General features: G+C 40.4%; 6 protein-coding genes across 9 annotated transcripts; 2 read left to right on the top strand and 4 right to left on the bottom strand.

Moving 5' to 3' along the window:
* Positions 1 to 12,319: 12,319 nt before the first annotated feature.
* Positions 12,320 to 12,853, bottom strand: LOC139455160 (uncharacterized). The gene has a single exon (XM_071236713.1). It carries the CDS (start codon positions 12,851 to 12,853, stop codon positions 12,320 to 12,322), a length of 534 nt encoding a protein of 177 aa, XP_071092814.1.
* Positions 12,854 to 39,533: 26,680 nt separating this feature from the next.
* Positions 39,534 to 80,548, bottom strand: LOC139456585 (clathrin heavy chain 1). Of its 4 annotated transcripts, none has more exons than XM_071238376.1 (32): positions 80,356 to 80,548; positions 70,489 to 70,696; positions 69,818 to 69,967; positions 63,757 to 63,890; positions 62,115 to 62,276; positions 61,436 to 61,549; positions 60,789 to 60,962; positions 60,127 to 60,324; positions 59,679 to 59,879; positions 59,009 to 59,101; positions 58,525 to 58,707; positions 57,154 to 57,291; positions 56,223 to 56,315; positions 55,924 to 55,995; positions 55,278 to 55,458; positions 54,094 to 54,257; positions 53,591 to 53,716; positions 52,699 to 52,841; positions 51,713 to 51,835; positions 51,286 to 51,397; positions 50,429 to 50,697; positions 49,582 to 49,765; positions 48,808 to 49,000; positions 48,047 to 48,204; positions 47,495 to 47,659; positions 46,929 to 47,085; positions 46,175 to 46,293; positions 45,054 to 45,617; positions 44,060 to 44,281; positions 43,472 to 43,492; positions 41,424 to 41,499; positions 39,534 to 41,028 (listed from the first exon to the last, which is right to left on the bottom strand). In XM_071238376.1, the coding sequence occupies exons 1-32, from the start codon at positions 80,395 to 80,397 to the stop codon at positions 40,895 to 40,897; spliced, it is 5,073 nt and encodes a 1,690-aa protein (XP_071094477.1). In that variant the 5' UTR covers positions 80,398 to 80,548; the 3' UTR covers positions 39,534 to 40,894. The 4 variants fall into 4 exon arrangements, with proteins under 4 accessions (XP_071094477.1, XP_071094478.1, XP_071094479.1 ...); XM_071238377.1 differs by having other exon boundaries at positions 63,772 to 63,890; XM_071238378.1 differs by lacking the exon at positions 43,472 to 43,492.
* Positions 80,549 to 90,367: 9,819 nt separating this feature from the next.
* LOC139455924 (mediator of RNA polymerase II transcription subunit 21-like) lies at positions 90,368 to 100,452 on the bottom strand. The gene is made up of 4 exons (XM_071237473.1): positions 100,406 to 100,452; positions 95,922 to 96,036; positions 94,362 to 94,462; positions 90,368 to 92,242 (listed from the first exon to the last, which is right to left on the bottom strand). The coding sequence occupies exons 1-4, from the start codon at positions 100,445 to 100,447 to the stop codon at positions 92,084 to 92,086; spliced, it is 417 nt and encodes a 138-aa protein (XP_071093574.1). The 5' UTR covers positions 100,448 to 100,452; the 3' UTR covers positions 90,368 to 92,083.
* Positions 100,453 to 102,454: 2,002 nt separating this feature from the next.
* LOC139455923 (large ribosomal subunit protein P2-like) lies at positions 102,455 to 105,231 on the top strand. The gene is made up of 4 exons (XM_071237472.1): positions 102,455 to 102,529; positions 103,532 to 103,704; positions 104,321 to 104,413; positions 105,117 to 105,231. Exons 2-4 carry the CDS (start codon positions 103,533 to 103,535, stop codon positions 105,185 to 105,187), a joined length of 336 nt encoding a protein of 111 aa, XP_071093573.1. The 5' UTR covers positions 102,455 to 102,529; position 103,532; the 3' UTR covers positions 105,188 to 105,231.
* Positions 105,232 to 107,756: 2,525 nt separating this feature from the next.
* On the top strand, positions 107,757 to 116,140 carry LOC139455922 (large ribosomal subunit protein P2-like). Its single transcript, XM_071237471.1, has 4 exons — positions 107,757 to 107,902; positions 112,472 to 112,644; positions 113,260 to 113,358; positions 114,969 to 116,140. The coding sequence occupies exons 2-4, from the start codon at positions 112,473 to 112,475 to the stop codon at positions 115,034 to 115,036; spliced, it is 339 nt and encodes a 112-aa protein (XP_071093572.1). The 5' UTR covers positions 107,757 to 107,902; position 112,472; the 3' UTR covers positions 115,037 to 116,140.
* Positions 116,141 to 119,467: 3,327 nt separating this feature from the next.
* On the bottom strand, positions 119,468 to 140,405 carry LOC139455159 (uncharacterized). Its single transcript, XM_071236711.1, has 7 exons — positions 139,205 to 140,405; positions 138,955 to 139,002; positions 135,132 to 135,759; positions 126,264 to 126,273; positions 123,876 to 125,046; positions 123,626 to 123,673; positions 119,468 to 120,099 (listed from the first exon to the last, which is right to left on the bottom strand). Exons 1-7 carry the CDS (start codon positions 140,403 to 140,405, stop codon positions 119,468 to 119,470), a joined length of 3,738 nt encoding a protein of 1,245 aa, XP_071092812.1.
* Positions 140,406 to 144,179: the final 3,774 nt, after the last annotated feature.

Raw genomic sequence — 144,179 nt, 5'->3', positions numbered from 1 at the left:
CATGGCATGACAAATGGCCGTAAAGACTTTTGTTTTCTTGTGTTTTTCTTTTTTTCTTAATGACTGCTAACAAGTATGGCTGAAACGCGTGCGGTATTATGGCCACGTGACCAGTTGCACGTGAAAAACCACTTTTGCCACTTTAGTACTGTGCACATGATTTTGATCGATTCACCTGCACAAAAACGGGTGTTATCTGAAGACAATACGTGGCCATTACTGTTTAAATACACAATAAGGGCCCACAATAACTGCTCAAAATGTTAAAATTTTAGGATTGTGAAGTTTTTAATTTGGTTCAGTATATATTTAACACACCGAAAAAATAACATATTTGCAATTTGTATAAACATTATACTGCCAATATATTCAATGTTTTGACATGATACATATTTTATATCAACAGATTAGTTTCGGAAATGACACCGACAACATATGGATTTTATGTCTAGTTTAACGTACACGTCAAGTCAGCCAAGACTTGTCAGGGACGTAGCCAATCAAGTGCCTCGTTTGTCACATTCATCTGTCGTCTGCGCCAACTGTCTCGCCCTTGCAACCCCGCTTCCGGTCTGCGTGCTTCGACTGTATTTCCATCCCGGAATTAATTACATCGTCAACACCAAACAGAAATTATGCATATTTTGGGTCGCAACCGCAAACATTTCTAAAGTTCATATATGCATGAGGATGTTTGGATACCAGGCCCAGCCCGCTGACTTGTCTACTATTTCAGATCCCAGACTCGGTTTTCCACGAATTTAGCAACACGTGCACTTATAGGGCAGTTTGGGGGTAATTGCAGTTATGATTAATCACATGTGGAGACTTTGGCTATTAATCACGCAAAGCTGCAGTAATTCTTTAGGCACAAATTGTTCAGTTCCACTTGATATGTGATCTATCAGGATCTATCAGGATTCTTCCTAACCGTTTTCAGTCTTAATCTGGAACGAACCTATGAATGATGTAATTGGGTAAAGTAAGTAATATCAATGGCGGTGTCGAAAGTTAAAGGATGGGCACAGATGACCCCGTCGTCAAACGTGCTGCAATTCGCCCAGCGGAGATGTGCCCATGCGTCCTTTAGGGACACCGAACTCTATTATAAGGCAAAGAAAATAGTCTTGGTTTTAGGCACCCCAGCATCATCAGAAAGTCCACCGCACGTTTCGTATATATTTCCATTTTTTTCAAAGAAAAAGAAGTTGATAGTACACAACTGTTTATTTGATTAGATGCTAGTTTGAACAAGCGAAAAAAACGCCGCCCATCCGAACTAAATTTTCAAAAGTCATTGCCTGAGAACCATTTCATTTTTCTTTTTTTAAGCCTAAGGGTTCCCAAATACCAGATTCGCCCTGATTATGTTTCTTGGCATCTTTCCGGGGCAAGAGAGTTAACTGTCTATAAAAGTCCACCCAGTTTCCACCCTTGCCGAACTAGGCTGGTATTATGGAGTTATATTTTGGCTTGACTAACGAGTCTATGCATAGTCCAATCAAAATCACGCACCGAAATCGAAATCCGGCTCGTAAATTGTCATGCAAAGTTCGGTCGATTGCAGGATTTGCATAGCATGTGCACCGCCAGCTCGTTGTCAACAGATATTTTTCAAATCTTTTCAAGTTTTTAATCAAGGTGCTCACATGATTTGATGCACTTAGCGATGTAAGGCCCGTTTTATCGCAATATAGATCTTGATTGTCGATCAGATCGTCTTGTCTGGGCGCCGCCATTTTGTTTGAAGCAAATGCAAGTGATACGAGAGGTGGAATCTGATTGGTCCATAGGGGGGCATAGAAGGGACATAACTCATCACAGCCACTGGTGGCGCTACGATCGAGCCCAGTAATTCCAGCTTAGTTTGGCAAATTATATCTCTTGCCTCGGGAAGATGGTTTCTTGGTTTCCTAACCATACCCGAGGTGGCAATGCAATGTAACAACCTCATACTCATTGTCCAGCACCCTCAGCAACCTATGCTTGTCGTGAGATGTGACAAAATAGATCGGGTGGTCAGGCCCGGTTAGTTGATTTATTGCGTGTCTTCGTCCCCAGACGGCATGGGAACAACATACCAACCAACCAATATAACCTCGATCGGCCAGCATTTGCTTGCATCCATATTGGATGTAGTTTCGTGCACGTGACTATCACATGACACTGTACATCCTGGTGGATCTCATTTAACTATTCCCGTTTTCGTTGTCTCCAAATCAAAATGGATACGAGAACCTGATTTGTAATCAGCAAAAATGGAAGTTATCATTTGGGAACCATATGTGGTTGGATCTGGGGTTTATAGTGAATTTATTTCAATATCCCAACACCATTACATATCCAAGGAATTATGTATGTAGGTAGCGAAAGAAGCCGAGTGAATCCGAGTGTGTTATATGCTAATGTTCCAATGGGAATTGCGGAGCAAGTGGGTTCCAAGCATCCTAAGCATATGGTTTGTTTGTTTTTTAAGGCCACGGGTAACAATATTTCATCAATATGTGCATTATCGAGTTTGGACCACACAACCAAGTGGTTGAAATTATGAGTTTGTTTGTTGTTTAACGCCGCACTCAGCAGTATTCCAGTTACATGACGGAGGTCTGTAAATAATCGAGCCTGGACCAGACAATCCAGTGATTGATACCATGAGCATCGGTCCACGCAATTGGGATCGATGACATGCATCAACCAAGTCAGCGAGCCTGACCATCCGATCCCGTTAGTCGCCTCTTACGACAAGCATAGTCGCCTTTTACAGCAAGCATGGGTTGCTGAAGACCTATTCTATCCCGGATCTTCACGGGCCGGTTCTATTGGTACCGAATGTAGCGTGTAAGTACCCTGGTTCCTGGAACTTGGCCATGTAACCCTGATAAGCAGAGCACGTGTCCAAGACATGCAATGTAACACTGTTACCTTAAAACTGACAAATCTAAAGCAATCCATCGGTACCTCGGCTACACCAATACCAGATGAACGTCATTTAACATTACAGGGATTGTTGGTCTGGAAGACAAGTAAAGTTAGCCACAGTGGTATCATTATCAGCGGACAGGAGCAGAAAAAAATAGAAAAATACAAAAAGGTCGCCCATTTCGACATCACACAGCACACTCAGACAGGCAAATTGTTTTCTTGCCAAGAGAAATTGCTGAAAAGAGTAAGTAAATGCGAAAAAAGTCATAATTTCCCAATGATAATTTCCCTAGTGACCGCCACTGACTTTCACCACCGTATGGAATGGCTATTTTTTCAAGGACACGTGCAATTTGAGGACATGCTATTGTCTGATGTATGTTTTGGTCAGACAGAAACATGTTATTGGTTTCATTGCTTGGTGATGTGTGGGAAAAGGCAACAAACAAATATTTCAGTGGCTAATGGGTTAAACTTTGAAACTCTGTGTTGGGCCAGCCATGGTATAGGTGAGGTGAGGTGAAATTGGGTTTAACGTCGCGTCCAAGATTATTGCACTTATATAGCGACGTGCATGCACGTGTGTGTGTGTGTGTGTGGCTGCTTGTACTAGTCCGGACTGATGCCGATTTATAGTGCTAAACCACTGAGATACCATGCCGCAGTTTAACATGAATACCTCACTCAGACACAGTATACTGACTCCGAGCCGACCAGTCCTTGTTTTAGCCCATTATGCCGAGCTCCAGACAGGGAAACAACAAGTACCATTTTTTAACGTCTTTTGGTATGGCGCGCCCGGGCCATGGTATAGAACATGTATTCATTACACTTCCGTGCCCTAGAAACGGATATCGTGTTGGCATCCCGATTTTTTTGTTAATATTGTTGGTCCCGATAATCTTTTAATGGATAGTGTCTGGAGATAAGCATCACCAATATACTTCAAGCAAAGGTGAGGGTCACCATGTTCACGATGAGCATACCGGAACTTGGTACACCATATTCTATCCTTGAGTTTTATTTGTGGAGTGAGTGAGTGAGTTTTAACAACGATTTAAGCAATATTCCTGCATTGTTACGGCGGGGACACCAGAAATTGGCTTCACACATTCCAACTAAGTGGAGAATCGAACCCAGGTCTTCAGCGTGACGAGCGAACGCTCTAACCACCGGGCTATCACACCGCCCCCTTAAACTGAGCGAGTGAGTTTGGTTTAACACCGCTTTGAACAGTATTCCAGTAATATCACGGTGTGTCAGCTTAATGTGGGAGGAAAGCCCGAATTGAAGCAGGTTTCAGACCTTTACCACTTTGGTGAAACCAACTCTCAAGGGTTTGACGCTGACAAACCTAGAAACTATCAGGGATTCGAACCCACGATCACAGGTTTCTGTCACTCATAAGGGACGAATCCTTAACATCCAATAGCGGCGTCTTTATGATTTGGCCACCGCACCCCTCAAGCTGATATAGCGGCCCTACGCTGTATATTTAAGGCATCATATCACCGATACAGTGTGTGGATACAGCGCCGCAATACGATGTGCTGTATTGGTACCTCAGACGTGATTAGGTCATATGACCATGGGTTCGAATCCCAGATTCGCCATAATAAGGATCGTTGATATGCCAGCACCATGCCTGTGCTCGTCTTTAACCTGCATCCCTTTTGCAACTTTAACTTTAATTTGAAACACCCTCCGTCTCAATGCAGCAAACCTCTTCCCGGGGCAAGAGCGTTAACTGCCAATAAATCCAGTTTCCAACTTTCCAACTAGGCGGGAATTCCGGAATTACATTTTGGCTGGACTAACGAGTCAATGCATAGTCCAATCAAAATCGCGTAACGGTCTAGACATCCGGTTCGTAAACAACATGGATTTCGACGTGCAAATTTCGGTCGACTAAAGGATTTGCAAAGAATGTATACCGCCAACTGGGCGTCCACAAATATTATGCAGATACTTTCATGGTTTTGATCAAAGTGCACAAGCGATTTGATGCACTTCGCGAAGTAAGGCCCGTTTTATAACACCATAGATCTTGATTATCGATCAGATCGTCTTGACTGGACGCCGCCATTTTCTTTGAAGCACTTGCAAGTGATATTAGAGATGGAATCTGATTGGTCAATGGGAGGGGCATAGAAGGGACATAACTCGTAGAAGACACTGGTTGCGCTACGATCGGGCCTAGAAATTTCAGCCTTTTCAACTTTTAGGGTCAGTGAACGCCCTTGCCTCGGGAAGATGTGCAGCAAATGATATGATCCTAGAGTCCCAAAATGTCGTCACGCCTTTATCACACAGTGTGCATTTTATTCAGTTAGCGTCGGTAGTAGATTGATGTATCATGGTTTACCATCTTAAAAGTGGGGACGGGATGGCAAAGTCATCTGAGGTGCCGCAATTCGCTGTGCAGACTTGCGTCCCTTCGGCACACCAGAAACCTAAACTCAAGGACATAATATAAGAAACGTCACCTCGTATATTTTCAAAGCCACAAAATAACAAAGCTTTATTCTTGAAGGGTGATTGTTGTATTTTAAAACAGGGTAATTTAACAACATGTTTGCATAAACACTGACAAATCCAAAGGAAGAAATTAATTTTATCGACATGTTCTGCGAAGAAGGTTAACTGTCCAATATTCGATCACCAATAAAAATGAGCAGCAACTTTCAAAATGTTAGACAAAGCAGCTATCCAGTCAATATCAAGTGTGTCCTCCCCACTTTCGATGCAGGCCCTCAAACGGCGCCGAGCAGAGAACGTCAATCGTCTAATGGCGTGCACAGGGATAAGACGTCATTCTGCCTGCAATGCCTGTGCTAACGCCACTCTTGTCTCTGGACGTGGCTGACGTTGCTAATCTGTCGTTCAAGGTGGTCCCACAGATGTTCTGTTGGAGACATGTCAGGAGATCTTGCCGGCCAAGGAAGAAGGTTCACGTTGTTGGCGTTGAAAAATGCTCTGGTAACACACGGGCTGTATGAGGCGTGGCGTTATCTTGCTGGAGTAACGTTTGCGGGTGACGTTGAAGAAATGTCAGTGCAACTGTCCTTAACACTTCATTGACGTAGCATGCAGCGGTAAGATTGCCATGAATAACAACCAGATCCGTCTTCATGTCTCCACAAATTCCACCCCAGACCATCACACTGCCACCGCCGTACGGTTCAATTTCCTGCACGCAACACCACGTTCACCTGGCCGCCGATGAATATGCACCTGTCATCTGCTTTGAAGAGTAGGGGCGGTCGGGTAGCCTAGTGGTTAAAGCGTTAGCTCGTCATGCCGAAGACCCAGGTTCGATTCCCGACATGGGTACAATATGTGAAGCCCATTTCTGGTGTCCCCTGCCGTGATATTGCTGGAATATTGCTAAAAGCGGCGTAAAACCATACTCACTCACTCACTTTGAAGAGTAGGAACCTGCTCACACCACTAAACAGTAATCTGCGTCATTTCTTTGCTGCCGCCGCTCGACATTACTCGCCCACGTCATTCTCTGACGTCGATGTTCACGCGTTAACGTCATGCCCTTGAACGGTCAGTAGGCTTCCAGACTATAGGGACGGAGTCGTCTGGACACAGTCTTTCTGCTGATTGGATGACCAAGAGCATGTCGTCCCGATGAAGTCACTGTGAGGTATCTGTTCCTAAGAGGAAGCAGCCGTAAATGGCGGTCTTCCTGAGGGGAGATAACTCTGGGTGTACCGCTCCTTGGCTATCTGCTGTTCCACGTGTCTGCCTTAACAGACTGACTAGCCTCAGTATCGTCCTTCTCGAACAGCCCATTACCCCAGCAACATGGGCCTGAATTGCCCCCATATACAACATTCCCATTGCCCTTTCTCTCTGTTACAATGTTTATCGAGGCATGACCACTTTTGGCTACTGGATGTGCCAATGCCAAAGAACATTTTCGCACGCGTTTTATACCAGATTTGCATACGGGTATTTATCAAAGGTTTATGCCCTTTTCCGAGAAAAAAGGGCATTTTCACACCCAGCATGTGCATTTTGCTCATGTCAGTGACAGGAATGAATAAGATGCGTTCAGGCGATACGTTTTAACCTATATTAAAAGGTATTTTGACATTGTTTAAAAATATATTGAAAAGATATTAGGGGTGGCGTTTCTTATGTCCTTGAGTTTATGATTGTGGGTTCGAATCCGGTTCGCCCCGATTATATTTCCAGGTTTGTCCGCTAAAGTCTGAAACCTACATCAGGCCTTCCCCCTAATTGAAGCTGACACGCCGTGATATAACTGGAATACTGTTTCAAGCGGCGTTAAACCCAAATCACTCACTCTTAAAGTAGTCATTGTTTTAGTTAAGTGCCAGCAAACGTCGACATTGAAGGGGGGCACGGGTGTCCCAGTCGTCTAAGGCGCGGCAATTCGCTGTGCAGAGTTGCGTCCCTTGGACACGCCAGAAACCTTTGATTGTGGGTTCGAATCCCAAGTCGCCCCGATTATGTTTCTAGGTTTGTCAGCACCATACCCGTGCTCGTGGGTTTCACCAAAATGGTAAACATCTCAGACCTCCATCACTTCGGGCTTTCCTTCCACATTAAGCTGACACGCCGTGATATAAGTGAAATACTGTTAAAAGCGGTGTTAAACCCAACTCACTCACTCGATATGGAAGCGTAATGCAAATCAACTTTGAGTTATTCTTGCTTTTTCTGTGACAAAATCGTGGAATGTCACTGTTTTCATAAAATAATACCAGAGGGTATTGGTGCCATTGGAGATGAGACACTATCAAAGATGATTCTCATTTTGGGCTTATTCTATAAACAAGTAGAAGTCTCAATTGTGAATACTTTCAAAACTTTTCATCATTATTTTTTTGTTTTTAACTGAAACAATGGATCTTTCAAAGATATATGGAGCAGCATCATCATTACGTTTTCAAATAGCGTGTCAGTAAAGATTTTGCATCATGGAAATTATTCATTGACAATTTTCCAGGAGCTAAACACCGGACCTGTTTGCTGCTAAAAGATGAATTGACCCTATTTCTACCTTATCTGCCAAAAAACGAAGGTATAAAAAAATCTGAAGTTGAATTCGTGTCACTTAATTTTAACGTTTTGCATACAAAAAAATTGCCATGTGCGTGTTTAGCGGTTGCCTTCCTACACACCATCGAGGGAAATATGGCGGGACTGGTCAACGAGACACAAACCTACTTTGAAAACGGGAAATTGTCTTCCGTGTCTTTGGAATGAAAAAAATATGGAACCCATTTTTTAATCCATGATGCTTTTTTTCTACAATTTACGTATTTTGTACTTAATGCTGAATTGGCATAATGGTCGCATTGGCAACCTCGTTAAGACTCCTCGTTGCCAAGGGATAAGTAGAAATGAATATATGCCATTCGGCTCTAACGGGGTACCATGCATCATTGTCCAATTGGAAACCATTATCGAGAAAGGGATGTAACTCTAATTACAATCTGGAGATGTCTACGTTGTTTTCGTAAATGAGAAGAATGGCGTTGCAGGTTGTCGTTGGTTAATATATTAATTCGCTCTCTATCCCTGGACTAAATGGTATCCTTGATCAAATGGTGAGTGAGTTTTGGTTTAACGCCGCTTTTAACATTATTCCAGTTATATCGCGGCGTGTCAGCTTAATGTGGGAGGAAAGCCCGAAGTGATGCAGGTCTCAGACGTTTACCACTTCTGTGAAACCCACGAGCACGGGTATGGTGCTGACAAACCTAGAAACATAATTGGGACGAAACGGGATTCGAACCGAAAATCAAAGGTTTCTGGCGTGCCCAAGGGACGCAACTCTGCACAGCGAATCGCGGCGCTTTAGACGACTGGGCCACCCTGTGTCCCGCCCCCCTCCCTCCTTAATCAAAAGTTTGAACATAATATTTCCTTTTTCCATCAAATTGTTGCAAATTAAAAACTGTACTGTTCAATGAAATTATTATTTAGTTGTGGGTCATTCGTTACAGAATAAAGTTGGCTGCAGGTGGAGATATAGAGGTGAAATGGGGTTTAACGTCGCGTCCACGCTTATTGCACTTATATAGCGACGTGCAAGTACGTGTGTGTGTGTGTGGCTGCTTGTACTAGTCCGGACTAATACCGATTTATATAGCTAGCTCACTGAGATACCATGCCGCGGTTTAACATGAGTACCCCACTCAGACACAGTATACTGCTCCGAGCCGACCAGTACTTGTTTTAGTCCCTTAATGTCGAGAGCCAGACAGGGTAACCATCTTTTAACGACTCTCCGGGCGGACGCTCTACCACTAGACCACGGAGGCGGTCGGAGATGTAGAGAATACTACACGAGTGTCTGTCAAATACAATCTTACAAGTTGTTTCAAAAGGTAAGAAGATAATTGCTCGACCACAGGTGTGTAAGAAGTTTCTGACACACCTGTGGATGAGAAACCCATTTGAGATAACCGGATTCAAACGTATGAATTCCAGGTCTGATTGGCTACTCCATGGTGATGACCTAGGTCAGGTTATGACGGACTACTACTGATTGTTATTCATTGATAACTTCATCGCGCTTCAATCGATTTCACCTACGTCTGTGTCGAAACATTATGGTTTTAGATTGTTTAATTTGTTTTCCTTGATCTTATCTTGTTTACATTATCGTCATCACACGCTAGGGGGCACGGGTGGCCCAGTCGTCTAAGGCGCCGCGATTCGCTGTGCAGAGTTGCGTCCCTTGGGCACGCCAGAAACCTATGATTGTGGGTTCGAATCCCGGTTCGCCCCCATTATGTTTCTCGGGTTTGTCAGCACCATACCGGTGCTCGTGGGTTTCACCGAAGTGGTAAACGTCTGAGACCTGCATCACTTCGGGCTTTCTTCCCGCATTAAGCTGGCACGCCGTGATATAACTGGAATACTGGTAAAAGCGGCGTTAAACACAACTCACTCACTCACTCATCACACACTAGACATGCGTAGTAAGCAGTAAACTGGGTCACGTCACTTATGAATGGTGTGTTATGTATTACTGCGCTGTACTGCGATCATGAGAATAGACAAAATATGCCTCGATTCGATGTTAAGTGAGTGAGTGAGTATAGTTTTACGCCGCTTTTAGCAATATTCCAGCAATATCACGGCGGGGGACACACGAAATGGGCTTCACACATTGTACCCATGTCGGGAATCGAACCCGGGTCTTCGGCGCGACGAGCGAACGCTTTAACCACTAGGCTACCCGACCGCCCCTTCGATGTGAAGTGATATACTCGTGTCAGTCTTATACTCGTGTAGTAATATCTCTACATAATATATTGTTGTTTGTCTAAGATATTTTCCTGATGCTGATTTCATGGCAGGCTAGACTTGCTTTTTTAAAATCTACATGGTTTGGGGTTCATTAAACTAGATATATTCCACAGTTGTGATGCAGGACTATTCTTCCTTGTAGATGTCATATTACATTTTCAAAACATTTTGTTAAAAGATGTGAATAGGTATGAACACATACACTGAAAAGTTTGTTATCCCATCTTTTAGTTGTATTTGATCAAGAAATGCACACATACAAGGTTTTTTTTAAAGGTTGGTTGGTTGGTTGTTTAACGCCGCACTCAGCAGTATTCCAGTTATTTGACGGCGGTCTGTCAATAATCGAATCTGGACCAGATAATCCAGTGTTTAATATCATGAGCATCGATCCACACAACTGGGATCGATGACATGCATCAACCAAGTCAGCGAGCCTGACCACCATATCCCGTCAGTCGCCTCTTACGAAAAGCATGGGTTGCTGAAGACCAATTTTAACCCGAATCTTCACGGGACTCTATAGTATATATCATAACATTAAGCAGACAAATTGAATTTTGAATGAAACTTACCGGACCAGCTTAGTTCCCCTTTAAACACTGCTAGACAAATCTTCCGCAATGTTCATGAAGAAGACCATACGACTCTGGGTGCTGTCAGTATCCTATTGGTCGGTCCGGGTTCGATTCTCAATAGGTAAAATGTGTCCTATTGTCCCATTGTCGTTTTGTTGCTACCTGTAAAGCACAAAAAAATTGTTTTTCAACCTTTTTTTTCAATTCATATTCATTGTATTGGCGTGAGTAAGGTTTTAGGCCGCTATAGCAATATTCCAGCCATATTGCGGCCGGAAACACCAGAAATCAGTTTTACATATTATGTCTATGTTGCGAATCGAACAGGATCTTAGGCGTGACGAGCCAACGCTTTAACAGCTAGACCACCACACCGCCACCTATTCTTATTAAGTAATTACAACATACAAAAGAGTTTGCTAACAACGTATTTTTTCTTGTCCATGGATATGTCTGAATGCCTAAGTTTCAAGTCGACTGTCTTCGCAACAAGCCCTAAATAAAAGGTCGAAAAAGGACGTTTGCTAATTAGCATTATATCAAATAACCAACATGAAAGTGGGGTCGCAGTTGTCGGACAATCACGACAAAAATGTCCCTTCTCCGATGACTAGCCACTACGTGCAAGATGAAACGTAACAAGTCAATTTCAGGACGGGTTGTGGGTATATTATTTATTCGTTTGCATGTGGACCTTCAATTGTCGACCATCCCGCTGAGGAGAAGATTAACAACCTGACCCGTGTTGACAAAACTAGTACAGGTTTAAATAGATAAACAATGGGTTTCGTGATAACGTCTGTCTCGCTACTTAAGAACCCGGGTAGAATTCCACCCGTAGCTGTATCAAGAGAGGGCATTGGGGGAGGAGGGTGACAGACGGGAGTCCCTGGGGACATTCTTTGACACCTGTATGGGTAACCTTAAATGACGACAATGTTTGTATTGCCCAAACGTCAACTGTGTCGGTTACATTGCCTCGATCACGTCAACGAAATGCTGACTTAGCAATTTTTATGTAGACGCCTTGGTTAGTTTTTCGGTCTGGATTCGAAATATCCGGTGTTACAATGTAAAAGAGCTTGCTTTCACATTCCGGCGACTGGGTTCAGGAAAGGTCTAGACTGGTTTGATTGTAAAGTCGCGCATAGTTTATCCGCAGGGTATCCCGTATACAGTGACCCACGTGAACTCGAAATCTGTGGGATTATCGAATATGTGTCGGGTTATCCGAAGGTGAGACGAACGGGGAAGTGTAGTTTGACATAAAAACATTGACACTGATGTGTCGAGGGAATCTCGTAGTTTCACGACATTTAATAAACTATACACACCGCCAAAAGAAACGCGAATACTATACATGTTGGTTAATATCTGAAGGATTACTCATACGCAAGAGATATTAGATTGGTTCGATGCACAAACAAACATACTGGTATGTTGTGTGAACCGACGGTCGTGAACGCATCACATATGACGTAATAGATCCATGAGTCGAGATGTACCAAAGTTTGGAATCACGTGCAGCATATACACGAGGTGAGCGGAGTTTCCAGCTCAGCTATACATGAGGTGAGCAGAGTTTCCAGCTCAGATATACACGAGGCGAGTGGAGTTTCCAGCTCAGATATACACGTGGTGAGCGGAGTTTCCAGCTCAGATATACACGAGGTGAGGGGAGTTTCCAGCTCAGATATACATGAGGTGAGCGGAGTTTCCAGCTCAGATATACATGAGGTGAGCGGAGTTTCCAGCACAGATATACACGAGGTGAGGGGAGTTTCCAGCTCAGCTATACACGAGGTGAGGGGAGTTTCCATCTCAGATATACATGAGGTGAGGGGAGTTTCCAGCTCAGCTATACACGAGGTGAGGGGAGTTTCCATCTCAGATATACATGAGGTGAGGGGAGTTTCCAGCTCAGATATACACGAGGTGAGCGGAGTTTCCATCTCAGATATACTTGAGGTGAGGGGAGTTTCCAGCTCAGATATACACGAGGTGAGCGGAGTTTCCAGCTCAGATATACATGAGGTGAGCGGAGTTTCCATCTCAGATATACACGAGGTGAGCGGAGTTTCCAGCTCAGATATACATGAGGTGAGCGGAGTTTCAAGCTCAGATATACACGAGGTGAGCGGAGTTTCCAGCTCAGATATACACGAGGTGAGGGGAGTTTCCAGCTCAGATGTACATGAGGTAAGTTTCCAGCTCAGACACACATGAGATAGGTTTCCAGCTCAGATATACATGAGGTGAGCGGAGTTTCCAGCTCAGATATACATGAGGTAAGTTTCCAGCTCAAATATACATGAGGTAAGTTTCCAGCTCAGATATACATGAGGTGAACGGAGTTTCCAGCTCAGACAATACAAGAGACATGTGAGAGGCGACCAAATGGATCGAGTGGTCAGGCTCGCTGACTTGGTTGGTGTTTGTCAGCGTTACCCATTTGCGTGGATCGATGCTCATGATGTCAATCACTAGATTTCTGTTCTAGACTCGATTATTTACAAACCGTCGTCAATTAGCTAGAACATTGCTGAGTGCGGCGTTAAACAAAGAAACAAAGCAGTGTGTGGTTCCAGCGTCCTAGGCGCCGCAATTAGAGTTGCCCCTCGCAAACACGACGAACCAGTCGGAATGTGCATATAAGTTTCTGAACCTCGATCCCCTAGCACTGTTGAGGTGCCCTTCCCGTAATTCATCAGTATAATGTATCACTACGCTAGTATACGGTGATATGTCCAGATGACATCGTTCGCCCTATCCTCCCAAGATCCTCACAGCGATAGCTTCATATCCCCCTTCATTCGTGACCAAATCGTGTCATTCCGGGACGTGCCGAATAGCGACTCCATTCGTGACCAACTCGTGTTATTCCGGGACAAGCAGGTTACGGAAAGGGGCGAGTGGTGACGAATGTAGCGACTCGTACCCCTTATCGTGGCCATTTTGGTGTCTGGGTTCCGTCTAAGCGCAAACGGGCATAGCTAATAGAATTGTCAACTCGTTGCGTAATGCTTCATGTATATTTCTCCCATATGTCATATGTATTCCAGATGCTATTGAAAACACCTCGGGACTTACATTATTATACACTATGATTGAACGCATTTAACTGTGTCTTGGGTATATGTTTAAATGCAAGATATATATATGCAACATCACAAATTAATCCTGAGGGTACCTGAAGTCATACGAGCATTCCGATTGGTTAGTCTTATTTTCGTCCACATCATTCATCGACAGGGGGACGAGTCTTCTTGCAGGTTACGGAAAGGGGCGAGGGTGACGAATGATCCTCCATAATAAGCGCATCCAGATCTATCATTCGTCACCACTCGCCCCTTTCCGTAACCTGCAAGAAGACTGCAAACCAATCAGAATGCGCGAAAGATTTCAAGCATGGTTGATACCAACGCACAGGCCAGCTTTCTTATTATCTACTCGGCTTATTCCGGTACTTACATAAGACCTCGAACAGCATTCGTCACCACTCGCACCTTTCCGTAACCTACAAGAAGACTCGACCCCTATCGATGAAGGTCATGTGCGAAAATACGACAAACCAATCAGAATGCGCAAATGATTTCAAGTTCTTCGTCAAAGAATCCCTCAGAAATAATTTTTGACTTTACATATCTCTTGCATCTAAAAATTATACCCAACATACAGTTAAATGTGTTCAAACATGCTGCATAATACCGCAAGTCGTGATGTGTTTTAAATAGCATTTGGAAAATATTTATATATGGGGGAAATATACGTGAATCATTACTCAACGAGTTCTGTTTGCGCTTAGACGGAACCCAGTTGCAAAAAAATGGCCACGAGAGGGGCACGAGTCGCTATTCGGCTTGTCCCGGAATAACACGAGTTGGTCACGAATGCCAGATCTATCTTCAAAAGTTGTCTCCCTTTCCGTTCGGATTCTCTCTGGGGTAATGACATTTTCGTCTCATCGCTGGTAAATTGTGTAATGGTTCATGCAAGTCCCGTTCATCAAAGAACCAGTTCCATTAATGGCTTCCTAACTAGTGACTGGAATAGGATTACATTGCCATTTGAGACTATCTCACCGAAAAGTGAACCTGTCTGGACGATGGATTTGATTGATGTTGGTCAAATTAGCTTAGCCATTATCGTAAGAAATCATTTCACAAATGGTTATATAATGTTGGAGTATGCAGGTTTACGATAGCCGTGGATATTAATTCCGACTGGATTTGTCATGAGTCGAACTGAGACTGTGAACCACGGTTATCTATACTCACCGTCGAAAGAAACGCGAACCATAGAAACATATAAAGAAGTGTGTGTGTTAAGAAGAGATGTTTCCAATGTGTACCACTTAATGACAAAATTAACAATGAGTCAAGTGTTACCACAGAGTGTCTTTATTCTCATCACGATATGCTGCACGTGATTTCCAAACTTTACACGCTAATCCTGCACGAGACAAATGGTGCATCTTGCGTCATGGATCTATGACGTCACATGTGATGCGTTCATGAGCATTCGGTTCACACAACATACGGGCGGGCGAGTGGCCTAGTGGTTAAAGCGTTCGCTCGTCACGCAAAAGACCCGTGTTCGATTCCCGACATGGGTACAATGAGTGAAGCCAATTTCTGGTGTCCCTGCCGTGATATTGCTGGAATATTGCCAAAAGCGGCGTGAAACCATACTCACTCAGTCACACAACAAACAAGTATGTTCGTTTGTACATTGCACCCATCTGATGTCTCTTGAATATGAGCAGTTTTACATATGTTAAACAACATGTATAGTATTCGCGTTTCTTTTGTCAATGAGTATATATGTAAAGGAGATATTGGGTTAGCCTAACACTTTACTTTACGACATCCTCGGTTATCCAAAATAGTATAGCTCCATTATTTATTGTTAAATTATGAATCATGTACTGGTTAATCTAGGATGATATATCTGTATCGCCTTTAAGACAGTTCTTACATGTCCCTTCTATGTTATCAACGTACAGGGGGTACGGGTGGCCCAGTCGTCTTAGGCGCCGCAATTCGCTGTGGTCCGTTGCGTCCCTTATGCACGCCAGAAACCTATGATTGTTGGTTCGAATCCCGGTTCGCCCCCATTATGTTTCTAAGTTTTTCGGCACCCTCCCCGTGCTCGTGGGTTTCAGCGAAGTGGTAAACGTCTGAGACCTGCATCACTTCGGGCTTTCCTCCCACATTAAGCTGACACGCCGCGATATAACTGGAAAACTGTTAAAAGCGGCGTTAATTCCAACTCACTCACTCACTCCATTTTGATAAAACCGGGTGGGGATGCCGGGTTTGAATTGATCACCAGAAACCTACATGTATGCTTGTGAAACAAGGCGGTAAAGTGGATCGCGTGTTCAAGATGGATGCCTTGGCCGATTCACTGTCAACGTACCCAAACGGCGTTGATCTGGTTTGCTTGGTCCAGATTCGATTATTTACAAGTCGTCGTCATAAAGCTTGAATATTCCGTGCGACGTTAAATAACAAACAAATAGCCTGGACCCACAGCTTCGTTTTGTGCCCGAATCAAATTACAGGACGCTAAATATAGCCATCCAATCAAATTACTGCTATCAGCGAGTTTAATAGATAGGCATGTTAAAGAAACGATTAAGCACGGCATCACTCTAAGAATAAACCTTGGAAAACGTTCTTTATATAGCTCTCTCCAAACGTTCTTGTATTTGTGTGGTTCGATGCCAAGAGAAGTTAAACGATGGTACTTGTTACTCTGCTTGGACCTCGGCATTAGGGGGCTAAAACAAGGACTGGTCGGCTCGGAGTCAGTATACTGTGTCTGAGTAGAGTATTCATGTTAAACTGCAGCATGGTATCTCCGTGGGCTAGCACTATAAAACAGACATTAGTCCGGACTAATGCAAGGCACACACAGGCACACGCAGGCAGGCAGGCAGGCAGACAGGCAGGCAGGGAGGCACGCACGCACGCACGCATGAACACACAGCTATAAATGCAATACTATTGAACGTGACCACACCATTTCACCTCACATCAGCTCCGTGTATCTTTTGGATATATCTATAGTGAGTGAGTGAGTTGGGTTTAACGCCTTTTGTAACAGTATTCCAGTTATATCACGGTGTGTCAGTTTAATGTGGGAGGAAAACCCGAACTGATGCAGGTCTCAGATGTTTACCACTTCGGTGGTATGTGATGCAGGTGTCAGACGTTTACCACTTCGGTGAAACCCAGGAGCACGGGTATGGTGCTGACAAACCTAGAAACATAATCGGGGCGAACCGGGATTCGAACCCACAGACATAGATTTCTGGCCTGCCCAAGGGGCAACTCTGCACAGCGCTTGCGACGCCTTCGACGACTGGACTGTGTTCCCAAAATGAGTCTGATCGAATTTGCAACCTATATAGTAGCTAACGACAGAAAGGGTTATTTTTTCACAAATAATATTGAAATGTTCCAATTTGTATATGTGCGTCGACTCGAAACCTGTACATCTCAACCACACACTTCGCCATCACAACATGCGTGTACGAGAAGTTCCATACCATATTTCTAGGTTACCTATTTTATCCTAACTGCGCATCAGCTTCATATGAAAGATACAGTGTATAATACGTTGTCCTTGACCGCATCCTCTCAACAGCTCGTCAAGCATGATAAACAAACAGGAAGCTTCAGCCTGTTTGCCCTCGCGAGAACCTCCGTTTCAAATGACAACACTGTGTGGTCAAAAAATGATGTTCCTGTATGGTCAAGGGACAAGAAGAGGTCAGTCTGAGGTCAAACGTATACTCAGTGACGTCCCCCACCAGCAACGTCCCCCACCTGCAACGTTGCCTACCACGTTTTCTTTCGCAGTACAAAGACGATCGCCTTCCTTCTGAAGTAACCGTATGGTAGCTGTGTACATAAACATGTCGTTTGGCTTATCGCGGGCTGATTGCCCTGATTTGCTGGGGGGTTTAGGGAATAAACTTATTTATTGTTAGAATCTGGTGCCTCTACAATCTGCCCCTTCACATTCTAAGCACGGACGATACAATGTCCACCGTTCTTGAGGGCTAATTTGTTTTTCCGCCATTCTTCCTCTTGATAGGGACGTGCTAATGTGGATAGCGCAAACAATTGTCATTCAAGGCGATGGCGTCCATTTTCTTTACGTGGCTGGCCTATGGATTGTGTGTCGGTATACAGTAATTATATACTATAACGTTGTCGGGACAATGATGTAGGGACGATGTGGAACATATTACCATTCTCCGGAATAGCGAGGCATGAGTGACATGCGTGTTGTGTTCGCTTCAATGGGTGAGTGAGTGAGTGAGCGAGCGAGTGAGTGAGTGAGTGAGTGAGTGAGTGAGTGAGTGAGTGAGTGAGTGAGTGAGTGAGTGAGCGAGCGAGCGAGTGAGTGTTTAACGCTGCTTTTGACAGTATTCTAGTTATATCACGGCGTGTCAACGTAATTTGTAATAAAGCCGTGATGCAGGTCAGACGTTTACCACTTTGGTGAAACCCACAAGCACGGGTAGAAACAAACACCGAGAAACAGATTCGTGGCGAACCGGGATTCGAACCCGCGGGAGTTTGGTAAGTCGCGCACGAACTTGTAATGTCTTACAGTTTACACCGGATCTGCTACAATTTCAACTTCCGGTTACTATGCGCATCGAAGCAGCCACGCCACTGACAACCGGAAGCAGACTTGTACAAAGCTCCGGCCACTTCCGGGAGTTTGCCAACGGCTTCTTCAAAGTTGATATCAAGAAACCATATGTTAGCATTTGTTCCTGGACACCTATGCTGGCCTTGAGAGGCGACTTAAAGGATCGGGTGGTCAGGCTCGCTGACTTGGATGATAGTGTGTCATCTTACCTTGATGCTCACAATATAAATCACTGGATTGTCTGGTCCAGACTCGGTTCTTTTCAGACCGCCATCATATAGCTGGGATATTGCTGAGTTTGCTGATTGACCATCATCGACGGCGTCAACTGATAGTGTAAGTCTCTGCTAATGGTTTCTTGCACTCCATTGCCTTGTCCAGATTCGATAATTTGCAGACCGCTATGACATAGCTAAAATATGTCTGATTACGTCGTGAAGACTGGCAAATGAACATACTCTCTGGGACAGTAAAGCAGAATTATCAAAAGGTCACACTACCAAACTATTCTCACCGCCAAAAGAAACGCGGACAATAGAAACATATAGAGAAGTATGTACGTTAAGAAGACATGTTTCGAATGTGTACCACTTAATGACAAAACTAACAATCAGTCAAGTGTTATGACTGTGTCTTTATTCTTATGACGATATGCTGCACGTGATTTTCAAACTTTACAAGCTAACCCTGCACGAGAGTCATGGATCTATGACGTCATATGTGATGCGTTCATGAGTGTCGGTTCACACAACATACCAGTATTTTCCTTTGTGCATCATACCAATCTAATATCTCTTGAATATGAGTAATTCTTCATATTAACCAACATGTATGGCATTCGCGTTTCTTTTGTCGGTGAGTATATATTTTCACTCGGTCTCCTAATCAAATGAACCCTTTAAAAACCTTGTAAAAAAGTGCTAGTTGTGTTCATGACATGTTCACTGCCAGAAAGAAATTGTCAAAGTTGTGTTTATGAGATCTGTTCAACGTTGAACATAAGTATAATACCCGAAAATCATACGGTAGAAAGACAAAAACAAAACAACAAAACAAATTGGCTGATTGTTTGACTCTACTAAACACACTCTAACGTTCTTAACTTGTGAAGACAAAAGTGGTGTTACACATGTTTTATTTGGGCAAATTCACAGCCACCGAATCAGCAACATTACTGAAAAATTCATTCCAGGCCAACTCGCAATATAACTGATGCGAAAAGAATGCACTTGCCAGGCAAACGTCGCTAGTCGGGGGCACAAGCATAAATCCAGTAACGGTGTTGAAATATATTAGCTGATAAAGTGTAATCTCTGTCGAGGAAACACATCACTCCGTGTCAACACCCAGATTAAAGAGTCAGTTTGCACGACCATGACAAACACGTGGATCACACCAGCACGAGATTCCAAGTGGCCAATCACCTGTCTGGGAATGTGAAGGTCAAAGGTCATCAAGGCGAGACAGATCGATAAATGGTGATCTGTGTAGACAGATAGCAGTACTTTTATCTTAACCTCTTAATAGCTGTATTGGTCTGCGACTGCGTCCTTCGCGACCCGTGTGTCGTCAGGTTAGGCGTATCGACAGATACAGTGCACACACAACGTTTCATATTTCTTTTTGTTCAGTTTATCGGGCTCGTGAATGCCTCAATCAATTATCAGCCCATAAGACATATTCCGTTATGTACTGAAGCATTGCAACACGCGTAATGTGGTTCTAGCGTTGCGTCATTTCATGACATTCAAAATACCCGTTTTTCATTCTGCGCAGACACGTGTTTAGAGTCCTATATAATCCCTGTAATCAATTTAGAAACGACTTTTTAAAATGGCGTTTACGAGGATATCATTGTAAAACCGGTGTGCATGCTTTGTAATTCCGCGTTGGGGATCTGTGCAAAGTGTGCACGTCCGTGAAATCAATTCTTATAAATAAATTGGTAACAAAAATAACTTCACAGACTGCTTTTTTAATCATTAACATACAAAACGGTAGACAACAATACGATTTGTTTGTTTAACGCCGCACTCAGCAATATTCCAGCTATATGACGGCGGTCTGTAAATAATCGAGTCTGGACCAAACAATCCAGTGTTTGACATCATGAGCACCAATCCACTCAATTGGGATACGATGACATGCACCAAACAAGTCAGCGAGCTAGATCGCACGATTCGTTAGTCGCCTCTTACGACAAGCACAGTCGCCTTTTACGACAAGCATGGGTTGCTGAAGACATACTCTACACCGGATCTTCAAGGGTCACAACAATACGAAATCAGTGACATCGATCAACGCAATAATACAACACAAACCCGTTCACTTTAAGGGAACAATTATAGTTCGTCAGTGGGCGTGGTATATGATGCATAAACGCAAAAACGGTTGCCTGGTTAGCCAATCAAAACTCATGGAATCACATGCAGTTATTGATTGAAGGGTGATGGGATTGGGACTGTGGTCACACCACCTTGACCCTCACGGTACGGGTCTTAACATTTCACTCGCGATTACAGACGCGATTCACTAGTTCGAAAATACCCATACTCACTCCTTTAACTAAGTAAAACATGCATACACTCACTCGCTCGTTTACATCTGTCACTCGTTACCACATCCGTCCGTCACTCGCTAACACTTGCTAACATTTCCGCCTGTCACTCGCTAACGTATCCGTCACTCGCTAACACATCCGTCTGTCACTCGCTAACACATCCGTCCGTCACTCGCTAACATATCCGTCCGTCACTTGCTAACATTTCCGCCTGTCACTCGCTAACGTATCCGTTATACGCTAACATATCCGTCCGTCACTCGCTAATACATCCGTCCGTCACTCTCTGACATTTCCGCCCGTCACTCGCTAGCATATCCGCCCGCCATTCGTTAACATATCCGTCCGTCACTCGCTAACATTTCCGCCCGTCACTCGCTAACACATCCGTCCGTCACTCGCCCAACACATCCGTCCGTCACTCGCTAACATATCTGTCCGTCACTTGCTAACGATTCCGCCCGTCACTTTCTAACACCGCCGTCATATAGCTGGATTATTGCTGAGCGCGGCGTTAAACAACACACCAACCAACTTTCTAACATATCGGTCACACGCTAACATATCCGTCACTCGCTAACATATCCGTCCGTCATACGCTAACATATCCGTCCGTCACACGCTAACACATCCGTCCGTCACTTGCTAACGATTCCGCCCGTCACTTGCTAACATATCCGTCACTCGCTTACATATCCGTCCGTCACACACTAACATATCCGCCCGTCACTTGCTAACGATTCCGCCCGTCACTCGTTAACATATCCGTCCGTCACACGCTAACACATCCGTCCGTCACTTGCTAACGATTCCGCCCGTCACTTGCTAACATATCCGTCACTCGCTAACATATCCGCCCGTCACACACTAACACATCCGTCCGTCACTTGCTAACACATCCGTCCGTCACTCGCTAACATATCCGCCCGTCACTCGCTAACATATCCGCCCGTCACTCGCTAACATATCCATCCTTCACTCGTTAACATATCCATCCATCACTAAGTCACAAATCCACCCCATGAGAACCCTGGGTAGAATGTGTCCCCAACATCCCATTGCCGATCGTACGACGAATTGGGCTACCTATACTGAACAACAAAAGTTCCTGTGACATTGAATAAGATTTAATGCAAAGTTATGTTTTTTACCAAATCTGAAACAATTTCGGTTTGCAACAGATAAAAGACTCCTGTAAGTGTTCAAATGGTTTAATTTGCCATACTGACTTCAGAAAATGCGTGATTTCATTAAAAAAAAGCATGAACATGCCAAAATGTTAATAAAAAAATCAGTAGCGTGTGTTTCCACCTCTGGTTACGATGCAAGCAACACATCTTCGTCTCATGGAATGGACCAGGCGTCGCACAAAGTCCTGTGGGATATCTGTCCATATCTGCTGGACCATGTTTCGAAGTTCCTGGAGTGTCTGTGGAACACGTGGTTGACGTCGAAGGCGCCGATCCATCTCATTCCACATGTGCTCGATTGGTGAGAGATCAGGGGAGCCAGCCGGCCAGGGGATGACATTCACGTTGTTTTGTTGAAGAGAATCCTGAACAAGTCGAGCAATATGAGGCCGGGCGTTGTCATGTTGAAAGGTAATGCCTGGGCCATGACGACGCAAAAACGGTAGATCTATAGGGTCCGATGATCTCTTCGCGGTAGCGCTGTCCATTGAGATTTCCCTCTACCACTATCAAACGGGTCCTCTGTCTTGCTGTAAACTCACCCCATACCATACGGTTTGTGAAGATATTCGTCGAAGGCCAGGGATGCTTCTTGCAGTCACTGTTGCTGGCTGGAATCGATTTCGTATGTGTGTTGTTCGAATCCAGTTGTCTTGTCGATTATTGGTTACGCGTGGCCTGCCACTCCGAGGATGGTCTTTTACTGCATTCGTCTGTTGCCAACGTTGCCATAAACACCAAATGGTGTTTCTGTGGACGTTAAATTGTCTTGTAACATAGCGTTGACTCGATCCTGCTTCAAGCATACCAATGGCTCGGAGACGCTCATTTTCGGACAGGCGTGACATTTCGTAATATTGAATAATTGCGTAATTTTGTTGTTTTTCTGAGTGGTTGTTGACAGCACGATGCTAAATAATGCATAAGGAATCCCGTTAACGCACATGTTTTTATACCCACTCTTGGGTAGCGAAATGCATGGGGCTTGCATAAAAGTCAACTTTTGCATGGAATGCATGTTTTTCTGTAGCAGTTGCGTTTTGTGACTTGATTCCATACATGTACTACAATATTGAAAACCAAACTCGACTTGTTTGAAAAATACACTAAAATATTGGTGTCACAGGAACTTTTGTTGTTGAGTATATGAAGATCCGGGTTATAATTCGTCTTCAGCAACTTATGCTTGTCGTAGGGGGCGACTAACGGGATCCGGTGGTCAGGCTCGCAGACTTGTTTGGTGCATGTCATCGTATTACCAATTAAGTACACCGATGCTCATGGTGTCAATCACTGGATTGTATGGTCCAGATCGCCCTCATACAGCTGGAATATTGCAGAATGCGGCGTTGAACAACAAACAAACATATCCGTCAGTCATACTGCTTCATATCCGTCACTCACCTACACATGCGTCATCGTAGATCGATGCTCATGATGTCAATCACTGGATTGTTGTGCAGAATCTATTATTTACAGATCGCATTCATACATCTTGAATATTTCTGAATACGGCGTTAAACAACAAACAAACAGACAAACAAGTCCGTCAGTTACTCACCTACATATCAGTACACATCTGTCAGTTGCCATGGCTACAGTGTATCGGTATAGAGTTAACCAATGGTTGATAGCATGAACGTTTGCCGACTTAGTCCCGAGTACCCCATGGTTGTAGCAACAACTGATTGCTGGGGATTATATGGTCACAATGAGTGACTCGACCGGCGAAGTGGATCGTTGCTCATTTAGTAACCATAGATTTGCCTGATCCAGACTCGATTGCTTCCACGGCACAGTCAAATACATGTAGCAGGAACGTTACTGACGCCGGCATTAAACAACATTCATTCACTCACTCGGTTGCCATGACGATGTGAAGACGAAAAGCGTTTCTCGTCTCGCCGAAGACCCCAGTTCGGTTCTCCAGATGGTTACAATGTGGTAAGACCATTTCTCGTATATACCGCCGTGATATTGCTTGAATATTGCTAAAAGCGGCGTAAAACCACACTCACTCGGAGAACGGTCATGCCGTGAAGCCATTATGACCACACAATCCCCGTGAAGTCGCACTTCATAGTGACCAATGACATGTATGGATGACGCATTCTGATCCGAATCCCCAAAGAGATAAAATATTCAAAAATGGCAATATAATTACGCGCTTGATGAAACACTATCGAGTTATTATTTCGTCAAATACATGCTATTGATTCAACAGGGCTGTTGAATTCAATATTTTTAAAAATCCCGATAAAGTCATTTCCAAGAAGAAATTACCTATTTGTGGCATGTTCAACCCCCCCACAGCTGTTCTCGTGATAACACAATTTTAGATTACAAAATTCTCCCAAGCTGAGTATTACATTTATTGCTAAATTAGAATTGATGAAATGATAATCTTATGTTTCATGACTCACGCAGGCCAGCGTCTGAGTGTGCCTGAGTGTGTCTGAGTGTGTTTGTAAAGTCCAAGCTCTCACGAGGTTCTGACGTATAATGTAGGAAGCGGATGATTGTGACTCACGTAGCCCCGAGTCTAAAGGTTTCTTATAACGTCCAAACTCTCACTAGATTCTGTGTGTTTGTTTGTTGTTTAAGGTCACACTCAGCAATATTCCAGCTATATGACGTCGGTCTGTAAATAATCGAGTCTGGACCAGACAATCCAGTGATTAATATCATGAGCATCGATCCACGCAATTGGGATACGATGACATGCACCAACCAAGTCAGCGAGCCTGACCACCCGATCCGGTTAGTCGCCTCTTAAGACAAGCATCCTCGCCTTTTACGGCAAGCATGGGTTGCTGAAGACCTATTCAACCCCGGATCTTCACGGGAGTTTTGAAGGCTCTAGTTTGCGTGTTGGTTTTTCATAGTTGAATTTCCCACAAAGGACTGGCCTCCATGTTGTTGATATCGCCACCCCGAAATTGACGCTTGTTTGAAACTCGCATTGTGATTGGTCCGTTAGACTGAGAAGGGTAGCAAATCAAATTGGCTGATGAAAATCAAGGGCGGGTAATTTGAGATCCCTACAGAACAACGGGGATGGATCCAGGGGTTATTGCGAGTTCGATTTCTCACATGGGTGCAAAGTGTGAAGTCGATTTCTGGTGTCCCCCGCCGTGTTATCGCTGGAATGTTGATAAAAACGTCGTAAAACCATACTCACTTGAAAATCCTGTGTAGTTTATTCACATGTTACAATGGTAAATTCCATGCACACATTAGCCACCAGTGACGTCACCATCTCTTTTTAACAGCAGAGTATCACATAAGTTCTCATGAAGCGAAGATGGAACGATCTCTGAATGACGTCATGCCGACCATTGTTATTACGTGTGAGTGGTTATGGTTTAACATGCCTTTAAATAACGATATTCTAGACATATAATGGCGGGGGAAATCGACAATTTGTATTACACATTGTTTCCACAATGGGAATCAAACCCGGATCATCTGTGCGATGAGCGAGTGTTTCAAACAGTAGGCTATCCCGCCCGTATTTGATATTGGTGTTATTTTGGCGGGATTTTTGTGTGGGATCAGAATTTGTTCTAAATGTCAGGGAGCTCAATTATTTTCCCCATTATAAACAGATGCTCAGATATCATCTTTAAAAAAAATAAAATGAAATGTATTTTTTAGACACTTGTCTGCAAGAAAAAGGACAAATTATATATTTTCCGACATTGCGAGTCATATGTAACAAAAAATCAGTATTACAGGGTTTGAGTATTAGTCCGTAACATTCGTCACCACTCGCCCCTTTCCGTAACCTGCAAGAAGACTCGTGCCCTCGTCGATGAATGTTACGGGCGAAAATACGACAAACCAATCAGACTGCGCGTATGACTTCAAGTACTTCGGTCAAAGAATCCCACAGAAATAATCTTTGACTTTACATATATCTTGCATCTAAAATTATACCCAACATACAGTTAAATGTGTTCAAACATGCTGTATAATACCGCAAGTCGCGATGTGTTTTAAATAGCATCTGGAAAATATTTATATATGGGGGAAATATACGTGAATCATTACTCAAGCAGTTCCGTTTGCGCTTAGACGGAACCCAGTTGCAAAAAATGGTCACGAGAGGGGCACGAGTCGCTAATCGGCTTGTCCCGGAATAACACGAGTTGGTCACGAATGAGTCGGTAATAGTCCTGTGTGCGGGGGGTATCGGTGTAGTGCGGGTTACAGTGACGCCATGCAATATCACTACTCCATTGCTGTTCGCGCATCTTCTTCGTCTCCAGGGATGCACGGTTGGCCCAGTCGTCTAAGGCGCCGCGATTCACTGTGCAGGGTTGCGTCCTTTGGGCACGCCAGAAACCTGTGAGTTTGAATCCCGGTTCGCTCTGATTATGTTTCTAGGTTTGTCAGCACCATACCCGTGCTCGTGGATTTCACCGAAGTGGTAAACGCCTGAGATCTGCATCAGTTCGGGCTTTCCTCCAACATTAAACTGACACACCGTGATATAACTGGAATACTGTTTAAAAAGGCGTTAAACCCAACTCACTCACTCACTCTAGATATTTCCAAAAGATACACGGAGCTGATGTGAGGTGAAATGGTGTGGTTACGTTGAATAATGTTAAAAGCGGTGTTAAACCAAACTATCTCACTCTTCGTCTCTAGTGCTCGCTTCGTAATCCGCGAGCCCTGGAGACAGGGGGTGCTGTTGCATCTGTGACCAACACGTGTTATTCCGGGACAAGCCGAATAGCGACTCGTGCCACTCTCGGGGCCATTTTGGCGACCGGGTTCCGTCTTAGCGCATACGGGCATACCTAAAACAATTGTCAACTCGTTGCGTAATGGTTCACATATATTTCCCCACATTTCAGATGCAATTTAAAGGACATCGGGATATGCAGAATTATACAGTATGATTGAACACATTTAACTGTGTCTTGATTATATTTTAGATGCAAGACATGTAAAAACAATATTTTTGAGGGATTCTTTGACATAGAACTTGGAATCATACGCGAATTCTGATCGGTTTGTCGTATTTTCGCACATAACATTCATCGATAGGGATCGAGTCTTCTTGCAGGTTACGGAAAGGGGCGAGTGGTGACGAATGCTGTTCGAGGTCTTATGTAAGTACCGGAATAAGCCGAGTAGATAATTCGACAGCTGGCGTTTGCGTTGGAATCAACCATGCTTTAATTTGCGTTCAAATGTCATGGTGTGACTGTACCAGACTCGATATCGTCTCCCGGACACCTCACCTGGTGTGCTAATCTATATTAAATCATATATATGTAAGACAAAACCTTTGAACGACATACACAATCAGGATATCACTAACTTCCACTGCCACTGCACGTGCACAAGACGGCAAGACAATGATCGCGTCTGACACAGATATATTAGGCTTATCGCTACCATCACCGGAAATGCTGCAAATTCCCGCCTGTTGAGGTCAGCTATAAGTGTGGTCGCAGGCCTGGGGAGGGTTATTAATGGTCATTGTATCGCGGCGTTGTGAGAAGAGGACTGGTGTCGTCATTTCAAGTTCAGCTCCGTCGCGACAACTACGAGATAACGCAACAATGGTGTGTGTTGTCGCCACGGGTGCCTCTGCTGCTTCTCCGATGGGTCACCGTGTTAATTGGTTATCTCTTATACCGACATGCCGTCGGGATCGGTGGTCGGTGACAGCAACCAGAGTTTTAATCAGGGCTCGTTGTCTGGTGTTCTCGTGTTTGTTGAACAATCTCACATGCGGAGACCGAATTCGATGAAACTATTTCGCTGCCCCATAGATAGCTAACAACATTTGATTTTGTAAATACAACTTTCAATGTGTTTGCACCCAGAATGGTATGCACATACAAACCTTTACTCATAAAACGAGGACCTGTGAAGGTACCGTTAGATTTGGTCTTCAGCAACTGATGCATGTCGTAAGAGGTGACTAACGGGATCGGGTGGTCAGGCTCGCTGACTTGGTTGATGCATGTCATCGTATCCCAATGTTGAAGATCGATTCTCATGATGTCAGTCACTGGATTGCCTGGTCCAGACTTTATCATTTACAGGCCGCCGTCATTTAGCAGGAATATTGCTGAGTGCGGCGTTAAACAACAAACAAACAAACAAACAAAACATCATACTATCCTCCACTAGTTTGTCTGACTTTAGAGTATAGTTGAAATACTGCGCGTCTAAACAACATTCACGGTTACATCGGGAGAAATGGGTTCTGAACTACCATTCATTCCTAACTATGAACATGAGCCAAGATAATGTGTTTGACTGACAATGTGTCTCTGTACGATAATGTGTTTGACTGGCAACGTGTCGCTTTAGTAGACAATGTGTTTGACAATGGGATATTGTACTAGAAACTGTGTTTGACTGACAACGTGTCACTGTACGATAATGTGATTGACTGACGCTGTGTCGCTGTACAAGATATTGTGTTTGACTGACAACGTGTCGCTGTACAAGATAATGTGTTTGATTAACGAGTTGCCGTTGTACAAGATGTGATTGACTGACGCTGTGTCGCTGTACAAGATATTGTGTTTGACTGACCATGTGTCACTGTACAAGATAATGTGTTTGACTGAGTCGCTGTACACGATTATGTGTTTGACTGAGTCGCTGTACACCATTATGTGTTTGACTTAGTCGCTGTACACCATTATGTGTTTGACTATTGAGGTGTCGCTGTACATGAAAATATATAACATATTCATTTTATACCTGATATTGATAAATATTCCAATATAAACACACCAGCCTCTTCCGCCGCCGTGAAGTTACTGAAAGATTGATTAAGGCGGAGTTTAACCTCACTCACTCACTCACTCACTCACTCACTCGTATAAAGAAAACAGGACGGGTTTCCAACCTTATATCCAGATTCTAATTGGGTTTTACTTCCGGTCATTGGTTATTTAAAAAAACGCCAGATCATTTACCGACATTAGCGACCATTACGACAGTCACGCCGCGGATATGATCTACGTTATCATTTCATGTGCCCCTGCGACAGGACCAGGTGTCAAACGTCCGACTGGTATCTCCGCTTGGTGCACATTATCTTCATAATACGGCAGTAAATTGACGTGCTCCTTTTGAAGCTTCAATTGTCATTTCCTATAACAATAACCAGTGACATTTGTTTCTAACAACCACCACGAGATCAATATGATCTAAGCTTATCTAGGAAATGATATTTGTAGACGGCGGTACTAATGACAGCCTTTATCTGTTTGAAAAGTCTCCCTGTTGACAGGATAGGCTGAATGAATACGTTTATTTTACGTGCGCTTCAGACATTGTGCACGTCTATGTAACTCGTTCGCATTGTCAATCACTGGATTGTCTGCAGTTTACTTGAATGAGTGAGTGAGTTTGGTTTTAGGCCGCTTTTAGCAATATTCCGGCAATATCACAGCAGGGAACACGATAAATTGGCTTCACACCATATGGGGAATCGAACCCGGGTCTTCGGCGTGACGAGTGAACGCTTTAACCACCAGACTACATCACCGCCCACTTGAGTGCGGATGTATACTGTATATAATAATAGTTATTGTAAAAGTGTTTGAAGCAGCAATCCAGTGGATGTTGATTCCATAATGCTTCCACGATGCTGTCGTCCGAAGATACAGAAGAGTGCCCACGTGATGGGCGGTATGACAACAGAGCTTGCTGCCCTTTGATGTATATCAGTGAGTGAATTTGATTTTTGAACAATATATCTTGGAGTGAGTGAGTTGAGTTTAACGCCGCTTTTAACAGTATTCCAGTTATATCACGGCGTGTCAGCTTAATGTGGGAGGAAAGCCCGAAGTGATGCAGGTCTCAGGCGTTTACCACTTCGGTGAAACCCATGAGCACGGGTATGGTGCTGACAAACCTAAAAACACAATGGGGGCGAACCGGGATTCGAACCCACAATCATAGGTTTCTGGCATGCCCAAGAGACGCAACTCTGCACAGCGAATCGCGGCGCCTTAGACGACTGGGCCACCCGTGCCCCCCTAACTTGCAGGAAAGCCCGAAGTCATGCAGGTCTCAGACGTTTACAACTTTGGTGAAACCCACGAGCACGGGTATAGTGCTGACAGACTTAGAAACAATCAGGGTCAATCTGGGCACAGTTAATTAGATTTTGGAGACTATATTAGAAAGTTAAAGTTTTGACGCACGGTCATTTGTATGTGAGGTAAATCTCGAATTGCCCTGTCAATATATGAGTACCCGACAGTAAGTGTCGTGTTTCCGCAGCTTCGGTGTCTCTTTCAACGAGCGAGTAGGGTATATATAACACTTCTATGACATTCAGCGAATCAGTGTAAGTGCAGGATTAACAACATTTACAACTCCTCTGCTTTGATTACGTTGCCATGGCGACGTGGATTGCGGAGGGGGATGTAATCATTGTGTGTATGATCCCAAGGGAGTAGAGTTCCCCGGACAACGCACGGTCAGGGTACATGCTTCTGGATCGGATTTCGACCAGATATGATCTGCTTTTGAACCCGACACAACTCGAAAACTGACTCATGTATTTGCTTGCCCGTCTTTGACCTGCATTTTCAATAACCATACATGTTCATGACCGTTGTCTATGGAAGGGCTTTGGGACTGTCTAAAGCTAAACAGACTTAATATCGTCTAAGATATCAACGCCTTGTCCCACAACAACGGAAGCCTTTTAGGGCCATTTGGTTTTTTTCTTGAAATTTCAAGATGCTTAGTTGAAATTTCAAGATACTAAGTTGTAATTTCAAGGTACATACTAAGTTTAAACTTCAAATAATGATCTAAATATATTGTAGTTGGTTGGTTCGTTGGTTTGCTGTTTTAAGCCGAACTCAGCAATAGTTCAGCTACATGACGGCGGTCTGTAAATAATCGAGTCTGGACCAGACAATCCAGTGATTAACACCATGAGCATCGATCCACGCAATTGGGAAACGATGATATGCATCAACCAAGTCAGCGAGCCTGACCACCCGATCCCGTTAGTCGCCTTTTAACTTATCATCTTGAAATTTAAACTTATTGTATTGAAATTTCAAGATCATTTTATCATGAAATTTCAACATATGTATCATGGAATTTCAACATAGCATCTTGTAGTTTCTTGAAATTTCAAGATACTTAGTTGAAATTTCAAATTGCTAAGTTGAAATTTCAAGTTATAATGTTCGGATTTCACCTTATTATCTTGAAATTTCAACTTAGTATTTTGAAATTTCAACTTAGTATTTCGAAATCTCAAGTTAGTATCTTGAAATTTCAACATAACATCTTGAAAAATAAAAAAAACAAATGGCCCTAAAAGGCTTCCGTACACAACGCATGGACCGCACATTGTGAGGAGACCAAATGATGGTTATGAATACCAAGTTGTTCCATCGCATCTCACTGCCAACACGACCTCATGTGTATAGTTGTGTTTACTGTGGAACTCTAACAGTAACCACTGATCCCGTAAAGCGATACTAACAAGTTTCCTCGTCATGATTAAACCCGGCTATACAAGCAACTTAGAAGAGACAGGGGACAGTGAATGGGTTGTTGGGATGGAGGGTAATCCACCCTGCCTCCATCAACACGGGGCGAGGATGTAACGGTTGGAAGGTGCTACCCTTTCAGTGTGGATGTGCCTCTCGGTGCGTCTTTGTCTGTCTAAATATTATGGTAGGAACTCTGTATGTTAGGTCGCTGGCCTGTGTGTAATTACACGGGGGTTTGTGTAGTGTGAGGTGATAGGACGTGACGGTCACAATGCATGTGGGTAAGGAAGGGCACCTTGTTGGCCGACATGTGTCAGGGAGTTAGGGGTGGGGTGAGGGTATATGGGTGGGACGGGGAGTTAGCTGTATCAAGTTGGACGTGAGAGGGTTAGGGGTAGGGTAAGGGAGGGCACCTTGTTGGCCGATATGTGTCAGGGAGTTAGGGGTGGGGTGAGGGTATATAGGTGGGACGGGGAGTTAGTTGTTTCAAGTTCACGTGAGAGGGTTAGGGGTAGGGTAAGGGAGGTATAACGGCGGGAGAGAAGATGGAATATGTGTGGGGTGGACGAGGTTTTGTGAGTGAGTTGGGTTTAACGCCGCTTTTAACAGTATTCCAGTTATATCACAGCGTGTCAGCATAATGTGGGAGGAAAGCCCGAAGTGATGCTGGTCTCAGACGTTTACCACTTCGCTGAAACCCACGAGCACGTTGCTGACAAACCTAGAAACATATTCGGGGCGAACCGGGATTCGAACCCACAATCAAAGGTTTCTGGCGTGTCCATGGGACGCAACTCTGCACAGCAAATCGCGGCGCCTTGGACGACTGGGCCACCCGTGCCACCGGACGAGGTTTTGAGGATGGGGATAGGGGGCTTCACTCAACTGCATGGTACATGGTAGATGGAGCGTTTGAGAAAGGGTGTGTGTGTCAGACAGAGAGATAGTGAGATAGTGTTCGAGGGAGGAAGAGAGAAAGAGAGAGAGTGCTCGAGAGAAGGAGAGAGAGATAGCGAGAGCGAGAATGGGTGAGAGAGAGAGTGGGAGAGAGGAGAGAAATAGCGAGAGTGAGTGAGAGAAAGTGGGAGAGAGACAGCGAGAGTGGGTGAGAGAGAGTGGGAGAGAAAGTGAAAGAGTGAGTGAAATGAGAGCTCGAGTGACAGGGAGTGTGTGTATGAGAGAGTGAGAGACACACACACACACATAGTTAGATAGCGAGAGAGAGTGTGTTCGTGGGAGAGAGAGATAGCGAGAGCGAGAGTGGGTGAGACAATGAGAGTGGGTGAGACATTGGGAGTGGGTGAGGGAGTGTGGGAGAGAAAGTGAAATAGTGAGTGAGAAAGAGATCTTGAATGGCACAGAGAGAAAGAGAGAGAGAGAGGGGGGGGGAGTGTTTCATTTATGTCACGGCTTATGTTGATCATGACGCAAACACAAGTACGACTCCAGACTCTCTCGAGAGAGAGCGAGATTGGGTGAGAGATTGAGAGTGGATAAGAGAGAGTGGCGCAAACATAAGTACGACTCCAGACTCCAGAGAGAGAGAGAGAGAGAGAGATTGGGTGAGAGATTGAGAGTGGGTTAGAGAGAGTGACGCAGTGAGAGAGTGACGCAAACACAAGTACGACTCCAGAGAGAGAGAGAGAGAGAGAGAGAGATTGGGTGAGAGTTTGAGAGTGGGTTAGAGAGAGTGGGTAAGAGAGAGTGACGCAGTGAGAGAGTGACGCAAACACAAGTACGACTCCAGACTCTCGAGAGAGAGCGAGATTGGGTGAGAGATTGAGAGTGGATAAGAGAGAGTGGCGCAAACATAAGTACGACTCCAGAGAGAGAGAGAGAGAGATTGGGTGAGAGATTGAGAGTGGGTAAGAGAGAGTGACGCAGTGAGAGAGTGACGCAAACACAAGTACGACTCCAGACTCCAGAGAGAGAGCGAGATTGGGTGAGAGATTGAGAGTGGATAAGAGAGAGTGGCGCAAACACAAGTACGACTCCAGACTCTCGAGAGAGAGCGAGATTGGGTGAGAGATTGAGAGTGGATAAGAGAGAGTGGCGCAAACACAAGTACGACTCCAGACTCTCTCGAGAGAGCGAGATTGGGTGAGAGTTTGAGAGTGGATAAGAGAGAGTGGCGCAAACATAAGTACGACTCCAGACTCTCTCGAGAGAGCGAGATTGGGTGAGAGATTGAGAGTGGATAAGAGAGAGTGGCGCAAACATAAGTACGACTCCAGACTCTCTCGAGAGAGCGAGATTGGGTGAGAGATTGAGAGTGGATAAGAGAGAGTGGCGCAAACATAAGTACGACTCCAGACTCTCTCTCTCTCTCTCTCTCTCTCTCTCTCTCTCTCTCTCGAGAGAGAGAGAGAGAGAGAGAGAGAGAGAGAGAGAGAGAGAGAGATTGGGTCAGAGATTGAGAGTGGGTCAGAGAGAGTGACGCAGTGAGAGAGTGACGCAAACACAAGTACGACTCCAGACTCCAGAGAGAGAGCGAGATTGGGTGAGAGTTTGAGAGTGGATAAGAGAGAGTGGCGCAAACATAAGTACGACTCCAGACTCTCTCGAGAGAGCGAGATTGGGTGAGAGTTTGAGAGTGGGTTAGAGAGAGTGGGTAAGAGAGAGTGACGCAGTGAGAGAGTGACGCAAACACAAGTACGACTCCAGACGTCACGAGTATAAAGCAAATCTTACACAAGCGAGACGCACAGCCTGCACTGCCCTGTATCATCTGTCGCCGATATACGTTTCGGTTTCTTTTGAAGTTCTTTTTTATTTCCAACCCACTTTCACATCAAAAGCCCAAGTCAGATCAACAATTCGACGTTTACATTTTTAAGTGACCATGATTTATGTTGAATCAATACAATATATGGTTAAGTTGTCTCGCTTTCTCTGTGCAGCTAGTCTTTGACGACAGTCTCGACACACTGGTTAGGGTATTAGGGCAACCAGTGATGATTGGGTCTGTACCAAGACTGATGTAGACAGTTATTGGTGGCTGTGTCCCGACATTACATGGGGGATACGCTACCCTGTCGCCCCGTCTGTATGTACACAGACACAAACCCGCTCCCTACAGTGAGGTCTCTTATGAATATTCATTCAGGTGTTTGGAGATGTGTTTATTGATTCGTGAATTAAGAACTCCCCCCTTCCTTTGCGCAGGGTTATGCATGTTTGTCTTGTGCAGACAACAAATGCCTCATTGTTGTTGAATGGAGGATATAGTCGACTATGGGTATTTCTTAGTTGCTTCAACGGCGATGCTTTGTTTGTTTGTTTGTTTTGTTTGTTGTTTAACGCCGCACTCAGCAATAGTCCAGCTATATGACAGCGGTCTGTAAATAATCGTGTCTGGACCTGACAATCCAATGGTTGACATCATGAGCATCGATTTACGCAATTGGGATTCGATGACATGCATCAGCCAAGTCACCGATGATGATGATGATGATGATGATGATGATGATGATGATGATGACGACGACACTTTGGGTTCAACAGTTTGTTGATGATGATGATGATGATGATGATGATGATGATGATGATGATGACGACACTTTGGTCTAACAATTATATGTAAAGCTCTTAATACACCGTATGAAGTGTAGCGACGAAGACGTTCATGCACGAATAGAGTTTTTTCATAGATTTTTAACCAACTAAAGAAAATACATAGATAGTAATAATTAAATAAGTGGAGTAAGATTGAACACAGTTTTAACTGGCTAGCGCTTTCAACTCGTACCACGTGCGAGTCTCATCAGGCCATAACTGAATAACGGACATGAAGTAGTAAAATATAGTTACGTGACGTTACGTATATGTAGTGGACGGTGTTGTCTCCCCCCCTCCCCCCCCCCCCCCCCCCCCCCCCCCTTGCCAATGTTGATAGAAGCGCTGACCAGTACACGGGTCCTTTCTGACAGACAATCCGGTAGAAGTTACCTCCCCTTATGCACAAGACGTGAAGTGATTCTTCTAAACATTCTTTAAGTCTATCATAATAGTCCTGTTGGGCACATTACTTCAAGACATTCGTTTATTTAAAAAGATGAAGTGAAATTTTTTTGTTGGGCACCCAAAACGCCCCTTTTCCAAGACATCCTGTGAATAACTTATATTTCCATACTCCAAGGCCGAGCTTGTAATTATAATGCATAAATATACGTGTACGTTATATCGTTTCATGCTGCAGATAATTCATATTTATATTAAATTCAATATAGTGTATATTACGGAAGATATGTACATATGAGTGTTTTATAAAAAATGTCTGACTGGACAGAGAAAACATCCATTGACAAAACCTTGCATATTATAACTACATGTCGTCGTCGATATAATGCGCCGAGCTGTTCAAAGTCCAGTCTTATAAATATTAAACAAATAAATAAACTGATGTCATATTCTGTTTAAGAGCAGAGGCATCCAACTGTTATGTCACCCTATGCGCCCCACTTTGTGGAACCATACATATACTAGCGGAAAAAAGTAACTGTGCTTCAAATAAAGTGGTGCAAATGTAATGTTATTGAAAGTAACAACATAATATTTGGTCATACGTCTGTATAATGTTTTATTATAACAAATTCATCGGCAACGCCCATACTTGGTACCTGGAGACTAAGCGACACGTCCTAAGCGACACGTCCTAAGCGTCGCGTCCAAGATTATTGCACTTATACAGCGACGTGCATGTACATATGCATGTGTGGCTGCTTGTACTAGTCTAGACTGATGCCGATTTATAGTACTAACCCACCGAGATACCATGCCGCAGTTTAACATGAATACCCCACAGTATGCTGACTCTGAGCGGACCAGTCATTGTTTCAGACACTTAATGCTGAGCGCCTGACAAGGTAACAACAAGTACCATCTGCACGTTAACGTCTTTTGGTATGACGATGGAACCCCGGACCTTCCGCTCTCCGGGCGGACGCTCTACCACTAGACCACGGAGGTAGTCTCCTAAAAGGGTAGGTGGTGTAACAACTCATTTAACGATGTTAATATCGGCTGTGACCACCGTTTGCGTTGACACAGCGGAGGCAGCGGCGGAGCATTGACCCTGTGATTAATGATGGGGGATGTTGTTCCAAACGTCAAGTAAAGATCGGTCCAACTGCGCTAGCGTTACTGGCTGGTTCTGGTCCTGAAGTAGGCGTCGTTAGTCTCATCCCAGTCATATTCTTCGGATTTTGAGAAACGGCCGGCCCCGGCAGTACAGGGATGTAATGCTCCCTCAAAAGGTCTTACAATACGTGCAACCAATACACTTCCACCCGAAAACTGACAACGTTGAGTAACACAAGCGTCGCTAAAAAGTTCCCCTGGACGCTTGTCGAGCCTTGCACGAGCATCAAAGATGACACCTGGACTCATTTCAGTTTACTGTCCCACTGTTGTATTTTGGACCTCAAGTGCTGTCTACACCTAGCTAGAGGTGTCTGGCGGTGACGTGGAAGCACAATCGGGCGTATCACTGGACGTATCATCGGGCGTACGGCTCTGCCACTAATTAAGGAGACTTATGGGATGGTTGATGCATGTCTTCATAATCCAATTGCGTAGATCGATGCTCCTTATGTCAGTCACTGGATTATCTGGTCCAAACTGGAATGTGAACAGACTGCTCGTAAACAGTGTACTCATACAGAGGGAATACTTATGAGTGCCACGTGAAACAACAAACCCTTTGCAAAGGATACTTTAATATGGCTACCTGGGCGATGTCAAGTCAGGATCGGCAGAACACACGAATCATTTATTGTCTACAGACTGCGTTCCGTTCTTCCTTTACGTTTTGGATCCGGTGTAAAATAGGTCTTCAGCAACCCATGCTTGCCGTAAAAGGCGACTATGCTTGTTGTAAGAGGCAACTAACGGGATCGGGTGGTCAGACTCGCTGACTTGGTTGATGCATGTCATCGATCCCAATTGCGTGGATCGATGCTCATGATATCAATCCCTTGATTGTCTGGTCCAGACTCGATTATTTTCAGACTGCCGTCATATAGCAGGAATAATGCTGAGTGCGGCGTTAAACAACCAACCAAACCTTTACGTTTTGAAATACACTATGTACAAGTTCTACCATATATCCTTCATATGAACACATCAGTACAGTCAATCGTGGTTCATACAGAACACTTAAATTCAAAGCCCTGTCAAGGTTTTTTCAATGCTTCAGTGTCATTTTCAAGGCTTTCTTAGTTGGGTTATTAGCCTCAGTCTGTCAATATATATTTTTAAATCCAGCAAATTGTATATTAGTTGTAAAACCATACTATATACTAGTCGTAAGACCTAAAGAGCAGTGTGAACATCACAAATCTTTCAAAACAAGATTGATTTTTACAGCCAACAAATAAAAAATATTAAGTCTGTCATGAATTCCTAAAGATGTTTGGCAAAGTGTCAAATCTATTTGTGTGATAAATCACACTTAAACATCCTTGTTACATAACTATTTGTTTTGTGTGTTTTAATACTTTTATTAAAATGATTATGTCATTTTGTATAAATTCAAGGCTTTTCAAGCTATTTTAGTGATTTTCAAGGCTTTTCAAGGTTGACACTAAGAATCTAGGTTTCACAAGAGGGACATTATAATTCAAGGCCTTTTCAAGCCTGAATGAACCTTGTCAATATACACAGATGGCTTGAACACTTTATTAAAAAATGGCATCTTCCCAGTTTTTGAAAATGTAGATGAAAATCTCATGATTAATTACTTGTTGCCAAACAGTAACTCTGTAGCAGGCTTATGCACAGAAGGTAATACATATAGGGCCTTGCTCCCAATGTTTGTGTTTGGCGTCTGGTGGTCTAAGTTATTTCGGCAATCCTAATGCTTCTGACAGTGTTGTTTCATGGCACAGTCAGCAATATTATAGCAGTATCACATCAACCAGACTGGGTCAGGCTTATCAGTGGTCAAGGTCCAAGCATATTGTCAAGGTACAATGACCCCCAATCAGCCAAGTTACCGGTACACATTGTAACTGCGCCATGCTTATTTCAGTCAGAAAAGAGACCTTCTCCCTACAGCATCCAACACAAGTTCACTTTGTCTTGATGCACTTGGTTCACAGCTATTATTCAAATCAGATGAATGGCAAATTGCAATTATTTTTCACTATTTGTAGATCAAGCAACACAACCACTTTAATATACTATTTGTCAATCCGCCTGGGGAGTCCATTTAGAATTGGCCCCAAGCTTCAGGTATGAGGTTCTTCAAGGATGATTTGATCGGACTCATCCACCTAGTTGATGAGTCAGTTGGTTCCAGACAGTATGGGACATTTTTCATATTACTGATTAACTACAGGCCGCCATCATATGGCTGGAATATAGCTTAGTGCGGCATTAAACAACAAACAAACAAGCTGCCATGAGCCAATCATGAAAGTACTTCAATGATCATTGTGAAGTAATTGGACTAGTTTGCAACAAATGTTTAAGCAGAGTGTGTTCACAATCTTTGGACATATTTGATGTAGTTTGGAGAGTGAGAGTGAGAGTTTGATTTTATGCCGCTTTTAGCAATATACCAGCAATATCAGGGCAGGGGACACCAGAAATGGGCTTCACACATTGTACCCATGTCGGGAATCAAACCCGGGTCTTTGGCGTGATGAGCGAACGTTTTAACCACTAGGCTACCCGGACGAACCTGTAGTTTGGTAAAACGGTAGGAAGTTCATATGTCCATATGACAACTTTTGTTACAATTTGAATTAGGCTTTTTTCCTATCTTGTGCTCACAGGCAAAACACAGAAGAGTATATATATTTATACATTATTTATTGATGACGTGTATCTGGTACATCTACAACATTTTCTAAGGGCAGTTTCCCCTAGATGATGTCAGACTTTTGAATTAATTCAGCTTCATGTTTGATAACAGGACGCAGGTCTATAGGAGAATGAATGTTACACTATTTTCATCTCTACCCTTCCAAAGTAGGGTTCAACATGATTTGCCTAATATAATAAAACCATTTTTAATAATAATATTAATAATAATACACATTGGTAACATGTAATAATAATGACATGAATATAACTGTATGTACCTTGATCACGTGGCTAGTTAAAAATCAGAATTATTTAGATTTTGTACATTGCAAAGAAACAACATAACCAACCAAACAAACGCATAACAAAGGACCTGTAAATAAGAAATACAGCCCGATGCATTCACAGTTCACAAATTGCATCGCTTGAAGCTCTGCACAGTTTAGTACTCAACAAAGCCGATTACTTACATATGTTTCAATTCTATAGATACATGCACAATATACATAGCCTACGATCTCCGTGACGACATGTAGGAACCTACAGGGGTGTCACTATGCAGTCGGTAGCCGCTTTACACCATGGAAACTGAATGCTAGACATTTGCCTCTAACTTTTACAGCTGCTTGCTTCCCCTGAACAGGCAGGAGGAGACAGGTATTCTAATTGCACAGAGTGACTATGACGTACATACGTATGCCCATATGCTAAATGGTTCATGGCACTACTCGACGTGGTAACTTCGCTCGCACTCGGCAGACACTCAGTGATCAACTGTTCCAACCATACAATACGAGGCAGTCCAATTAACAAGAACACACACGAATAGATTAACATCTAACTTCAATACTACCCAGTATTTGTCTAGAACCCTGACGTGTGGAAATATGCTTGAATGAAATCGGAAACAACTATGACCATCATCACGATGTAACAATAAATACTAATGGTTTCCAAGAGAGTGAATCAGGTCAGGAAAGGGTATCTTTAGGCAGCTCACATGGAGAGCCAAGGCTCCAAACAAATAGTCAAAAAATAAGGAAAATTTGCAAACATCTGTATTTCATAAAGGAATGTGAATATGTTATGTATACAAGGGATTAAAATTTCATATCATTACACCAGTTGAGTTCTGATTCAGCTTATGACTTATGCTAGCAAGCCAGTAATCACATGATTCTAACGCTGATGCCTCCCTGTCGCGAGGATGGGTGGCAATACAGCCAAATGACACAAGTGCAGGCAGGTGGGAGCATATATTACACTGCTCGACTCATGAGTGAATGGTGTGGTCCAGGGACTAGGCCAGACTGTCAGACAGGCAGTGATGAGGGCTGACCGACTGGCTGTCTACATGCTGTAGCCGAACGGCATTCCTGTTGGCATTGGTCCTGCACCGTATGCGCCACCGTAGCCAGGCTGGGGAGGAACAACGCCAGGGGGGACAACTCCGGGGCCGGCTGTCAACATCAACTGAGGTTCAGCTGGAAGAGGATAAAAGCAGCATTGTAGACAGAACCTAGTTTTGTTGTCAGTAGGATCTTGTTTAATTGTGGAATGAATGTTACTTAACAGCGATCAGCAATATTCCTGCCATGTCATATCAGCGATAGAAAGTAACATTTTTAGTCCACTCGTCCTTATAATGATAACATATAGCTAACCCTCAAAAATGGCAAATTTCTACTAGCCCTTGTGATACCTTTACTATTGGGCAGTTGGCAAGGACTACAAGAATAGTGCCAATTTCTAATGCTGCATATCCAAACAGGAAACCTAATCGCTAAGACCATCTTAACTCCATACTTTAACAAACGTAAAATATTCTTGCCCCTTTTTTTACTTCATAGTACAGACAGTGATAAGGGTGATAACTCACAGAACACAATGGGCCTTTCTTCAGCCTTCTGTTCCTCCTCACTCCTCACAGCCTCTGACTGCTCCAACTTGTCCACCTGAAACACAGAACACAGATGTCATCCACACACATCACAAGGCCTGCATGTCACACACACTCGGACACACACAGGTTATCATTCGGGAGCAGTTCAACAGCGTCATGTCGGATAAAAATCTTAATTTGTGTGTGGTGTGGTGTGGTGTGGTGTGGTGTGGTGTGGTGTGGTATGGTATGGTAAGGTGTGGTGTGTGCAAGATTTCAATCAAAATCAACATTTTCTGGGGTTCTTCAGTTCCAAGTCAATAAAGAACACTTATGATCATATTTTTTACTATAAAAAAACCCCAAATATCAAAAAACAGAATCCCTATTGTTGGCATAAGATTTCATACGAAAGGATGTCATCTGAAAAAACTTTATTGAATTGATCTACAGCTTGTGCTAACATGCAGCAGTACTATGATATGTATGTTTCCTGAAATCTCTTTGAGGATGTCATCCTTTAAAATGAATTTTAGGGTGTGTGGTGGGTTGTATCGCAAAACACAAGAATAAAGTTCTTCATCCGACATCAAACTTTAAAACTGCTCCAACATATATCCCACAATTAGCCTTCTTCCATCTCTGCCCTACATACACGAAGAAGATAGCCCTGACATAGTATCTCCAACTGTTGTGCCTGGGTAGAATTTAACATGGCAAGTCTCGACTTAGAAGTGAAAACACACAAACTATGAACTTCTAGTACCTCAAACAAGACCAATAAACCTACAAACAAAAAAGGCTTTTGGGTTTGGGGCTACTGCTATTTCTATCCAGTGCTGATTTCAATCCCTGATGAAGTGGGGGGTGGATTTTATATAGGAGTGGGGCAGTCCATGCTCATATTGGTCTGGGCTCACGTAGGGCTAGGCTAGGGTTAAAACGAATATGGGTGGAGAGCACCGGCTGACTGGAAGGTACTCATATTTTGTCTCATCACACATTCCAACATTAAACTGTTTGTTACAGCATCCGTTGGACTTTGTATGATTATTACTTGTGAAAAATAATACTAAGAAAGCTTATTCAAACTGACCTGATAAAACTGCATTTTGTATTTAACCGAAAACAAAAACAATGCTTTGTTTCACCTCAAATATGAACACTCTGTTCCAAATGTCTTGGTGAATTAATACAAATGGTTTTTTTAAAGATGTATTAGGAGTACACACAGCAAAAAGTGTCCATCCATTCCTAAATTTGTATGGCAACCAAACTTCAAATGTGTTGCAAAAAACCACTGCACAGACTTTGAAAAGTGGTGAAGCAAGAATTGGTGTAAGTATATGTTAGGATGACATAGAGCCAAGTAGATAAGCTATGCACTTTTGTTTAATATTCTTTTTCGTTTCTTGGGGTAGGGTGGGTTAGGCTACTTCACAAAAACTTTCAGATTGTAAAAACTATATAACAAAAAGCACTTTCTGCGCAATGACTGAATTCAGTCAAAATATTCTTTATCAAATTAATTACATATTGATAAGGTTCGAAAATAAACCCAGTGCAAAAGAGCTACACTAGAAGATTGAAAGGAGTTCAAAACTACTTAAGGCAAATCCTAGACTGACCAAATATTATTTGAACTGTATTGTTGATCAGTGAAAAGAAAAATCCCTTTCAACACCCCATGCAAAACTGTCACCATCGTTCTCATAACTCAAGCTGTGTGCATTTCAGTTGTGGCAACAAAGGAGGATAAATGCACATTTAAGGTTAACTCAAATTCAACTAAAAAAAGCACAATCATTCCAATCGGCTAAAAAAATGCCACATATAGGGACAGTGAAAATGCATGGGGTGTGTCTGGGATCCCTACTACCACCAGCAGAAGAGGACTTGGGAACACCCTAATATTCTTCGCCCTTAGACTGAAAAAGATGTGACTTCCTTCACAAGAATTAAATACAATGTTCAGCCCGTCCAAAATAGGTGACAAGATAAAACTGCACTAGACAGCAGAGCCTTGAGCTGAAACAACTTCTTACCTTCACAACTAGACTGTTGACCTGAAAGCAGGGAGCAACTTCAACATGGGAAACAGGGGGACTTATGCTTGATGGCACCTAGCTTATTTGACATTCATTCTCATCTCTTTCAGATAAAATATGGAAAAACAAAATGCAATCCAATCTCAACTTGCTTTGGTCATGTTTTTCATATTTGCAAGTCCAAATAATTATTAAATACTGAATTTTTTTCTCATGTAAAAAAACCCAAGAATATATCAATCATTTTGCAAACAATGTCTTGTGCATCTGGACCTAATTCACAGTGAAATCGTCTAGTTAAATGAGCATTGTTGTTTTGTGTAGAAAAACACAAGTTCCCCACAAAATGCCAAGAAGATGTTTCTGGATAAACTCAGTCTAACCAGATCTCAGGGTACTCATACAGTGTGACAAAATTGAATCACGTGTGATAAAAAACAATGGCCTAAATAAATATGTAATTTAGAGGGTAAAACTAAAAACCAAAGAGTTCAGATTTGAAGAAATAAGCATAGAAGTATGCAGTGTAGTTGAGATTGCATTGCTAGAATCCTATCCTGTGTAGAAGTCGGTGTGCAGACCCACCTTGCCAATGTATTCTCTCATGACCTGGATCATGTACGGCATAGCGAAGTCCATGATGTTGTGTCGCCATGCAAGCTCCAGGATAACATCAGGCCGCAGAAGGTCATAGCACTGGAACAGACATGCAGCAAAACACTCGTTGTTTTGACTCTCCAGAAACCAGGCGATCAGGTCCTCTGCGATATCCACTTGTCTTGACTCTCCTGCATACATCATAGCATCCTGAAACAAGGGAACAGGTTGGTCATCAAGTCACATCTACGCCTGTCAATAATGTAAGGGAAATATCTGAAGATTGTAGTCTGTCAGTAATCAAGTCTTGATACACAAGCTTATGGTTTGCAACTATCCATAAGCAGGGAACAATGGCAAACCAGTAACAAGAGAAAGTTGGTCTTGATGACAACCCTCTATTTGTACTGGTCATTGCTTAAACAAACTTTCATTCAGTTGCCCTTATAACTTATGGTACCAGTAAGCAATGCAACCTGGCTTTCACGTTGGCATGTCAGCACTGACACAAACTTGTCTGAAGCTGAGCCTGGTTTACAGTCAAGCCATATCTTAACCACAGGACTATTCTTCCTCAAATTTATTCAAACTGTCAGTGTCTAGGACTTCATAGCCCTTATGGCAACCCCGCCCCAGTAAAATTGAGGAAGACATGATTACATGTACAAACAAAAATGAACGTCTAGTCATGAAGAGTGTTGTATCTATATCTCTAGTCAGCACTATTCAAGCTACGCAAATCGTTCTGTAATAAATAAATCTGGACCAGGCACACCAGTGAATAGCAACAAATGCAAAGATCCATGCTGTCTGTGTACGAAGACGAACTATCAGCAAGTACAAACAAGCTGCGGACCTGATTGTAGTCAGACAAGCATAGGGTGCTTGCAACCCATGGCCTTGGAATCCTCATCGAACTGTTTCAATCAGCAAGTGAGCGAGGCTACCGTGGCTTCCATTAACTTAAAGTCTGATATCTTACCTTGAACAGTTTATCCTTTTTGCAAAGATCAACAGACTGCTTCCACCTGTTGTTGCCTTTGTACAAATAGGCTGCTATTCTCCTGAATTCAATCAACTCATGCTTCTCTAGACGCTGGGCCAGCGAGATGTTGTCAAAGTTTTCATACGCATCAATAGATGCCCGAAGTCCCTGGTAGTCCTCCTCCTCAATAAACAGGTTGTTGAGTGCCTCGTTAATGGCCTTGTTGTTATTTTTCTGAACAGACCGCAGGTAAGGCTTGACGAGCGGGATCTGGTTAGCCTTAGCGAAGAAGTTGACTGAGCGTGTGTGGTCGAGTCTGGGTGTTAGAACCAGGAGCAGGTCATTAAGCAACATTGGTTTATAGTCCAGGTAGAACTGAATAGCTTTGTAATACAGCTCTATGTTTGCAACTTTGGTGACAATATCCTTGAACTGACTTTCTCTCCAGGCTTCTGTAGGATGGGCCATCATTGTTAGGATTGCATTGTCAAACTCTTCATACTTGTCATACAGGAACACCAACTCAGACCACAAATGAGCCTGCTCAGCTGCTCGCAAAACCTGTAATCAACATCACATGAATAAAGCATACTTCTAAATAAATTACACTCTCCAGGCACATGGTCTACCATTAGAGCACGGAGGCGGTCCCGTACAATGGAGAAGTCCAATGTTTCAATGTTACAGCCAGAACAATTGAACTGACCTCTTTGATTCAAAGCTAAATGATGAAACTATTGTGACACTTAGTTTGAAAACCCTGAGAACATGGATGATACTGTTTGCAATGCAATCATATGGATTGAAAGTGCCAGATTAATGAAACAAGGATTTAGAGTAATGTTTCTTCAAACAAACTTTAGATACATCCAACAAAATCATCCCAATAGTATGGTTTCTCACCTAACAGGGTCATGATTTCTTATCACTCAAGTAACACTATTGTTCATTCTATATTAGTTTTATATATGCACATACTGTATATGCCAACTTACTTCTATATAGCTAAAGTCAAATACATCTTTCAATATTTGTATATCATACAGCTTCATACTTTTCCACAGACTTCTCTGTATGTTAACTGTATTTGTCAAGTAGTCATATCTTAGTATCCTCACCTTTGGAATGTTGACCCTGGACCAGAAGAGCTCTAGATGTTCTCTCATCTTCTCAGGCTTATACTTGGAATACAATATTGCTAACTCTGTGAACATACCCATGTGTGCTCTCTCCAAACCTGAAAACATAAACACTTACTTTTAGAATAACATAGAAAATCAGCAGTGTGCATGTTGAGATTTGTTTCTATTTCAGGCTATTATTTCTTTCAAATTATACATAACATAGGCAGGCTAATTGTGCATATCAAGAGGATGGACAAGCATGAGCATGTGAATCTTGTTTAAGCCTTGGGATATGTTATTTCACTTATATCACACCAGGCTGAAAATAACAGACTGGCCAGACAGTCTACCAGTTCACTGCATGAGCTACGACCCAGAGATCGGGGTACCATGAACACAAGCAGACAGGAACACAATGGAACTACCCTGGTAATTAACCCAATCCTGATGTTACTTGGTAGTTGCAACACATAAAATGTACTGAGGACCTATTGTGCAGAACAATCCAAAGGTTTCAAGCCAACGGATATGTTAAGGCCAATGATTTTGTTAGTCTGTGGTTCAACGCAGTACACAGCAATATTCCAGCTATATGATGGTGACCCGTAAATAACCAAGTTTGGGACAGACAATTCAGTGATTGATATAGAGCAACTGACAATTTCGATTCATATGGTTGCCTCTTGTCTGACTTATTCTAATGTGGAATCCCCACAGGGTTCAAGGTCAATTAAGGGCAAGGACTTACCTAAAGCTGCCTCTAAGAGGGAAATAAGTTCTTCAAAGTATCCTCTGTCTTGGTAATAGTTGATAAGTTCTTCTAATTCATCTGCATGTACAACTATGTGCAGTCCACACATCTGAGCTAACCTAAACTCCTCATTGTCTACACAAGCAAAGCACACCTGGAAAACAAGACACATAAACAGTTTATGCATATATTGCTGCTAAACATGCTAGTACGAATTAACCATTCAGTTAGAACTGTCAATGTCAAAAATCAGTGATTCAACATCCACAGATTGATTACAATTTGATGGGGTGAAAAGAAAGTCAAAATATTTTGGGGCTCTTTAGTCTTGTGTTAATCCACTTGCCAAAAATATATTACCTCAATTTTAAAGATACCAGCTTTAGTATTTGAACCAAAGGACACACACACACACAAATATCAAATTTAACTTGACAAGGGTCCTTTGACATTCATTAATAATTTCATTTATTAATTTTGAACACTGACTTTGGCGTTTGGGGCAACTGTAATACTTTAACCCATTTGGGGAAAATTAGTTCGCAACAAGAGTGTTAACCAACCTCCTTCCATGTTTTCGTGCTGTTGGCTTTCCTAGCCCCGTCAACAGCTCCTTGGTATTCTCCCAAGTGGACGAGAGTGATGGCCAGTCGGGCATAGTTGGACACATTGTTGTATAATAATTTAGCAGCTTCGTACATCTTGTCATCAAAGCATCGGTCTGCAACCTAATTAGAGAAAAGGGATTCAATGCAAATTCTTTCTCCTACATCATCCAAAATGAGTTGGAAGCAAGGAAATTTTACTACTATGACCAAAGGTCATTTTGGAAGAAAACCTGGGATTCCAAGCCCATTACAAGCAGCAGTCTGTGCCAAAATTTTGAGTCTTCTAGCCCAAACTTTTATTTTGGTATTATCTCAAGTACAAAATAGCCTTAGTATATGGACTAGTCCAAGTTGATCTTACTTAAAGAGGTTTTACTAAACAGGTGCTAAACAGACGAGTCGATAAAGTCGCAGACTACAGCAGATCCTAGGTTTGGAATGCAATTACGTACAATTGAGACTCCTTACTGGGCCCTTTTATAATGTATTTTGATACTATTTTCTTACCTGAGTGACATTGGCATGGTTGGGTCCAGAGATGAACTCTTCCATGTCTGCAAACCTGTTGGTCTTGGCGAAAGCATATACTAGCTCTGTTTCTACGTATGTTTCTCTGGCCTTCTTGCGGGCCATTTGAAGGAATTTAACCAGGTCCTCCCAGTTGTCTGAAAAGATCAAAATGTCATAAGCACCGGAAATATCTTGAAAATCCATGAAACAACTTCAACACATCAATGTAGCATAAGCACAAAGACAAAATTCTCAAAATGATTTTAAGGAAAGAGTGCATCGCGTAACTGAGTAAATAGGGTCTAGAGCTTGAACAGCAAACATCACCACATGTCAGCTTAGCGTACGAAGAAAGCGCAAGATGGCACAACTTGAAGATGGTTACTTTATTATTATTGTATTATACATTTATATACTGCAGGTATCCAGATACTAGTAGCTGCTCAAATGCGGTTTTATTTGTTCCACGACCAGTGGATCATGCTCAACCACCCTTGGAGTATACAACACAAGCTGCCTACCGGTGCCAATTGGCTTTTACATAAACCTCACATATCGAGTACCCATTCCCTGCTGGGTGAACAGAGGCTCATTTGAACTAAGTCACATGACTTTGGTTAGTAAATAAAAAATCAGAGTGAATCACAGGATCCTGGCACACCCAAGGCACACAACTCCATAATAGAAAATTATGGAGCCTCAGACAACTTGGCCTCCCAGCCTCCCGAGGTATTAAATGGAAGTAGAGTGTTACTCACTGCTCTGACTGGCCACTTGTACCACCTCCATGTATTGTGAGGGGTCATCAGCCTTGATGAAGGAGTCAATTGCTTCCTTCACCATGCCTTTGTTCAGCTGGGCGCGACCCAGTTGGGTCCACACAGCAGGGTCGTTACATCGCTCAGCAAATTCATATGCCCGGTCAAGGTTGTTCACATTGTCTATCAAGACCTGCAAATCAATATGTAGATTCTTAATTCTCTTGTCAACTTAAACATTTGATGCAGCTATGGCATAACAGATTAACCATATAGAAATATGAAAGAATCAGGTGTTCTTTAACTTCTTTTGAGTAGTATATAAAAAGTCAAAGTTTACACAGTTCAAGAGTGACACTTCACTTGACATCAATATATCCAATATTTTTTAAATCAAACACTGCCATCTTGTTCCACTATATTATCTCGCTACATGGTATATGACAGTGATAGCATCTGGGGTAAAGCTGCTTTGAATAGTATTTCAGTTATATCACTGCATTTCAGCTTCAAGTGGGAGGAAAGCCCGATGTGACACAGGTCTTAGACATTTACCACTTAAGTGTAACCAACAAGCATGGGTTGGTGCTGACAAACTCAGTAACATCATCAGAGCAAATCTTGTATTCAAACCTATATTCATGGTCTGTCACACCAAAGGGATGCAATTGGGCACAGCAAATTGCAGTGCCTCAGACGACCAGGCAACCCATGCTCCCACACAATAGACACTGAGATTACCACAAATGTTGGTACGATGAGGAGACAACTTACAGAGATGGCTGATGTGTTGACTTCAAACTTTTTGAAAATGGCGAAAGCTTCTTCATATAACTCATTACTTATGGCGATATTGGCAATGTCTGGTGCATCATAGTTATCAAGACGGTTGATGTACTCCATCACACGAGTACGGTCAGCTTTGATTGCGGTCAGAATCAGCAAATTTTGTAGGTTCCTGAAAAATCAGAGATTACAGTAAGTAATCATTTACGTTTAACATATGGCATCATGTGCTGATTCAGCAAAGTAACTATATCAACTGTCATTTATTATGTATGTACCAGCCTTACAAAGAGTACAATACAAAGGTCAAACTGTCAGTAATTATACCAAGGGATAGACATAAGAGAGGAGAAGCCTGTGTTTATAATCAGTTTTTTCATATTTTGTTGAATATGAAGCATATTAACTAACACAGATGTACACATTATTCTGGACTTTATGTGTGTGTGTTTCCTTTATTCCGGCAGTAGAAATTCGACATAAAATCTGCAGCTAAGGTGTATACATCCTCAGAAAGGCAAATATCAGTATAGTGTTAAGTTTTTCAAGCAACATTATAGCCGGACTTCACGAACTACTCATGTGGGTAATCCAAATTGATCAAATTTTTTAACCATTATCTTTTCAATCTGGCTAACCCCAACAAAATACTAAGAGAGAAGTGTTTGAATTTATGGGAGATCCTTAGGTTTGCTCTTGTAGTATTTGAGTCTGGGAATTCTCAAAATTTTGAACTTTTGGCATTAGGGTTATGACAAGGACCTCTTGACTTATAAGCTCAATTTGAACACTGAACAGCCAAACTTTTTCTCAACACAAACATGCTAGCACCTACCTGTGGTCACTGAACACTGAGCTCTCCAGCACGATCTTCTCCAGTAGCTCAATGAGTTCATTGGGCAGGTCAGCGGTCATGAAGGCCTTGACAGTGATGGAGATCTCCTCTGGGTCCTGTGTCTCAGACAGTGCAGTCTGCACCACCTGGTCAATGAGTTGGCGCCGGTACTCATTGGTCTCCTGTAGTACCTCAGCCCACAGCTCAACATCCTTTCTCCTAACAAGGTATCTTGCCTCACTCTTGAACAGCGAGTTCTCGTTGCACACCTAGAAAATAAACTTCTTGTTAGCACCTACATGTCTACAGAAGCTTACATCATTGTCAGATTTTGATCAGACTTTACTGAATACTGTCAGCTAACGGTACAAGACAAACTCAATTAGACAAACTTATTAAACTTACATCCTATTCCTATATAAAGAGGTGAATAACAATGTAACAGCAAAGCCTGAACTCGTATATCAAAGACTGACTTGAATTAACCTCCTTCCTGAAAATTTCCTGTTTCGACTCAAATACTACCATGAACTTGTATGTCTCAGTTTGAAGCAGTTTGAACAAGTTTAAGCATGTGTTGGGTTCTTATGATTAATTCCAAAGATATGAAGGTTTATATAAGAGTGAGACTTTACAGAAGAACCCTGATGATGCAGATATGAAATACGGATGGACAGACAGACCAGATGATGACTTTATTCCCCTGCATTATATGCCAGGGGTATAACAATTACCGAATTTCAGGATTTACAAAGCATGGTTACAGTGTCGTCCCTGATTTGTCTGGAAATCGCGTTCCAACTTAATTAGGTGTGGACTAAGTGGGTACAGCAAGTACAGCAAGCAAGAATAGATACCTTGATGAGTTCCTGATCACACTGTCCCCTTTCGTATGCAACACAGGCCAAGTGAGGATCTCTCTTCTCACAGTACTTTCCTACAACAACACTGTCGTAGAACTGGTTCTCTCTGCAAGTAAACACTCTCATTACAATGGATCACCAATGTGTCATCAATGCATTGTCTTGAGAATCCCTGGTCAAAATTGCTTCTCTTAAGCATTTTTTAAACAGCTTAACATACATAAGATATGGGAGTGTGCACATCAAAAATGCATATCACAATATGACACTGAACATACTTGCACATATTAATCTCTATCAGTTTTCAAACTAATATTTCATACTTTAGCGAAAATGACAACTTGGGTTAGCTTTACTTTACCATCATCAAAACACATTACACTAAATCTGACTAAACTATGTAAGCCAGGAGTACACATACCTGAGGAACCTCTCTGGGTTATTATTGCTATCAATGTAGATTTTAGCTAGAGCATTATGTGTTGCAGGCTCGTTCACTCCCTCGTGTACTCTTGTTTCTAGCCATGGCAGCAGCAACTTCAATCTGAAGGAGAACACTGCAGATAAGTAACAAGTCATACCAAACACATTTTTCTTTCATAATCATTAGTCAAGGCTATAAAAAAAATAGTCTTGGTTCTCAGGCACCGCGAGCATCATCATAAAGTTTGCCACACTTTCCGTTTTTATTTCCATTTAAAAAAAACAAAAACAAAAAAATCCTTAAATACTTCATGTCCAACGGTAATCAAATACTGTAGTCCAGTATTTTACTCATCAAGGAATACATTTATGTAGGGAGGCCCTTTCCCAAGCTGATTGTACAGAACTGTTTATTTGGTTACATACCATTTTGAAGAAGAGAAGAGAAGGAAAACAAGAAAAAGAAGAAAATAATCACCGTCCACCCCATATTTTCAAAAGCCACTGCCTGAGAACCACTTCTTTTAAATATGTTTTAAGCCACACAGGCACAAAACATCCATCTTAACAGTTACAGTGTTAGAAATGCTGGATAGAAGAAAGGCTGCTTCTCTTTTCTGTAATGTTATAAATAGAGGGTTTGAGTCCTCAGATCCACACACAATTGCCAGAAGCTTTTGGGATCTCTGCCTAATGATGGACTCAAAAAGCATCAACATTCACATTTTATTATGAAAGATCCATTCCATCGGGGTACGATAACACACAATCAACCAAGTCCTTGAACCTGATCACCCGATCCATTTAGTCACATCATATGACAAGCATGCTCTCGGGGACCAATTCTGACATGGAATCCTGTGTGGGTCTTCTTGGTGGAATAATCATGGAATACATTTATTTGATAATAGTTCTGTTCTAAGTGTCATGAGGCAAAAATCATTCAATCAACAGTTTTAAATTTTATCCTATGGCAAACCTCACCTGTTTCTGTTTTCCACCTCAGCCACAAGCTCATCAGTGGAGAACTGCCCCTTGACCACCATAATAAGTTGTTTGATGACGTCCTCACCACAGTCTACGTCCAGCAGACCTCCCACCACGACAGGGAGTCGAGCTGGGTTCACCTAGAGAGAGACATAACAGTGTTGAAATATTAAATTCATGTTTAAGGAAGGGTAAATGCATCTGAAAATTATACAAGAAAGGAAATAAATTCTTATTTTCCCAGAATGATGCTGATCTGCATACCTTGTTATATTCATGACTAAATCAATAACAGACTGCAATCACGCTGAAACCTCATTTACTAAAACATGTGGGCATCGAAACATGAAAAATGAAAATTCTGCTTGTCCCATAATTTGCTTGTTTTTGTTGTTTAACACTACACTAAGCAATATTCCAGCTACATGACAGTCTGTAAATAATCAAGTCCAGACCAGACAATCCAGTGACATGAGCATCGACCTACGCATACAAGATAAGATGACATGCATCAACCAAGTCAGTTTGCCTGATCACCTACAACAAGTATTGGCTGTTGAAGACCAATTTTAACCCAGATCTTCTCCAGGTGCTTGCCCTCTAAAGCTACATGGTCTTACATGACATATATACATAGGTAAAGGAGTTAAGAGATAATGACGCTTCACTGTACATGTTCAACATCTGGAAGGTCAAAGCTTCCATAATTAATCTTAAGGCATATAAATAATAACACAAAAGTTGGGAGTAAAAGATTCATCACAATACAATACATCCATGCAAACTAAATCTATTTTGCTTTCAATCAAATTAAACACTCCGCAACTGGCCTTGGAATCTACTTCTTTATCACAAAACTGTATGTTGCATGTGTTTCTGCAAGGCTCACCTTCTGTACATAGATTTCAATATACTTCTGTAAGCTGTTTCTGTACAGGTAGAGAACCAGGTCATGTACAAAGTCGAACCTGTCACACACAATGATCAGTGGCAGTTGATCAGTCAGCTTGGCCTCCTGGAAACAACAATAATAGGTCAGTAACAGGCTCTCCTAATTCTGTATACTAGACAGGTTTTACTTGTTTTATTTCCAGTCATCAATGACAAACACCTAAAACTTATTCCAATGACCCTATGGGATTCTATGTGTCTAGACCTATCATAAATAATCGTCATCCATTATAAATTTAAGCATGCTGAAACATTTCACTGGAGAAATGAAGTTCACCATCACTGCAATGACTCTAAAGGTGAAATGTTATCATACAGGCTTGGTACTCATTGGCTTGTCATACCAAGATGTTTTTGTAATTTCTTAGAGGTTTACTGCTGTAGACCCCCAGTTGAGGTAGCAACATCATCAAGCTTCCTTCACCACGCATTAAGCCTTACCTTAAGGAAGTTTTTGACCCGCTCAGGGTCATAGCAGTTGCTCTCCCTACAAATTCTCTCCACTTCTTTGATTTGCCCGGTCTTACAGGCAGCCTGGATGTATTTAAAGTGAACATCAGCATCCTGGCTGAAGTTCACAATGGATCCCAGGAAGTAGAAAAGTCCTGCAAACGCAAGAAAATAGTTGTTAAATCAATGATGCCTTACAGTAACAGGTAGTCCACTAGTGGAACAGTTCCATTAATTCCTTTCTTAGATTAGAGCTACCATTCTGCACATTTCAGATAAAAATATTCTTTAATGTGTAGGATCTCGAATGAAACATTTTGTCTATGGAAACAAAAGTCTGTCTGAGATCTCATTATTCTAGGAGTCACAGATGTCCTTCAAACAACAATTTGCAGGACAAGTCTGCAGCTCCAGAATATCAGTTTCCTACACATTCGAAAACATTCCTTTATACATCCAAAACTGTATCATTTATTCAAAGTCAGTAACATTTCCAGAATTCCAGGATCAAAAGAACCTTGTGAATGACATCAAACTTGGTCTATAACTAGAAAATTAGACAATTTATTGTACCTTTACAGGGGTAGATACTAACATTTTTAGTCCACTAGTCCTAACAATGATAACATATAGCAAAACCCTTAAAAATAGCAAATTTCTACTAGTGCTTATGATACATTAACTATTGGCCAGTTTGGCATGGACTACAGGACCAGTGCCAATTTCTAATGCTGCCTTTAGATCAACATACTCCTTTCAAAGTTTTTAAACAACACTGACATATTTCAGTTAGGTTATCTGCTAATGTAAAGTGTAGGATCTCGAATGAAACATTTTGCCTATGGAAGCAAAAGTCTGTCTGAGGTCTCATTCCTCTAGGAGTCACAGATGTCCTTCAAACAACAATTTGCTGGACACAAATCTGCAATTCCAGATAATCAGGTTCCTACACATTTGTAAACATTCCCCGACTTCATGATATGGACCCTGACAACAGTAGTTCAATGACTTTCAGACAACACCTGACTGATCCCTCTGGCTTGTGCAAACCCTGTACACCTCTCAACTCAAAACTGTAAGTGCCATACAGGAATAACTGTTCAACTCTCAACAATAAAAAAACACTAAGTTCTGAGTATTCAGTGACCAATAACAAGTACAGTACAAGGACTTACCTTCGAAACTTTTGTAAGACTCGAAGACTTCAATAAGACTCTGTGTGCTAAGCTGCTCATGATACTTGGATGCGATCTGGACACAGACCTGCAGGTTCTGCCGGATGTTGGCTGTCAGCATGGCCTTGATACACTCAAGCGAGTCCTCCACAGACAGTGAGCCGAAGTAGTTCACCAGCCACTGAAGAACAGTACACATATTAATACAGGAACACTGCAATCTCATACAATGAAAGTCCCTGTTATATTTCCTAATTCTAACACTGACCACCTGATTCAACACTTAACGACAAGCAATAGATAGGGACCAATTGTAACCCAAGTCCATTGACATATGACAGTTTGTGAGTAAGGTAAAAGTGGATCCATATTGTTTTCCCTAGCAGCATCAAGCATAGTCAATAGAACAAGAACAAACTTCTTAGCAGCTGTTCTTACACTACAAAATAACATGGTATGATTTTCACAAAACGTGTAGCAATATTCCAACCATGTTATAAGTAGAAGGCATCAAGAAAGGGCTTTACACATTGTACCAATGTGGGGAATAGAACAAAGTTCTTCAGCATGAGAAGCATGATAAACCACATATGTCACCCTCCTAATTAGAATCTAGATGGATATGCAGCTATACAGTAAGTCTTACCTCAGGGTTGAGAAGATGGGTGTGTACAACAGCTCTCTTGATGTCATACAAGTCTGTGTAGTGCTCCAGGGCCTGCAGACAAAACACCAACACTATCATTATACACTATCTGGGGTATGTTTCTGTGAAGACATTATAATGTGATACATAAAAATCTCACCCGAGTGTCTTTGGATATCAAAACACAAATCAATAAAAGTTTAAAACTCTCATCTCAGCCAAGCAATACCTCCTATGGCACCTCCAATGGATGACATATTTTTATTCCAGATTACTGTATTATTCCATGAAACACTCACCCGCTGCAGGAGACCTGCTTTCTCACAGAGCTGGGCGATGTGTGCTTTGTCGTAGTGTGTGAACATCTGGTTACCTAGGATGGCATCAGCAACCTGCAAAATATGCAAAACTTGACTAACTGTCAGCTGTAAGACCTATCCAGACAAGACAAAAAGTGAACAGGGTTCATTAATACCCCTGACTTTGATTCCAACAAATTTCTAAGTGGAAAAGGCAATATCTTCTAAGAAAATCCACTTTTCGAAATTTAAAAATTTGCACTGCACCTCTACTATTGGTATAGAAACTGCAGCCCCAATTTCAAAAGAATCCATGAAGTAGGTTTTAAGTTATAGGTTGCACAAATGTTGAAATAAAATCTTGTAAGTTTAAAACATGAAAAAAATCTTCTTCTTTTCAGAAATACACATATCAAATTAAACTTTGCAATGAACCTCTTCTATTACTATGTAAACTGTTCCCTAAATTTGAACAGAATCCATGCAGTAGTTTTTAAATTATAGGTCACACAAATGTATAAGTAAAACAATTCTAAGTAAAAATAATCAGAAAATCCAAACAATGAAATCAAACTTTGCACTGTATTAAGGTATAAAAAGTGTTTACCAAGTTTGAAAAGAATCTATGTAGTTGTATTCAAGTCATAGGTCGCACACAAAAATGTCCTCGGAAGGAAGGATGGACAGAATTCCTTAGCGTAACTATATACCACTGCCCTTTCAAGACACGTATTTAAAAAATGAAATTATCAACCACCTCAACAGAATGATACCAAACCAAAATAAAATGAAGACCAATATCAGCATAAAGAAATAACACTAGCCGTGGTTTAAATAAAGTTATCAATGGTTAAGGATCTATAGAACTAGAACAAAAAATAGGTGTCCTATACACCAAAGAACTAGACTGAAATAGGTTTGCTGTAAGTACCTGTGGTGCAGACATTAGGTTCATCTCCAGCAGCCTGGTCTGTAGGGGACCTTCCGATGGCCGGTTGTTCTTGAGGGCGTCAAGCAGGAAGGATGTACATTGCTGGATCAGGTTGAACTCCATGAATACATCCACGATCTGAAACATACAGTGTAATGATGCAGCACAAGAAAGTGATAAGTTCTCACATGTAGAACCTTCTCTGTGTGTTTCCTAAATAATCAGGAATCCACATTTCATTATCATCTGTAGTGAAGAGCGAGTGAGTGAAAATCAAAAATGATTTTGGCAATATTTCAGACATATAGTAAGTTTAGTGATGAAATGTCTTGGGTTTTGAAAAATGTGTCCAGAAGTTAACAAGCTCAACATGGCGTTAATGATACGCTGTGACATTATTACATATTCTACCATGAATTTGGAATTTACTCAATTCTGATTGGTCAATCAGAGGCTATTAAATCACAATAAACCCCTCTGATTGAAACAGCTGGTTTGACGGCCGCATCACCGCGGAAGCTAATATTCATAGAATAGTACTATTTTCAGTCATTGTCGGTAGGCATATTTGAATAACTATATCTACAATTACCGGTTACAAAATGCACAGATGCGGTTACTACAATATTCAAAGGATGTGTGACAATACATTTCGTGCAGAAAAACACGACAGAAATCAACAAAGGGAATGTATTTACGTTTTGGAGACAACAGAGAGCTTGAAATTTTGGCGCTTTTCTATATACGACTGTGACGTCATATCTTTAGCGTCACAATGAGCGATATGACGTCATAATGGTGACGTGCGATGTAGAGCGAAAGCCTTGCAAAGCTTGCTTTGTTTTCTTTAGGGATGCCCACCTCATGTTAGCTTACCAAGTTGCCGTGCTTATATGCTTTCAATGCCTGTCATATGTTCGAGTGAAGTATTACGGTGTAAACAAACTGCTTGAGTATAACACCATAATTTGTTCGGTGATTCTGTAATGCAGATCGATAACCCACTCAAAACACTGAACTCAATCCTTGCCGCTTCACTCAGTATATTTGCTGACACCAAAGAGTTCGCATTTCTTTCAGTCATGGTAGAATGGAGATAAACATACTGTGTTTTCAATGTAGAGCTAGGTTACCTGTAGATTTAACCCCTCAAATTTAACATTTGAAACCTCACGCTGCACGTTCGGTTCCAAATTCAATTTAGCGGGGTTAAATCTACAGGTAACCTAGCTCTACATTGAAAACACAGTATGTTTATCTCCTAATTTAACCAACCATTAATGGTATTTGCATCATATCAGCAAAGCCAGGACCAGTGATATTGTTACACCGATGGAAAGTTCTTAAAGAGTGTCATTTCTGTGTTCTTACTTGATTGAGGTCAGCAAGGGGTTCGTCATCCTGCACCATCATCTGTGCAAACTGCAGGCCCTGCTCGGGGTTGATGCGCATGATGTTACGCAGGAGGAAGATGTAGTCGGGTGTGAAGTTCACCTTCTTCGAGTACAAGATGATCTTCTGGAACTGACCGGTCTCCGCAAAACATTGAATCACCTGGAAGCAACCAACACCATGAACCAAGGTACATCCTGAGTACTTTACATTTAAATATTAAATTCACATTAATATTTATGGGTTAAGTGAAAACGACGACCAGAAGGCAGAAAATAAAGCACCAGGTGTGCCTATATTACTCAGAAAAGGAGGATCACTTGTTTTTATCTACAGTCAATCGCCTGTGTCTCTGGTTATTTGAAATATTGCTCTATTGAACATTTACCGGAAACAAACAACTAAAAAAGTTTGTTCTTTTATCATTATTTTGTGTCATGAATGTGATATTGTCCTCACAAACCTTGTTTGGAACATTTGCTCTCAGGTAGACAGACAGGGCAAGTGTTGGGTCAGCCTGCTTCACAAGATCACCAAGCTCCTCGCTGCTCTCGAGCTGGAAACAGAACACTTATTTTACATTGACATCAGCCAGGCAGTTGCTCATTATTCAGATCGGACTAGTCGTCATCCAATAATGCCTTTTCCAAGCTACCATGTGCAAATTATTGATATTCTTTCCAGGGAGACATTTTAGTAGGTTGGAGATGGTATCTTCCTCATGAGGGAGGGCATGAGGAAGGCTATTTGTTTTCTCATTTTGAGTGAATTTTAGTTAATGGTGCAGTTCATGCTGTATTATGACCTGTAAATAATCTGGACCAGACTAACAAGATGTTGATAACATGTACAATGATCTACAAGGCCCACAACAAGCAATCTGCCAACATACATTGTTTATATGTTGCATACGGCTGCAGCAATATTTCAATACTATAAATGTAATCGAGTCCAGACCGGACACTACAGTGATCAATAATGTGAGTAACAATCCATGCCATCAACCAAGTCACTGAGTCTGACCATCCTATTCATTTGGTCACCTCTTATGACCAGCATAATGCTCAGGTCCTATTCTAACCCAGAATTCCCACGGGTGCTAATAAATATTAAGACGCTAAAGCTGTACGCACCTTCTCCTCTTTGAGCCATTTCTCCAGGAGTTGTTTGCGTCCCTGCTGCAGCACAGGTCTACACAGTTCCAGAGACTCGTACTTGTTGAGCTGCCCCTTGTCCAGCAGGATACCGAAGTACTGCAGAAGAGGGGAGGTGGCGCCAGGCTGGGAGGGAACCTGCTGGAAACGCTGGATTGTCTGGGGTGTTCGCAGGATGCCCTAGATAGAAACAAGTACAGTCAGTTTCTGGTAGACAACTTTTGTCAATTACTTTTACCAGAAAAGAGACAGGAAATGAAGACAGGTAAAAATTAACATGCACATTGAAACCCATTTTCACTGGATAATACAGCTCACAGTAAAACCTTTAAATAAATATATTTAGGGACTACCAAATCAGAATAATAACACATTTGTAACACCTATCTGTTTAAATAATCTATAGACAAAACAAAGCTTCAATTACCTTGGGTGCACTAGCAGCAACTTTAGCAGCTTCAGAGTACTGTGCATTCTGAAAGAGGTTGTTGAATTTCCTGACAAACAAGTCCTCGGCTCCGGGCAGGTTGCTGCGCGATGACACCTTGAGAGCCAGGTCTGGGTTCTGCAGGGTGGTGTTGATGTACTGCACGATGTTGTCCTCCTCCACACTGACCGACAGCACCTGACACCAAACACATCACAGTTACACAACCATTTGAGACATATCTAGTGCAATACATAGGGACCAATTCTGTCCCTAATGAAAAAATTCGGTTGAGCATGTTTACTAATATAGACATAATTATGTCGCAGATTAGCTTAATTGAGTGTGTGTTTATTGTTTAATGCCACACTTAGCAATATCCAAGCTTTATGGTAGCACCTTTAAATAACTGAGTCAGGATCTGACAATCCAGTGATTGATATTGTGATCAATGATCAACGTGATCAGGGTACGAAAACACTAAGTCAATTTGGTTGCTTCTCACCTAAGCTTAGTCACAAGCTGTACAAAATCACTGAAAGTACACCAAATTGTCCCTGAATACCAAGGAGAATTGACCACTACCATGCAGTATGACACCCGATGCTTTCCTTCCTGGGGTATTTGAACGGGCTTAACCGTTACTATAGAAAGTAACTAACCTGTCCTTTCCTGTTGACTCCAATGATGCCGCTGGTGGCCTCATGTGGTGCGGTGACGAAGATGGTGTCACTGCTGATGCGGTTCATGTAGATGCAGGTTCCAGTCTCGATATCATACATGTGGATATAGCCATACTTGGTGATAAGGAAAGCCATGCCATGCTTCTGGCTTGTCTGTAAACAAACAAGTACATTTTATATCTCAGATTAATTGCAAAATAATACTAATTCATAAATAAATTCCATCAAAAAAATTATCCAATCAGTTCTTATGTAACGGAATAACTGAAACAAGATACTTGTCACTCTTAACAGTCTCTGTACCATTAAACTTGTGAGCAAGTTGGTTTTGACGCTGCTTTGAACAGTATTTCAGTTATTTACATCCTGTCAGCTTAATGTGGGAAAACCTGAAGTGACACTGAACTAACCAACAGTGGCTGTAGGTAGCCACTATCCCTTCAAAATCTTACTATCCCAATATAGAAGCGTAGTTTTAATATCTGACCTGGCACAGAACTATCAATGATGAATATCAAACATACTTTCTTAAATGGATATCAAATGTTCAAAACATGCAAGTGTTTCACTTGTCAACAGTAACAATCTCATGTCATGCTAGTTTTTACTTGTCAGCTAGTTGTTACCTGCATAGCAACTGGGAAATCATTCTGTGCCTCGACTGGGAAGAAGACATCAACTGCCTTCTTGGGGAATGGCTGGTTTCCTTGAGGTGGCTGACCAACTTCAATCACATGCAACTGAAAGTAAACATGAACCATTTAAAAAAGATCAAAGATATGCCTTATATTTCACTGACCATTGCACTGAAAATGTCAGATGAATGTTTTGAATAGTGGTTTAGATTTCACGGGGCTTATGTCAATGACCACTGAAAAACCCAAATAACCCTCTAGTTTAAGAACTTCAGGTTCTCTTCCTATCACTTCTGAAACCTAGCTCATCAGTTTTAGTCCATTAGTCCTTATAATGACGACACAGCAAAACCCTTTAAAAGGGCAAATTTCTACTAGTCCTTAGAATACCTTAATTATTGGGCAGCTTGGCATGGACTATAGGACTAGTACTAATTTATAACACTGTGTTACCATGGTTGCAGGTAATGAGTAATGTGACATACGTATTCACATCAATACAACACTCTGTCAGCAAAATTACAGCATAAAGCAGTTCCATGGATGCCATTTTTAATATTATCATTTCCCCAGCCGAAGTTGATAGATTGTATTGCACGTAAATCTTGACAGCCAAGGTTACTTTTTTCTAAAGATATGTTTCTGAAAGCTGAAGAAAGAGGACTGTTACCTTTCCTCCTTGGGGCCCCCTGACGCTGAAGATGAAGAGTGTTGATGGCTGAGGGTTTCCTTCCATCTTGAATTGCACAAACGCTGCAGCATGTCCCTCGATGGGCTGACTGACTTTACGCTCCACAGAGTACAGCTGCATGGCTCCAACGACACGGTTTTGCTGAATGAAACGTTAAGTTGGACAATAAATAGATGATGTAATCATGATAAATACTTGTACATGAAAAACGTGATTACTTCTATTACATCTGATATCGTTATTTTCTTAAGGAAACTAAAACATTTACTCAGTCAATTAGACTAAATGAGACTTAATCCATGAGATAAACATGTTGAAAGCATTCTCAAATGCAGGAAAGGGCTTTTTTCAGCACTGCCAAAATAATGATAACATATAGGCAAGCTATTAAAGATAAGAAATTACCTTCATTACCGAAGGATATTTTAAGATTGGGTCGATTGCTTTAGGTGAGTGCCTAATATTTTCCCCTTTTTCTTTTTCAAAGAAAGGATTACAATGTGTTCAATTATAAAATTCTCCATTTAGTTTTTACAAGACACAATGTGGCACAAAAGACTTCCCTAATCAGATTCTCCTGAACATTGGAATGTTGCATCTGCACCAACTCAGAAACCTGTCATACGATCCCTCACAACATCCAAGCCTGGCAAAGTGTCAAATCAACTCATCAGCTCAGTGTTGTATTTGAATAGAGATTTATACAGCTTGAGCCAAGCAATGACGTACGTGTCTACATCAGGGAGGCTAAGCATACAGAACCAGGTCAGGGGGGTCAATTTCCTATCCCAACAAGTTATGAATGGAGCAGCATTGCCCACATAATGACATAATCTGTACCAAATGTGTATGTGGCAGTAATCCAGGTCAGCCTTGTAACAAAGTCGATAAGGTCCACGATACATAGCAGTCTTGCACTCAGAAGTTGTTCTTAGCTTGTCAAACATGTTTATCTCATGGAATAGCTTACAAAAACGGTTTCACAAGATGTGCCGTTGTCATTATTTTTATCAACAGAACCCTTAAGTTCACAAAATCCAATTTACATTGTCAAAACATTCATACAAACTTACAGTGTCAAACATAATATTCACACGTAATGACATGACAGAATAGATATTTTCAGAAGTATTCATTGAACAAACTACAAAGCTACATGCTCATTTGTTAGAAACAATAACATGTTAGTTTAAACAAAAACAAATGTGTCAGTGCTGTATTGGTTTACCTCCACCAATGAAAGCGTGTTAAAAAAACTACCTACCATAGAGGGGTGATGACTCTCAATTCCCTTGTCTAGCCTATCAATAACAATTCTACTTGTTTTTTAAAATATATTTCACAAGATACATACTGATCAGCAAATTATTGATCAGATAACATTTTTACCAATAATGTTCATCAAAACATGAATTGTTATTTTTCAAACCATGATTTTTTTCTGATTTTAATGCAAATCGTCTCTTTTGAAATAATTTTTCTTCTGAAGTAATTTTTGAAAATTTTGTTTTCTGATCTTATTTCGAAATATATATTTTGGGCATTTTATTTCTGTACTACAAGATTATTTTTTATCATCATCACTCCCCTGTGTAACTGACAGCATAAACCTAACACAAACCTCATTTGGACTGACCTGAGCTGAAATGCCCACGACTAACAGCCACTGTTGTTTAGGATCCGTTCTGTAGTTGATGATCTGGCAGCCTGCCAAGTTACTGTGGCGGTCAAACATCTTCTGTGGCTGAGAGTCCCCTGCAACAACATCCCACATTGACATAGTGTTCTGCACATCTACCTGATTATCCCCCTTGAAAACATCACTCTCCATAGTTGATGTTGATTCAAAGATTTCATCCAACTTCAATCTTAACAAGTGAGTGTATACATGAGCTGGCTTAACACAGCTTAGGACAGTATTTCAGTAATATCATAGAGTGTCAGTTTGATGTGGGAGGAAAGCCTGAAGTGATTCAGGTCTTAAGATGCTTACGACTTTGGTGAAACCCACAAGCATGGCAGTGTGTGAAATAATCTACTAGTCTAGTGAAAATCTGATCAGTCTAGTAAGATAAGCTAATAACAGTCCATATAACACTAAAATCTACTGAAAATGGTGTAAAGAGCCAAGTTCAGACTAGTAAAACTAAAAGTCTTTTGCACAGACTGGCATGGCATGGTGCTACCTAACCTCAAACAATCACGATGAATCAGGGATCAAAATCCACGATAATAGGGACCCAACTCTGCAGATGACTGGGCCAGATCTGACTCTTCAATCTTCCCGAAGGCTTAAATGGCCAGTTTCTCCACTACAGTAGTCTATGATTCAACATGTTTGTTGAGAGAAAAAGCGAAGGGATTCAAATATTGATACTATCTTTTCCACTATTTTGATGTCAAAGTTCAAGAAACTGAAAGATTTATGTTGACAAATAACTTGGTTAGCCAATGAAACAAATACACTTTTAAAAGCTGTTTCAAATGATAACAATGATGGGAAATCTAGTTTGTGTTTTGGATTTAATGATTTTGACTTAAAGAATAATAGATCTAGTAGACAATCTGACATTTTGGATAAAAGTCTGACAATGCCATTAATAAATTAAAAAATTAAACCCTTTTGTACATCGCCAGTAACAGCAATTAGTAATGGAATACAAGACAAAAAAAAGTGTCTTTCAGTTGTCAATGAACATGTGAAAATGAAATCAATATTAATCAAATTTTGATTATTTATTCATTTTCAGTTGCAGTTTTGTTGCCTGAATGTATCAACACATGCATGGTCACAAGTCTACTGAAACTATCAATGCCAGTCACCAGAAGTACGAAATTTCCTGTAAATTGCATTTACAACTGTCATCAATCAAAGCTGGTGATAAATCAGGAAACTAATGCCTCTGAAGTGAAGTTCTTGTGCTAAATCGTGTTCTTCATCAATCTCATTAAAATTAGATGTTAGTGCTCTCTACCACTACACAAAGATCTGAGGACATCCCATCAGGTCATGTCAGAATGACCTTTCGTGAACTTCGACCAACCAATGAAATTACTAACAAGAAGTCGACATTAGCCAATCAAAAATGCAGTATTCTCAAGAAATATGGCAGAAGTTTCAACATGGTGATTTCCATTCCAGACTACACAATCAAAATTATTTTGACAAAGTTCTCGATTCAAAATTTGAAAACTGATCAAAAGAACACTGGGGAATGTCCTATAGATGGCAGCGAATGTATGAACTTTCCACTGGCTATTGAAAGCCTCTTCAGTTTTAAATGTTTGTCACATTAAAGCGAGAGATAGACGATGATTTTGATGTAATCAGACTTATAGCCCGTAACTGTTGTTTGGAATATCCCATGCTAACCTTTTTGAGGTTACATGATTAGAAAGCAGACTGTCATTAGTGAAAAGACTGTCACTTTGGAAAGCGACTGATTGGTTGAATTAGACGTCGTTCTGATGTGACCAATAATGGGATGACCTTAGATCTTTGCTTAGTGATGAGAAATAAGCTCTGAATTTTATTAGATTGTGTGATTCATCTGACCATTGAAGTGAAGTTATTGTGCTAATTCTTGTTATAAAATCTGGCAGTTCTTGAGCTAATTCTAGTGCTAAGTCTGGCCATTGAAGTGAAGTTCTTGAGATAATTCCAGTGCTAAGTCCTGCCATTGAAGTGAAGTTCTTGTGCTAATTCTAGTGCTAAGTCTGGCCATTGAAGTGAAGTTACTCAGCTAATTCCTGAGACAAATCTGGCCAATAAAGTGAAGTTTCTGTGATAATTCTTGCGATAAATCAGTTTTAATTAGTAATGGCCTTTTTCTGTTGATGAACAAATCTCAAACCCTGTGTTAAAAAGGACATCAGCATGACAAACACTTAGCCCAAGTACACGATCATTATCTCTGCAGAATTGATTGTAATTTAACCATTATGCAAACTAAAATCCTGACTGCAAACATGAATAGAGCGAACAGCTGCTCTGTAGAAAAAGAAACAAGTAGGGCTGACAACCACCAATTGTCCATGATTGCCTTGGCAGTCAATGAGTATTCAGCTACTTGCTCTACAACTGGTGCCAAATGTTAACAGTGTAGATCATTGCCTTAGCCCTAACTGTTCAATGTTGGAAAATGAGGGGGTCCTTTGGTCCTTCAGGTTTGTTGCTGTAGAACTAATATTTAAGGAGTAAGGATCACCAACTTGTAAATCCTCATCTAATTTTAAACATTAGTGTCATGGCAACGACAAACTTTCTTCATAATTTCAAAAATTGACAGAATGCATCTATAAGCAACTACAAATAACACCAAGGTCTCATGCATATTGGGGACGCGTAGAACAGACTTTCCATTAATGTTAAACATTAGTAAGTAACTTCAGCTCTACTGACTGATATTTTTCAAATGGTTACAATGTAATCAGCAAAATACCTAATGTCAGGAGTGAAATACAAGTATGGACTTCACTTTTATAAAACTAAACATTTCTTGTTGGTCAGTTTACTCAACATGAAACTTCAATCTTTGTTCAGGCATCATGCCTTTTGCCAACACAGTATGAATAAATCAAATTCTAACTTAATTTGGAAAATACTATGTTCTGATTGGTCAAACACTGGTTTCAAATCACTAACAATCTGATTAAAACAGCAGAGACAAATTCACTTTAGCCCTGTCAGATCTACTGGTCAAATAACTCTATGTTGAAAAAAAAGTAATTTATCTCTGAAATAAATACTAATTAAATTGCTTGCAAGAATAATAAGGAAGTTAAGAACGTAACTTTCTCCTCCCTGTTTTCTATGTCATGAGTGATTCCCAGCAGTTCCAATATATCTAAATATGTTCAGAGGCCATTATGTGTCTCTTCACAGAATCTTGCAAAGAGCTTTTGAAATTCCCCCACTGTGTCATCTGCCACAGAATAGTGCTAATGCATTCTGCAGAGTTCCCAACTCAAACATTGATCAATACTGACATGCTATATTCTTGTTACACCTAGCTGAACAAAGTACGGATTTAAAGTAAGAAACCCTAGCCTATGTGGACTCAGCTGTTCTAGAATAACAAACTGGATCTTTTCATCTGATGTAATGATTGTAGCCACACATCAGTCCTGTAATGTAGTTAATTTAGAGTGAGTGAGTGTGTATGGTTGACATCATCAGCAAATTTCCAGCAATATAACAGTACAGGACAGCAAGAAGGGCTCCAAAACTAGTCCCTGTGCTAGTTTTATTTGTGAGAATTGATCAAATCAAATCATTTTGAGAGAGAGAGAGAGCACATGTGACTAGTATAATTCATTCATTTAGTTCATCTATTGTGAGCCAACAGACTAAGAAATAAATAATGTAACACCGCCATGCTCTCAAGCCCTGTGCCAATCATAGATGGTGATCGCCTTGTTTGAGCGAAATCAAATCAACTAAGCGATCGAGTAAAGAAATTAGGTAAAGAAATGTCTGAACTTTGAACTACTTATCAGAATAGAAATGTGCTAAACGTATCTTGCATGCAACATTCAAATGAGTTAATGACAGCCATAGCTTTGTGTATCCCATAGGACATGTAAGCTTTCCGAATTTATGTGTGTGCAGGCCACATTATTTTCATCAGGTAAAACCTGCATAACTCATAACCAATATTGTAATAAAGACACACATCTTAAGAAATGCTGTCAGCCTGAATTATTGTTCATAGTATATGTTCCATAATACTTTGGAGATTAATATTTTTTCAGGTTGGTTTACGGATCCACCCACATGAAACTTAGCAAAAAATAAAAAAATAAAACAGCTTTTAAGATATATGTTTAAAAATACCACCGATTCTATATTAAATAATATAAAAAATATATAAATGAAACGAATGAAAAGAAATATCTCTCAAAATTAGTTTGTGTTGAAAAGAGGATTCAATGCGAAATGTGACATTGCGAAATACAAAATACAGAGTGAAGTTTTACTACAAAGTTTGAAATAATGTAGACACTTTGGGTGACAATGTATTTCAACCACTGACACATTCATTTGAAGACAATGTTTTTTTCGACCACTGACATTGTAAAAACAAAACAAACTTCTGCAATTTAAAAAAATGAATTGCCTCATTGGCATATCATGTCATATTGTTATAGTTATAATATTGTTTTCAATTTTCCTATGCCACAACACTTTGCTTTCAGTGTAACAGTTTCTGTTCAATAATCCATGCACAAACAAAACAGGTTCGGCAACTTCGTGATAGTTACATATTAAAAGATGTTTTTTGGTGATAAAACAATTTACCAAGCTCAGCAGAATTTATTACAAATGAACTAGGGTCATGGAGTTGTTTTGGAAGTGGGTGAAGACAATTTAGAAACCAATTATAGTCAACAGTTGGCAATAACGACGAGTTCAATAGTTCCTTAAGCCTAATAAACAAGGGCATGTTGGTGGACTGACGCTGATATCAAAGGATCAAAGTGTATCAGTATAGTTTCAATCAAAGCTGATTATATATCTTGATCACAGGAGTTTGACTCTACAACTTCTATATCTGTCCGATAAATGTGACTCACTCTACCCTAAGATAAACTCATCTTCCTGACATCTGTTAAGATCTCAGATAAGCCACAAGTACATGGAGATACCTATGTCCAGCCATCAAGAGTGATCATAAGTCACTTGTTACACAAGGCATGAAAGGTTTACATTCTTAAGAAGTGCTAGCAACTGGTGAAAATTTCAATATGAGTTACAGTTTTGAAAACCAATATTAATCAATTAATTGAAACAAAACTATTTTGAGACAAGAGCATTACAAGAATTACGCTGCACTTGAAAAAAAAGCTCAGTCCTGAGTACTAACATAGAGAGACAATGTCAAAATTAAGAATAATCCACTTGCACAAAGGAGACAATTAACAGCTGATGACTTTTGGGGGCAAATTTGAAAGATTGATCATCATGATCATCAGCTTGAAAAAGCAATCAATGACAAATTCATTGTCGTTCATGAATGAAAATCGAAAAATCATACAAATAGCGTTTCTTTCTAGGTATCCTGAATGTAAATAACAGCGTTAGAAATTGGCACTAGTCCTTTCGTCCAAACTCTACAATAGATTAGGCATCATAAGGACTAGTTGAAATTTGTCCTTTTTAAGGGTTTTGCTATGTTATCATTATAAGGACTAGTGGACTAAAATTTTACTGTTAGTTTCTAGTGCAGAAATACTAGATAAACTAGATGATACTTGTCAAAACTCTGCAACACAAACATATCTACTGAGAAGCACTGCAACATAAACAGGCCTTGGAATCTGGTATTCATCATCGTCTCATTATCATGTACAAAACTGGATATATTTCTTGGCAGTTGTGTTTTAAATCTCCTTTCTATTATCATAAATACCCTGTACCCATTCTTTTTATTAATAAAGAGGATCTACTGACACTTATTGGTATCATATATTCGTATGTGCTTGACATTTATTCCTGTAAGGATTTTTGACAGAATGGACAATTTACAAGATAGTGGATAAGATAGAGGGATGCAACAACCACTTTAGTTTGGACGAGTTGGCACTAATGAACACAGCACAAAGTTCCAATTAATCAAAAGGCTTTAGTTTTCAATTTAGGAATCGATCATGAAACCAAGATCACATCACAAGATACTGACCTTCCATGCTCCAGTGGTAGATGGCATTGTCTGTGACGAGACCGATGGTGTTAACACTGATCCACTTCCAGAAAGTCACTTCATCTGTCATTGTGTGGGCCTTCATTTTGCTCTTCATCTCAATGTTGAAGATCTGAAGGGTCTTGCCAGCTGTACAAGAAAATACATACAAGATACAGAACTCCTGTCGTGGTTGAAACAATAGTATGAAATGTCACTGATGTAATAATCATAACACAATATGTGAAGGATGCCCACAAGTCTACAATGACAGCACAAGACCTTTTCTCTTTTGCTAAGAGAGCACTTTTTCAAATATTACAAAGTCAATAACTATAGAGCTATTTTTTAACTTTATTCCTACGTTATTTCCCAACAAACCAAATACACACTTTCCTACAGAAACATGTACGCCAATCTATACCTATGCCTCATACTGTCTGAGACAATAGCTACTCGGCAGAAACTCATGTCAAGAAAAGTTTATCTTGGTCTGTCAATACTACTTAACAATTCATAGTTTAAGATACAGATCGTCCAAAACCGACACTAAAGAACAGATACAATCCTTCAGACTAAGCGGTAAGTGCACTGACTACACATGTATCAATCAGAATCATTAATAATTCATCACTCCTGTTCTTGATAAAAGTGTAAAATGTCAGTCGTACCTTTCAGTGCAATAACTTTGCTTGTGGGGTTCATGATGGCGGAGTCTGCCGATATGGGTCTCCGGATGGGGTTGGCCGTGTCATTCATGTCGATGATGACAACTTGTGCCGTTTCCCCCACCTTCTCCCGTACACAGATGTACTTGTCAGACTCCATGGTGAGGGTGCTGAAACCAATGTTGGCGGCGTTGATGCCAACATTTTGGAGCTACAAAACAAAGAAGCAGTGTCAGACGATGAAGCTGAATAAGTGTCTTACAACAAGCAAGGAGTTTTAAGACTTCTGGGAACTTATTCCACTCCCTTCTGGGTCCTAAATCTAATGCAACTTAACCGGACAGAGGACAAAACATTTACTAGACAGAATAGCATTAACATGTACAGATGTAAGAACACCCAACAAAATCCTGAAATTCTACTAGCCCTTGGAATAACCTTAACATTAAACAACATGACTCAGATCAGTGGGCTAGAGCCAGGTTGCATCCCTGTTAATAGATTTCTTGCTTAGACAACAAACAAAACATACTTGTGTTCAAGATTATTTATGATTCAAATGTTTTTCTCACAGCTGGAAACGGTGGTAAAAAAAAACACATTTATCATTTGGAGAAAAATGGTATCATTCCACAATTTGTGTTGCCGTAGCTATTTTGGCCTACAAATTCGAGAACATCAGTCATTAACAAGCCATCTGTGTAAAAAATTGTATATTATATCAAATATACAAATATATAAAAGAATCCTAGTTACCACCACATACTGGGTACATATTGCCTGAAACACAACTATGTATTGGATAGCCTCAGCTGCAATGTAACAAAGTAAGGATAAGAATTTATGGATGAACAACTTCTTTATTACAATTAAGCTTGATTACAATTGCTTGATAACGGTGTTAGAACCTTCACAGAAACGTCGCTCTTAATTGTAATAAAGAAGTTGTTCATCCATAAATTCTTATCCTTACTTAGTACTCCAACTTCTAAATGCCTATCAAAGAAATGCAATGTAACAGTCTGTATGAGTGAGTTAAGACATTATTGATGACATTATTCTAGGCAGCAAGAATAAACATTTGCCCTTGGAATAAATACTCCACTCATGAAGGCTTTTCAAATAAAAATTATTATTTATAGAGAGCATCAAAGCTTCTATCAATGTTTTTAAACCAAACTGTGATACTGACACAAAAACCTGAATTCCACTGGCCTACAACAATGACCTACAGGAACATAACTAGCTTAGTCATACACAAAACTTTCAGCTGTTATCATGTGTATGATTAACAGCAATTACAGCCATTCTCTGGAGAATGTCAATGTTTGGATGTCAGTACAACTGTCTGCACTATTACATGGACTGCATACATTCAAACATAAAAAATTAAGCGTCATAAAATTGTTCATTCAATGTGTATGATAAATGATAGATGACTCAAGACATTATTCTGGGATGCTGGGTGTGCATGGAAAATTATCAATTGACCTTGAAAGTCATGATCTACTTGCCTGAATATTATAAAAAATGTAAGTTTCCAAAATGCTCAAATTCTTAAGCCCATCATGGTATCTAAACATACTGTAGTCTAATTAAATGCCCTACTCCACCAACCTACACCAAGACCAATCAAGTAATCTATATAAGCTCTCATTACTAGATAAAAAATGTACATGAAAGTTCTTATTTTCTTGAGTATATTACACATATTTTACCGAAAACAGCAGTGCAGTAAATCATTGCCTTGCAATTATCGAAAGGTTTTTAGTTTCATCAGCATTTGAACTAAGTTTGTTCTCTAAAAACATTAATCTCTTTTTGTATTGTTTTAATAAGCAACCCCTTCATAAATTTTACTGTCGACTTATTAGGCAGAATACGGTAATCAAACTTGCAGCCAAGTTAAATTCTATCTCAGGTCAGTTTATTTTTGCTGGACAATCAAGATTTATTGGAGAGAATAATTAGAACATAGCTGATCAAAATCAACGGCACATTGTGTTCCCACAAGTTGAATCAAATGGACATTTCTAAAATTAGGTGGGCAAATGTCTCTCATGCACTCTCTACACTCAAACACTGCATAATGATTTATACAGGGCTCAAGACTCTTTTTTGGGCCAGTGACATTTTACTCACATGTTCACATTCACATTGGGTATTGATAGTTTGTTGGGGCTATACAGAATATCTTTACTCCATTTGGTATAGTCTATTGGTTATTTTGAAACCAATGAGAATTGCCTAAAATGCTGCTGCAGGAGATTGTTCATATTGCATCTGTTCATATGCTGCCCCAAGTTTGTCACATGTTGTATCATCTCACATCAGCGATATACGTCTAAGTTAAAATGAGTGACACGTTGTGTTTTTATGCATCAGTTACTGTAAAGATATACAGGTTTGCAAGCTGCATAGACTGCACTGGGCAATTATGCACAGTTGTTATACTACTGTTCTTTTTAGAGTTTTCATTAGTCCTGCGCCATGTCTGTGGAATTCTTATTTTTTAGGTATTTGTTTTTACTAAAAGCCTAGGCAAGTCTACATGGTCTAGAACAAACTAACCAAGTCTAGTTTGCTTGATACCACACAGCAGAAGAGAAAAGGTTCTTTAAAAGAAAAATAATAATTATTATTTTCATGAAATGTTTTCACTGACTAGTCTAAGTTTTCATGGGTATTTGTATGTAAGCAACTTATAATTAGTTTGGTAATGGTGATATATTTTTCAGCTTATTTGGAGTTCTGTTTATACCAATCTTGTAGTGGGTCAAAGTATTCGGTGAGATAATAGCAGCTCTGAACTTGTGATCAGGAGAATGCAAGCTTACCAGAACAGAAGAATATCTACAAATCACAACCTGTCCTAAACACCTCTCAAATGCCATCAGGAATCTGTTTAAATGATTTTACTATCATTCTGGGACAGAAATTAACACACAATATGAATACAAGACCAAATAGTGAAAACATATAGAAGACATACCAAACTGTCCAAAACTCTACTAGCCCTTAGGATATATTTAACATCAATGAACTGACTTGGCCTAGCAGGAATTTCTATGTCATTGCACTATCACCAGTATGGGACCTTGCTTTTAAGAACCTACGAACAGCACCAGACAACCTGCACAGTAAAATATATGCCTTTAATTGTCTTTAAGAATGGTTTCCAATCTAAAAGTGACTATAGGCTATTTATAAAATTGAAATACCAGTACGGGCTGATAAAGAGCCTCGCTGCTGGCTGATTGATTAGAAGAAGCAGGTCGGAGTGGGACAAGATTCCTGCAGCCCTGCACAAATCAATTCCGCCCTCAACTCACAGAACAATGTGCTGCGTCAGTTCTGGTCAGTGGGAGCATCAGGAAGAAGTATTCAATCAAAGACTTCACTTATAAATCAGTTTGGTGTGGACAAATAACCAATACCACAAGATTCAACATGTCAGAGGGATAGAGAAACAAATCTTAAAAATGTCTTTATAGCAGGTATGGAGAATACACCTTGAAATTGTCTGAGAGTAAATATTAAACATGTCAAGTGCAACTGTATTTCATTTACATGCACATACCATTTTCTACATGCAAATCACATTGTGCAATTCTGGCATAGCGTTAATACACTGAAATCATTAGCACTTTTGTTTTTGCTCTACTGAAATAAAAAATATAACTTCTGAAGAACAAAACTATGTCACACTGAAAAGCCAACAGTAATTGGTCTAACATTACTCATGCATGTAGTTAGGTTTCTAAAACTTAAAGAAATCAATACAGTTTAATACTTAGTTTATTTTCATTAATTGTTACAGAAGACCTTGACAGGACATCATCAATATTACTTCTGAATGCACCATGACATCTGTGATTTGTGCCAAAGTCAAATGACAACCTTATTCCTTCATATATCATGCACGAAAAAAGTTCAACATCTATTACTCATGAAAATTACTGTGTGAGACAAGACAAAAAAGATGGTAAAATGCCCTTTGATGTAGATTTATGTGCCTTCCTGTTGACATATTCACAAGATTTATAACAAGTTGATCAAATTGTTTAAAAACTTAAGACCTATCGGTCACACGATACAATGCTGATGATCTAGAAGTTACAAATTTGCATTCAGAAGTTCGTAGCTAATAAAATATACTGTCCATGACCTAATAAACATCCAGTACTTGTTTTTTCTTCAAATTCACAAATGTGTGCCTAACTAACCGCAAACACTCCATGACTTACATTAATGGGTTAAGATGGGGTAAAACATTGCTACATGCCGCTGGCTTACATTAATCGTAATATGTTTTCTCCCACTAATGAAAAGAGCAAAACATTATGATGAATATCCCACATGGAAATGAATAATGTCTGACAACATCCAAGCCGTACAAACCCATTAAAAACATCTGTAAAATATCAATCATAAATCAAATAAATTTTACTACTTCTGACCAGCTATATTACGAGACCAGTGTTCCCAAAATATTGTCAAGATTTGTCAGGCATGTTATATTTCCGATGGAACATGCCAGTTGCAAGATGGCTGATTGATCCAATTTCCATGTCATAAAGCATGACTTACTGATGTGCTAATGTCGGCCATTATAACTAATAGTGCCATGCCCGGACCAGCCAGTAGTACGCAGAAATAACGTACTACTCAAGTTATCAGGCCATGCTCATTATGTGGGTGTAGAATGGATTTCTATCACTGCCTGGAATGGCTGAGACTGGTGGAATAACTATTCATGTAGCTATTGATCTCCCTACACTCGACTTGACCCAAAATCTCCTCACTGTGCGATTAATCATACATTATTCCTCAATAGTCCTTAATCAATACATTGACATTCTAAAACCGACAAGCTCACTGTCTTTTACTTGTGTCTGTATCCATGTTGTGTAAGCCTCACTGATGAGGATGGACATGTGATGGGAGGAGCCCATCTTCACTCACACTTGATTTCACTACACATAATCAGAAATAGGAGTTATCACAGCTCTTTTCACAACAGACTGGGAAACAGAAATGATAAACTATTTTACATGCAAAATTTGACCAAACCAACCAACATTACCAATGAAATCAAAAGTCGGAAGGAAAATCATTTCCATACAATGAAATAACATTGCCCACATGTGAAATAATCTACTGATATTTGCAATCCATCTTATTCCACATACATTATGCATCATTTAATGAATACATAACACTGTTGATAATAATCATCACTGATCACTTTTCTGTGCACTGGCATGAATTCCAAGCTTTTGACAATAGCCAACTTTTGTGATGAACATTTCACTCAGATCATATAAAGTAAATATATTTCATAATGCTTGAAACACTGATGTGTTCTTTTAGCAGTTTACTGTATTCAGCACTTCAAAACATCTTTTTAGATGATATGAAAATATGCAGATGCATTCATTATGCATAGAAGTCCTCCACATCAAACAACACTTCTCTTTTTCTAAATGATCAACAAAGACATTCCCTCTGGGACAAGCTATGCTTCAACTCTCTCCTGAGGATTGCACAATTCTCAAAGATGATGAAGCAACAAAGACCAAAGAATCCATGTTGGGTTTACATTTGTTGTCTTATGCGGGAGAGCCACTGAATTAACACTGACTTCATCTATGGTTAGGCATCCTGGACATTTTACCACATAATGAAGTAGATTAAGGTTTGCATCGTCTGCAAAGGAATCCTTTTGAACAAAGGATTTATAAAATCAAGTCAGACCTATTGGTAATATAAATAAGGTTATGGTTCTGATTACACTGAATATCAAAATAGGGTAGGTAGGTAGGTAGGTAGGTAGGTAGGTAGGTAGGTAGGTAGGATTGTTATTTAAATTTTAAGTTAAGAACTTGCCATGCAGTAAGTATTTTAAGTTCACATTGACCTTTCACCCTGGTGAGCCATATCAGTTGTCTTGACTGCATAATGACATCAGTCAACATTTTCTGTCATATGGGTAACTTGACACTCAGGATTAAAAATTAACCTTGAACATAAATCTGAATAATATGTTGGGTTTTCTTGCTTAGTAGCACACTCAGCAACATACCAGCTATATGATGGCATTCTGTAAATAATTGAATCTGGACCAGATAATCAAATGATGGAAATCATGAGCACTGTTCCACGCAATTGAGCTACGATGACATAACCATTAACGTAGTCAGTGATTCTGACCACACAATCCATTCAGCGTTAGAAATTGACACTAGTCCTGTAGTCCTTGCCAAACTGTCCAATAGCTTAGGTATCATAAGGACTAGTGGAAAATTGCCTTTCTTAAATGTTTTGCTATATGTTATCATTTAAAGGACTAGTAGACTAAAACTGTGAGTTTCTATCGGTGCCATTTTGTAGCTTCTCACAAGCATAGGTTGCTGGGGACCTATAGTATTACCCACGTGGGTGCCTGAACAATAACATATATATATAGGAACATCCCTAAACCATGTAAAAAAAAAGCCTTTTGATAAGGGATACCTAAAGGTATTTGGACATTGCTAAAGCTGATTTACTTGTGATAATATTGATTGGTTGCTTGTCTGATTACACATGAAATATTTAAACTCCAGATATAATGCATATCGTGCAAAACGCTAGCTTAAAATATGTGTCCAAGGGTTTATGAGGCAGGAAACTCTTCAATGAATAACCATCAATGAACAAGATTAAAGTGATTCCTTATACCAACAGTCAATGATGATATTGATTATTACATCAATGAATGAGAGTAATGAACAGATTTTCAGGTAAACAATAAATCAATGACTAGAACGATAATAAAAGAGAAAGTGAATGAGTATGGATTTACACCACTTAAGCAGCATTCCAGCAGTACCATAGCAGGGGACACCACACAGACACAAATTGAACCCATGTGGGGGAATTGAAACCAGAAAATAGGCTTGACGAGCTAATGCTTTAACCACGAGGCTTCCCACCACCTGATAATCAATTGTGTCACATAATATAATAGACATGTTCAAATGGACATCCTTATACCAGTGTTGGCTGAAGAGCGCGTTTTTGCGTCTTGGACGCACAAAAATAAGTTTGAACGCACCTGCGTAACATATGTGGGTCTCGTGGACGCAGTGACTGGGGCTATATTAATTTCATATCGAATTGACACTGTTATCGTATATCAAAGACGTACGTCTTTGCGTAAAGGTATTTGTTGCCAAACAAGACAGCGTAGCATGTTGATTAACACTTCCGTTTGCTAAACCAAACCAGTTTCATTATTCTCTCCCTTTTCATGAAAAATACCCAAACCGGTTTCTTGACCTATATCTATTGTCGGTTTTGCATGTATTAATTTTCAGTATGGTCCGTAGCTTTGCATCAGCCAATCAGGTGCCACATATTAAGCAAGTCGGATATAGTCATAATTAATTTAGCTTGCTGATTGGTCGAAAATATCCTGACCTTGTGTCAAACTAAAAATAGCCAGGCACATCAAGGGTATATACTTCAGAACGTGGTAACAGTGACCCGCGAAATCGAGCGACCGTGTAGGATGATACGCTATGTTATCGAGGTAGTTCATTTATAATGGATCGTAGTGGGGCACGCTTACAAACTTATCAAATATGTGATTCACAAAATGTTTGGATTGATTGATGCTGATTTTCTTTACCGAGTTCGGTAAACAAAGTACCTGTCATTGGTGAATCTTACCGCAGTAAGTAAGGCTGTGTGGATTATATGGTATATCACTTCCTGTTTTGAATTTTGCATACGACCGAGGTTTGGTCAAGGGACTTCGTTTGAACAAATGGGTTCTTTTTCTAATCAATTTTGAATGGAGGAAGGGGTAATTCCACTTCAAAAACATCCCAGGAACTGTCATAAAAAAAGTTAACGTGTGTACAAGTAGCCGTGACATACCGCTACGAGTCCTGTATTCGATCATGCGATGAAATATATCGTGCTTAGATTTGCATAAGTAAACAGTCGACAGGTTGTGTGGATTACGAGATTATCAATACCGCGATACTGTATATGATAAAGAATGAATGCGAACACTTGAATGTACAATGATGTAAGCATTGTTTTTATTTAGCGGACTCTGAATATTTAGTTATTCTACAACAGACTTATCAAGCTGATAATAATTCAGTCTCTTGTGAGTTGCAAAACACATTTTGCCAGGACCGTTATTGGTGTAACTGACATGTTTAAACATTTATAGCACCTGAAACATGTTGACTAGATTTATCAAGGAAATGCTGGATCCTGAACATACTCTTACTAGAAAAAAGTTCGATATGCCAATTATATTTTCTGCCTCATTGATCATTGTCACAGTTACAACATGAACTCAATACTCAGTACAGTAGCATCAGAACAGCCATTGAACTTAACTGAATCCATAACTTCAAATCATTGGTAGATCTCGGTAAAAACATTTACAAATTTTTGTTTGGGACCCCTAATTTTATGATGAAGGGGTCCAAGTGACCCCAAGAAAATTTAAGCCAGAGCAGACACTGTTATACATACCACACTGATACGCAAAGGGTTTTGGGCTTCAAATACAATCTTAACAGGTCATCACTATATGTTGACCTCTAGTAACATAGATATATCTTTCAACCATATCATAATGAGGACAAATCAGATCCACATATTTTGTCTGTTCAAAACTTGACCTCCTGCTGTTGGTCTATTACCTTTTGACATTATCACGAATAGCCATGTTAGTTGAGTTACATTTTGTATACAGATTAATAACTAGACATCCAAAATCATGTTCAAGTGACAAAACTATACATAAATAAGGGGTATTAACAGTTCATTTAGTTTATATTGACCACACACTAGTTACCCAATCAAAAACTTTCAAGATTCACATATTTGACAGACTGGAAAAATTCAAAAAGATTCAACAATACAAACAGTATTCATGATTACTGAATTATATTAAAACCATTTTGTTACAAATAATGCAAGGAAATTGAACACATTCACAGATACATCTGTTACTGAAGCCATCATGACTTCAATTTGATAGATCACTATTACTAAAAGCCTAATGCCATCCTAAAAAGCTACATCAGAATATTGTGGCTTCCAAGGACAATACTATGTGTATAAGTTTTGAATAAATCTCCTAAATTACATACACCAAAGAAGAAGTTAATGCATAACAATTAGCAATGGGTCAAGGTACATTGTAAAGGGGGTGGAGTTGGATGTCATTGACACCAATAGGCTATAGCTGAGATGAAAACTTCTATGTATGAAAATGCATGCAGACAGCCTAACACTGGCCAGACACAGCAAGGCACCTTATCAACAACCCTAGACTAAAAACACAGAGGTAATTTTGGTAATTGACAAAAATAACTAATGACTCACGCCCCTTAACTAACACGTCTGCTGCATTTAAGAACAATATTCCTATGTGAAATTCACAAGGAGAAAGGGGGCGTAAACATCTATTTCAATATAGCAATCTACATTTTCTGGCGTCAATATTCACCGTCCTTGTTAAACAGAAAAGGTGCATGTGGCAGTATGTGCGTAAAAATATGTGTGGTTGAATCATAAAATCGTCTTCCGGTTTCTCGTTTGGAATCACACGACTGCCAAGTCATCAACACGAGAGTCGATTTTACCCGATCGTAGCGAAGAGGGAACCGATAAGAAAGCCACTATACACCAGAGCTAGATGCATTAGTGATTACATACATGATCCAACATCATCATAAAAGAGTTGACAATACGATTATGAACAATTATAACCTAGACAGTATGTGTATTTGCACCTGGCTGCCATCATTAGGGGCGTGTAACGCTGAGACATCACCACCGGTATGACAGACTCACCTGTAGATGCTCCTGAAATCGGATGGGAAGCAGCTGCGTCATTGCGCTTCAGCAGATGCTCGGTGTCTGGGTGTGCACCAGGTGCTGAGATGTGTTTTGTGTTGCCAAATATCGCCCTAACCGTTGATGACCGGTGCCTTCTACCGCTGACCGTCTTCACTTATCTACAAAGATGGCTGCCGCCGTGGAGAGGTTCTGCGCAAGTAGTTCCGGGAATAGCCATAATAGTGATTTCTTTGAAACTATTTCTCAATGACAAATTACACAAGACGTCTGTTGGTACCCGGCAAACGGGAGCGCTCTTTGCAAATAAGTAATTTATCATGCTGTTTAAAAACAAGTTTGAGTTATTATCTGAAATAAATGAAATTTAGATAAGCAAAAAAATCCATTTCAATTACAGTATTACATTCTGTAGATTATTTTCTTCCTTTATTTTGTTGAGAAAGCTTACAAGGATAAATAAACAATTTACACACCACACAGTGTTAAACCGAATAAACCGAAGAAAAACTGCGCGCTGCCGGCATTAACAGCTGGTGTTGTGATAACTGCAGGAGGTGCACAGCCACCAATTAAGCTGATTAATTAATCCCTGAATGGTTACATAATCCCATCCTGGTGTTTACTTAGCTAAAGCGTTTATTGAATCAACACGATAAGGCATTTAGGTTTAGGAATTTGTGTTTGATACGAACTAGTTATTTCTTCTTTACCTTTGTCTTCCGCCCTGTAAACCGCAACTGTTTTACCTATTAATTATCGACTCGGGAAATAAAAAGAATGGGACGGTATATTTGCATTGCCAGGGATAAAATCAATGCCTCATATTCCGAAAAGTACACAGTTTTGCCGTTAAATGAATATATATTTGTAACAATATTTGCTATAATGCCTCTAATATTTTCTCCGTTTTATTATTGACTTACTAATATGAACTAGTCGTTTTGTAGAAATTAAAACTCATACAATACATGAAGAGAAATACTACAAAATCTCTCGAAGGAATCTGTCGATGCGATATTATAAATAGTATCTTATAAATGCAATTAGGTAGAATTCTTGTATCTGTTCTTATTAAGTTGCTCCCTTGCGATATATAATATGTTTCATATATAATTCAAACACACAACAAAAGCGCAACAATACAGACACACGTAGTCACCCTTGAGAAATTACTTCCGCGTCGTCCGAGAGAAGCCCCCGTGAGAGATATAAGTTGTTAGGTAAATATTACCATTCTTATTTTCTACCAAATTAGGATGATAATTCATTTTTTATTCGAAAAGTAGACAAATGACTGTGTCATTGCCCCACTGCAAGTACTTTTCATTATTGTTAACCCGATAAATGAAAAAACTGTACTTTCAACGACACCGGTAAGCGAAAAGGGTACTAGTTCCATAATAAGAATATATCGTATCACTCCGCCATTGATGGCGTCATCGAGGTTATCCGAGTCTCGCAACCAATCAGAAGCCGAGTTCACTAACAAGAGCTCGACACGCAAATACACCCACTTGTCTCTGTCATTCGACATAGGGATCTTTTCCGTACCAATGTGGAACATTGGTATTATTTTTAGAATACTGCGGTCGATAACAGATTACCAAATACAAAGCACATATCGAAACGCATTGTCGGATACGAGACACGTGTTAAAAAAAAGGTTTGCCGGAAGCGGATCCCAAATTATTTTGCAAGTACGTACGAAAATTATCACAAAGCAGAACATGCATGCCTGCAATCGATATAAACAGAAACGATTAAAACATAAATTCAAGACTCGTGGTTGTTGTTCGTATACCTTTCTGCTGTTTGAATATATAGTTATCTTTGAAATCTAATCTGTTAACCCATATTATATATATATATATATATATATATATATATATATATATATATATATATATATATATATATATATATATATATATATCATGGGGGGATACAGCTTTTTTGAAAAGGTGGGGTGCACAATTAAGATCTATTTATTGTCTTTGGTGGTAATTTATACAGAAATAAAGCTTTTTTTCGCCATAAATAGGTGGGGGGGTCGCGCACGTATCCGCCCATGTATATAAAACACTGTCAAGATACACTTGAAGTAGACAGAACGAAGTACATCCGTAGTATGTTAGTATACTCAGGACAGAGTGACGTAGTAATCGTTGATCTCGGGTCAAACTTCAAACAAGTATTTCCGTACGGATAAAAGTTAGCAACAGTTCATTGTATTAGTGATAACCAACAGGAAGCACGGAACATTAACAAATACTGTAGTATATGCTGTATACATAATGATGAAAGTACATCAACCGTTGCATGTACCCGTGAAGATCCGGGGTAGAAAAGGTCTTCTGCCACCGATGCTTGCCGTAAAAGGCGACCCTACTTGTCGTATGAGGCGACTAACGGGATCGGGTGGTCGGGCTCGCTGACTTGGTTGATGCCTGTCATCGGATCGATGCTCATGATGCCAATCATTGGATTGTCTGGTCCAGACTCGATTATTTACAGACCACCGTCATATAGCTGGAATATTAGTGAGTGCGGCGTAAAACAACAAACAAACCGTTGCATGTAATCTAGATATATATACGAAGCATACTAACTGTGTGTTTGTGTTTTACGGGGATTTATTTACCGAACATTTTGTTAGTGTGTTCGTTTAGGATAATTTTCTGTTTTGTACTTTCGCAACAAAGCATGTTTAAAATGTCAAACTACTTAAAATGTTTGTCGACCCGTGAAGGTCTTCAGCAACCCATGCTTGCCGTAAAAAGAGACTGTCGTAAGAGGCGACCAACGGGATCGGGTGGTCAGGTTCGCTGACTTGGTTGATGCATGTCATCGTATCCCAATTGCGTGGATCGATGCTCATGATGTCAACCACTGGGTTGTCTGGTCCGAACTCGATTATTTACAGGCCGCCGTCACATAGCCGGAATATTGCTGAGTGCGGCGTTAAACAACAAACAAACAAAAAATAAAATGTATATTAAAATGGCCTATCATGCGACACGTAAAACCTGTTGGACAATATAATTCAGAAACGAAAGGAAAAGTGTATGGTTACAGTAAATCGTCATATTTATAGATGTTTATGAAAATCAATACTTCTAAAGTCACCTAAAGTAAATAGTCATATCAAATCAAGATTTTTGAAACGTGACACCCTCACGACGATAATTCCTGGACGTAATGTGAAAGACGAGCAGCTGTCTTTCGAGCGCTCGCATGGGCGGAACTGGGAAACCATCTCAATGTCCTTTCGTTGAAGGCCTGTCAATACACGAACTTGTATACTTGCATAATTATACATGGACGCGTTTGTAAAGTGATTCACCGTGTAGCAAAAGGTGACCTAGATTGCTACAGCGATGCGTCAACTATAGAGGCGAAAGCGGATTCAGATATGATAAATGTTGTTATATAAATATGTAAACACATATATCCGTAAATTGAATTTAAAGTAAGATAGTATATGTCTTAAATTAGCGACATTCAAGGCTTTTAAAGAAAGGACGACGTAACATAAATTCTCGTCACAAAAGTGCAACCTTTACAGGATCACTGACCGTAAATAAATGGGAGTGGCGTACATAAAAAATGAATTCAGCGTTTTCATGTACACTTATTATGTAAGAAATACGTAAACGGCTCATTTGATAAGGGGAGTATGCGATTGGTATGAAATATATATGCCGTGAAGAAAGCAGGAGTTTATACGAATCATTTAGAATTTGTTTGTTGTTTAACGCCACACTTAGCAATAGCCCAGCTATATGTCCCAAGTGTCGGTAAATGATCGAGTGTGGACCAGACAATCCAGTGACTGACATCATGAGCATTGATCTACGCATGTGGGATACGATGACATGTATCAACCGAGTTAGCGAGCCTGACCATCCGATCCCGTTAGTCACTTATACTACAAGCATGGGTTGCTGAATACTAATTCAAGCCCGGATCTTTGCGGGAGCTTATAGATAATTATATATAAAATTACCGTATATGATGTGGTCAAGTTAAACAATTTCCCAGTTTGAATTGAATGGGATCTGGAGTAGTCAATCGTTGGAAAGAGTGAGTGAGTGAGTTGGTTCTAACGCCGCTTTTAACAGTATTCCAGTTATATCGCGGCGTGTCAGCTAAATGTGTGAGGAAAGCCCGAAGTGATGCAGGTCTCAGACGTTTCCCACTTCGGTGAGAGTACGGGTATGGTGCTGACAAACCTAGAAACAAAATTGGGGCGAACCAGGATTCTAACCCACAATCATAGGGTTCTGGCCTGCCCAAGGGACGCAACTCGAATCGCGGCGCCTTAGCCGACTGATCCCCCCGTGCCACCCGTTGGAAAGAACCTGTCCATAATGCAATTTTAACCGATTTAATTGCAGAATGTGTGTACTGCGCCCAGTGTCTGAAACTCAACCGAGTAAGCAGAGAGCCTTAAGGTCCAGCACATTTAAAAAATATGAAATTTATGTTTATCACAATACAATACTTAAATAATGCTTAATAAATAACTACTTAGATAAACTGCAGGTCGTAAGGCCCTGCTGAAATTTGAACCTATCAGCCCGAGAACAAATCTCGGGCCTCGGGCCTACGGGCCGTTGTCTATGTTCGAACACTGACTGCGCCACAAAAATAAACTTTCCAATGTTGTTGGGTCTCAGTTTAATTAGGTCAAATTCTCATTTTACATATATCTTTCCATGTTTCTTAGACATACTGAACTTTACAGGATAGTCATACACAAAAACGTCAATGGTAGCGTAATTCTTTACCTTAAGTATACCTTCCACATATATAGGTCATTGGCAGATATAATATGGGTGGTATACCTCATAGTTATATTATGTATACGTCAGCAATAAGCCCGGGTGTCTAAAGGTTAAACAATAACCTGACTGCCTGTAGAGGCGCACATTCTACCTTCAATACTATAAGCGTATATGCTATACTCGCTGTCAAGTTGCACACAATACGCGCCCGCCCCTTCCTGTGCTTCCTGCTAGAGCAGTATAGACACTTGTGAAGCACAACCAGCCAGCCGTGCCAGTGTCATGTATATCCAGCATATTCATACATGTGACCCGTGAAGATCCGGGGTAGAATAGGTCTTCAGAAACCCATGCTTGCCGTGAAAGGCGACTATGCTTGTAAGAGGCGACGAAGGGATCGGGTGGCCAGGCTTGCTGACTTGGTTGATGCTTGTCATCGTGAGAGGCGACTAAAGGGATCGGGTGGTCAGGCTTGCTGACTTGGTTGATGCATGTCATCGTAAGAGGCAACTAAAGGGCTCGGGTGGTCAGGCTTGCTGACTTGGTTGATGCTTGTCATCGTATTCCAATTGCGTGGATAGATGCTCATGATGTCAATCACTGGATTGTCTGGTCCAGACTCGATTATTTACAGACCGCCGCCATATAGCTGGAATATTGCTGAGTTCGGCGTTAAACAACAAAACAAAACATGTAATTATTGTACATACGTTTAAACTTCGGTTCTAAGCGGTTAATCACGAATAATTAACCATACGCGCATGTCTTTAGGTTATCGCCACTAGAAATCTTTCTTCTGTGGGATGGGATTCCCAGCCGTCCATATACGGCGACAGATTTCGCCGTGTTGGGTAGCGTCCCTTACTCGTTTCAGGATTCGTACTGATCACGGTCGTGGGTTTCACTATGCAAGGCGGTATACAATTCCACGGTCTGTGTCACTTCGGGCTCTCCCATATTGAGGTGTGTCACATTACTGAAATAATGCTTACGTTGGAGTAAAACCAACTAGAATTCATGTTATCAAACATACATCCGCAAGGTATATGTTGTTTGCTCCCATTTCACGTGCTAAATTACAATACAGAACAGATGCGCATTCCTTAAGAGTAGTATTCTTATAGCCAATTCCATATAACTCTCAGTTATTAAGTCCGTTTAAAACAGATTTTCCTGATCTAACGTTATTCTATTCGAACATCATACCTTCTTGTGGAAAAGTAGATACCTTAATTAGAATTGGTACCACTCTTATATCTAGAAACGGGCCTGACTCAGAAAGTGTTGTGTACCTGTATGGGACCTGTTAATCACGGTGAAAAATAATATATTTGCGCATATCGTATATGCATAGCGTCTGAATACATATACTGCATGACGTCCCTTTCGGTGACTGCCATACGGGATGCCAATGAGTAGATGTTGTTTTACGGCGCAGCCAGAATAATCCATTTATATGACTAAGGCCTGAAATATTCGAGGCTGGATCAAATACAGAGAACGAACACCCGATCCTAAGTGGTTGCCGTAGTCTTACGAGCTCCGTGAGGATTTCTAGTTACAATAGATTCCCAGTAAGAAGCAACCGAATGGATTGGGTGGTCAGGTTCGGAGACTTTGTTGATTGGGTGTCATATAATACCTGACGTCGTGGAACGTTGCTCACAATATCGGTCACTGGATTGTCTGGTCCACAGACCGCCGTCATATAACTGCAATACCACTGAGTGCGGCGTTAAACACCCCCCCCCCCAAAAAAAAATATTTTTTTTTTTAAAATCAAGCCTGGGAACCTATTCTATATTTTGTTTCTTTGTTTTTTAACGCCGCACACATCAATATTCCAGCTATAAATGTCTTTCGCCAATGATACTATTCCATTTGACAGTCATTATGTGAGGAACACGGTTACAGAAAAGTATAGAGAGGCGACTAACAGATCGGGTGGTCAGAATCGCTGACTTGGTTGATGCATGTCATCGTATCCCAAGTGCATAGGCCTTGAAGATCCGGGGTAGAATAGGGTTTCAGCAACCCATGCTTGTCGTATAAGAGGCGACAAACGGGATCGGGTGGGCAGGCTGGCTAACTGACTTGGTTAGTGCATTGATGGTCATGTTTTCATTCACTGGATTGCTTGGTCAAGACTAGATTATTTGCAGACCGCCGTCATATAGCTGGAATATTCCTGAGTGCGGTGTTAAACAACAAACACGCACGGGTTGCTGGGGACATTTAACCTGGAAGGTTATCATTTAAGGTGAAGAGACAGTAAAACGTGTCAGTGTTGAATATTAATGCATGTAACAGTACATTCGATCTTTACCACTGACAACTCTACGTGTCCTACTAACATAACAATACATAGACAATGACGGGTAAGCAATGAACATAATTTCTAAATATTACTAACAGTTAATCAACCGGTCAATCATGTCAATATGTACACGACTGGTTCCCTGGCGAACTAATTATCGCATGGATATACCACAGCAATTTATCCACTTAACTGTTGATCCATTACGACCCCCGTAAACAAGGTACCGCTAAATCCAAGCCTGTTTTCTTAAAGCTTATTCGGTTTATAGGCCACTTAGCCATAATCCAGGGGTATCCAAGGTTGGAAATCTACACTGCCCAGGACTAAACGTTCAGCTCAACAGTCAGGGTGTGAGTTAGACTCACACCTAGTCTATGAAATGAACATATGTTATTGGAAAAGACAGTTGTTAAATTATCTTTTTTAAATATAATAAAAAGGAGACCATAGATGCTTCATTTTCAGAAACTGCAGTAATCTAGACTTGCCCACTATTATAGACTTGCCTGGGCTGTATGGATAATTTGTTTCAAGGTCTGTATGGCAGACAAGGTGATTGGTCTGGGTTGAATTGAACCTGGCAGAAAGTACCAGCTGTGACGTCTGCCAGTGTATACTACTCGAAAGTTAAAGAACATCCACAACTGGAGTGAGTGAGTATGGTTTTACGCCGCTTTTAGCAATATTCCAGCAATATCACGGTGGGGAACAACAGAAATGGGCTTCACACATTGTACCCATGTCGGGAATCGAACCCGGGTCTTCGGCGTGACGAGCGAACGCTTTAACCAAAAGGCTACCCGACCACCCCTCTACAATTGGAAGGCTGTGTGTTGCAAAACACAGCAACCATGACAGATTAACTATAGTCGAATGAAAAATGAGAGCTTTCTTGAACTTCTTTTGAGTAGTATATATTCTTTATATAAGAGTTTTCTGTAGGTAGGTAGGTAGGTAGGTAGGTATTCATATTCTTTAAAAGAACTGGCTGTAAGTATGTTCACTTAGAACTTTAAACCTGGTGAGCCATATCAGTTATCTTGACTGCATAATGACATCAGTCGGTTTTCAGTATATAACTGGGTGTGGTCCAGAGCATCCAGTGATTGATAAGAGCAATGGCCGACACCAGAATATAATGACAGGCAAAGCAAGACATGGAGCCTGACCTCCCGATCCATAAAGCCGCCTCTATGACCAGCATAGATTATCTAACCCACAGTCCCTGTAGTGTCTTTCAGCTGGGTCACACACTGTGACCATCTGATGATTTATCAAGCATATGTTTATGTAAATCACAACCAGTGAAGCCTGAAAAACATGGGTCTGGACAATCATGCTGACTTCAACAGGTTATTACATGTAGGTCAGAGTTCTTAATGTATTGGTTTATAGGGACACATTTGGTCCGTAGGTTGATTTTTTTAACAATTCATTTTACCGGATTTTTGCAATAATCTGTTTGATTTGCATCAGTGGGTGTTCAATAAGAAAGATGAATTGGCCTGGTATGGGTGCTTATGAATATTATAAATGTAAATTTGATGGGGGGCATTTCATTGTAATTTTTACTGTCAAAGCGATCTTTACCGTGGCCAGTATAAAACCCCCAACTCTTTCCTGTATTTTTCAATTTATAAGGTTGGTAGATCAGTAAGCCAAAACAAATCCCAGAAACCCGTAAGGCCTCACATAAATTAAAAATGGGGAACCATTCCCAAACCAGTTATTTGCGGGCTATTTTTCTAGAGGAATTATATTTCACTTTCACCATCTTCCCGAGGCAAGGGCGTTAACTGACTATAAAAGTGCAGTTCCCTTCCTTGCAGAACTGGGCTGGATTTCCGGAGTTACATTTTGGCTGGACGAACGAGTCAATGCATAGTCCCATCAAAAATCGGGTAACGATCTAGAGATCCGGTTCGTAAACAACATGAATTTCAACGTGAAGATTTCGGTCGACTGCAGCATTTGCAAAGCATGTGGACCCTCAACTGGGCGTCGGCAGATATTTTGCAAATCTTTTCATTTCTATAATCAAGGTGCTCAAGTGATTTGAGGGAAAGCCCTGTTTTATTATAATATAGATCTTGATCAGTTAAATCGAGGACATAGAAGGGACATAACTCGTAATAGCCACAGGCGGAGCTACGACGAAGCCTGCAAATTCCAGGCCTTATCAAATGTTTAGGTATCAATTACATGATCAATACATTAGTCTCAATTATTTTATTGCAGATCCAGGGTAGAATAGGTCTTTTTTTTTTTTTTTTAGTCCCATCAAAAATCGGGTAACGATCTAGAGATCCTTTTCGTAAACAACATGAATTTCAACGTGAAGATTTCGGCCGACTGCAGCATTTGCAAAGCATGTGGACCCTCAACTGGGCGTCGGCAGATATTTTGCAAATCTTTTCATTTCTATAATCAAGGTGCTCAAGTGATTTGAGGGAAAGCCCTGTTTTATTATAATATAGATCTTGATCAGTTAAATCGAGGACATAGAAGGGACATAACTCGTAATAGCCACAGGCGGAGCTACGACGAAGCCTGCAAATTCCAGGCCTTATCAAATGTTTAGGTATCAATTACATGATCAATACATTAGTCTCAATTATTTTATTGCAGATCCAGGGTAGAATAGGTCTTCAGTAACCCATGCTTGCCATAAACGCATATAGATACTTGTCGTAAGAGGCGACTAACGGATCGGGTGGTCAGGCTCGCTGACTTCTTTGATGTATGTCATTTATCCCAATTGCGTGGATCGATGCTCATGATATCAATCACTGGAGTGTCTGGTCCAGACATGATTATTGAGCGCGGGGTTAAACAACCAACCAACCAACCATTATATTGCATGGTATAAAACTTTCATACAAAGCACAACAAATGACGTGATGTTTATTGAATGATGAAAAATTGTACATATGACAGACATGATCACATGTGACCAATGCAGTACCAGACTGTTCGAACACTTGTATGGGAGGAGACTATTCACTGAAGCAGGCATAGACTGCTTAATAGACTGACAAATGATAACATCTCCAACATCGGGCTTCTGGTACTCCAAATACATATACAACATAAGCACCAAACTGTATAAACTTACAGGTTTGCATAAAGTCTTAGTCTTTGGAAAGGTTTAGTGATCCAACATGGAGATAACATCATTTTAATAAAACAGAAGTTACAGGCTATTGAAGATATTTCTCCTTTGACTAAAAAATGAAATGTGTAAATAAATATTATCTTGTTTACATAGTTATGAAGTCCCTTGAAATTGAGTGAGTGAGTGAGTGAGTGAGTTTGGTTTTACGCCGCTTTTAGCATTATTCCAGCAATCTCACGGCGGGGGACACCAGAAATGGGCTTCACACATTGTACCCATGTCGGGAATCGAACCTGGTCCTTCGGCATGACGAGCGAACGCTTTAACGACTAGGCTACCCGACCACCCCTTGTGTTTATGCAAAGATAACATAACCTATTTAATAATATCTGACACAGGTTTTCCTCAAAGCTCTTCATCTGATTAAGGAGAGCATGCATATAAACCCTGAATATGGTCTCTTGTGAACTTCATATTCAAGGTTTTTGAAACACAAAATATACAGACATCAGTTAACAAAGCAACAGTAAATGTTCCTATGTTTACTGTATTCGCCATATAAAGCACCTGCTCCAATAAGTGCTGTCAGAGTGAGTGAATGAGTATGGTTTTACGCCCAAATTGCAAATTCCAGCAATATCACGACAGGGGACACCAGAAATGGGCTTCACACATTGTACCAACGTTGGAAATGGAACTTGGGTCTTCGTCGTGACAAGTGAACGCTTTAACCGCTAGGCCAACACCCACCCACCCATCCACTCCCCCCAAGTGCTGTCAGAACAACTAGACCAACCTGAAAGTGATCTCTTGTAAGGAGGAATGTTTAACATCGCTTTGAACAGTATTCCAGTTAAATCATGGTGTGTCAGTTTAATGTGGGAGGAAAGCCTGAAGTAATGCAGGTCTCAGACGTTTACCACTTTGGTGAATTCCATGAGCAAGGGTATTGTGCTTACAAACCTAGAAATATGTTCGTGGCTAACCGGGCTTCGAACCCACAATTGTAGGTGTCGGGCATGCTAAAGGGAAGCAACTCTGCACAGAGAATTGCAGCACCTCAGATGACCCGGTCACTGACCCCTGAAAGTTACCTTTGAAAGCAGTCCCTATTAATAAAATGATTTCTTTTTCAAATCATAAAGACAAATCAAATCATCATGGTATGATAATGAAAATTGGAATATTTGATACCATCGTCTCTGGTTGACCGATGTTATCAACAGATGTTCAAATTTGACCAACCAATGCTGCTCAATGTCTCTTAGTTGGTCTGCAGTCCAGCTTGAAATTGTGAGGAGTTAGTGTATCGTATCTTGACTTTAAGACAGTCTACCAATGTAGCCTTGAATCCACATTCTTGTCAATCTAGAAGATGGTGTTCAGGAAGAGTATTGGCAGTCAGCAAGTACTGAGTGACACGCCAATGTCACTCCTCGTGGATCTGTTCCTGATGACCTGCATCTCGCATCACACGGCACGCCAGGCTGTTGCCATGTGTCACGTGGTCTCCATGGCCTGACATGACAGCTGCGCCTGTGCGATGTCGTGCAGCGCCTGTTGTATCTGTTTAAGCAGCACTTCACCCCGATGAACCACGTCCTCTAACTTCCGCGCTGCATCCTGGTTCTCCACCTCTAATTTCCTCAGACTGGCTGTCTGAAAACATACATCAAAGAAATGAAGATTAAGAAATTCTTATTTAGAAAGTCTAGAGGACTTTAGTCTGTCAACCATCATTTTGGCACCCGTCTTTTTACAATTATTTTCCATTAAACACACAATCACACAACAAAAGTTGGTTATCATCAAATAACAATCATTGACCTCACTAAAAATATAGGTTTTTTTATTATTACATGTCCGAATAAAATTATTTTCTTCATTGTTATCATGTGACTTTGCTCCAAATGAGAATGATGAATTGCAAAATAACTCAATATCGGGAATAGTCTATTCAATGTCAGTATGGTACATGGCAATGAATACCCTGTACCCAACAATATCTGCTGTTTGTTAATTTTATTTCCATCACAGGAAAAATGTGTACAAGTTGACATCTTTAACAGAGGGGGGCACAACGGTAGGAGGAACAGCTCAACACACACATGCTACACACTGGTACAGGGAATGATAGCATCAGTGGGGGCGTCTCATAATGATTTTGATCGCAATCATTACTCATTACTAATCATTTAAGCATCCTTTGTATATCATAACAATATGTACTACAAACCTGCACCATCGTGCCAGGGGGAGGTGGGGCGGGACTCAAGAGATGAAGAAAATGAACTGAACTTGGTATACACTACGGTTATTACGATTCACTCGCATATTCGGTGAATTGATCCATATACCTTTATGAATTGAATTCGTCAGTTATTTATCAAAGCAAGATATGCAAAATGGAATATATATACAAGCCATGCAGTAGCGTCACTTGTATCAGTTTAACAAGGCCCCTAATGGTACTGTCGACCAAAACATGAGGCTATAGAATAAGCGTCATTGTTGCGATCTATTGCTTGTTTGCTTCACAAAATATATTTGAAATGTTTCAACCTGAGCAATTACAGGACGTACATTTACATACATTTTTAATAAACTCAAGTTTTACACTGACACAATGTTTTTCCCCAATACAAAGACAATACCAGCTGATTACCATGAGCATGTAACCATGGAAGTAACTTGTTATTGTATTTGTGAATAAATATTCATATTCGTTACCCTATATTCGTGATACATATAACACTCGCCTCAAAATGTATTCGTAGCAGCCCTTGTATACACAATCACATTAGTATGGAAAACGGGACACAATATACATTTATTACTTCTGTGTATAATGAGTGAGTGAGTGAGTAAGTGAGTGAGTGAGTGAGTGAGCCAATATTTAAAATCACATCGGCAATATTTCAGCCATATCGTGACTTGAACAAGTTATGCATTAATATTACACATAAAACACTGTCGAAGGACAGTAAAACAACCAGCACTATTTTTAGAACAATAAAATGATCAGATTATGACAGATGACACACTATAAAATCAGGCTATAGATCACCAACAACTAAAGTTAGACAACCACACCTGGGACCATGGGGACTTACAGTACCTTTGACTACCTGCTTGGACCCCCAGGAGGATTTATACCATCCCTTTAGTCATTGGTGATTGTTGACAAGATTAGCCATAAATTAAAAAATACAAATTTTCTTCAGTTAAAACATTGGTAGATAAAATACTTTGAATTACGTGGTCTTACACTGTGTATAATGAATTGATGGCTGATTGATAACATAACATTACATTGATCACAGGCAGATTCTACTCTATTTGAAATGGAGAGATTTTGCAGTGAGAAACTTAATGGTCAAATTGAAGCTTAATAATGTGCCCAGAAACCTATGCTTATCTTTAAAGGTAATGAAATGGATCTGGTTGGTTGGTTTGTTGGTTTACGCCGCACTCAGAAATATTCCAGCTAAATGACGACAGTTTGTAAATAATCGAGTCTGGACCAGACAATCCAGTGATTGATATCATGAGCATCTATCCATGCAACTGATATCGATAACATGCATCAACCAAGTCAGGAAGCCTGCCCACCCGATCCCGTTCGTCGCCTCTTACGACAAGCATAGTCGGTTTTATGGCCTGTATGGGTTGCTGAAGACCTATTCGTCCCCGGATCTTCACAGGTCTTGATCTGGTAGTCAGACTTGGTGACTTGATTCTTTGGCTAAGATCGAAAACTACAAGTAGGTCTGCCTACCTGCAGATCATAGGAAGAGTCCTCATTGGGCAGGGAGTCAATGAGAACATCGATGTCCTTGGCTGTACGCGCGATCAGCTTCGAGAACAGTACTGCATAATCTGTCAAATATAAAATGACATAGCAGCCATGACAAAAAGGAAGAAACTGACCATGATAGACAGACACAAAAATATATAAAAAATTCTGTCACACAACTTTACAAGAACCTGTCAATATTCCCTAAGTTTAATGCCTCAACAATAGCTACTGTTCGTGTTTAACGCCGCACTCAGCAATAATCCAGCTATATGACGGTGGTCTATAAATAATAGTCTAGACCAGAAAATCCAGTGATTGACATCGTGAGATTCGATCCACTCAATGGTCTCATTAGTTTTGAAATTTATATAGTACACTTAAAATAGATCCGCCAACAAATTCACTAATTCAGAATAAAGTTGAAATTGCGAGCATGTGTAGCGGCCATAAAATTTCTGTGTCCTGTGATGGGATTCAAACCATGGACCTTCTGATCCGAGGTGGGACGCCTTGATGACCAAAGAAGTTAACCTCATCAGCAAGGTGACAAGGTGAAGATGTCATTGACTCGATGATTCCATACTCTGCTAAATATTCCCTTGTCAACAGAAGGCACGGTAGTCAGAAGGCCAGTACTGAGACTTATTTTGCTCAAATTTAATATGCTCAGCCCCATGTCATTGGATTCAAACCACGGACCTTCAGATCCGAGGTTGGACACATTGTCCACATGACCAAAGAGGTTAACCTCTACAGCAAGTTGACACGTCATCCATGAGATGACTCCAGGCCTTGCTACATAGCAACTGTTGTAAAATGAATGTTTAATTCTCAATCATATAATTTGTGTGTGTGTGTTGTTTAACACCGCACTCAGCAATATTCCGGCTATAGTCTGTAAAAAATCAAGCCCGGGACAGACAATCCAGTGATTGACATCATAAGCATCAATCTACGTAATTAGTATAAGATGACATGCATCAACCGAGTCAGCGAGCCTGCCCACCTCATCCCGTGAGTCGCCTCTTACAACAAGCAGAACCGCCCTTTACAGCAGCATGGGAGGCTGAAGACCTACTCTAACCCAGGTCTTCATGGGTGAACACGATGAATACGTCTGATAATTGCTAATTTGCTAATTTCCTAAATGTTTCTTAAACATTCCCATATCCTATCTTGTCCTTTTGAGAGTGAGTTGTGTTTTATGCCGCTTTTAACAGTATTCCAGTTATATCACAGCGTGTTAGCTTAATGTTGGAGGAAAGCCCGAAGTGATGCAGGTCTTAGATGTTTACCATTTACCATGTTTACCATTTCACTGAAACCCACAAACTCAGGTATGTAACCTAGAAACATAATCAGGGCGATCCAGGATTCGAACCCACAATCATAGGTTTCTAGCGTGTCCAAGGGAGCAACTCTGCACAGCGAATTGCAGCGCCTTTGACGACTGGGCCACCCGTGCCCTCTGTCCTTTTGTGAAACAGTAAGATTCACATGAGCAAATACAAAACCCAACTACACGATGTCATCACATACCATCCTGCGGAGGGGCCGGTGACGACTTTCCACTTGGCTTTTCGAAGTTGGGGAATGGACTTGGTTGAGCACATTGTTGCAAAATACCGATACTGTTGCAGAAGTTGTCAGCTTGCTGAGGAGGAGAAAACATTATACATGAACATTGTGATGAGCTACTAAAGCCTTCTGTTTGTTTGTTTGTTTGTTTGTTTGTTATTTAACGCCGCACTCAGCAATATTCCAGCTATATTACGGCAGTCTGTAAGTAATCGAGTCTGGACCAGACAATCCAGTGCTTGACAACATGAGCATCGTTCCACGCAATTGGGATCGATAGCATAACCAAGTCAGCGAGCCTGACCACCACTTCCCGTTAGTCGCCTCTTACGACAAGCATCGTCGCCTTTTATGGCAAGCATGGGTTGCTGAAGACCTATTCTATCCCGGATCTTCACGGGTCACTATATTTTGACAAAGTACGCAGGGAAGGATAGAACTTTTGATTGTTTTCAACCGAATACTTATTTAGGTCGGCATGTCGCCTTTTACGGCAAGCATGGGTTGCTGAAGACCTGTGCAACCCCGGATCTTCACGGGCCTTAAAACTTTCTGATATTAATACAGTCTTGCCATACTTTATTAACAGTAGGAAAAGGCCTTGATTTCAAGCTGTGGAATACTGTTAAATATACTAAAAAGCAGCATGGGATATGTTCATTTATTATTATTAGCAAGTTCACATTGAGCATCTTGGCAAGGGAGATAACTCTACAACACATGGTCCAACTAGAATGTGTTTTACTCATAAAAACATTTGTCTCCCCCTGCACACAAGAAATAGAAATGTAAAAATTGAAAAATATGCAAAAGCAACTGTTGTGCATGTGGTCATTGCACATGTATAGTTTCATGCAAAAATATTCATTAAGTTTATGACTCAGAAACGTAGCCTAGAGTTGTTTGAGACTTAGTCGAAATTGTTCAGATGGAAACATAGCAAATAAAATTTAGAAAATTTTCAAAATAGCAAAAGGCACCAGTTAAGCTGATGAGCAATGCAAATACCAAGTTTCGTTGAAAAACTGACACCAATGCCAATGGTAACCAAGCAAAAAGTAATCTGTCTCCCCTTCCATTAGACATCTTCCCGAGGCAAGAGAGTTAACTGACTATAAAAGTCCAGTTTCCACCCTTGCCGAACTAGGCTGGTATTATGGAGTTACATTTTGGCTGGACTAACGAGTCTATGCATAGTCCAATCAATATCACTCACCGAAATCGAAATCCGGTTCGTAAAGTGTAATGGAGATTTCGGTCGACTGCAGGATTTGCAAAGCATGTGCACCACTAACTCGTTGTCAAAAGATATTTTCTAAATCTTTTCATGTTTTTAATCAAGGTGCTCACGTGATTTGATGCACTTCGCGATGTCAGACTCGTTTTATCACAATATAGATCTTGATTATCGATCAGATTGTTTTGACTGGGCGCCATCGTTTTGTTTCAAGCAAATGCAAGTGATACGAGAGGTTGAATTTGATTGGTCAATAGGAGAGGCATAGAAAGGACATAACTCGTAATAGCCACTGGTGGCGCTACGATCGAGCCCAGGAATTCCAGCCTAGTTCGGCAAGGGTGGAAACTGGATTTCTAAAGTCAGTTAACTCTCTTGCCTCGGGAGGATGTCCATCAGAGGGAAACACTTTTACTCACTATAGGGCCATCATTTACGAGGTCTGGTATTGTCCAGGAACCAATTAGGTGGAACACAACCTATGGTCCCTGAAGCACAAGTTCCAGGCAGGGGGACACTGGAAACCAGGGCTTATCTTACCGAAGATAGTCAACTATTTTAATATTGCAGCACATAGAAATATGTTTTATCAGCGATTCTGTGATCATGAAAAGATTTGTAGGAAATGTAACTTACGACAGGGTTGCAGAAAATCGCAGAATTTGGCCTTTATTATCGAATAATACACTAATTTAAATTATTTTCAAACTTTCTTATAAAATTTTGATGCCAAAACATTTAACATGCGATTCAAACAACAAAATATGAATCCTTCAATGAAACAAAATTTAAAATAGGTTGTTTTTTCACTTTTCAACATTTTTGTGGTATCATGATAACATAAACAATCTTCACATCTATTACACCAGAAATAAATATCAGTTACACCATGCATATGAGTTTTTGTTCATTATTGAGAGGGAAATGGTTGTTTTTACAGCAGAATTTGCCAGGGACTGACCGAAGCGGTCTTCATGATATGGAAGAATGGCACATTTTTATTTGATATCAATTAATTCTGTGTGGAGGATTGAATTTTCACACTGCCAGCTTGAAACTAAGCTAGTACTTTAACCTAATTAGCCAAAAGTTTGCTATGAGAACATGGGCACTATCACAAATAAGTAGTGATCATTTACTAGTGGTGGGACGATACACCGATGCATCGCGATTTTTTACTTCTCGATACAAGTATCAATCACAGTCACAATCGATCACTAATCAGTAGTGCAAATTAATAGTGAAAACATATATATTTCCATCCACTGCGCCATACTTGACACTGCCAACTTTAAATCATCAGTGTGCCAGGTATATTTGGCCATCCTGTCTATGAAAAAGATGGCTTACGCACCACAGCTAAGAGCACATGCAAGTATTGTGATACATTTCGGATCGTGAGTAAGGTATCTTGATACGTATCGGATTGCACAGTTGGTGTACCGTACTAGCCCTATCATTTACCCAGTGAAACCTTACAGCAGGGTCACAATACAATATGTATCATGATACAAGGGTCACGATACCATACGTATCGCAATTAGCATATTAACGTCAAATCGCATGGAAACTTCTTGACAATAAATATTTCTGAGAGGTTCAAAATTAAAAGCTAGCTGTAGACACATGTTCTTAGCAGCTATGTTTAGTAGACAACTTGAAATGCGGATAACAACACAATTTGCAATAGTTGACTGACATAAACGAGGGGGTCATTAAACAAGTAGTTAGTAATTTATTTCAGCAAGTGTTTCGTCTTGTATCGACACAGAAAAAAACTATATCATGTATCATAGCCAATTGTCGCAATAAGCTGCACTCAGTAAAATGCAATCTCATTAAAATCAGATCATAGTTCTTGCTACCACTGAACAAAGATCTGAGGACATCCCATTACAAGTCATGTCAGAACGACCTTTCGCGGACTTTGACTGACCAATATGAAATAACTAACAAGAAGTCAACATTCGCAAATCAGAAAGTAGCTTTCTCAAGCTATACGAGACAAGTTTCAAACTGGCAACTTCCATTCCATACTATGCTTGACAAAATAAGGTCTTGATTCAAAATTTGAAAACTGAACACAAAAATATTCTATAATATCTAACATATGGTCGAGATTGTATATATGTATGGCAGTTCTTCCCACGGGCTGTGCAACGTCTCTTACATTTCGAGGCTGCATGATTAGAAAACACATTCGGACTGTCATATTTCTGATCTGGTAGGCGACGCTCTGATTGGTCAGATGAAAGGTCGTTCTGACATGACTCATAATGAGAGGCCCTCAGATCTTTGTTTAGTTATATCGAGAACTAAGATCTGATTTGAATGAGATTGAGCAAAATGCAGCCATAGAAATTGGCACTAGTTGTATAGTCCTTGCAAAACTACTCAATAGTTAAGGTATCATAGGGAACAGAAGAGATTTGCCATTTTTAAGGGTTTTGCTATATCTTATCATTATACATGTCACAAGGACTAGTGGGCAGAAAATGTTAGTTGCTATCGTTGAAATGCAGTTTTGTTGAATATCCTTCAAAGGTTTGACAAATCATGGAAATGTTCTGATGCTATTTGTCCCTGAGGTTGATACTGAGATGAATACATAAATATGTTCAATACCAAAGTCATATTTCACTACATAGTGAGTGAGAAAAGGTTTTCATTGCTCTAGACAATAATCCATTTACACCATGACATGTAACGGTCACATGATCACACCAGTTGCGAAAATCAATATTGTATGCATGTGCCAAGGTTATTAAATACTCATAATCATTAAGATTTATGTTTCCTTACAACAATGCATCACGAGAATACTGTCGGCTCTGTAGCCTACGTGTAGCCCTACAGGCCTAAATACTTGGTAGGCATAATTTCGTCACCCTTCAACAACAGAACTGTAAACATATAATTTCACCAGCCAACATCATTATCTCTTTGGGCTTACATAGACTATTTTCACATCCTTGCAATATTCTAAACAGTCGGACAAACAGATAAAACAGCAGACAGAAAACACCTCTCACTAAGGCTCGGTAAAGGGACTTAATTCAAATGGCCATGTTTACAATGGAACAGGGGTAGTTTAGATTACGGATATGACAGAAAAAATAGCGAACACATTCTGTCGTCGCCACGAGACTGTGGGCAAAACTTATTGTGTTGGAGATTCATGTACTCATGCTTTCTTCAAAATTCATACTTGGTTCACAGCATCCTGCAACTGTGTCAGTCTGTCCGCCATCGTGCAGGGTGTACTTCATTACGTTTACATCAAGTGTTCTTTCGTCGGTAACCATTGGAGTATACATGCTCATCTTTCAGTTGCCCGAGACTCTGGTGCTCATTGTGATATCGTAAAGTCCTGGTCGCACATTTTCCTAAACCTCAGACAAAACTTTATTTACGGGCCTGTATGTTGATCCTGTCAGTCGAGAATCAACTGTATTTGTTATATCACGGAGTCTAGATATCCCTGGTTATGCTATCGGAAAATCAAACTTCATGTCCAAGTAAAAAAAGTTTTCACCATTAACCCTACAAAATATATTAGTGGACGTTCTAACGTAGGCTTGGCCTGTTTGAAGATTGTTGTTACATTGAAGGGTGTGTGTAATCCGCTGCTTACCACAACAAATCAAGCATATATACCTCTCATCACCTGGTTGTTGTCACTTTATCTTGATAACGGTGTAAGAATCTACATCGAAACGTCGCCATATGAAATAAACCAGAAGTTGTTATCCACAAAGTTGTACGTTTTCTATTGTACGGAAGCCTTTTAGGGACATTTATTTGTTTGTTTTTTATTGAAATTTCAAGATACTAAGATAAGATTTCAAGAAGAAGTGTTGAAATTTCAAGATGCTGTTGAAAAGCCAAGATACATACGAAGTTGAAATATCACGATAATGGTAGTAAACTTTCAAGATAAGTTGTGATTAAGATTTAACTTGGAATTTCAACTTAGCATCTCGAAATTTCTAGAAAAAAACCAAGTGTCTAAAAGGATTCGTAATATTGCTTCCGATATTTCATCAAATGTATGAGCTTCGATTAATAATCACTAAAATATATTGAGAATTAAACTCATTCTTCAACCTCGTCTGAGAGATTGTTACTATAGAATATTAATTACATGTGATGCTGTCACTTTACAGATACCAGAGACCATAAAATAAGGTCTCTGCAGATATATTTTATTCAGTATTTCAGTTACGTAGTCTGGTGGATTTGAGAATCGGTTTTACCTTATAGAAAATAGTTGTTCGTTGCAAAAAGTGTGAAAAGACGGTGCATAAAAATCAGCGTGCTGATCCATTTTTTACATGCTTGACAATGGTATAAGGATCTATACCGAAAAGTCGCTACATTTTACAATATAACAAAGAAGTTGTCATGCATGAACCTTTGTCTACTTAGTCTTTGTCCTAGCTGTTACATTGTCAGAGATGGATTCACGGAGTATTGGTAACCTGGAGTTACTGTAACCACAGGAACATGTAAATAATAATAATAATGACAACAGGAACAACAACAATAATTATAATAATAAACAAATTCGCACAAAAACCTCGTAGACGAGTTTCGTTGTTGTTGTTATCATTATTATTATTATTATTATTATTATTATTATTATTATTATTATTATTATGGCCCTGTGCACAAACACACGCCCTTCCCCCCATAACAAATGACCAGTCCCTATAATGACTAACGTTATCAATGTGTGACTACATATATACTATGGCAACTGTGCTTAGAATAGGAAATATTTTCACATCAGTTATTTCAATATTGATACCATAAATTGACATCGACAAAACGTTGTTCAAAACATCTAAAAGACATCCAACGGCGGCATTGCACAAAAAGCGACAGACAGTAAGGGTTTGACAAGAAGTAATTTGATACAAAATATGGAATTAAAAATATTTGTAACTAAACTGGTTGCACGTCGCTGTTCTGTCCCTACACACTAGGCGCGAGACTCCCTTTCCGCAACAGATAACAGCCCCGGTACCATAAGCCGGGCCGTGCTTGTAAAGACAGTTACTCATAAAAGGGAGTATAGCCTTTTTTCCGACCTTCACCGCTTAAAAAAAAGGAAAGAAAAAATATTTTGAACTACACAAATAAAAGTTAGAAACAGTATCTTTTTCACGCTAAGTGAAGCATTAAAACATCAGTTATTATTAAAAACTGCATACGGTAATGATCGAGAATTCCGGATATGACGTCGCACCTGCCTCGATCTGGTCTTTCCGCCATTGACGATATCTCATCAAGGCGTGCACTACGTTTCGTGTCTACGAAAGACTTAAAAGTAAGCTTATCTATGGTGGAATAATACCCAAAGCGTGTTTGAATTGAAGATAAAGATTCAATAAACGAAGTTGTTCGTGACATGTCAGGATATTTTTGGTGATATACACGCTTTTCAAGACATTTATTCCTCTGGACCCGAAGGGGACCACGTGGTTCGGGAGCACATTCACGAAAATAGATCGTATTTACGAATGATACCAGTTTGCGTTATTACAAACACGTCCAAGTTATCATCATGGAACTTTGCGGGGTTTTCCACAACACCAGTACTGCACTTAAGCCTTTCCGAATGTTCAATTTGAATTTCGTTGAGCAAGAGTGGAAACCATCTCAATCCTGGTAATACGCATGGATGAAAACTGGTTCTAGCCTAGGCTAACAGTTTGCTGTATGAAGTATTTATTTATTGGAGCTGTAATAATATACATACTTCTTTGCCAATCCAACTTCACACACTGTGAAATAAATATGTATGAATTCCAGGGTAGTCGCCAATGGTCAAACACAATACAAGGAGGCTTATATTTCACATCATACTTATTTTTTCGTAATATAAATTCAAGAGTTAAATACATCAAAATCACTATTTTGGACAAAGTAAAAGCTGTTTCCCCATTTATGTATCAGACATCAAGCTACAAATTCCTCATTGTACAAATAAATTGCTGGTAAAAGCTTAGTGTCCTGACTCCATGTAACTGCTTATTTTTGCTGGCTTATTTCAATTAGACATCATTTAAGATGATCAAAACCTCAACATTGAAAAGGCAGTATGTGCTGAAATGCCTGTTGGTATAAACAAGTATTTTGGTGTTAAAAACAAGGCTAATGGTACATTATCTAACCTCAAGTACTACAATGGATATAGATCTATATCTTTTGTACTCTTTGGTTACTAGCTAAAAGATATCCAAGACACTTAACAGTATTTTGTTTATTTGTGAGTTTATGACTTGAGTATCAGTGGTAGTTACGTTATGATCTTATTTCTTGATTTCAGAATGCGTTACGTGGCCGCTTACATGCTAGCCAACCTTGGTGGCAGCAATAACCCATCTGCTGCAGACATTGAAAAAATTCTCGGCAGTGTTGGTATCGAGGCTGAAAAAGACAAGATCACCAAAGTTATCAGTGAGCTGAAGGGGAAGAACATTGACGAGCTCATTGAAGAAGGTAGATAACCTGACACATGTATTCTTTTGATCAGCACAGTTGGGATCCTATGTTAGAATGGATCCCCAGCAACCTATGCTGGTACATGTCATTGATCTCAATTGCGTGGATCAATGCTCATGATGTCAATCACTGGATTGTCTGGTCCGGACTCGATTATTTACTGACAGCTGTCATATAGCTGGAATTATTGCTGAGTGCGGTGTTAAACAACAAACAAAAGAAAAGAAAGGGGCACTTCTTTGAGAGGCATTTAGAAGTTGGGAGTACTAGATCTAAGTAAGGATAAGATTTATGGATGAACAACTTCTTTATTCCAATTAGGAGCGCTGTTTCGGTGTAGGTACTGACACTGTTATCAAGCAAGTGACTTTGAGAAACTGTCGACGTCTTGACCCAAATATCCGACTAGTTTGTCCTGTCAGTACTTACAAATACACATGGTAGAACACTAGATGCATGTGCATAGAAACAGGGTTCCTTATTATGAAATATGGATGTCTTTGAAACAACAAAAAGTGTTTGTTGCGTATAATTTCCCCACTGAAGTTCATGAAATGTCAAACTGTGAAATGAGTTCACCAGAAACTGAACAGTTAATACAATCTTGTTCCAGGCCAGAAGAAGCTTGCCTCGGTGCCATCAGGTGGTGCTGCTGCTGCCGGAGCTGGTGGCAGTGCCGCGCCTGCAGCTGGTGGTGCTGCTGAAGGTAACCACTGTTTACTTAAATTGCTGGTCGGTTTGAATAGGTCTTCTGCAACCCATGCCTGTTGTTAAAGCATCTATGCTTGTTGTAGGTGACGACTAACAGGATTGAGTTATTTGACTTGGTTGAGACATGTCCTCATATCCTAATTGAGTCGACCAATGCTCATGATATCAATCACTGAATTGTCTAGTCCAGACAAGATATACAGACCGTCATATAGCTGGAATATTGCTGAGTGCGGTGTTAAACAACAAACAAATCAAGTCAGGATAAACTGTTGTCCCCAGTGGTATTACAATATGAAGTATCCCAGTATTCCTATCTGTTCATTAGGGCGGGCGGGAAGCCTGGTGGTTAAAGTGTTCGCTCGTCACGCTGAAGACCCGGGTTCGATTCCCGACATGGGTACAATGTTTGAAGCCCATTTCTGTTGTCCCCCACTGTGATATTGCTGGAATATTGCTAAGAGCGGCGTAAAATCAAGCTCACTATTGTAATAGTATATTATAAAGTGAGGAGAAATGGGGTTTATCGTCTCATCCAAGATTATTACACTAGTGTGTAGCTGCTAGTGGTAGTCTGCCCCACATACAACAGATTGCTGGTAGCTCTAGAAACATTTACAGCAAACATTCTGCACGTTCAGAAAAATCTGAAAGATTTCAAGTGTCATTACTGACTAATGTTTGTCTCTCTTTTTCAGCCAAGAAAGAGGAAAAGAAGGAAGAGTCCGAGTCAGAAGACGAGGACATGGGCTTCGGACTTTTCGACTAAATCCGAAATGTATATTTTACTCAAGTAAAAAAAAGAACCACCAATTTTTCTTGTTTTTTCCTGCAAAAGTATGATGTACAGTAGTCTAGCTATAAGGGCCAAAATGCATCAGTGGACGAAAAAACTGCTTTAATCTGTTAATGTTTTATTGAGTTTGATGGCATTGTAAATCTTCAGCTTCCTTTGGAGTCAATTACTTGTGAATTTAGGTAAAAGTGAAAGTCATACGACTGATTATCCATTGATTTGCTGTATTGAATTGGAAACAAAAAATGGAAAAAGCCCAGATGAAAGTGATTTTTGAATTTTATATTTGCTCTGAAAAACGTTTAGGACTTTGGCTTTTCATAGAAGTGATTCTTAGAAAACAAGTCGTTTCTAGGCCCTCTGATTCACCTCGTGAGGTACTAAAATAAGTCTGGTCATAAGAGCTCGAATCATACTCGTATAGATCTCCTACACAAACTTCTAGAAATTGTCGCATCCCGAACTTTCTCAACTATCAGAAACTGTTAGTCAACAGCTGGGGTTGGTAACTTTAGAGACTCTGCCAGTTAAAATTTGGCCTCCTTTTACCAGCACTTCAGTGATGTGCTGCCACTGATGGTCAGTACAGAGAAATCTGCCAACCATCTCCACTGCCACATATTCAACAAGGGGAGCACAGGTTGGAATTGGTGCCTAGCAACCTATGGCTCTTCAGGTGGGCAGACTGATACTGGGTGTCTTATATTACCAATCACTTTATTTTCTGGTCCAGTCTTGATTACTTCAAGGCCTCATCGAATAGCTGGAATGTGAGTGAGTGTTAAATAATGTACAGTAGGTGACAAATGTCAACTTGGTGCTAACAATGGCTAAGTATCTTATTGATGGGAGCGCACGGGTGGCCCAGTCGTCTTCGCTGTGCAGAGTTACGTCCCTTGGGCACGCCAGAAACCTATGATTGTGGGTTCGAATCCCGGTTCGCCCCGATTATGTTTCTAGGTTTGTCAGCACCATACCCGTACTAGTGGGTTTCACCGAAGTTGTAAATGTCCGAGACCTGCATCACTTCGGGCTTTCCTCGCACATTAAGCCCTGATATAACTGGAATACTGTCAAAAGCAGGGTTAAACCCAACTCGCTCGCTCACTCACTCTTATTGATGGCATTCATGCTGGATAGAAGGCCTATTTCCTTGAATGTTGGGACAACCCACACTTCCCCATAAACTATGGAATCTTCAGAGACTTTCGGAAAGAAAAACATTGTCCATAAGCTTAACGCCACATTGCACAAGAGCAAGGCAACGAAGGAATGTTTTTGAACTGGTCCAACCTTTGATGAATTTCACCTTGCACCTGGGCTCCGCTCAGTTCAAGATGTTAATTTGTACACATAACGTGATAGTCTCTTTAACAACTTTTACAAGTGGTGGGAATAAAAAATAAACATCAGATATTGTTGGGTACAAGGTAGTCATTGCCGTGTATATTGACACTTAGTATACTATTCCCGATTGAGTTATTTTGCAATTTAGGGTTCTTATTTGGAACCAAACGGACTGTTTTTGTGGAGCTGCCGTTGATTGACCTGAACTCAAATCCCACGTTAAGTTGGTTTTGCAGTACATTTAAGTTGTTAACCCCAAACCTTTCCATCTCTATCCTGCTACACCTGTCTTTGTAACTGCTCCCTGAGGAAGTAATGTTTCTGGTCTTTTAGTAGTTGGCCTACAAAGACCTGACGATGATTTTTGTTTTCAAATTTCCGTATCTTTGAGATAAGCAAATTTCCATGGCATTAACATTAATTCTTCTGGAGAAAAAGAACCGTCACCAGTATTGGCCTCTCTCCCCTCCCCGTGCGTTGGTGAAATAAGGTTAGAGTTACCCACCCTTGTTTAGACTGGGGTTGGGTGGTGAAAATGACGCCTTTTCTTGGCCTTGGTGGTTAATAATTGTACTGACAACCAATCAGCGGTTGATTCCATATTCGCTCCAAATGTATATTTCCTACAAGTTCGTACGTTGCATTTTGTTACAATTAAGATTAGGTCGCCCGTTCACGCATGAATACTTTTTATAGTTTCTCATACTCCGATATTCCTCAGGCCGTAATATTCCAGATATATCAAGGGGGCCTGCCAATACATTTAAGGCTTAGGGCTTACCTGCTTAATCCGTCATTTGTCATATCTTGTTATTTATTCTCTATTATTAACTCGAATATCTGATTTGTCTCGTTCAAACTATTATCTACAGAACTAGCTGTATGTCTGAACTCCTGTCTGCTCCTGACTAGCACGTAAACAAGAATTCATTCTCATGAATTATTAAAGAACCAACACGAAAACCTATCAACGATTGTTTAAATGTGCAGCGAACGTTTGAACACGCTGCTGCATGTTATTTTGTTTCAAAGCTATTTTAACACGCACACTACATACACGTTTACTATGTCAACAAGCAAAAACATACCTCGTTGCCTATTATCTGACAGACAAAACGTGTTGCACATTTTGGCAAAGAGCCACGAACATAATATTATGGAAGGGAGATAACTCCACCCGCGCTTGCATAACCGTGAGCAAGCTATCATTGTTGAATTGTGGTGGTGCAATGCTATGCAGTTATAAATACCACAAGTCTCTTATTTCTGCACTGCGCTGAAGGATAGCCGGGTCAGGCGGAGACTTAGCCGAATCGGAGTATAACAAACATTCAGAACAAGGTATGTCCGTAACACGATCAATATATAAAGGCTGCAGGCTCATCGCATCTTATGCTAATGTCGGTCGTTACGGGATTTTTTGTTATACCATAGTTTAACCTTGCAGAGGTCGGTGCCAGTGGTTTATTCGTCTCTGTCACAAGGACACGGAGGTAGTATTTTGTGCTCTTTGAATCACTGGTTGAAGAATAAGGATTGTGCGAACGAATTTGTGAAACCGACCTTGGTGTTTATTTCGTGTATAGGCATGCTTGATAGATCCATTTCATGATTGTTAAGAACGCGAAATAGTACCCGGAATAGGACGCCACCCCCACACCCCAACCAGTCACGTAATGTTGGTGTTAAATAATTAGATTAATATTATACACCGGTTTGTCATTTTTTATGTACGAATAGTTTTTACAGGTGTACACAATATAACTGTACATGTCCTGAGTATGCTTTAGCTGCGCGACTTGTCTGATAAGCCTTAATCGATTGTTCTTTGGACCGCTGCAAGTAACAATATAGCTTTGTGTATATACCACGGCCTGCTATGTCATGTAATCAATCAGCTATCTCGGGTCCGGGGTACTGACAGTGTAACCATAAGTGAGTGTCTAGCCGGGAGAGCCACATTTCAGAAATGGCTATTGCCGGTAGAGCCACATTTTCAGCTGAGAGCATTTCACCTATTCTAGCGGGTAATTAATTAATCTGATTACCGATACCTTTAAATGAGAGTCCCACATTTAAATTACATCCTCATCTTCACTACAGACAAGAACATTGAACATTTCCTGGGACATTAGTTAGAGGGTGTTTCTTTCACTTCACCCAATGTATCTGGAGGAGGGTGCAGAAAGAAGGTCTGGTGATGGACTGTAAGGAAGATAAGGAGGTGAAGAAGCTGGTGAGAAGAGCTGCTGCCCTCCCTCTAGTACCTCGTGACAAAGTGGATGATGTGTGGCTTGATGCCATTGCTGACTCTCCTGCTTGCCCTAAAGTGACTGCCTTCATGGACTACGTGACAACCAGTTGGGTTCAAGGAGGGGCCTTCATGCCAGAGATTTGGAACCATTTCGAAAACCAAGGCCACCGTACCAATAATCACCTGGAAGGGTGGCACAACAAGATAAAGAAACTTGCCAGGAAGTGCCACCCGAACATCTACGAGGTAGTGAAGCTATTTCAGCGAGAGCAGTCACTCAAAGAGGTTGCAGTCCTGAGACTCTCTCACCAGTGGTCCGAACCTGCACGAAGAAAGAAGTACAAGGCAATCGATGCACGTATTGCGTCCCTCAAGATCCAGCTCCTGAACCAACACCTGAGTGAGATGGAATATGCTGACCACGTGGGCGACCTCCTTCATCTGCAGTAATGACATAAAATCCATTATGATATTCATATGCTATTCATATTCAACAATGTAAAGTTTTGATGAATATGTTATCCTTGTTGAATAAAAAATGAGAAAACAAGACTTGTTTTGTTATATACGGTAACCTGTTAGAATCACAAAGCATGTTTTGACAGCATAGCCGCGAGAGCCACATTATACAATCACGCAACCATAACCATTGCCGCGAGAGCCACATCAATTTGGGCTATCTATTTTCGAAATGTGGCTTTGCCGGCCTGTAACCGAGGTGAAGTGGGGTGGGGTGGGGTTAACGTCGCGTTCGACGTTATTGCACCTACTTGGCAACGTTCATGCACGTGTCGGCTTTATATTGCTAGCCCACTAAGGTACCGTGCCTCAGATTAACATGGATACTCCTTTCACAGTATACTGCCTCCAAGCTGCCCAGTCCTTGTTTTGCTCCCTTAATGCCAGGCAGGGTAACAACAAGTACCATTTTGTATCTTTTGTTGTATGACGCGGTCGGGGATCGAATCCCCGACCTTCCGCTCTCCGGGCAGATCATCTATCCTCTAGACCATGGATGCGGTCCTGTAAATATTGGTCATGCTTCAACAAAAATATTATCTGTGGGATTATGAGCGATTGTCTTTTGGGCCTTTAGGATGACGTGCAGTTAAAAACCATGTGTCCGTTTCGTATTGGGATCAGGTCGGCCTGTGAACAACTCCGGGTTAGAATTGCTCTTCAACACCCCCATTTGACCTCATTTGTTCACTTGTTCGTTGCTTAAAGCATCATACACTCAGCAATGACCCGTGAAGATCCGGGTTGGAATATGTCTTCAGCAACCCATGCATGCCGTAAAGGCGACTATGCTTGTCGTAAGAGGTGACTAACGGGATCGGGTGGTCAGACTCGCTGACTTGGTTGATGCATGTCATCGTATCCCAATTACATGAATCGATGCTCATGATATCAGTTACTGGATTGTCTGGTCCTGACTCAAATACTTACAGACCGCCGTCATATAGCTGGAATATTGCTGAGTGAAGCGTTAAACAACAAACAAACAAGCAAGAAAACAAAAAACCTTAGCAATATTCCAGCTTTATGACCGCGGCCTGCCAAAGACAATCGACTCTAGACCAGACTCCGGGCCTCCTGGACCCCCACCCCCTCCCCCCGGTCCCGCCTATGTAAATTACTGGAAATTCACATTGCGAGTCAGTGTCAATCACATTCGCCAGAAGACAATTTATCATTGCATCGTGAAGACATTAGATGAAGCGTTCCTAAAATACCCACCTCACCCCGAAATTAGCATTTCCACCACACAATGAATGTTTATGTGTAAAGGGAGATAACCAGTACTGATCCACATTTAATTCATTCACACGATGGACCTATAGGATATTTCATGTTCGCTTCCGAAAAATAATGACTTTCCAAGGTTTTTGTTTTATTTGCCTGTAAAAGATTGTCAAGATTTTTTCTGATAACATATTTAACATTGTAAATATATGTAAAATCCACAGTGACTAAAGAGAGAATATGGTTTAATCAATATTTCTGTAATCACATGACACAAAGGACAGGCTTCACAATGTATCCATCGTGCACATGTTTATTACTTGGTTGATGCATGTCATCGTATCCCAATTGCGTGGATCGATGCTCATGATGTCAACCACTGGATTGTCTGGTACAGACCGCCGTCATATAGCTGGAATATTGCTGAGTGCGATGTTAAACAACAAACAAACAAACAAAACATGTTTATTATATCTATGCATGGAGTCGAACCCGAGTTTCCTTTGACGAGCGACCGCTATAACCACTAGGCTATCGTTAAGGATTGCTTCCATATTCTGTATGTACATGTTGGTATATGTAGAGCATTGCTTCCATATTCTGTATGTACATGTTGGTATATGTAGTACAAAAAAGAATATATTCTCCTATGTATTACACGTGTATATTCACCTATCGCCAGAAGAGTTAAACATAGCCCCATCAGGCGAGACTTAGTCATCCAAATAGACGATTTGTTTATTTGTTTATTCAAATAAATTGTAAATTTTTCAGAGATATGGATGTTTTCCACACTATGAGGCACCATATCAGACATATTTGGTCTATCTTTTTGTGTATGGATGGTTCTAGATACATTGTATAGCTTAGTGCACTAACGTAATTCACCTCCCCTAATATGAGTGTCATACTTGTGAATGATCCTCCCCAGGTCCTTATATATGTCTTTCATGACCCTCCCGAAAAGACAAAATACAAAAGCACTTTATATTTTATTATAAAATGTCAACTTTTTCATGACCCTCCCAAAACATATAAATTATTTTTGTGTGACCCTCCTCCAGAGACTGTCATATATTTTGGTGACGCCTCCTCCCCCACTGTCATAAATGTTTGTTCGTTTGTTTTTGTTTGTTTGTTGTTTAACGCCACACTCAGCAATATTCCAGCTATATGACGGCAGTCTGTAAATAATCGAGTCTGGACCAGACAATCCAGTGATTGATTTCATAAGCATCGATCCACGGAATTGGGATCGATGACATGCATCAACCAAGTCAGCGAGCCTGAACACCCGATCCCGTTAGTCGCCTTTTACGACAAGCATAGTCGCCTTTTACGGCAATCATGGGTTGCTGAAGACCTATTCTACCCCGGATCTTCACGGGTCCTGTCATAAATGACGGATTCCTTATTCATCCACGAATACGATTTGCATGCATTTTTTTTCTATAATAACGTGTTGCATTTTCTGAGATATTGATGTTTTCCTAACTATGAATGACCATATCACACGGATTTTCTCCATCATTTTGTGTATGAATAGTTATGTATGAATAGTAATCGACACTTGAAATATAATCACGAAATACCGCGATGATTTATCAACAAAGATAGCTGCGTGTGTGCAAATACTTATGAAGTATAAACAAGTCATTCCGCCGATAAGTTATTTAACTTAGAGCAATGAAAAACACGCTTTTCAGGAAAATATCCGTTTTACAAGCGTTAAAAACCATCATTGAAGTTTGATCACGTGGTTACAATCCGGGTACGTATCGGCAGCCAATTGACTGTGGGTGGTTTTATTAAGCGCGTAGCTATATAGTGACGAGGACTATAGATATATTTAATAACTATTCTGTTACTTTGGCACACGGCGTATGTTAGTAACCACGACGATGTTGCAGGATGCGGTACGTGGCGGCCTACCTGCTGGCGGTTCTGGGAGGGAATGAGAACCCCTCCGCCAGGGACATCAAACAGATCCTCAACAGTGTCGGCGTGGATGCCGAGGAAGATCGTCTCGCCCTCGTCATCAGTCAGCTGAAGGGCAAGGACGTCGAAGAGGTCATTGCTCAAGGTCAGTGGCAAAGATTCCTGCAGTTTGTGAGCTTGGTGAATGGGCGAGTGAGTGTATGTGAACACCGCTTTAAATAATATTTCAAGAAAATCATAGCGGTGAATGGGATTCACACAGTGTACACATACAGTACTGGTGACTCGAACTCAGGCTTCGGATGGAGGAGCGACTAAGGGAGGCAACTCTGCACCGAGAATAAGTTCGTTGCTTTAGACCACTTTGCAATCCACATCTTTCTTCTTTCTTTGTTTGCTTCTTTGTTGTTTAACGCCGCACTCAGCAATATTTCAGCTATATGACGGCGGTCTGTAAAAAATCGAGTCTTTGACCAGACAATTCAGTGATGACATCATGAGCAATGAACATCGATCAACGCAATTGGAATACGATGACATGCATCAACCAAGTCAGCGAGTCTGACCACCGGATCCCTTTAGTCGCATCTTACGACAAGCATAGTCTATTTTACCCCGGATCTTAACAGGTCCAATCCACAATCAATATTATAGAAGCTCATATGATGATTCTGCGAAGCAAATGGTCTGATATCAAAACAATTTTTTTTCTGAACGATCACAAATTAGAATTCAGTGTCTTTTACATTGTGTCTCGTAGGCAACGAGCGCCTGGCTACTGTCGCATTCGGAGCTGGGACTGGAGTTGCCGTTGACGCTGACAACGTCGGCGACGCTGATGAGAAGGAAGAGAAGAAAGGTGAGACACGCAGCACTCTTGTATATAACCATTGAGTGAGTGAATGAATCGGAGTAATCCCCCCTTTGAACAGTATTTCAGTTATTATACCCCCGACAAAATGTCGGGGGTATATAGTTATACCAAGATTCCGTCCGCCCGTCCGAAAACTTGTCAGCACGATTTCTCTTAAACTATTCAGTGGATTCATCTCAAACTTAGTACATATAATCTGTGTCATATGGAGGGGTGCAGTCAAAAGAATTTTTAAAAATATTTTTCCATTTTTTTTATGAATTTTTCAAAAACCCTAACGTCCGTCAGGAAACTTTGTCCGCGCGATTTCTCTTAAACTATTCAGTGGATTCATCTCAAACTTATTACATATAATCTGTGTCATATGGAGGGGTGCAGTCAAAAGAAAAAAATGTTTTTATTAATTTTCCATTTTTTTTATGAATTTTTCAATCCCTGTCCTAGCTATTTAATTTGTAACTACTGACACACTAGGCGAGTCGGGGGTATTAGTGAGCCACGTTCACTTTTGCACTTGTTGAGATATGAAAAAGAATCGGTACTGTCCGTGCGTCTGTCCGTCACCTTCCTTCCCGGAGCACACCTACTGGACATGATTATGCTAACCTCTGGCCTTTTGGTAAATCGGGAAAGTTATTGCAATTTGTATTTTGCCTGTTTCTATGTCTTGTGCGTGAGTTGGGTTCAACGCCGCTTTTAACAGTATTGCAGTTACATCGCGGCGTGCCAGCTTAATGTGGGAGTAAAACCCGAAATGATGCAGACTTTTACCACTTCGGCGAAACCCACGAGTACGGGCATTGTGCTGGCTAACCTAGAAACATAATCAGGGCGAACCGGGATTCAAACTCACAATCATAGGTTTCTGGAGAAAATATCGCCGTGGGCGCTTTTTACGTCGAATACGGTAATTATGTTTTCTGGTTTCCACGAGAACAAAATGGATTTAAGTACAAATCAATGAAGGGTTCATTTCCAGGTCATGTATACCCCTTGAACCATTTGTATGTCCACACGTATCAATTATGTGGTCAACTGGTGACTTTTTACCCTTTTGGATTACTTTCTTTTATATTCTCTTTTACATCGTATCTTTATAGCAAATACTATGATCTGTAATGATGTAAATGATGAATAACAATCAAGTGAGCTACAGTGCTTCTAGCTACGGCGATTCCAACAAAGGAAAGGACAATTTGTTGTGGCCCGTGAAGATCCGGGGTAGAATAGGTCTTCAGCAACCCATGATTGCCGTAAAAGGCGACTATGCTTGTCGTAAAAGGCGACTAACGGGATCGGGTGTTCAGGCTCGCTGACTTGGTTGATGCATGTCATCGATCCCAATTCCGTGGATCGATGCTTATGAAATCAATCACTGGATTGCCTAGTCCAGACTCGATTATTTACAGACCGCCGTCATAGAGCTTGAATATTGCTGAGTGTGGCGTTAAACAATAAACAAACCAAACAAACATAGGTCTAGTTGATTTCATTTGTTAACATTTGTTAACCTTTCGGGAAAAAGACACTTTATTGTGTATTGCAGACTGACAAATCATATTGTAGAACGCCTTTTTCTGTTTTCTTCCCTGCAGAAGATAAGCCCGCAGATGATGACACCGACTCAGACTCTGACGGAGGACTTATCTCCCTTTTCGACTGAACATCACGTGACTTTGTTCTCGAGGGTGGCGCCACGATCTTCAACAGTTCAGAACTGGCCAACATGGGGCGATGAGCAGCTTTATCGTGTGCAGCATACATTGTCCGATGTGTGATGTACAGGATTAGGAATATTGAAAGTGAATGTGCAAAAGCAAGACAAATTGAATCACAGCATCTGTTGAACAGTTTGATAGAATGTATTTATTCAATTCAGTGAATCAGTTTTGACAGTTTTAGACTGTTTTGTTGAATCCGTCCTCATGATACATTACTTGTTTGTAAAAAGTACGGTTGTATGAGGGTGCCAACCCCCTCCTCCCCTGAATCGCGAATAACATCTATTTGTTCACTCTGAGTCTCCTTTGCTCAGCCCGAATCCTAAATACTACTAAAACAAATCTCAAAAACATTGAAAAAAGTCTGATTTTATGTAAACTTACTCGAATTTTGTTTATATATACATGTTTGTAAAGAAAATGTTTGCGTCGTCCATTATTGATTTAAAAATGTTGAATACCATATACGATTTAACACATCCCGCGTACTATATTGCTGAGTCCCGAATACCCTCTAAGTAGACCCCTGAATCCTGCTACCAGAAGGGGGATGGCAGCCTCTTGTGGCGTACTAGTATATTATGCGAAATGACAATAGTATGGCTTGTTTGTTTCAATGCCTCTGCGACGCTGAATTTGTGGTTTAACATGATATATTACACTCCATAGCGTGGTATAACATGAAGCACTCTACTCAAAGTAAGGTACAGCAAGATCCACGACACTCAATTTGTGATTTAACATGATATATTGCACTCCATAGTGTGGTATAACTTGACACACTCTACTCAAAGTAAGGTATAGCAAGATACGCGACCCTCAATGATGCTCCAAATTTTGGTTTATCGTTTCAGAGAGAACTTTTCATTTCCATGACAATATGTTAACATATCAACAAGCTCAACCTCCCCGTTTACATGTGCATTATGTCCCTTTGTTTCTGTGTGGTACAATGTGTCGTAGGTGAATGTATTTTTCATTTTTGTAATGGAACATTTCCAGGGCCCTAGTCTGCCTGCATAAACACGGAGAGAACAAAACGACAAGTGTCTGTCTATTGTTTTTCACTTACAGGTAGGGTGAGTGAGTGAGTGAGTGAGTGAGTGAGTGAGTGAGTGAGTGAGTGAGTGAGTGAGTGAGTGAGTGAGTGAGTGAGTGAGTGAGTGAGCAATATTCCATATATATGTTGCGGGTCTGTAAATTATCGAATCTGGGCAATCCAGTGACTGACATCATGGGCATTGATCCACGCAGTTGGGACACGATGACATGCATCAACCAAATCAGCGAGCCTGACCACCTGATCCCGTTAGTCGCCTGTTACGGCAAGCATGGGTTGCTGAAGACCCCCATGGGTCGAGTGAGTGAGTGAGTGAATGAGTGTGTGTATTACAATATTCTGTAATAGTATTTCTAAACTTATTGTAAGACTTCTCACTGACTCAATGACAATGCAATCAAGGTTGTGCTATTTACAGTAATCATTAATGTCACACAATCTATTTCAAACTTTCTACGAGCCGAAATAACACAAAACTAAAAACCAATATTTTATATTTTATTTCATACAATTGATAAGCATAGATATATGTACTATAATAAAAGATGATAACATGGATGTATATTGGTTGTTTATTTCATGTACTTTTCTTTTCAAAATATAAATTCAACTAAGAAAATAGATGCTCATTCAATACCATCAACAAAACCCTTTTCTTTTTGGCGAAATCTTTGAACAACCAACCTATACTGGCTAGGTGTTTCATTGACAAAAGCTCAAAATAGTTATGATTTCTTTCAACATTCCATGATATCATCTATCTACATCTGCAGAAGTGAAAAAAACAAACACCAAAATAATAAACTTAAGAACAAGTTGATCACTATTGAATGTGTATATAAAATGGCACAATAAATATTTAACAGCATATGGGTTATATACCGGAAATGAATCCATCCTAAAATTCCACATGAGTGAGTGAGTGAGTTGGGTTTAACGTCGCTTTTAACAGTATTCCAGTTATATCACGGCGTGTCAGCTTAATGTGGGAGGAAAGCCCGAAGTGATGCAGGTCTCAGACGTTTACCAATTCGGCGAAAGCCACAAGCACGGGTATGGTGCTGACAAACCTAGAAATATATTCGGGGCGAACCTGGACTCGAACCCAAAATCAAAGGTTTCTGGCGTTTTACTAGTGTGTACACAAAGCATCAGGGTTTACTCAGGAACTTCCTTTTAGAACAAATGCTGGTGATGATAGTGAATTAAATAATGACTTCTTTAGAAAAGGTTTAAATGTGGATCCAAAATGCCAATGTGAAAGCCCCTGTAAAAATTCATATAATTTTGTCATTGAATGTCCTTTATTTAAATCAGCTAGAAGCGAATTGACGCACTCACTATTGTTAATTGTGAAAGATACTTGTGATGTAAATATTGACCTCATGATAGTTGGCAATACAATTTTACCTAATCATGTGAACGAAAATATATTTAGGAATGTACATACATATATAAAGTAAACAAAAAGGTTTGAGTAAGCAAAGCGAATGTACAAACGTTTCTCTATTTCTTTTCTTTCCTTTCTGTCATTTAATTTATTAATTGTAAATAAGCATCAATGTCAATCTATGAGAGAGGGCGTTCTAAGTGATGATATCTTGTGCCCAATCCTTTTCATGAGTATAAAATATGTTTAAAATTAAACTAAACAGCGAAGCAACGAAGAAAAACCTGGAAGAGAGGCATTTGAAACTATATTTGAAAAAAATAATGCACAGCAACGCCGGGTCAAAGACCTTCTTAAACAAAATCAAGCCGACATTTCTTCGAGGATTCAAGCCCTGTGTGCTGTCTTGAAAAGGCAAACAAACACATCAACACCGCATCAAAACACCGTGAAATAAACATAACTGACAAAACTTCTATAATCACACTATAAAAATTGATGTCCAATCTATAAATCTACTGTAAACGTTAAAACAATGTATGTCAACATTATGAATAATACATATGATGATACTACCACACATGTAGAAATAGCGATAAATGTTGTACGGTTCAAGTTTGTATTGCTTCAATCGTCATTAAAGCGTACGTACAATATCTTAAGAAATTATCTCGCAAGAAATATCACCCTCATTATTGAAGCCATTTTTTAAATAGAAATAGTGGAATATGTGGCGCCTTAAAAATATACTTAATACTTTTCATGAAGAGTCTAAATGTATACAACACATGTCGATTAATACCAAAAGAACATTTTGAACACATTGGCAGCGCTTGTATTTGTCCAAAATTATCATAGCCAGATACTTGTGACAGAATAACACCTATATAAATTACGTCGCTACTGAAAGGGAAAGCATTACCAAACAACTACAGATCATGTGACACTAACCATGTCAGAATACACAACGCGTGCTGTACACTCTGCTGGCCTCATTCATATAGAATATACATAATGATATCAGTTTCACATGCTGTAAGATGGATACTGTAAAACTAACAACGGAATTACTTCACTAGCAGTCAACACTATGAAAAAACATTGGTGGAACATTTGTGAACTCCCAAAACCTGTGTGTTTGTTGTTTAACGCCGCACTCAGAAATATTCCTGCTACATAATCAAGTGTGGACCAGACAGCCCAGTGGTTGATATTATGAGCAACAATCCACGGCGGCGGGGTACGTGACATGCCATCAACCAAGTCACCGAGCCTGACAACCCGATCCATTAGGTCGCTTCTTACGACTAGCATAGGTTGCTATGGATCAAATGTAACCCCGAATCCAATGAAAGGACAATACGTGTTTAAACATATCAAATAATGAACACACTAATGGGCGCTAACGTACCGCCATTCACTGACAACTGAAACCATGTCAGAAGTTGTGACGTTTCATATTTACTCGTTTCCTAGGCCTTTAATGGCCACATCAATGATGAAATGATTGATCATCTTATTGGTGTTCAAGTTTGTGCATTAACTTACCGGACACATGACCGTGATTTGCATGAATGTACAACTATATATACAACCTTGTTTACGTGGACACCATTATGGCTTACAAAGTAGACACAATTTATGGATAACACTTTCTTTAATACTGAAAAGGCGACGTTTCGGTATACATCCTTATACCGTTGTCAAGCAAGGATCTATACCGAATCGTCGCCTTTACATGTACAGTATCAAAGAAGTTGTTATTCATAAATTGTGTCTACTTTGTCATCCGTCAACTTCTAAGTAATGCCTATCAAACAATTCATTATGGTTTTATTGGCATACAATGGTCACATTAAAGACGAAGTGTTATTTCTCTGTCTGCATCATCTGCTTGGCATCGTCCATCAGCTCGTTTTCCAGTTACTCGTGGATCAAGCGTTTGATTGCGTCGTGCATGTTTCTTCCTTTCTGTGATGATAATTCACAGGTTAAGTGGGTGTAAGGATAAGGTGCAAAAAGAATCATTACCCAGAGAGGTTTATCAAACGGGAAGGGAGTTACAGATGTGACGAGTTTCTGTTGAATAAGGTCCAGGACATGGACTGTATGTGTTTCCTCTTCAAGAACGAATCCCAAATCCAGGCTGTAAGTTGTACCACTCTCGTTCAGTGTAAGGTTGTCATCAGTCAGACGTTGTCCGTTGTACCACACCTGTAGACATATTCCAATATGATTCTCGCATGTTACCAAATACACACACAATCCAATTGTCTGCAGCTTGTTAGAATCAACAGGGCTCTCAGTCAAAGCTGCTTTGAAGATAACTCTCTTGTTATCCCTTGGTGCTATGACAGAGTATGTGACCTCCAGGCAAAACATGATGGTCTGTCCTGGCCTGATGACCAGAGGTGTTGATGTCAGGACTCTGTGAGCTGAAAGTAGTCGGCATCCTGTCCTTGGTGGAAGGTGTTTTTGTTTGCCATTGGTGACAAAAGGCCCCGAAACCGTCAGACCGTCACTTGCAATACTGGAGTCCCATTCCAGATCCGCACCTGGGCAGAAGACACATCGTTCGTATCAGGTGAATGCGTTTCCGTATATACAAACATCTATACTAAATGTCATATTCGTGTGTGAATTGGGTTTTAACGGTAGACCAGTCACATCACGGCGTGTCAGCTTAAGGTGAGGTGAAATGGGGTTTAACGTCGCGTCGAAGATTATAGCACTTATCTAGCGACTTGTCAGCTTAATCTGGGATGAAAGTGTAATATAAATATTGCTATGGTTTCCGTGAATATTAAGGATAATACTATATGGATTAAAGTATAACATGTCGGTAAATCAGAAAAAAATAGTTTAATTAAACGAAAGTCTACCTGCCATATTTGGACAATTGAAGGACAACATTTAGTATCAGATCGACTGACTTCAGCAGGGGTGTAGTAATTAGTTTTGAATGTGAAGTCGGAAGATACTACAAATTCCGATTACTAGAAACATGTGCTTTGTAATGAAATGAGTCAGTGAGTGATTTGGGTTTTATTACGCTTTTAACAGTATTCTAGTTGTGGGAGGAAAGCCCGAATGGATGTAGGTCTCTGGGATGTTAGTAGCGTACACAAGGGACACAACTCTGCAAAGGCGTCAGAGACGTCTGCCAGCTGTTCATTTCGTTTCGCATGCGAGACACTAATCTACCCTCCAGTATACCGCATCTGATTTGGGTGCATGTTAAACTGCGGCATGGTATCTCAGTGAGCTAGAACAATAAAACTGGCTGGAGTAGTACAATCAACCACACACACAAAGGTGCATGCATGTCGATAAATAGGTGCAATAATCTTGGCCGCGACGTTAACCTCATCTCCCATCTCACATAACCTCACCTCAGGATTTCAGCAAGGAAATGGCAGTTTTCTCTGGGGTAAGCCAACCTGGAAACCAGTAGCCCTAACAATCATGGAACTGGCCGTCTCTCTGATGCACCCACGCCAACCACTCAATCTGAGTTACATTGTACGGATGTGTCCAGTCGGAGTTCTAGGACAAAGCTCACTACTGAGGGGATTGCCCCTCGGGTCCTCCAAAGAGCTCAGATGAATATCCAGCAGAGACATGCTCTAATACCCAGGTATGGAGAACGGTTGGGGGCAGGCGAAACAACATCAGCCAATTCATGGTAACTCTGCCCAGGGGTTTGGTAAACATGTAAACTCATCCACCCAGGAGACCTTTGCATCAAGGTCTCTGTATTTGTCATCAGAAAAAAGTTGGGCGGTTGGGTAGCCTTGTGGTTAAAGCGTTCGCTCGTCACGCTGAAGACCCGGGTTCGATTGCCGACATGGGTACAATGTGTGAAGCCAATTTCTTGTGTCCCCCGCCGTGGTATTGCTGGAATATTGCTAAAAGCGGCGTAAAATCAAACTCACTCATCAGAAAAGCCTTATGCCTGGAGATGAACTGCTGGAGGATAATAAAATCTCTAGCATTGGGTGTGTTGTGTAGAACCTTCTTCTGTCCAGATGGAATCCAGATCCTATGATAATGGCAACACCATGTCGCTCACATACCCATGGGCACCAATAGAATGATAATACCAAAGAGGATTATCCTTTGGATGTCGAAGATGATGGTCATGCCTTTAATGCCTGTCAGTGCGCTAGTGGGTCTCTGGGGTACAAAGACTATTATGGACGAAGCCTAATGGATCAGTGCTCTAACAAACACAGGTGGATTATACACATCCTGTCTGCATTTCGGACAATTTTGGGGGATTTCAACCGTTGCTTGAGAAATCGTTTATCTTAATGAGGATCCAAAAGGCACAGACGAATGATTTGCAACACTTGTTTTCCGTGAAATTTCACTGCTTCAACCACTCCCAGCAATAGAATGAGGATATGCTGGATATGCTGTGTTACTGTCTCATGGGTGAAGCAGCTGACTTCTTCCCCTTGTTTCTAGTGAGTGAGTGAGTATGGTTTTACGCCGCTTTAAGCAACATTCCAGCAATATCACGGCGGGGTACACCAGAAATGGGCTTCACACATTGTACCCAAGTCGGGAATCGAACCCGGGTCTTCGGCGTGACGAGCCAACGCTTAAACCACCAGGTTACCCGACCGTCCCTTGTTTCTAGAGAAGGATGAGTACGTCAGCTTCCATGAAACGATCCAGAAACACGAAAGGCGGTTTGGAAGATGATCTACTGCAGCTTTTCATCAGGCCTCGGATGAATCACTGGAAGAATGGTAGGAGAGGGTACAGCAAGGAGAAAATGCAGCCTTTACGGATTTGCCAGGAGACTTTATGGAGCAACAGGTTGGTGCGGAGATTCTGCCAAGGAAGTGCTAATTAAGAAGCTTCTCACTATGTCTCCAACTTAGGTCTGAGGACACTGGGACACGCTATTGATTCACAAGCAGTCTGTGGCAGATGAACCATCCAAAGGGACGTGAAGCAGTTGCAGAAAGACTCTCCAAGGGACAGATAACCAGTTAGCGTACAATGTTATCAAACAGATCTGGCTGGTCAACAGATGAGAAGAAGACTCAATGGACTGTATTTTGTATTAAGGTTCTTTAGGGCTTTAAACTATTGAACTGTTGAAAACAACTCACAATAAAAGATTGTGCGTTGTGGACAGTGATTAGTTGTCATGAATGTAGTACTATTTAATGTAAGCATCAGTGAGAAAGTTATTATATTTAGATGCTAGTGTGATGTGTAAACTGCCGGAAAACCGTGGATTGTGATAAAGTGTAAACATGTAGAATATTCTATGTTGTGATGACCCTGTGTGGAATTTCCAGTAGCTAGTCAGACGGGATATGAGGGGAAGAGCGTGCCTCTAGTATCTCTCACACATTTCATTACATCAAGTCCAGCTTTCGTGTGAAGATCACTCATCACCCCGGATTCCCTGCCTAGGCCATCCCAGAAGCTAGACCACTGTCGCCGATGGGTGATTATACTATCACTGACCTTTGCTATTACCACTGTATTTTTGTATTTGATACTCACCACGGTCATCATTTTACATACTGTCATTGAATATTGTACGACCACCATATTGTGTACTGTCATTGTAATTGCTATGAAAGAATTTGTATTGATTTGTAAACCTAGTCAATGTTGTAATACATTTGTTGATTGCATACCATTTGTTGTTTGTTGGTTTGACACTGAGTTCTTTTAAATACATATTTCTGGGTTAACACACTGTTTCAATTTGGGAATCGACACAAAAAAATAGTGATTCATAAACACATGGTTGTGATATTGTCGGAATCACATAACAGGTCTGCTTTTAGCAGAGGTTTCTTATGATCATGGAAATGGCGTTGTCGCTTTTATTTACAACTTCAGTGTACCATCACTTTTTGAAGACACCATTCAATCTTGTAAAATTGTGACAGTTTTTAGAAAGAAACATCTTTATACAGAATCATTTGACATTACAGTAACTATTCAAGTAAGTTGAATTAGTGAGGAGAGAATTTCATTGCAGTGAACAGTTGTACTGCACTTCGTAATGCTCTCCAGATCAATAAAGCAATCTGAGGGTGAACTCACATGCGAGCGATCCTTTTACTCCCAACGGCTGCCCGGTCATATATGCAGCTGTGGACACAAATGTGTAAGGGTGATATCAGTATCAATAGACATGACGTACCATTATTACCATGTGGTTCACAGTTATATGGGGATAGTTTATAACCGTCAGATGTCTGCACAGTTATGAAACAAAATGCACAAAAATATCAAAATAGAGGAAGTGTCTTTAAGAAAATACTTGAATTAAATTAGAGTACAGACTGATTACCTTGTGGTACATACTCGTGTTCAATAGTCATTGCATCATTCAAGGATGTATTTCCATTTGGAGTCTCTATTGGTGAAAAGACAACTGATTTGACGAGGCCGGCCATCTTCAACAAGGGGGTAATTTTACTGAAGCAAATTGAAGCAAAGCTGACACCAGCTCTTCTAAGTGACGCCTTTGGTGACATCTCCAACATGGCGCTCAAGGTGGCAGCTGAAGACCCCATCATTTGTAGATCCTCTATCTTGTCAGCTTCACTGCGCATCTGTCGTGTGAACTCGGTAGATGATGTCACTTTTGCTAGAATATTACTGGTGGAATCCAGTGCCTCTTGTGTAGGTTTCAGAATCTTGCTGGATCTCTCTTCAACATCTGACAACAGAATGCCTCTCCTCTGCTGTATTTCATTAATCAATTCGTCAAAGGCTTTGTTGATGTCACCCACGGCAGACCGTTTTGACACCTGTATGTTTGAATGTCTTTCCTTGAGACCTTGTTTTATTTCCTCAAGTCTCTCTGCCTTCTCGCTCAGCTTGACTAATATATCGTCAATGGACTTTGCCTTTTCTTGGTGTGCTTCATCCACGGACACGACGTTGTGCCCCTTCCCTTCTTTGTGTTCTACTACAGTGCAGGACACACAGACGATCTTTTCACAAGTGTAGCAGTAGAACTGTAGGGGTTGGTGATGTTGTGCACACTTATGGAGACGATTGAAACTTTTACCTGGTTGTTCTTTCATTTCCTTAAAACTGACAGTTTGGTGATTTCGCATCGACTGAACTCTTTTGTGGGCATTTAGACATTCTTGGCACAGGAAGACGCCACAGTCATCACATCTGGACATGGCAGGGTTACCATCAGGACAATCTGTACATGGCAGATAGAGCCCTTTCACAATCTTCAGATGATCCAGGATTCTTAGGATGATAGGCTCTTTGGGCAGAGACTTGACACCACCCGGCAGGTAATGCTGGTGTCGACACATGGGACATGATAACGTTGGGAGTCCTTTGATGTACTTCACTAGACAAGCCTGACATATTGACTGTACACAGCAGGGCATACGACGAGGTGTCCGTCTGGCGTCATCAAAGTGTTCTGTACATATTGGGCACTCGGTGAGGAGGTCCTTGATGGCGGTCGCCGATACATAGTCCGACATGGTTATCTGGAAATAAATTTAAAACATCTGAAGCATTTTCGGATTCCTTGTGTAATCGTCTTTGTGTCTCGACACAATTGGTACAAAGTCGTATGAGACACATCCATACTTGCATTGTATGTACACCACTCAAAACTGCAACTAGCATTAAATTATGAGCTCGTTGTTTTATTGATTTTAAATGTTGCTTATTACCACAACTCTCCCAATGCATAATAGACTATAATATGCTATTGATTTAGGATTTAGTTTAATATTATAAAATACAAGCTAGCTACACGATAAATCGCAAGGAACAATTGGAATGAAACGTGGTTAATTTCACGATAAAACATTGTTCTACCATGACGTCAAACATGCGCTTGCATCTTGATGAGGTCCTAAATTCGACGACAATATCTATTAAAGGGAAGTGTCTTGTGAGTTGTTCCCAATAGATGTAGCAGATAACCCAATGGCCGAACGATCGCATCAAAATGTGGGAGAGATATGACAATCGGCAATTGGAGCAAAGCAGATGAAAGACGAGAAAATTTGTGAAAATACCCCTGTTAATAAAATAGACTTGTCCGACATTGCCGATTTCGGAGTGTATTCAGGGAGTCATCATTATTTACATAAGGGTAAACCAATTGAGCGCATGTACATTGTATTAAGATCCTTAAAGATGATATCTCATGTTAGAAATAAACGACTCGTGGTCGTTGTTTATCGCACAGTAAAACACTGTGTCCCTAGTGGTTTATTCTCCCTGCAGGGTTTTAAAGCAGGGTGGGAGCAACTCGCTCTTTTGATATGACGAATTTAGGCATTGTCTGTTGATTAACGCCGAACACAAAGTCGGTTTTAAATGATGTAATGCACATTATCATATGTTCTTTTTATTGGTATATTTTATAGAAACCTAGCTCATTATATGTAACGATTGCCTTTTTAAACTTTAGTAACCTTGACCTCTCATCAACGTCAAACAAGGCCTATTTAACAAGACCCTTGTCCATGAAATCATGTATGTCCAGGAGTATCCTGGCATAAAATGTTCTTCTGGGCATAAACGTCTGTCATGGGAATCTTGACTTAACAGTCGGCCAGTCATATGCCATAAAGTTAACTTAAACGCACACAAAAAAATTATGTCAGGTATGCAAATTCTAAAGGTAAGCATGTATTATAATGAAGTGCACACATTTAGATTGAAATATTCAACTGATTAAAGTACCTACCTTCTGACATCTGCAGTTATCATAGTCATTCCAAATCCTGACGGGGCTATACTCATTAAACCACTCTACTTGTAAATAATATTAATACAAGTCATTCCAAGTTAGGATGGAGCCCTATTCATGATCAAATTACATGGTGAGTGTACTATTCCAAGTTTGTCCACATGACGTTTTATTGTTCACATTCTTCCTACAACCAGAGAAAATGTAATTCTGAGCCTCTGCCGCCCAATTCATGAATACATAACACTAAGGTTTAAACATACCCGAGAAGCACTACAACCTGAAGCCCTACACAATTATATACACAGGACGACCTTGCGGTTACCGATTCACTACACTCATTACTCCCACAGACAGGGAGCCTTACACCCGTAGATACCGGAGAGATAGGATTCAATCCAGGTCAGCTTGTCCAACCCGAGCGCTAAGAAAGGCTCTTGCTTGAAACACAGTAAGCCTGTTTGCCTGCACCAGGACTCCATGCAACCGAGGACAATTCACTACATGTAGCTACAAGCATTGCGGAAAGCAGTCAGATGTAACGGCATAGACATAGACATATACAGGTATTGAAAGTAGGTCGCTCTGCACAGGCAACATTATCAGACATGTTCAAGGATCAATGTATAACACTAACCACTCCTATTGGATATAATTTCAAAAGAGATCAACAAATAAGATGAGGTATTTCATTCAGTAGTAAATGTTTGTGTTTGAGTGCATGGTCGTAGCTTTAAATTGTAATTGAGTTTGAAAGGATTGTTATAGAATGGATTCAATGTGAATTTTCTGATTATTGAAATCACTTTCTTCACTTGATTTTTCTAACGGACAAGCAGTTCTCAGTAACTGGCCCTATCTGTGTTTTAGGCATACCAATATCAAAATCGCAATATTATGTCTCTGACATGAATGCAGAAGTAGTCATTATAGTCACGGAGTGGGTATTTTCGTTTTGATACAATATGCGTATGATATTTGAAGCATCTTAAAACAATTTGAATTCATATTGTAGAAGCAATCATTTACACTTGTCTATGCACAGTCGAATCCCGTTGTGTCGAGCTCGGATGTGTTGAATGCCCGGTTGTGTCGAACCCACAGTCCTGGCCCGGCGAACTCGTGATATATTTATCACTATTTTAATCAGAATGTGTCGAATTTTCCTTAGTCTCGAAATCAATGTGTAGTCCAAACATGTCGTTTGCTTTCTGATGGCAAGTTAAGGGCTCAGGACTAGGAAGTAGTTATTCCCTTGTCGTTATAGTCATGGGGCAGGTAGCAGGCCTGTGACGTGTCTATTTTCGTTTTTATACATATGTATATCACATTTGAATTCATGTTGTAGTGAATATGATTTTCACAGTTCTTTGTATGAAGTTTCGTATAAATGTAAACAGGACTTGTAAACCAGTTTGTTCCGTTTTACCTCCGTTTGTTTAATTGTTGTAAGGAATAGAGTAAGAATTTATCGTACAAAAGCACCAACGTGTGACAGACTACAATTTGTATCTACAATAAAATGGCAATACATATGATATAAACTCGCATGCACACCGATTTACATCATACGTTCAAACGAATGCCCAAAATGAATAGTTAGCTGGCAGTGGTGAAGAAAATGAATACTTTGTTTTGTGAAAAATGAATACCATAAAATCACAAAGTTGTGTAAGAAGAGAAAAGGAATAGATTAGTTGATGGTGCTCAGTAAACAATACTTTGTTGGCAACAGTCAGGAAAATGATATATTCATCTAAAAACACCCCCTCCCACAAATACAGAGCAAATTGAAGCACTTCTGTCTTTAGACATGTTGACGTATGATGGACTATTCAATTAGCTCGTCATATCATGTCAATATGCTCTAATATCCACTAAATAACCTCAAATATCCTGCTGTATGGTGGGACTTCCTGGATCAATAATACTGTTGTGTACCCCGCTAGGCCACCTGTGTATACATATTGCTTGACAACCATATATCTTACCTTTAGTGTACTTATACAGTGTTATTACCTGATGTACATACGTGTCGGTGTACCGGACATTGGATGAGGTCAGTGAAATTACTTACCTGTCGATGTTTGGCAAAAATCACAGTTTTCACACCTAGCCCAGGAACTGTACTGACAAAGACAACTGTTGACGCTATTATAGGCATGCGCAGCATCTATTTTCGATTTGTATTGACCTGCACTACTGTGTACTTTGACCTTGGTAATGGTATCCTTGAAGGAACAAGCAAGACCCAACCAACTCACTCGGACAATCGACGAGGTTTAACCCACAGTCGTAGCTACCTAAGGGGGTATGTATGCTCATTTGTAACTGTGAATGGGTTCAATACCTGTACTCATTCATCTATAATTATAGAACACGCTCAGTTAAAGTATTTTGAAAATAAGAAGTCATTAATGAAAGTACGACAATGCCACACCGGTCACGCTAAGGATACAGGTTTGATTCTCAGGCTGGGTTCGCTGCAGGTCGTGGCTCTGTACTACTTTTTGACTTTCTGACATCAACGTGTCACTGTATAAGCTGCATCAGTGATTTCATGAAGTTTAAAAGCGGAGCGTCGTAAGAGGCGACTAACGGGATCGGGTGGTAAGTCTCGCTGACTTGGTTGATGCATGAATCGTATCTCAGTTGCGTGGATCGATGCTCATGATGTCAATCATTTGATTGCCTAGTCCAGACTCGATTATCTACAGAGCGACGTCATATAGCTGGAATATTGCTGAGTGCGGAGTAAAACTAAAAACAAATAGAAATTAAATAATATAGCGTTGGTATACATGCTGTGAAGCCTGTGCAAACTGTCCGGAAAACTGTCACACACTGATTGAAAACTGATTGAATAGACCGCAGTCATAGCTATTCCAGCTACATCACGAGTATGTCAGTAGATAATCTAATCTGGACCAGTCAGACCAGTGATTGGCAGCACGAGCAACGACCGGGACACGATAACTCACAATCTGCCCAGTCAAACATCACAACCTTCCGATCCTCAGTTTAGTCGGCTGTATGACTTGTAACGGAAGCTGGGAGTGTTTGACTATATACGTCCCCATGGTTTCACTTATACCGGAGATTCACGAACACCTGTTTCCGTAGTCTGGGTCATTCGTCACCACTCGTCCCTTTCCGTAACCTGAAGATCGCAATTTGGCTTGTCCCGGAATAACACGACTTGGTCACGAATGTAGTCTGGGTCTGTCATACCGGAAGCCATTCGGGACAAATTCTGTTGAGAACGTCCACATATTTACTCCTTGAAATACGTTCAGCACCACCCATTCTGTAGTATCACGTGCACGTAATAACGTGGCAACCGATTGAGGACGACATCTTTGGTCTGAATGAACATGTCATTACATTGCCATGTATCCATAACATTGATTGTGACTCTCCGAATCACTTAATTGTCATTAGTTAAAAGAAACGAATCCCTTTTGTACATTTTCTGTGAAGGCACCCTGAACAAGCAGTGTAACTACAGTAAACTACGGTTATAACGAACCTAAAAAGGCCACTAAATTTAGTTCGTATTAACCGTAGTTCTTTAAGGGCACATATACAGCATATATACAGCAAATGGACAGGGTAAAAACAGTTCGTTATATCCGTCAGTTCGTTATAAGTGTGTTCCTTATAAACATAGTTTACCTTGGCTATATAAGCCTTGGTCCAGGTTGAGTTTGGAGATACAGAAAGACACAAATGAATTCTCCACGCATAGTCTTGCTAGGTACAGAAAAACATTAGGGGGGTCGAGCTATTGACGCGGACCCTTTTCACGGTGATGAAGTCAACTCTTCCTATATTAAACACCCAAACCCATATCAGCCTCGTCATAAAAGTAACACCTGTTATTCCCTTGCCACGAAGTGGGAAGGGGATATTGGACGGGTACTGTCCGTCCTTCCTTCCGTCACCCTTTGTTCCCGGGGCACACCTAAGGGGCATAATAATGCTTACCATTGGTCTTAGGTATTTAGGGGAAATTTATTGAAATTTGGTTTCCATGACGAGATGGTCAAAAGGTTGAATAGTATTTAATGGAGCATAACGCAAAGACCGTTCACTATTTCTTGATCAGGTTTTTCACTGATATCAATCTACACATCAATTGGTGTCTTTAGCTATATAGCGATTTAATGTTTTCTCCGATTTCAATGACAACACATTGGACTTATGCATTAAAAAGGATAGGGTTCGCTACTGAAGCGTACCTTATTATTTATTGGATCATGGATGTATTGTGCCATTAGCAAGACAGCAAGTTTAGAAATTTGTACTATTTCTGGTTTCCCTGAAAGTGAATTAGCTGCAAAGTAATCAAGGGTTCATTCAGATCATGAATGACTCTAGAACCGTTTGTAATATTTTCTTTCACATATCTGTAATGTTGCAAATGTGGTATGACAATCAAGTGAGCTACAGTGCCTCGCAGCGACGGCGATTCCAACAAAGGAAAGAACAATTTGGCCTTTCAGGATAGCACATAGGTCTAGTTGATTGCATTTGTTAATAGGCGTTTGTTGTATTTCAACCCTTCGGGAAAAAAGACATTGGGTATTGCAAAGTGACAAATCAAGTTGTAGAACGTCTTTGTCTGTTTTCTTCCCCAAAGAAGATGAGCCCGCAGACTTATCTCCCTTTTCGACTGAACATCACGTGACTTTGTTCCCGAGGTTGGCACCACGATCTTCTACGGTTCTACAGGATTAGGAATATTGAAACTGAATGTGCAAAAACAAAGACAATTTGAATCACGGCGGTGTCATTGTCAGATCTCTTCGCATCTGTTGAACAGTTTGATAGAATGTATTTATTCAATTCAGTGAATCAGTTTTGACAGTTTTAGACTGTTTTGTTGAATCCGTCCTCATGATACATTACTTGTTTGTAAAAAGTATGGTTGTTTGAGGGTGCCAACCCCCTCCTCCCATGAATGCCCAATGCCATCTATTTTTTCACTCTGAGTCTCAGTTTCTTACCCCGAATCCTAAATACTACTAAAACAAATCTTAAAAACATTGAGAAAATTCCGATTTTATGTAAACCTACTCGAAAAATACCCTCCTCAATTTTTTTATATATACGTGTATGTAAAGGAAATGTTTGCGTCGTCCATTATTGATTTAAAAATGTTGAATCTGCGTACCAAATACGTAACACATCCCGCGTACTACACTGCTGAGTCCCAAATATCTTCTAAATAGACACCTGAATCCTGCTAACAGAAGGGGGATGGCAGCCTATTGTATTGTAATACATTATGCGAAATGTGAGTCAATAGTATGGTATAAGATGCGTTAAATCTCTCTGTCGTATGATATGATAGGTGATACTCATCGTGCAGTACATGATATATTAGCCTCCATATTGTGCGATAAACGCTGCTCAAAGTAAGGTATATGGATAGACGACACGTAATGGGTGCTAAAAGTTGACACACTCTTCTCAAAGTAAGGTATAGCAAGATACACGACGCTGAATTTGTGGTTTAACATGATTGCACTCCATGGTGTGGTATAACATGACGCACTCTACTCAAAGTAAGGTATAGCAAGATGCACGACACGCAATGATGCCCCAAATTTTGATTTATCGTTTCAGAAAGAACTTTTCATTTCCATGACAATATTTTAACATTTAAACAAGCTCAACCTCCCCGTTTACATGTGCATTATGTCCCTTTGTGTGTGGTACAATGTGTCGTAGGTGAAAGTATTTTTCATTTTTGTAATGGAACAATTCCTGGGCCCAAGTTTGCCTGATTAACACGGAGAGTACAAAACGATAAGTGTCTGTTGTTTTTCACTTATAGGTAGAATGGGTGAGTGTGTGAGTCAGTGAGTGAGTGAGTGAGTGAGTGAGTGAGTGAGTGATTGAGCACTCTGCAATATTCACCGAGCCTGACCACCCGATCCCATTAGTCACCTCTTACGACAAGCATAGTCGCCTTTTACCCCGGATCTTCACGTGTCGAGTGAGTGCATTACAATATTCTTTAATAGTATTTCTAAACTTATTGTAAGACTACTCACTGACTCAACGACAATGCAATCAAGGTTGTGCTATTTACAGTAATCATTGATGTCACACAACCTATTTCAAACTTTCCAAGAGCCGAAATAACACAAAACTAAAAACCAACATTTTATATTTTATTTGACACAATTGATAAGCATAGATATATTGACTATAATAAAATATGATAGTATGGATGTACATTGGTTGTTTATTTCATGTACTTTTCTTTTCAAAATATAAATTCAACTAAGCAAATAGATGCTCATACAATACAATCAACAAAATCCTTTCCTTTTGGCGAAATCTTTGAACAACCTACCTATACTGGCTAGGTGTTTCATTGACAAAAGCTCAACATAGTTATGATTTCTTTGAACATTCCATGATATCATCTATCTACATCTGCAGAAGTAAAAAAACCACACCAAAATAATAAACTTAAGAACAAGTTGATCACTTATTGAATGTGCATACAAAATGGCACAATAAATATGTAACAGCCTATGGGTTATATACCGGAAATAAATCAAACCTTCAGTTCCACATGAGTCCGATTGCTACCATTGAAACGCGAAACATTGTGAACTTATAAACGTCCTGCATGGATAATTGCACTTTCAGCATTTTACCAGTGTGTATAAAAGCATCAGGGTTTACCCTGGAACTGCCTTTTAGAACAAATGCCGGTGATGACAGTGAATTAAAAAATGTCTTATGCAGGAAAGGTTTAAAGAGGATCCAAAATGCCGATGTGGCAGCCCCTGTGGAAATTCATATACTTTTGTCATTGAATGTCCTTTATTTAAATCAGATAGAAACGAATTTATGCACTCACTATTGTTAATTGTGAAAGATGATTGTGATGTAAATATTGACCTGATGCTAGTTGGCAATGCAATTTTACCTTATTATGTAAACGAAAACATATTTAGGAATGTACATACACATATAAAGTAAACAAAAAGATTTGAGTGAGCAATGTAAATACACATACGTTTCTCTATTTCTTTTCTTTCCTTTCTGTCATTTAATTTATGAATTGTAAATAAGCATACATGTAAATCTATGGGAGAGGGCGTTCTAAGTTATGATATCTTGTGCCCAATCCTTTTCATGAGAATAAAATATGTTTAAAATTAAACTAAACAAATGCCGGTGAAACCGAAGCAACGAAGAAAAACCTGGAATGAGCATTTGAAACTATATTTAAAAAAAATGATGCACAGCAACGCCGGGTCCAAGACCTTCCAAAATAAAACAAAAAACAAGCTGACATTTCTTCGGTGATTCAAGCCCTGTGTGCTGTCTTGAAAAGGCAGACAAACACATCAACACCGCGTCAAAACACCGTGAAATAAACATAACTGACAAAACTTCTATGGTAGCACTGTAAAAATTGATGTCCAATCTATAAATCTACTGTAAACGTTAAAAGAATGCGTGTCAACATTAACAATAATACATATGATGATACTACCACACATGTAGAAATAGCGATAAATATTGTACGGTTTAAGCTTGTATTGCTTCAATCGTCATTAAAGCGTACGTACAATATCTTCAGAAATTATCTCGCAAGAAATATCGCCCTCATTATTGTAGCAATGTTTTTTATAGAAATGGTTGAATATGTGGCGCCTTAAAAATATACTTAATACTTTTCATAAAGAGTCTGAATGTATACAACACATTTTTATTTATACCAAAAGAAAACTTTGAACGCATTGGCAGCGCTTGTATTTGTCCAAAATTATCAGAGCCAGATACTTGTGACAGAATAACACCTATATAAATTACGTCGCTACTGAAACGGAAAGCATTACCAAACAACTACAGATCATGTGACACTAACCATGTAAGAATACACAACGCATGCTGCACAGTGTCCTGGCCTCATTCATATAGAATATACATAACGATATCAGTTTCACATGCTGCAAGATGGGTACCGTAAAACTAACAATGGAATTACTTCACAAACAGTCAACACTATGAAAAAAACCAACATGGGTTGAACATTTGTGAACTCCCAAAACTTGTGTGTTAGTTGGATAACGTCGCACTTAGCAATATTCCTGCTACATAATCGAGTGTGGACCAGGCAGCCCAGTCGTTGATATTATGAGCAACAATGCACGGCGGCGGGGTACGTGACATGCCATCAACCAAGTCACCGAGCCTGACAAACCGATCCATTAAGTCGCTTCTTACGACCAGCATAGGTCGCAAGAGACCAAATCTAACCTGGAACCCCATGAAAAGACAATAAGTGTTTCAACATCAAATAATGCACACACTCATTGGCGCAAACGTACCGCTATTCACTGACAACTGAAACCATGTCAGAAGTTGAGACGTTTCATATTTACTCATTCCCTAGGCCTATAATGGCAACATCAATGATGAAATGACTGATCATCTTATTGATGTCCAGATTTGTACATGAGCTTACCGGATTCAAGACCGTAATTCGCATGAATGTACAGCTATATATACAACCTTGTTTACGTGGACACCATTATGGCTTGCAAAGTAGACACAATTTAGGGATAACAATTTCTTTCATACTGTAAAGGCGACGTTTCAGTAAAGATCCTTATACCGTTGTCAAGCAAAGATCTATACCGAATCGTCGCCTTTACAGTATTAAAGAAGTTGTTATTCATAAATTGTGTCTACTTTGTCATACGTCACCTTCCAAGTAATGCCTATCAAACAATTCATTATGGTTTAATTGGCATACAATGGTCACATTAAAGACGAAGTGTTATTTCTCTGTCTGCATCATCTGCTTGGCATCGTCAGTATTGCAGTTACTTGTGGATCAAGCGTTTCATTGCGCCATGCATATTTCTTCCTTTCTGTGATGATAAATCACAGGTTAAGTGGGTGTTAGGATAAAATCCACAATACGCCTTGACCCAGAGAGGTTTATCAAACGGGAAGGGAGTTACAGATGTGACGAGTTTCTGTTGACTAAGGTCCAGGACATGGACTGTATGTGTTTCCTCTTCAAGAACGAATCCCAAATCCAGGCTGTAAGTTGTACCACTCTTGTTCAGCGTAAGGTTGTCATCAGTCAGACTTTGTCCGTTGTACCACACCTGTAGACATATTCCATTATGAGCTGCGCATGTTACCAAAAATACACCCAATCCAGTTGTCTGCAGCTTGTAAGCATCAACAGGGCTGTCAGTCAAAGCTGCTTCGAAGATAACGGTCTTGTAAACCCTTGGTTTTATGACAGAGTATGTGACCTCCAGGCAAAACATGATGGTCTGTCCTGGCCTGATGACCAGAGGTGTTGATGTCAGGACTCTTTGAGCTGAAAGTAGTCGGCATCCTGTCCTTGGTGGAAGGTGTTCTTGTTTGCCATTGGTGGCAACTGGCCCCGAAACCGTCAGACCGTCACTTGCAATACTGGAGTCCCATTCCAGATCCGCACCTAGGCAGAAGACACATCGTTTGTATCAGGTGAATGCGTTTCCGTATATACAAACATCTATACTAAATGTCATATTCGTGTGTGAATTGGGTTTTAACAGTAGACCAGTCATATCACGGCGTGTCAGCTTAAGGTGAGGTGAAATGGGGTTTAACGTCGCGTCGAAGATTATAGCACTTATCTAGCGACTTGTCAGCTTAATCTGGGATGAAAGTGTAATATAAATATTGCTATGGTTTCCGTGAATATTAAGGATAATACTATATGGATTAAAATATAACATGTCGGTAAATCAGAAAAAAAAAATAGTTTAATTAAACGAAAGTCTACCTGCCATATTTGGACAATTAAAGGACAACATTTAGTATCAGATAGACTGACTTCAGCGGGGGGTGTAGTAATTAGTTTTGAATGTGAAGTCGGAACATACTACAAATTCCGATTACTAGAAACATATGCTTTGTTATGAAATGAGTCAGTGAGTGATTTTGGGTTTTATTACGCTTTTAACAGTATTCTAGTTGTGGGAGGAAAGCCTGAAACCTTTGAGCACCGATATGGTGCTGACAGACCTAGGAACACAATCGGGGCGAATCGGGATTCAAACCCACGATCATAGATATGTAGCTTAGTCAAAGGACACAACTCTGCAAGGGCGTATTAGACGACCGCCAGCTGTTCATTTCGTTTCGCATGCGAGACACTAATCTACCCTTTCCAGATATAATGGTTTCAACAACATGTTTTATCATATGGAAACTGTACATTTCTAAGAGAGATAACTTAAACTGGCACCTGTTGTAAGTTATGATAAAAATATATCATGCTATCGCGATATGTCGGTGTGTTCTGTCAGTGTGTGTGTGTGTGTGCGTGTGTGTGTGTGTGTGTGTGTGCGTGCGTGCGTGCGTGCGTGCGTGCGTGTGTGTGTGTGTGTTTTAAAGAAATTATGTTCACGACAAAAAATAAGGGAACTGATGAAATGATAGTGAAGGTGTAATGACGATAAATGTCAATCTGTGATGTGTCCAGTCCCACCCCACCATGTTGGGCGACACATGCACGATACCTGAATGGCGCTGTGGTGATTAACTTGCGTATTGTTCCCTTTGGTGTTGCCCGCCATTCCGCTACCGCAAGAGCTACCCCTAGCTGGACTGCATCATACCAAAAGACGTAAAAAAAATTATACTTATTGTTTCCCTGCCTGGTGCTGTGCATTATGGGGCTAAAACAAGGAATGGTCAATACGGATCCAGTATACTGCGTCTGAGTGGGGTTTTCATGTTAACCTGCGGCAGGGTATCACAGTGGGCTAGAACAATAAAACCGTCCGGAGTAGTACACTCAGCCATCAAGCCGTCCAGACACAGACACAGACACAGACACAGACACAGACCCACACACCCACACACGCACCCACACCCACACACACACACACACACACACACTAACGTGGTATTGCTGGAATATAGCTAAAAGAGGCATAAAATCAAACTCACTCATCAGAAAAAGGTCACAGCCTCGTGTCTGGAGATGAACTGCTGGAGAATAATAAAATCTCTAGCATTGGGTCTGTTGTGGAGAACCTTTTTCTGTCCAGATGGAATCCAGATCACAAAGAGGATTATCCTTGGAATGTCGAAGACGATGGTCATGCCTTTAATGCCTGTCAATGCGCTAGTGGGTCTCTTGGGTACAAAGACTATTATGGACGAAACCTTATGGATCAGTGTTTTAACAAACACAGGTGGATTATACACATACTTTCTGCATTTCGGACAATTTTGGGGGATTTCAACCGTTGCGTGAGAAAATTGTATATCTAAATGAGGATCCAAAAGGCACAGACGAATGATTTGCAACACTTGTTTTCCGTGAAATTTCACTGCTTCAACCACTCCCAGCAATAGAATGAGGATATGCTGGATATGCTGTGTTACTCTGTTATGGGTGAAGCAGCTGACTTCTTCCCCTTGTTTTTAGAGAAGGATGAGTACATCAGCTTCCATGAAACGATCCAGAAACACGAAAGGCGGTTTGGAAGAAGATCTACTGCAGTTTTTAATCAGGCCTCAGATGAGTCACTGGAAGAATGGTTGGAGCGGGTACAGCAATGAGAAATTGCAGCCTTTACGGATTTGCCAAGAGGCTTTATGGACCAACGGGTTGGTGCGGAGATTCTGCCAAGGAAGTGCTAATTAAGAAGCTTCCCACTATGTCTCCAACTTAGGTATGAGGACATTGGGACACGCTATTGATTCACAAGCAGTCTATCGCAGATCAACCATCCAAAGGGACGTGAAGCAGTTTGCAGAAAGACTCTCCAAGGGACAGATAACCAATTAACATACAATGTTATCAAACAGATCTGGCTGGTCAACAGAAGAGACTCAGTGGACTGTATTTTGTATTAAGGTTCTTTAGGGCTTCAGACTATTGAACTTTTGAAAAAGACTCACAGTAAAAGATTGTGCGTTGTGGACAGTGATTAGTTGTCATGAACATAATTCTATTTAATGTAAACAGCAGTGAGAAAGTTATTATATTTTGATGCTCATGTGATGTGTAAACTACCGGAAAACCGTGGATTGTGATAAAGTGTAATAGAAACATGTAGAATATTCTATGTTGTGATGACCCTGTGTGGAAATTTCCAGTAGCTAGTCAGACGGATATGAGGGGAAGAGCGTGTGTCTATTATCTCTCACACATTTCATAATTACATGAAGTCCAGCTTTCGTGTGAAGATCACTCATCATCCCGGATTCCCTGCCTTGGCTATCCCAGAAGCTTGACCACTGTCACCGTTGGGTGAATAACATATTTCAGGGTAAACACACTGTTTCAATTTGGGAATCGACAGGTAAAAATAGTGATTCATAAACACATAGTTGTGATATTGTCGGAATCACATAACAGATCTGCTTTTAGCAGAGGTTTCTTATCATTATGGAAATGACGTTGTCGCTTTTATTTACAACTTCATGTACCGAGACTTTTTGAAGACAACATTCAATCTTGTAAAATTGGGACAGGTTTTAGAAAGAAAAATCTTTATACAGAATCATTTGACACTACAGTAACTATTCAAGTAACTAAAATTATTGAGGAGAGAACTTCATTGCAGTGAACAGTTGTACTGTACTTCGTGATGCTCTCCACATCAATAAAGCAACCTGAGGGTGAACTCACATGCAAGCGATCCTTTTACTCCCAACGGCTGCCCGGTCATATATGCAGCTGTGGACACAAATGTGTTAAGATGAACTCAGTGTCAATAGACATGACGTACCAATATTACCATGTGGTTCACAGTTATATGGGGATAGTTTATAACCGTCAGATGTCTGCACGGCTATGAAACAAAATGCACAAAAATATCAAAATAGAGAAAGTGTCTTTAAGAAAATACTTGAATTAAATTAAAGTACAGAATGATTACCTTGTGGCACTTGGTCGTGTTCAAAAGTAATTGCATCGTTCAGGTCATCTTCTCCACTTGAATTCTCTATTGGTGAAAAGACAACTGATTTGACGAGACCGGCCATCTTCAACAAGGGGGTAATTTTACTGAAGCAAGTTGGAGCAAAGCTGACACCAGCTCTTCCAAGTGACGCCTTTGGAGACATCTCCAACATGGCGCTCAAGGTGGCAGCTGAAGACCCCATCATTTGTAGATCCTCTATCTTGTCAGCTTTACTCCGCATCTGTCGTGTGTACTCGGTAGATGACGTCACTTTTGCCAGAATATTACTGGTGGAATCCAGTCCCTCCTGTGTCAGCTTCAGAATCTTGCTGGATCGCTCTTCAACATCTGACAACAGAATACCTCTCCTCTGCTGTATTTCATTAATCAATTCGTCAAAGGCTTTGTTGATGTCAACCACGGCAGCCTGTTTTGACACCTGTATGTTTGAATGTCTTTTCTTGAGACCTTGTTTTATTTCCTCAAGTCTCTCTGCCTTCTCCCTCAGCTTGACTAATATATCGTCAATGGACTTTGCCTTTTCTCCGTGTGCTTCATCCACGGACACGACGTTGTGTCCCTTCCCTTCTTTGTGTTCTACTACAGTGCAGGACACACAGACGATCTTTTCACAAGTGTAGCAGTAGAACTGTAGGGGTTGGTGATGTTGTGCACACTTATGAAGACGATTGAAACTTTTACCTGGTTGTTCTTTCATTTCCTTAAAACTGACAATTTGGTGATCTCGCATTGACTGAACTCTTTTGTGAGCATTTAGACATTCTTGGCACAGGAAGATGCCACAGTCATCACATCTGGACATGGCAGGGTTACCATCAGGACAATCTGTACATGGCAGATGGAGACCTTTCACAATCTTCAGATGATCCAGGATTCTTAGGATGATAGGCTCTTTGGGCAGAGACTTCACACCACCCGGCAGGTTATGTTGGTGTCGACACATTGGACATGATAACGTTGGGAGTCCTTGGCTGTACGTCTCTAGACATGTCTCACATATTGACTGTACACAGCAGGGCATACGACGAGGTGTCCGTCTGGCCTCATCAAAGTGTTCTGTACATATTGGGCACTCGGTGAGGAGGTCCTTGATGGCGGACGCTGATACATAGTCCGACATGGTTATCTGGAAATAAATTTGTAACATCTGAAGCATTTTCGGATTCCTTGTGTAATCGTCTTTGTGTCTCGACACAATTGGTACAAAGTCGTATGAGACACATCCATACTTGCATTGTATGTACACCACTCAAAACTGCAAGTAGCATTAAATTATGAGCTCGTTGTTTAATGGATTTTAAATGTTGCTTATTACCACAACTCTCCCAATGCATAATAGACTATAATATGCTATTGATTTAGGATTTATTTTCATATTATAAAATATAAGATAGCTACACGATAAATCGCAAAGAACACTTGGAATGAAGCGTGGTTTATTTAACGATAAAATATTGTTATACCATGACGTCATTTCTGGAGTTTCAAACATGCGCTCTTAATAAGGTCCTAAATTCGACGACGATATTTATTAATGGGAAGTGTTTTGTGAGTTGTTCCCAATAGATGTAGCAGATAACGCAATGGCCGAACGATCGCATCAAAACTTGGGAGAGATATGACAATCGGTATTTGGAGAAAAGGTACAGATAAAAGACGTGAAAATTGTGAAAATATCCCCTGTTAATAAAATAGACTTGTCCGACATTGCCGATTTCGGAGTGTATTCAGGGAGTCATCATTATTTACATAAGGGTAAACCAATTGAGCGCATGTACATTGTATTAAGATCCTTAAAGAGACTGTGCAAAAATGTTTGTATCTCATGTAAGAAATTAACGACTCTTGGTAATTGTTTATCGCACAGTAAAACACTGTGTCCCTTGTGGTTTATTCTCCCTGCAGTATTTTCAAACAGAGAGAGAGCAACTCGCTCTTTTGATATGGCGAATTGAGGCATTGTCTGTTGATTAACGCCACCCACAAAGTCGGTTTAAAATGATGTAATGCACATCATCATATGTTCGTTTTATTGGTTTATTTTATAGAAACCTAGCTCATTATATGTAACGATTTCCTTTTTAACCTTAAGTAACCTTGACCTCTGATCAACGTCAAACGAAGCCTATTTAACAAGACCCTTGTCCATGAAATCATGTATGTCCAGGAGTATCCTGGTATATATAGAGGTTATCACGCGAGTGTGTTTGGGGATGGTAAATATCCTGCATTAGGAATAAACATTGTATTTAGCGACACTATACATAGTGTTCATTCCTAATGTAGGATATTTACCATCCCCAAACACACAAGCGTGATAACCTCTTTATCATATAATGTCATTCTTTAATTCTGTGCTTCAAAATCGCTTTCCCTCTCTTACAAACATTACCGAAACTTTGCGAGTTTTCCTGGAATGCGCGCATTAATATTTATTAAGTCACAGGGTAAGAGACGCGTCAGTCGGACAGTGACAGTAGCCAATATAGTTCCAACTGAAATCTCTTTCTTATACAGTGGCGAAGCAACATATACGCAAAACAACAATTGTTTTTCATAACGTGAAGAAGTGTAGTCAGATGTTCGCACAACGAGAATACGAAACAAGGTAACAATTCAAACATATTTCGGCCAAATCCAACTATTTTAATTTGTGGAGGAGGTTTCAAGCCGCAGAGGTCTACAAGCACAGATTTGGCTACTGATCCCGCTTGGCTAGGCCTCGTGCCCTCGCAAAATTGTTTCCAAATTATATCTCTAAAGTTGCCGAAACGTATAAAATGCCTTAGCTACGTCACAGTTAGACACTGATTTTCAGTATATTAGACTGTTCTTTTGATAATGACAGCAATTATCCCTGTAGTTTATCCAGATTCCCGATGGTTAATTCTGACTCGTTTGCCGAATGATGAGGGCGACGCCATGTTTGTTTATAAACAGTGAAAGTAGTCCCTACTTGACCTTTGATATTTGCATCTCTATCCGCATATGACCCCAACGGATATCGTTTTTATCCGTTTGCTTTATCCTGCCGAGAAACCTACCCATTATATGATAAAATGTTCTTCTGGTCATAAACTTCTGTCATGGGGACCTTGACTTAACAGTCGGCCAGTCATATGCCATAAAGATCACTGAAGTGCACACATTTAGATTGAAGTATTTAACTGATTAAAGTACCTACATTCTGACATCTGCAATAGCCATAGTCATTCAAAATCATGACTGGGCTATACTCATTATTAAACCAATCTACTTGTTAATAATATTAATATAAGTCATTCCAAGTTAGGATGGAGCCCTTTTCATTATCAAATTGCATGGTGAGTGTACTATTAGCCTGTTTGCCTGCACCGGGACTCCATGCAACCGAGGACGATTCACTACATGTAGCTACATGCATTGCGGAGAGCAGTCAGATGTAACGGCATAGACATAGACATATACAGTTATTGAAAGTAGGTCACTCTGCACTGGCTACAATATCAAACATTTTCAAGGATCAATAAATGTCGGATCGAAAGAAATGTGTGGTCCCAACATGCCTTTGTGGCCCGTTTGCTTTCTGATGGCAAGTTAAGGGCTCAGGACAAGGAAGTAGTTATTCCCTTGTCGTTATAGTCATGGGGCAGGTAGCAGGCCTGTGACGTGTCTATTTTCCTTTTTTATACAGATGTATATCACATTTGAATTCATGTTGTAGTGAATATAATTTTCACAGCTCTTTTATTAAGTATCGTATAAATGTACACTAAAACCAGTTTGTTCCGTTTTACCTCCGTTTGTTTAATTATTATTTGGAAGAAGTTGTTGTAAGGAATAGAGTAACAATTTATTGTACAAAGGCACCTGTGGGACAGACTACAATTTGTATCTATAATAAAATGGCAATACATATGATATAAACGAGCATGCACACATATTTACACCATTCGTTCAAACGTATGTCCAAAATGAATAGTTAGCTGGCAGTGGTGAAGAAAATGATTCTTTGTTTTGTGAAAATTAAATACCATAACATCACACATTTTGTGTCAAAAGTTAAAAAGAATATATTAGTTGATGGCGCTCAGTAAACAAATACTTTGTTGGCAACAGTCAGGAAAATGATATATTCTTCTAAAAACAACTCCTCCCACAAATACAGAGCAAATGGAAGCACCCCTAGGATGGTTACTCACAATAGAGTCGGATCGAGGAATGCGACACGGAAAAGGAAAAAAAACCCACAAAGCTTACAAGGCTTGCTGCATGGCTAACTGCGTGACCCAAACTGTCGATCTACAGTCGTCACACTTCTGTCTTTAGACATGTTGACGTATGATGGACTATTCAATTAGCTCGTCATATCATGTCAATATGCTCTAATATCCACATAATCACCTCAAATATTCTGCTGTATGGTTGGACTTCCTGGATCAATAATACTGTTGTGTAACCCGCTAGGCCACCTGTGTATAAATTCTGTTTGGCAGCCACATATCTCACCTGTAGTGTACCTATACAGTGTTATTACCTGATGTACATACGTGTCGGTGTACCGGACATTAGATGAGGTCAGTGAAATTACTTACCTGTCGATGTTTGGCAAAAACCACAGTTTTCACACCTAGCCCAGGAACTGTACTGACAAAGACACCTGTTGACGCTATTATAGGCATGCGCAGCATCTATTTTCGATTTGAACTGACCTACACTAGTTTGTACTTTGGCCTTGGTAATGGTATCCTTGAAGGGACGAGCAAGACCCAACTAACACACTCAGACAATCGACGCTTAACCCACAGTCGTAGCCACGTAAGGGGGTATGCATGCTCATTTGTAACTGTGAATGGGTTCAATACCTGTACTCTTTCATCTATAATTATAGAACACGCTCAGTTAAAGTATTTTGAAATTAAGTACTAGTCATTAATGAAAGTACGACAAT

This window comes from Haliotis cracherodii, unplaced genomic scaffold, assembly GCF_022045235.1.
Source record: "Haliotis cracherodii isolate W230 unplaced genomic scaffold, xgHalCrac1.p SCAF_11, whole genome shotgun sequence".
In the NCBI taxonomy this organism is placed as follows: domain Eukaryota; kingdom Metazoa; phylum Mollusca; class Gastropoda; order Lepetellida; family Haliotidae; genus Haliotis; species Haliotis cracherodii.
This window is presented reverse-complemented; position numbering and strand designations above follow the sequence as displayed.

Coding starts and splice junctions, on each gene's coding strand:
- LOC139455160 (XM_071236713.1), bottom strand. CDS start 12,853: ATGGAAACTCCGCTCACCTCATGTATATCTGAGCTGGAAACTCCGCTC.
- LOC139456585 (XM_071238376.1), bottom strand. CDS start 80,397: ATGACGCAGCTGCTTCCCATCCGATTTCAGGAGCATCTACAG. Junction 63,891..69,817: donor CTACCACTGGAGCATGGAAG/GTCAGTATCTTG, acceptor ATGTTGTTGCAG/GGGACTCTCAGCCACAGAAG. Junction 62,277..63,756: donor CTCAGGTCAGTCCAAATGAG/GTTTGTGTTAGG, acceptor CGTTTCATTCAG/CAAAACCGTGTCGTTGGAGC.
- LOC139455924 (XM_071237473.1), bottom strand. CDS start 100,447: ATGGCGGACAGACTGACACAGTTGCAGGATGCTGTGAACCAA. Junction 94,463..95,921: donor ACCGGCCCCTCCGCAGGATG/GTATGTGATGAC, acceptor TATATTTGACAG/ATTATGCAGTACTGTTCTCG. Junction 92,243..94,361: donor ACTCTTCCTATGATCTGCAG/GTAGGCAGACCT, acceptor GTATGTTTTCAG/ACAGCCAGTCTGAGGAAATT.
- LOC139455923 (XM_071237472.1), top strand. CDS start 103,533: ATGCGTTACGTGGCCGCTTACATGCTAGCCAACCTTGGTGGCAGCAAT. Junction 103,705..104,320: donor TGACGAGCTCATTGAAGAAG/GTAGATAACCTG, acceptor ATCTTGTTCCAG/GCCAGAAGAAGCTTGCCTCG. Junction 104,414..105,116: donor AGCTGGTGGTGCTGCTGAAG/GTAACCACTGTT, acceptor TCTCTTTTTCAG/CCAAGAAAGAGGAAAAGAAG.
- LOC139455922 (XM_071237471.1), top strand. CDS start 112,473: ATGCGGTACGTGGCGGCCTACCTGCTGGCGGTTCTGGGAGGGAATGAG. Junction 112,645..113,259: donor CGAAGAGGTCATTGCTCAAG/GTCAGTGGCAAA, acceptor TGTGTCTCGTAG/GCAACGAGCGCCTGGCTACT. Junction 113,359..114,968: donor TGAGAAGGAAGAGAAGAAAG/GTGAGACACGCA, acceptor TCTTCCCTGCAG/AAGATAAGCCCGCAGATGAT.
- LOC139455159 (XM_071236711.1), bottom strand. CDS start 140,405: ATGCTTCAGATGTTACAAATTTATTTCCAGATAACCATGTCGGACTAT. Junction 135,760..138,954: donor AGTAAAAGGATCGCTTGCAT/GTGAGTTCACCC, acceptor TCTTCTGCCTAG/GTGCGGATCTGGAATGGGAC. Junction 120,100..123,625: donor AGTAAAAGGATCGCTCGCAT/GTGAGTTCACCC, acceptor TCTTCTGCCCAG/GTGCGGATCTGGAATGGGAC.